The following is a 144179-nucleotide window of genomic DNA, read 5'->3' on the forward strand; positions in this document are numbered from 1 at the left end:
CGCCATTGTCAATATACCTGCTGACCCTTCAGTGAATCCTAATACCTATATATATTATGTACCTGTGACTTGACTTTCTACTGCAGAAGCGGCTCCAGTATAACCAGGACACCAAATGTTGAGCAGGTCCATAATTTGTAACAACTCCATAATTTCTAACAGCTCCATATGCACAGAAATCAGAATTTCTGGTGTACTTTACTTGCACTATCTCTCAAACCCCCTTCAAAAGAGTTTTTTTACAGCTGATACTCTCTATTCCCGCAGAAGGGTTAGTCAGCAGGTTACCACTAAGCAGAAATTCAGTAGTCTCATAGACTGACTATTGTACTACTTGCTGTTAAATGCAATGGAACCCAAGTGATTCTTTAGCATTTATTTTATCAGTCTGTTCATAAATGTTCCCTACCGGCCTTTTGGTAGTTCACCAAACTTGACCCTTATAAAGAAAGTGTCTGTGAATCTCTCTAAGCTTTTCTTAAACAAATGTGGATAAAGAGAATTCATCTAACTTTTTTGTTTTGACTTCACATTTTTTTTAGGCCTATTAGGTCTACGGATTGTACAAATCTTCTGCCAGGGAGGAAAGAAGTACTTATTAACTCAAATTAATCTTCAAAATCTGTTTTCAATTGCTTTTTATGGTTTTATTTGTTTTTTTAATCTGAATTTATCCTCCTTTTTGTTTCCCTCCTTCAGATAAGGCTTCTGCTTTTTGGAGGAAATATTTCTAACTTTAAATGCCTTTGATTATTGTTGTTCAGTGGTTCTGACTTCTATGTCTTCCTTTTAATTTGTTTTTAAACAAGCCTCTTTTTTTTTTTAATTAAATCTACTTCATTCTTCTAAATGCTAAATTTGAATATATAGTAGTCATAATTACAGAGCAACTTTTCAAAAGTAACATTGCAAACCACATCTTGTCTGCTTAAGACTAAGCCAAACTGCTTCTTCACTTGTGGGTTTTCTGAGTAGTAAGTTTAACAAGCGGTCATTTTAAGATATTTAAAACTTGTACCTCTATATCATTTCTCACAATGACATTCCTTCAAGTTTACATGGGTGTAATTGAATTCCGCCATGTATTTTATTTGTTCTGCTCTGGCAGCTTCTCTGATTTCTGTCTAAGTGGGTTGGTCACATCACTGCCCTCCTGGCTGGCAATATCCAAAACTCCTATCGGGGCAAGACCATAATAGCTGTACAAATGGCTGTGTTCCTTCTGGATGCAGTCAATTTGTTTGCCCTATTTTCCTCATTTAACTGTGTCTGCTCCCTGTCAGAGAGAGCCAGTGAGCTTGGGTCAATGACCCAGAGCTGGGACAGGTTCCAAAGATTGCCTCTCCTTGTCAGGCAAGGCCTGTCTGACCAGCCTAGCAGAAAGAGGGCAACCAGGAGAGGCAGGGTGGCTACCCCAGCTTCGGGCACCTCAGTGGGGAGGGGGCCAGGTGGGCTGTGCACCTGTCGTGGTGGGGAGCCAGGGACTGGCCCTGCTGCCAACGGGACCCACAGCCCTGGGGGCCTGGGCAGGGAGAGGGGCCCCAGGATGGGCAGGGACAGGCAGGGCTGGCGGCACCGAGGGCTTTGTGGTACAGCTCATTTTGCTTTGTTCTTCCTTCACTGACCTCTGCAGGGAAGGGGCACCACTTCCTCTGTTGCTGGCAGTACACTAGCCCAGAAAAGTTTCATATATACCTACAGTGAAATTGAAATATTTCTTCTCCTCTTGTGTGGGCTGACTACCTTTTATTTGCTTTGCTGATAACCATGAAACCTTCAACTTTGGCCTTCTTCACTCCCTATCGATTCTGTTCTGAAATCAACAGCGGCCTTGGACAATGTAGGATACACAATAAAATCCTGAACAACTTTCTGCTCTTACATATATATGGAGCATTTCAAAATAGGAAGCTGGTGAAAGCCAGAGGCACAAGTGCACATAGTACTGAATTTAATTTGTTTTGATATCTTTTTCTAGACAAAAAAAACCACCCATTTTTTCCTTGCTCTATCCCAAAGAAGAAAGATCTATTCCAATCCTTTTTTTTTTTTAATTAATGATAAATTGATAAAATGATAATGATAAAAGACATACTGTTTATTACAAAAATGCAGTTTTCACATGAAGCAGGAAGATCAGTTTTTATATGTAAATTGTCAATAAATCCAACAAGCATATGCTTGTTTAGGCATTGGAGAAATCTGTTCTGTTTTCTAATAACATCATGTATCAGGAAAAAAATGCCCAGCATAGCCAAAGGGGTTCGGATAGTATAAATGACAATAATGCTTTCCTCTGTATTTCAGAAAACACTATGTGTCATTTCCTCCAGTGATATATTTGGAAAATTAGTAATCTTAATTATCCACATGTTTCTTTTCTCAAATGGTGTATCTGAGTGGGTAAACATCAGACAGATTTTTGATTATGATCACATTGTCTTCAGTTGTGCCTCAGGTCTTTGCTTTTAGCTTCTTCCTGAATGTTCATTCTTGAATCAGACCCTCTTTAATACTCTCAAGGTCACTGCCTTAGGGATTGAGCTGTACAAGTGAGTGTACCACAGAAATGGCTCTTCCTTACATACAGAAGCTATAGCTCATTTTTCATACCCAATTTCCCATGACCTTGAGAATGTTACTTATTTTAAAACACACAATTTAAAATATACTGTGATGAAGTTCTCATAGCATTTCTATGGTAGCAGCTGTTGGTGAATTTTGCTGTTTCCTCCTTTTTACAAGCAGCTTTGACTTTCCTTAGTTCTCTAGTGAAATTATTCTTCTGCTAAAGTTGCAGAATTAGTGTAGTTCCCACAACATTTCACTAGGGTCTATTAAATACTTCCCTCTAATTCTATAAAGAATTGTGAGTTTCACACAAAGAGTGCATAGGTTTCCAAGGGAGAAGTTAGAAGCTGTCAGTCCAGGGTTTTTTGCTTATATGGCAAAGAGTTAAAGGCATCCCTATAACTGAAGAACAAGACAATGACTTTTTGGCATGTTCTGTTCTATTAACTGCTCTGACAGTCTTATTTCTGAAAACATCAATTAGCCTGATCTGTAACATGGTTAATACTTAAACATATTTAACTGGAGAGAGTGGCTGAGGCAAGAGATGGCTTGAGTGCCCCTCAGGACTGATGTCAGTAACACTCGTAGACTGTGTTTACTATTGACCTTTGAGAATTACTCATATTTAGCACATGAAAAACCCAGCATTCATCAGCAACAATCTTGCCATAGTGATATTCTATGTAGCACTCCATGAGCTTAGAACTTCCTTTGACATGCGGAGAACTCCATGGTTATGGGTAACAGGGGGCTTAAAAGCTAATTTGGTATCTTTCGGAGAATTATTTTAGAATTAGCTATTTACTTGTGCACTACCTGAGAATGGGATAGTCACATCAGCATCCCTCAAAAGCCTCAAAGACAAGACTGTCTGTAAGCTGGCATTCTTACCTATTATATACAAAACTTCTTGTTGACCTTTTAAAAGAATTCACAATTTTCTAATACCCTGATTCAGCTCTGAAAGGGCAAAGTGTTTGGCACAAAAAACCTACATGACTTTAACTTCAGATAATATATTATCAGCAACTGTTAACTGAAGGGAGAAATTATAAGTAGAATTTAATAGGACTAAGTTCTCTTTATAATTGTACAAATTCAACAGATAAATTTTATTGTTGCTACTGCTAATGAAAATAAATACTTCCAAAAGTGAAACTCTTATAAGAAGGACTAGAAAGAAGAGGAAAATCCGACCTCATATCTCATACTGCTTCCTCTTTAACTCTTAGAAATGCCAAATGCAACCTTGAACTTTTTCTTGACGTGGGGAGAATATAGGAAGGTGAGGTGAAGGAAGGAAGTGGGGCTTCTTTCTTGCTGTTGCCATAGCTTCAGCATGCTTTGATAGTAACAGTGCTGCAATTTTTTCTCTGTCCCAAGATATTTGTTTATTTTAAAAAAGACAAAACCAAAACAAAAACAAACAAACAAACCAAAACAAAAAAACAAACCAAGAAACAAAACCAAAAAAGCCCTGGAAGATCACTGTGTGTTTAGTCAAAGTGGAGATGATCTCCAGATGTCCTTTCTACAATGTCAACCACTCTGTGTTACATTCCTTACAAGCCCATTTAGAAACCTGCTAATTCCAATAATCACAGCCTCACTTCAGCCTCTATTTTTTGTTGCAAGCTGATAATTCAGGGATTTCCTTGCAAAACACATTTCTCCAAGTGTATTTTCAATGATGTGCTTACCTTCTGTCTAGATAGATAAAATCTCACTGTGTCTGGCATCAGTTTAGTCATTTGAATGGGAAAGTTCTAAATTCTGTACTCTGGAACACAACCCTCAGTTTCCCTTCAAACCTGAAACTAAATGTCTATAGCAGAAACTTGACTGAGTGTGGGATTCCTGAACATACAGCACATTGTAACCTTTTCTGCGAATTCTGTTTCATGATTCAGCATGCTGAGGTCAGTATTTTACAGTAAGAAGTGGTAAGATGACACCAGTTCGTGTGGGCTGCATTAAATTTGGGCTAAAAACAGTGAACCATATAATTGCATAGAAATGGGATTCACTGTATGGTGAGAAGAAGGTTTCATCAGAGCCCCTGAAATGCAGTCATTATGCATTCTTCCTCTTTCCTACAAGACCATTTATCTCTGCAAAGTTCTTCGTTGACATATTTGCAAGGCTGAAGCTGGGTGTATTCCTTGGTAAAGATGCACTAAACTCCATTACAGACAGCAGTAACCAGGTCATCATTTATTTGGTTTTGACTGTGGCATAGAGGATCATATAGGAGAGCTGAATGCTAAAGTCTTGGCTGCAGCTGAAAGTTCTTAGTGGTACAACAACTTGCAGCAGTTTCCCCATAGAGCTTGATGCTCGGCATGTGGCTGAGTATTGTGGCTTAACAAGTTATCACCATCAGAAGTGAGCAGTGGCTAGCAAATTGGCAGGGCTGATGTCACGTTTTGAAAACATGAATTCTCTTGCAGCTATAGTTACTTCTGCAGTTCTTGTTTGCCTGGCTCTGGGTAATTGCTAGTTGGGTGGTTCCACCTATGCTCATTGTGAATTTGGTTTCAAGATGAGCAATAAAGCTAAATCATTGACCTTGGCTCCAGATTAGAGGATGATTTTGTAAAATGTTCTCCTGCTCCCTCACCCATTTAGCAGCCTCCTTGACCTCTGTGGGCTTGATTTCCTTGAAATGCAGAGATAAACCTAGCTTTGTTTCCTGATGGTGGAGTAATGGTGCATTGGTTTAGTATAATTTGAAATTATTTTTTCTTTCTATCACTGTTCATGGAAATCTTCAAAGTTTTTTTCTTTATTTATTCCTCCACTCAGTTTTTGCCTTGTGCTCTTTTAATAGGAGAAAATGAAAATACTTCTTAAAAATATGAGAAAATATAAGCATCTACTTGTTTTTCTCTGACACAAGTCTCTACCAGCAGGACTGTGAATTACCTCCTCCATCTCACCCTGGTTGTCAATCAAAAGCTGGTCCCATTCTCCCCCACCCTATCTCTCTGTTGCTTCTGAAACCATTTGTTTCTCTGAACCTTGAACACACATTTCTGTGTTGTAAAATGAATCAGATTAAAGTGATTCAAGGGTTTTCTGAGGGGTAAAAAGAACCTCTTCAATAGCATCTCCTGAACCTTTCCTGATTTTGGCAGAAGATTTCTTTTGAGAAGAAATCAAAGGCAGCAATTCTGCTGGAACTAAAATGAACTACATGGAACTTGAAAGTTCTTGAAGTATCTCTATCTAGGACTACAAAGTGCAGATTAAGGCTGCTTTGTTCCACCACTCTCCTCCCCCAGAATTGTTTGCTGTTTGTATCATTTGCCGTTTATACACCTGCTCATACTAATAGTTACCTTTTCCTTTCAACTGTAATTTCCTTGTTTTTGTAACTGAGGGATTACAACCCGATCAAATGTTTTTGATGAACTACTATTATTTTATCTACTGTCTCTTTTCTGGACAATCCTTTGCCTAGAGTAAATGGAGACAGCTTTGCTGTTCCTGGTGAACCTGTGTTGAGTTGCACCTGATCACATTTTCAAGCTTGTTCCTCACTCCCCACACCCTACTTGGCCTTACACTGGTGTAAGAAGGAAAGGAAGTTCTGGCCATGGAAAACTATTTTTGTAGTTCTTTTTTCAAGAGACAGTTCTTAATATATATATTTTTTTAACAACTCTTGATACTAAAAAGAATATTTTTTAGGCTTTCAGGGTTGGCAAACATTACTAACAAGAAGTGATCTAAGTTCTTCATATCCTGGACTACACTTCCCTCTTTATCTGTCCTGTGTAAGGCTGACTTGCATTCACAGCAACATTATTGTTATTTAACTTTGGAAACTATTGTTAGCTAACCAAATTCTACTTGTAGCAGTTGTACCTGTTGGATATGTCGAGAGCTTTTCCTTGCTGTCAGCTATTTCTCAGAAATTATAGACATCTGTAACAATCAAAAATCGGTAGAGCGCTGGAAGAATCTGTTAAAGTATAGTCCTCAACCCACCACAAAACGTGAGGTGTATTGTGCTAAGCAAATAAGGAAATTTGATTCAAAGATGCAGAATGGCAATAAAAAAATGGGCAAAATTAATTTGGTGCTGAGTAACCCATTCTGTTGCAAAAAAAAGCTCTGACAACTTTTGCTTTAGTGTCTGACTGATGAGAATTTTACTTTCTTCCACTTAGAAGTGACAAAGTCTAATCTGGAAGGCTTTTGCCCACTGGACTCTTAGATATGGAGACACAACTTAGATAACAGCAAAAATTTAAAACCAATTTAAAGAATGCTATATGAAAATACACATTGATACAACTGGATATAATTGCAGCAGGAGGGTAATATACTGCTTCAGCAATCAGACAAGCAAAGTGTAACCAACACAGTAAGTATAGGCAGTACTGATGATTTAGAAGAATCTGTTCAAGTCTAATCCTCAGTTTTTGTATTAAACATCTATAATGAACAAACTAATTTCATATTTATTCTAAGTCCAGCAAGCCACAAAAATTTTCAGGGCTAAGTCTGACCCATTGCAACAGCCATCATCTATGGGTTATTTTCATGTGCACATAATATTTTTCCTTTCACTTTGAAGTTATTCAATTCCTGCTAAACTAACAAAGGAACTGAAAAAAAAAAAAAGGCACAAAATAATAACTTATCAGAAATAAATACAAAGATAACTAAGTTGTTTTCTGTGTCTTAGTCTTGCTGAGTATGGGTTTAGCACAAGGACATGGAACATCACATCTCATTCTCAGCTGAGGTCCTTGCAGAACAAGGACACTGCAGTGAGTCATGGCAGCAACAGAGCAGCAGCAGCAACACAGAACTTCATCTCCTCTGCTTTGTATGTTTAATGGTACTGATTTTCCTCTCACCTGCTTTTTTGTCTTCATTTTGATAAGGTGGGGAACATTTAGTAATTTTTTGAATGTTCTTGCTTTATATAAGTGCGTCTTCGCAGTTTACAAATTCTGTGCATCTCTATCTATTAATTTCCATTTAATAAGTATGTTTTGTTTGAAATGTTTTGTTTGTTACGTATGAAAATATAAAGTGAACGATAGTCATAAAAAGATACTTGAAGAGGTTGAAAGAACTGCCAGCAGGTTCTGAGTGCAATGCTCACTTCATGAGGATTGAGCACCGTTCAAGCACAAGTTGCTGACTCCTTCTATCATGATGCTGTAGTCAATAGTAGCGAGTATTTAGGATTATGTATTTGGGTAAATATAGCTGAATACTTACCACTGGAATGTGATGATGCCCTTCTTGAAGTGGACAGTGCTAAGTGTGCTACATACTTCCTTTATGTCAATTAACCCTGAAATATGTCAATATGTTTCTCAAGGATAAACTTTCCATTAGTTATACTTAGTTTTATATTTCTCCCCCCCCATGTACCACAGCTGGTCTCGAGGGTATAATGCTTGAGCAAATAGCCTGGTGTTATTCAGTGTATTCAGAAATACATGCAGCTAAAAGTAAGGAATGCACTGTGTAATCTTGTAGTTATTTCAAAATGATTTTTCTCTTCAGTTTTATAGCTGAATAGGTCTGAATGTGTCACCCACCTGGGTCTATTATCCATTCACTTTCATTGTTTATGCTCTAATGTACGGAGAGGTTTAAGACATGAGAATGAATCTGTTCAAGAAGGGGAAGCAAGGTCTGTAGGAAGGCATAAGTTGGTTCTAAAAGGTCTCCATTTCCAATGTCATATTTCTGTGAGCTCCCAGTTTAAATCAGAGGTGTTTCAAAAGCACTCCTCATAGAGAAACCCCTCTACTTTGCCTCCAAGGTGTTCTGGCACTGGTCTTGTATAGATGTTAGGACTGCCTCTAGATTCTTCTGACCCTGCAAAGTAAGAGTGTGCTCCCCAAAACTCCTGATCCAGTATTCCCAGTGCCTGTGACCTGTCAGTGTTTTTTATGTGATTTATGAGAAATTTTCTCCAATTAAAATCATTACCTCAGCTTGTCACAAGTACTTTTAGCATCTGAATGCATTTTGTTTTCCTATGGCCATGCTTTTCCTAAGCACAGCGTAGTGCCTGTAGAAAATGCCTCCTGCTGCTGCTGAGGACTCCAGGACGGTGTGGATGAATGCAGATGAGAGATCTCTGAAGTTGGGTTTTAGAAGATGAGGTTTATTGTATGGGACGTGAGGCCTTGCTCGGAGCCGCCAGGCGCAGCTGTAGCATGGCCTTGGAAGGTGGGGGCAGTGAGAGATAAGGAAATTCCAAGAGGCAAGAGAGAGGAGCAAAGGAGAAGAGAACAAAGAGACAAGAGGAGAGAAGAAACAGAAGGAACAGCAGGGAGGCTCACTCTCGCAGCCCCCTGATAAGGGGTCTCGAGGTGGGCTGTAACAGGGTTGTGCCAATGGGGTTACAGATACTTGATACTTCGGGGGGGGTTACAAGTGTGGGATAAATCATACATTGGGGGTTGTTTTCGCAGGCATCCAGCAGCTAGGACATCTCAAACATCAAAACTTACTTTCAATTCTATCTCAGTTACAGGTTTCATATTCTCAGAATCTAAGCAATCATATTTATAGGGTTTTCTGGCTTCATCCTTCCCAACAAGTGCCTGTGTACAATTTCTGGGTCACAGTAGTGTTAGCCATTATATTTTGTAGAAATGCTCTCTCTAGTCTCATACTGCCCTGTGAATCCATTAACCCTTAGCCAAGTCATAAAAAGGTCCCAAAAGCCATGTTAAAAATGGATGGAGAAGGCCTTAGTAGAAAATTTTAATTTCTGGTTAAGTTTGGAGAAAAAGAAAAAAAAGAAAGGAAAAAAAAGAAAGAAAGAAAATTATTTATTTACTTATTTAATTTTGAAAAGTATTGACAGCACGGGAGAGTGTCTGAACCACATACAGAAATACCTTGATGAGCAATTTGTCACTGCATTAAAGCAAGGATTAGTGGGAGTTTGCAGACCTGTGGTGATTACTAGTGTTCTTCAGTAAGTTTGTAGTATTTTATCCACTCAAAACACTTAAATTGATGCAAGAGAAAAGGAAGGAAATCCCACTTCTAAAATGAACGTACTACATACACAAATCATTGTGTGGTACTGAGAGAGCAGAAGTGATTTGACTAACCAAGTAGTTAGGTTAATCTGCTATATAGCAGCAGGTTTCAAGCTGAAGGAAGATCTGCTGTTGATGCAGGCTAATGGTGATGTTAATGCAACCCCAATTTAGGGCAAAAAAAAGTATGTAGTGTCCTGAATAGTATTTCTATGATTTTAATCTCTGTTGCAGGCATGTTATTCACCCGTCTGTGTTCCGGTATAAGAGTACACATTGCGTACATTTTTAAGAAGCTCTGGGTATAAACTTAGCAGGTTTAAGTCCAATAGTTCGAAAGAAGGGGAAACAAGCATGCCTACTAAATTGTCTGTGCTGTTTCTCATATTCTGACTGGGCTTGTTTGGAGTTTGGTATCACCATCCTGTGCTGCATTTATAACTATTTAAATCTGAACCTTAACAGGATGGAAAAAGACAGATACAATACTAGGAATAATCTTAGGACAGATGCGGTGAGTGATGCTCACTGGGTAGGAATTCCCAAAGAATGTTGTGAATTATGTGCATCTGCTTAAATCTGCCTGAGCAACCTCAGCCTGCCAGGAATATTTTAAACTCTGGGTTTGCTACATTTCTCTGGAAAGACTGCATTTCTTTAAGCAGACAAAGATGACTTTTCCCTACTTAAAGAAATGGGGCAACAGAAGTACTTATGAAATTTAATAGGATGCATTTTAGGGACCTAACAATATATGAATAAAGGCATCTTGCCTTGCCCATGTAAATGGGTATTTCTTTTACCTAGGAAAGTGTGAAATTATAAAATTCATTCTGTCATTTCAGAAAAAAAGGATATTGTCAGGATTAAAATTAGAAATCAAAATGAAAAACTGCTGAGTGGTTCTGAAGCTTCCGTTACTACAGAAAAATATTTAATTCCTGAAACTCCCTTGGACAAAGTACGCTGTAGTTTTAAAGTTAAGTACATTTTCTGCAGTGGGAACAGAGAAAGTGTGCCTATGTGTGTTTTTCTTTGAACTTCCTTAGCTGTACTGAAAACACAATATATGTCTCTGGTAGAGTGACTCTTCCATTTCATATTTACGGGTAAATCAGTACCCAAAACCAATGGCAAAAGCTAGTGATCTTGTAGATGAAGAAAACGCCCTGTAATTTGCTATGGGCATCACAGCTCTTGGGATTTTATTCTTTATTCAAAAAATGCATGTATTTAAACTAAGGATCTCCATAAAAAATGTTCAGACCACATGTAGACAAACACTGACTAGACAATTTACCACATCCTATGCAATTCACAACTCTAAAAAGACATTTAATCTTTTGCTTTTTACTTCTTTTTAAATGTATTTTTCCACAAATTCTTTGCTTCTATTTTTAGCAGTAAAGCATTTTTTTGGATGTGAGTCTAGACATACTGTGATTTGAAGGGAACAGGTACATTCCACACGTCCTGCCAGAAAATCTATCAATTCCCTAGTTAGCGTCACTGCTGGAAAAAGCAGGCTAAACAGAACAACTCAGTGAGAATTGATTTGCTGTGCAGGGGAATCTGACTGTCTGGATGGGAGCAGACCATTCAAGCTAGATTAAGAAACAGAAAAATCTGCTGAAGGAAGCTTTTGGATGTCTCTGGAGATATTCTGCCTGAAGGCTGATGTTCTCAGTTTGACTGCCACACAGGTACCAGCAGAGAGACACAAGCATTGTACTTTGCCTTGGAGTCTTTCTATGTTTTATCAAACGGCAGCTTGACATAAAAAAGTAGTCTCTAGCAGCAGAGTTTGGAACTCAGGTTTTCCTGTTTCCCAGAGAGTGTCCTCAATGGTTTGTCTAGAAAGTAACATTCCTGGCCTAGTAAATATTGAATTCCTTTACAAAGGTGGAACAGCTCCAGTAGAAAGAACTAAACCCACTACATCTTCTTCAACCCCACCAGGTCTGCAGATCTGCTATGAGACCAGTCTTCCAGGCTATGAAGAGGAGGACTTAAGCTCCTTTTTCCAAACACAGCCTAGTTATGGACTTGCTGGCTAAAGAAAAAAAAAAAAAACCCAACCAAAACTAAAATGGCTGCTCTGTCATGTTTTAAAAGAAGCAGATAAGGTTAAGCTTTCAAGTCTCAGGGAAGGATTTAAGGAATCATTTCTCACACTTTCTGTGTGAGAAGTGATTTTGTGGCCTTGTGCTGGTGTTATGCCTCTGTTTGGGTCCCAGTCCTCCTTCAGATTTACATACAAACACTTCCCTATTGAGTATGAAGACAATCTAGTGAAAAAGAGCTTAAAAAATTCTGATGTGCTCAGTGTTTCTCTTGCTCTTTCCTGGCAAGGTCTCTTTCCTGGCAAGGCCTCCAAGATCTCTGTGCAAAGTTTATGGGAAATACATACTGACTACAGTAGAGAATGATCGCATTCAGGATCAAATAAGGAAAATGGACGTATACAAATCCATGGAGACTGCTGAGGGAGCTAACTATCCTCTTTGAAAGGTCAGAGCAATTGAGGGAGGTTAAAAAAGTCAAGTATCACACTTATCTTCAGAAGAAGCCAAATAAAAGGGCAAAAAAGACTACTGAGGGAACTACCAGCCTCACCTCAGTCTCTGGGAGGTTGTGGAGCAAATGATCTCAAAAGTAATGTCCAGGCACATGAAAAACAAGATGGTGAGAAGGAACAGCCAGCGCAGATACATCAAGGGAAAAAAATGTGTCTGGTTGACTTAACTGCATCTTTTATGAGAGGAGGGAAAAGCAGTGGATGGCATCTCCATTGCCTTTAACAACACAGTCTCTCTCCATATCATCACTGCATTTCAGACAGTGAGATAAGGACTACATGTGGATTACAGGTGGGTGAAACCCGGCTGGACTGCTGGAATCAAAGGCTGTGATTAGTGGTTTGAAATCCAGCTGGCTGTTGAGTACTGGTGATTTTCCTAAGGGGTTATACCTGAGGCTGACACTGCTTAGCATTCCTGTCTGTGAGATGGGCAATGGGATTTCCATCTCAGAAAGGCCATAGACTACACAGGTGATTTGGAGGCTGCAGGTCAAAGCCAATCTAGCAGGACCTTGATAATCTGGAGTTGTGGCAAGATGATCTCCACAAGTCCCTCCCATCGTAAAGTAGTCTGTGACTCTTTTACACACCAGGATTTCCAAAAGTATGGTGCTGTGAAATGAGAGCAAGAACCACCTCACATGACTGAGGTGAGATTTGTTGCTTCTGAAGGGCTAAGTGTTACCCTAATGCTTTACTGGGGGGACCATGAGAAAAAGTTACATTGTAAAATGTAGTATTTATGCATGTATTCTCTTAATTTATTTAATAAAGAAAATAATCTCAAAACTCATGTATATAGTCAGGATACAAAAAGAAACCTAGGTCCCCATTTCCACATTTTTGGAAGGAACTGCTTAAGAGAAAAATCAATCTTGAAATGTTTATGGACAGAATTGACATAAAAAGTATCTTAAATCAACCAGTGAGGGTTTTATCCCTAGTATTTCAACCCTTTATTGAACTAGTCATATTAAATTATTTCCAGAAAATGTAATTCAAGAATGATCTGACCAATTTTGAAATATGTTTTATTTTAAATGCTGTGACTTGATCATACTAAGAAGCTCATAAATTATGTTACTTTGAAATTGGGACATAAAGCAGCAAAAGGTGCTTAATAAAAAGATTATGGTGTCTTGCAAATGAATAGCTGGGTACTTTATGTCAGGATGTACAATGTAGAAAGTATTGTATCATGTAGAAAGTATTGACTATTCATTGAAATTAACGCTCATGGAAAAGTGGGTATTATTAAACTTCAGAAAACAATCTATAGTTTTTGAAGCAGTCTCATCCTGAAAGATCATAACATCTTGGTGATTAAATGAAAATGTGATAGTAGCTATATAATGGCAAGCACTATTGAATTAACTTCTAAAAGAAATTCACTAAATGCTTAGTATTAACACTGGGCTGAGAGAAACACAGCTGCAAAGAATTTCATTGAAATGGCAATGCTCAAACTTTAATTTGATTTTAATGGAAAATTTATGAAAGGCAGCTATTAAGACTAGATGGGGAGATGATCACTATCATTCTTTTAATAGTATAACCAAGGGGCTTAATTTTCCTTAGCTCTTTAATTGTTCTTTCATCTTCTCCAGTTCCATGCTCTGCTTCCTAAGAACATGTGCTTATCTAAATATGTTTAAATGTAAGCTGGATATAGGATTTTCAAACCAATAATTTTGTTTTCAAATTAAAACACTCCTCACTTTTATATGGAAGGAACAAATCTGTTTCTTGGTGGTCATGGCCAAATGCTATTACCCCACTAGGCGTATGTATGCCAATTCTACCAAGAGGGTTATTTGTATTTTGAAGTTATGTCTGTTGTCTAGGATGTGGGGAATCAGCCACTGGCAACCAGTCAGAACCATTTAAGGGAAGTATTTGCTCATCAGTTTTGAACTTGGAAATTGTGGGTTTTGAACATCTCATGCATTAATTTTGTTACTTATGACTCAAGACTCACCAAAATTTTTATTCCCACATTTACTGAATTGTGCATTGTACCCTTTTTTAATGACTGTGTCAGATTTCAGGGAGAAGCCTGCATGAGGCGTTCTAGACGCTATTTTTCCATGCTTAAAAATGGTAAAAATTAAAAAAGGCATTTTTATTATTCACTGATGGGAAAAAAAAAAAAAAAAAAAAAGGTACTAGAAAAACCAGATATTTAGCATGAGCAATTAGTGGAAATATGAAGAACAATATAAGACACAGAGCTGTGTTGATTTTAGTTAAAGAGTAAAGCTTAGCCAGCTTGAAAGTCAGTTGCAGTAGCTCACATTCAGCCTGGGACTGCAGAATGTCAGGCATAGCGTGGAATTGCTGTGAACTGGATGTGTTTGCCTGAACTGGGGAATGTGGAAAGGACTTTCTGCTAATGTAATTAAGCAGCTTTAAAGAACACAGCTGGAACATTTTATATCACATAAGTAACTGAAGCATAGGTGTTCCTCTCTCCATTAATACTAGCTGACATAACAAGTGTTCCCCAGCTCACATGCTTTGAATATGCAGAAGTCCTCCTTACTGAGTTTGAATACTCTCATGCTCCTCCGGAGCATAGTCCTTGGCCACAGCCCTTGCTTTCTTAAAATAAACCCAGCTAGGTAGGATTGATATATGCTTTTTGACTAGAATGCATCATTATGAGAGGGAGAACTGTACTCTTTTGTAGCGACTTGAATTCATACACTGCATAAATTATTGTATTGCTTTGCTTTCTTTGTGTAATGTTGTACCTCTTCTGACACTTCAGCCTTCAACAGTCTGCCTTTTATAGAAGACTAATGACACTCATGCCACAAAATGCTAGTTCATAGCATAGAGTAGATTTCTACTAAAGAAAAATGCTCAAAGAACAAATAATGCCCCAAATGAGGGAACAGTTTATGAGATTCAGTAGTGTGGACAGGGGAACCTTAAAAAAAAAAAGTTTTAGAAAAATATTTTTCTTTTAGGAAAAAATATCTGTTGAAAAGTCCTCTGAAATTACTGTTTAATGCAGTTCTACACTTAGATACATTTTGTCTGTAAAGCGGCAGACATAACTATGCCAATGAATAAGGAGAATGTCTGCTATAATACGTGTTTCCCTGGTAACTACATTGCAATTATTCATAGAAATAAATTTAAAGGCCTTAGATCAGCAATATTCAGAATATTTGCTACAGTTCTACCAGAGCCTAAATATAGATAATGCAGTAAAATTGGATTTGGCTGGATATTGTTCACACCTCTTAGGTATGAACAAAAATGGGTGCAGCTGTATTTATTTGTAAAAATCCTTGCTCTGAATGTAGCTATCGTGAAAAACGTTCAGCTCATATCCTAAGAGAAAGCAGGAGAGCTGAGTGTGTGATGTGGGGCAGACAACAGAACATTGACTTCTGGAAATTACTCACAACTCACAAAACTGAGACCCTTTGGCTGTAGTTATAAAATATGCCATTTGAACTTTTGTGTGAAATTTACATTCCAGCTACCAATAAATCAGTCTGCATTTCCATCTTCTTCCAAATAACCTTCAATTAGGTCATCCAAAAAGAGATAAACAGCAATGTTTCATGGAAGTATGTGCCTCTGTTGTTGCAATGGGAATTACAAAATGAGGCATCTTTGAAAGATAACTTGAACATGGTATTTCTTTTTTATTTTCCAATAAATGATGACTTGGAAGAAGATTTCTCAGCAGAAGCCAAAAGTGAAGAGTAAATGATATTTTTTCTTTATGTAATGTACATGCTGGTTATGTGTTTGGGAAGGACTAGGAGTTTTTAAAAGAACATTTGCAATATCATACTGCAAAGTTTGAGAGACCATTAAGCAAATTGGAAATCCTATACATGGAGGAAATATTATGTTCAAGGCTTCAGTGCTTGCTATGATTAGAGTGCTCTTTGTGGGAGATTTGTTAATATTTCTTCATCCTGGACACCTGCCAAGCTTAAGGCTTTAATGCTCTGAGACTGAGTCACGAAAGTGGGGACTGACTGCTCAGAGCTTGTTGACTTGCCAGGAGGTGGGTGTGGGAGGTAGTATGCAAGTAAGAAAGAAGAGGGGCATGAAAAATAACATTGACATTATGTGATAATCTTTTGTTTAGAAGAAATAAGCCTATGGCTTCAGGTTTTTTATCTATTTTCTGAACTTTCCAACAAAACTGAGAATTTAGAGATGTGATCTCTTTCCTTGTTTCAGAAGGAGAATCTATGTGTTTGGTAAAAAAACACAAAAGGTTAGAAAAACAGGGATTAGCACATCACTGAATATAGATAACTAAATACAGCATCTGTCCATGATAATTATCAAGTGAAATGAATAATTTTTACTTGGACAATAATTTGTTTTTAACTTCTTTCATTTGCTAACCACTAGAAATCTCTAGCACATCTCTGCAAAACCTGATTTAAGCTTGCTGAAAATAGACTAGATTTTCTGGATCATGTTTTATGGATCTGGACAGTACAGCCCCTGAGCATCTTTGAAGCATATGCTCAAAATCATTAGACAAAGAGAAATTGCACTGATAAAAACAAATAAGAGCATTTGTGAGCTTCTGTAGCCAAATTAGATCAGTGTAATCTAGTATTCAAACTTCCTTAGAATATAGGAGGGGGCTAATATGCAACACTCAAACACTTTAGAAGGGACAAATAGTAATTTGTTTGGAAAATGCTGCTGAAAATGGATATGGCCGCAGGGTTACACACAGAGCACTGGGTCCTGAAGTCATTCAAGACAAGAAAAATGTCTGGAATACGCCCATCTTTTGTATGTTAACATTCGCAAAGCCTGACTAGTGCAGGCTTCACAAATACTGGTTTTCAGCTGGGAAATGAGGACTGAAGCCTGGGGAGCTACTTCATCAGCCTCGCAGAATAGAACTTTACACAACTGTGCTTCAAGTGGACTGAGGACAAAGAAGCAGAGGCTATTCTAAACTGCTCTCAGTGCTAGGCTTGCCTTTGCCCTGGTGTACACTGCCTGTGTTTATTCTTCAGCCATTTTGTCTTGCGCCAAAATTACTGCGGATAGCACAGTCCCTTAACGGAAACTCGCTGACTTTTGCATCCTATGGGTGCCTGTGTCTGATGTACCACAGCTACAGGAGGTGGAAATGTAGGTCTGGGAAGCTTGAACACACTCAACTTTCTATCAGGATTGCATGAAAATTGACTTGCATATGCCTTTTCTGTGTGTTTAGTTCCATGATCGGATTCAGAGATGGATGTATGTAACTGCGTAGGATGAGTTTGATTTGTGGCTGTTGATTCTCCTGTGAAAAATCAGAAGGCAGTGACACAGAAAAAAGAGATTATGTGCGTAAATGGACATAAAAGGCTCCCTGTGATCTTTCATGGTACAATAATAAACTTTTGCAAAAAATGTGACTATTAACATTATAATTTTTTTCATCATCCAGAGAGCATACTGTAGATCCAGTTCATTACCACATCTACTCCATAAATGAATTTTGGTCTGTAAATAAATACCTGGTATATAAAGGCATGAAAACTGATAGCAATAAGGAAAATAGCTTTTCCCTTCAATGGAGAGAGGGAAAATATCTTTTTATGTCCAGGAAGAGCCAAGGAATGAGCTCAATATCTAGATCCTAGATCATCAGCTGTTAATTTGCTTTCTGACAGCCCCAACCACCTCTCTACTAGACAGCACCTAAACATGGTTTATGTCCTAGTCTAACCAGACAGGCAGATTCAAATTTCCTATGAATGAAATTGCAATAAAGTTATCTTCCTTTATTCTCTTCAGGCTTCCACTTTTACCCCCAAACCTTGTCACCATCAAACACCTCCTCTTGATGAACCCAGGACATGCAGAACACTGACCACATCCCTCTCTGAATCAGAAACTTCAGATGGAGAAAAGACAAAAAAAATATAATTGTCTCTTAAGAAGTCACAATTCCAGCAGAGCCATGAGTGTGGTGTCTCTCTCTCTCGAAGCCCCCTGGCTCTGTCTTTGCCTCCGCTAGCTGGAGACAAACCACAGTTGGAAGGATTTTTCCTCAGGGCCCCAAAGATCCCAGAGCGGCTGTGAACCTTTTCCTTTAGAGAGAGCAGGCACCTGGCAAAAGGAAGGGTCTCTGCACTTGATCTGGAGGGAAATCAGGGCTTTATTCACTTTCTCCTGTGGTCCTGCCCCACAGGGTCAGGAGCTCCAGTCCCTCTCCCTGCCCCCAAGCCAAGAGGAATTTTCCGGGGTTTTATCCAGGGGGAAGGGGCTAAAGGCTGGGACAAGCCACTACCCAGTCAGGAATAAGGTGGGAGTGGAACAGAGTTGGGTTACATTCCAGTGTGGGTGAATGGGCAGGGAAAAGGAGCAGGGACAAATTTAGGGATGATGCCTTTTCCAGGGGAACAGGGGGGTACAGAAGAAACCATTACAAAACCCAATATAAAAATTAAATACAATATAAACCCAAATAATGCACAACAGCACATGAGTACAATGGTGTAACACAACCTGTGTTGTATTGTGCCTGTCAAGCCACACTGCAAGACCCCGCCAGCCACAGCAGTCTCTCCCTATCAGCCTTTGCCTATGCCAGCCACCTTCTGGAAATGTTTTTGTGCTTCTTTAGCTCCAGATGACACATGGCACAGCACAGATGGAATACTGGACTAGCTCTTGGACTGCTGTGGTGATTATCTTTCCACTCACTGAGGGTACAGAAGTGGTTTTGCCATTGATGAAACTCTCGGGTCCTGACACCAGTCACAGATAATCTTCTTGCCTTCGCATTATCCACAGACCACCTGCATGGAAAGTAAACCCCTGGAGAGTTTTTAACAGAGGATGTGGCAGGATAGATTGGTGCTCTTCTCTGATGATTTGAAGTTTCCAGAGCCTGTCTCTGCTGGTTGGCTCCCTTCCCAGGTGTTTTGCACCTGAAGGAGAAAAAAGACTCCAAAGAAACCCCTCGAAGTCCAACAGTAATAATAATCCTTTTAATAGTCCTGAATTTGAGTGTTATGTCCTCTCCCTGCTTGCCTGCAACTGTAAAAAACCCCCAAGTGTTTGTAACCCAGACGTTATTTCCTGTTGGACTAGGAGTTTCAAGATAGCCTGACATGAGGCTCAATAGCAATAAAGAAAGTTACGGAAGGTTATGGGATATTTCAGAGGAGCGGAAGGGCAGTGATTTTCACAGATGTTATTGATTTAATTTTATTAATTAATTGTGGAGAATCAAATAATAATAGAGCAGAAACAACTTGCTAGTAAAGAGAAAACTGTATTTACCTAGCCATCTGTTTCTGTACTGCTTTAAGTGACTTACAGTGAATCTGGAGGAATCTGTTCTTCTGTAAAGCAATGCAAGAATTTGGTCTTTTCCATCAGAGACAGAAGAACTGAGGACATACTGTTTCTGTCTCTTCCGGTGTTAGTCTGCCAGCCTTTACCCCAAGGTAAAGTCTCATTTTTCTCATTTAATTTTTGGAGACTTTGCAATTGAAATGCTGCATTGCCCCTCTCTGAGTCACATGTAATTGCAGCTGCTCAGCATATATATGCATGAATTCACTCAATTTCAGTAGGGAATTTTTCGGCTGAACCCTGTATATTATATATTAAAAGACCAAATCAAGCCAAAATTAAAAAAAGAAAAAAAAAAAAAAAAGGAAAGAGATAAAGGAGGGAAAAGGGATGGAGAGAGCCTAAAATGTCCCTAGAATGCCATTATAAGATGAAGGTCTATCTGAAGGTTCTATGGACAATAATGGGGATGTTTATCTCCATTGCACCTTTTGCATTTTATAATCTAAATAAACATTGTCCTAAAGCAGGAAAGGAAATGATTCTTCCTTTTGATGGTCTCTGAGGTAAATCTTTCACCATGTTGTCCAACACTCTTTCTTTCTTTTGTTGTTGTGAGTTTTTGTATATATATTTCCAAGGCAAATATTTCTCCATCTCAGGTTAAGGCTTTTGATTTGTCTGTTGTGTGACAGTTTCCTGGGCTGGAGGGCATCCATCAGCACTGGGACAAGGGCATTTAAAAGGAATTTTTTTCCACTGTAAAAAAATGTGGACTCAAATGCTGCATTTTGCAGTTAACTTTATGAGTGAGATGAAACTTTTAGGAATATGAAGAGCAGAAAAGATGCTAAAACACATATGTAAGTGTGTTATGCATATGTATATAAACAGGCACATTATATGTATGTATCTATACTAATGCAAAGGCCTATTCCTCCTTTCATAGGAACAAAGGATTTCTCACCTGGATTTTATTTTATATAACAGGGGCACAGTTACTGCAGCCTAAAATAAACATTGAGGCCTTGACTGAAGTGTTTAAGCATCTGAGAAGCATATTGAATTAATGGGGCTTCTTCACATACTTAGGGTCTGGCATGTGCGTAAATACTTCACTGTAGCAGGGTCACAAGACCTCAATTCAGCTCTTATAAAAATCAGTGGAAAACTTCCTTTTGATGTTAAAAGAAGTTGGATGTGTTTCCAGTGTGTATTTTTTATGCTAATGTGGCGTGATCCAGCATATTGCAGGAACATTTGGTACACTTTAAGAGTCTTAGGGTGTGTATGCAGTAGCAACCTTACACCAACAACGTTTATCCAGATTGATTAGAAGATGTGAATCAAAAGACATTCCAGACTGGCAGAAGGCAGCAAGTGCCTTCCAGGAAAGGCAGCATGGAATGAGCTGCGGCTGAGGAGCCGTCGGCGGTGACAGAAGGGTGCGGTGGGGGCCCACAAGGATGACTGAAGATGGTAAGCTCACTCCTTGTACATATCGGGGAGACTGATGTGCTGTCACACCCCATGTACACCTGGGAGTGTGGGGGTAAGTCCTGCTACAAGGAGCTGAGCCCAGCTGGGGAGGAAGAGCAACATCCATCTGTCTCAGAGACTGGAACCTGGCACTCAGGCAGGTCCAAATTTCTGGAGAGGAAACCACATGATGTGAGTTGTGCAGCATAACAGCAAATGTAAAACTATCGCTGCTTTGACACCAAGCCTGCTGAAAAGACTTTGCCTACAACTGTGTTAAATTATCCCAAGCAGACCAATTTATCCCAGTTTAGACCAATTTATGGTCTAATTTTCTCTTGCATCAGAGCTGAAGGGCACTGGCTGAGAAGATGCAATGGAGGAAAGTGTAGAGAGGCACCCCTGGGAGATACACTGTGTGTGCCTTTTTGATAAGAGCTCAAGGAACTGAGTGGGACCTGGAAAAGTGAGGTGTTACTATGCCAGCTCACACTCAATTGTTCCTGGAATGCTGCTTCTAGGCATTTCTTTAGCAAGAAAATTTGCAGAAAGCCTGGAGAAGGCAATGTAGTTGTAATGGATATGGTTTGGCAAAAAATGACAAAAATCACAGGTAAATAACTCCACAGGGACACCTAATTACTTGTGGTATTTGAAGGAAATGGATAGCAAAGAGTACCAGATGAGCAATCTTAGGAGATAAAAGGAGGTAATTAGGAATTGGAACTGCCTGAATATTTTCAGAATTTCAATATGGGGAAAGGAAGAGATGAAAAATCATTCTATTTTGACCTGTTCTGTTGGCAAGGACAAATGCAACAGAGAGGACTATTTAAGCTGACTGATGTAGAGAAAGTCTGTTCTGATCACAAGACATTTAACAGAAATAAATGGCAAACCCTTCACTCCATTGCATTCAAAGACTCAGCAAAATTGAAAAAGAAAATGCAGAGGTAGGCAAAGAATGAGAAACAAACCAAACAATTTTAGAGGTGCTTGATATATGTACTTGATTGGGAATAAATTGGGTTTCTGTGCATTCACTTATGTAAATTCTAGATATATTTCTCTTTATATATACTGGTTAGTACAGTCAGGCTCTTTTTGTTTGTCTCCCCAGGTTGAAATTCAGCCTTAGTTAATACTTGACTCTCAGGTGTGTATAGCACTCCTTTGGGCTGAGTATTTCCATCTTATCCTATATGACCTCTGTTCCTGTTAAGAGGACATCTGCCTAGCTCTTTGTCTGATAAATAAAGCACCCTTTTCTACCATCTTTTCATATATGAAACTGTCCTTTGTCTTCTGCCTTTTTTGTAATCTCTCCCTTCCTGTATTTGTTTTTTTTCTCAGTGTTTTATGACAGGCTAGCTGTGCCTGACATAAAACCATGAGTTAGTTTCCTCGACAATCTTCCTAAACATTTTGCTTCAAAAGATACAATAACATATAATTTGATTCTTTTTTTGCTCAAGGCTCAAAATTTTTTGCCTTCATAATGGTGGAACATAGAAAAGTCAAAAGACAAATGAATATTTCTTGCTGGGCAATTTTTTAAACCAGGAAGCCTAACCCAAAGGTAGCCCTTGCCAAAATCACAGGAAGACATGGCAACGATATGTGCTTCCTGCCTGGGTGACATCCTCTCCCAGCCTCTTCCATCTGTCATTGACATGGACCTGCAACATCCACAGTCACCACTTTGTGCCTATCTAGTGCTGCTTCTTACTTGTCCCTGTCTACAGCTCAGGAGTCACTTTCATTCTATTTCCTATCTATTTCAAGTTTCAGTTAGGTTAGCTGGGACAGTATGAGGTATCTGGTAGACGGACAACCTCAGGTGCTGATATTGTGCAATGTTTTTTTAATTGCCTTCATATATTTATGCTGTTTATTCTCTTACTCAACTAGGAAGGATATGTTGTTTGAAGTTTAGATATAAGTGGAAAGATAAATGTAATAATATTGGCAACGAGAGAGGGTAATCTAAAACTGCACTGACTGAAGGACAGCTATGTTACATAATTGTGCTGACTGGGAGCAGGAGTCAACTCTTTTATTACCCAGATGTGTTGAGGTAAGGAGGGCTGGTTTCACTTTGAGAGAGGCTGAGCTAATTTTGCCATCCTTTCTCTCCTGAGTGCATAAGTTACAGGTTCACATAAAGGTCTTACCTGGTTCTGGCCAGGATAAGGTTAGTTTTTGCAGTAGCTAGGAGGGGACGTGGCCAGCACTATTCCACCTCATGTCATTTTTCTGGGGCTGGGGTCCCTTCTGTTGAGTAAGCGAGGCATGAAGAGAGCAGTCAGGTAGTGCCAGTCCCCTCTGTTACTGATATTATTGCTGTTACTGTTTGTTTGTCTTATTCCATTGCTCTTTCCAGTAAATTGTTCTTATCTCAATCTGTGATCTTTACCCTTTGTGCCTCCAATTCTCTTCTCCATTCTGCCGAAGGGGGACTGAAAGGGGGGAGCGAGAGAGGGGTGTGTGGTTTGGAGTGCTTCAGTGGGAACACTAAAATGGGAAATACTATTAGTAAATCACAGCAGCCTTATTTAAATATCTTTCTTGACTCTTATGCCAGCACACACTGCTACAAAACACTGCTACAGAGATGAATAAATGATTCCCCTTAAAACTCTGTGAATCTTGGGATAGAATTTACCTACTTCAAGCAAAAGGAACAAGTGAGTGGATGTGGAACTTCCTCAGGATGAGGCACAGAGGCCACTGTAAACGTGGGGCTGGAAACCTTGAGTCTTTAATCCCAGGCATCTGCCTGTGTTTGGCAAGGGAAGATTTCTTGCAGGATGTTAGAAGATTTCTTGTTGGAGGTTGTATGCATGCTTAACAATTCCCAAGTTCTAAATGTTTTTTCAGGTATTAGTATTTAAGTGATTGGTGGACACTAGCTGTTTTGGCAAGGAAGATGCTATACAGCTTCATGGTATCCAAGTGAGAGTTATTCTTCTAGCACGAGGTACTAGTAAATTGGCTGTTGGCCTATCTAGCTTTTTGATAATGACATCTTGATTGGTAAGGCTGACTACCTTGATAAGAGCAACAAACCTGAGCTCAGAGTTTCTCCTGATGTTTCTGAAATCCCCAGGTGGATTAATTTATACTTAAGATGTTCCCTTCTTTCAAGGGTGTGCCATTAAGTATGCTGTTGCTAACTTAATGTCAGAAGCCTTAGAGCTAAGCTGCAACTTTTCAGCAAGCTTAGAACTCCTGCAGCTTTGCTCTGTAAGGCAGGTGGAAAATCAGTGCTCAAAGCAGAGAGCCCCAGCCTGCTGCTTTGGTCCTCTCACACCTAGGCAAAATTTCACAGGGGAAATTAAGTAAAAAAAAAATATATTCTGGCCTTTTCTATTAGAAATGACAGAAGTTAGAGAGGTAGGTCCTTTATGTTGCTTTGTACAGAGCCATCATCCTCTTGGCTAATGCTCTCCCAGCCTGCCCTCAGGACAGCAGTGTAGCTATATGCTGGCTGGTGAATTAGTGAAGGCATACAAACTTACCCTTGCCTGAGAACAGAGACAGCAGAGACACACAGGAGTCACACGGTGCTTTGTATGCTCCCTATGCACTTGGGTTAACTACACTTTTTTTGTTTCCTTGCTATTCAGCTGACTTCTTTTGGGATGGGAGATCAGCTTTGGAGGCAGTGAACAAGAAAAAGCAGTGCCCAGGAGTCAGCAAGACTCTTCTAGCTCCTGGGTGGGGAGGAAGGGGAAACTAGCAAACAGGGAGGGGAGAAAGTCCATTTCCAGATAAGCATGTTGAAAGGTTGAAAACAGGGAGAAGTGCGCTTTTCTGCTCAAAGTTTACTTATTGATAGGGACTTGGTTCTTGGCTGCTCCTGCTTCTTGGTGCATATGTTTAGAATTTGTAGAGCTTTATGTTCTGCTTTAGCAAATTATCACGTCAAGTGAGGAAAATGGTAAACTATCAGGACACTCACAGGGAATGACATCTGTTACCAGTATTTTATATGGGCTTTTATTCAATTTTGTCGTCAGAAGTCCTCATGATTGTTTCAGTGTTGCCACCATGTGAGCGCACACACACATGCGCGCGCGTGCACGCACACTGTATTTAATTATAGATTTAGCTATCTGTCTTTATACACTAATTGTCTGCACATTAGTAGGATCATGGAACTGATGTGACTTCTTATAAGCAACTAATGTGAAATCTCTCTTTACAAGAAGTTTCATGCTGAAGACCCTCCTGATCTGCGCTATTGGAATTTCTTATCTCGTACGTGTGAGATATTTTTCTTTTCAAAATATTCTTCAATTCTGTCAAAAAAGTTTTCCTTCCTGTTAGAATTAACCATGCACACTTACAAAACAGCCATGAATACATATTTCCACTCTTTTTTCTCTCTCTTGTTTTTGCTTCACGATGTTGTAGTGCCTTGCACAGTTGGTTTATTCTTTTCCCTGGGTGTTCAATTCCTTGTTTGTACTGTTTTATATCATAGCAGCAATATGAAAGTATCTTTTTAATAGGGAGATGTGAATATGATTACTAAGCCACAAAAAATATATCATACAGAGAGAGAGGGGTTGTACATGAAATTGTTTGACCCTAAACTAGAGTTTAGTAACACTTTGTTTTCTATAGATTCTTATTTCAGTTCTTGTTATTCGAGAAAATAATATGAAAAATCATGTCAATGGAAGATTATACCATTTCCTTCCCAGATTTATATTTTCCTGGATGAAAGGTACTGAATTTTAAGATGTATATATTGTACTCCTTGATGCTTGCACCTTCCTGGATCAGCAATTTTGGTCATAAATTCAGTAAATATTAAGATGACTATCAAAAAACACATAAATTAAAAAAATCTTCTTTGGACATAACAGGTTTGACAATCATCACTGTCAGAGTATCGTTTAGCTTTAATCAGGATTTTTAGAATTATGTAATATTTGTCAGGAAATTCATACAAGTTTCTTTTATAGATGTTTCCTAAGGTTAATAACATGATTATAATTCTTATTTTGCCTCTGCTCCTCTGTAAGACTTCAAAGAACTGGAAGTACACGTATGATGATAAACAGCATAAGATATCCATGCAGAACCAAGGCTAAAAAGTCTCACCCCAGAAGGGCATTAGCAAAACATATAAGACTGGTGTTCATACTTCTCTACCTGTTTTTTATTAAAAAATGTTTGTAACAGATGAGTTTTAATTATGCTGTATCATAGTCTTGGATCATACTTTCAGCTACACTTTCAGACATTATAAATTAATGTTTTTCTATTGAACCAGTGAAGCTGTATGTCCTGGGCACCAAAATAAGTCACCCACATACATCTGATGCCATATGAGATACCCTCAAGGAGCCTGACTGCCCTTGCAGATGGGTGTCTGCTTTCCTCCCATGGGTCCTGTGTTATATCCACCAGCTCAGATGGCACCTCAGAGGACACTCCACACCTGTGGCCAGTCAACATGCCAGTCCTGCCCTCCACAAACTTACTTCATAGCTATTTCTTGAGATTGGAGAGAAGGAATGAATAGATTAAAACACATGTCTTCTGGAAAATCTTTGAGGACTGTTCTTGCAGTGATTTTTTATTTCAAGCCATCTGTCCCTACAATTTATATCCATTTTAACTTGACAGCCATTTCTCTTACTTTTCTTATTTTAAAAAATGCATTTAATGAGTAAGTGCTGGCAAAAAGCCTGACCTACTATCACCAAGTGCTACCATCAAGTCTGACGTATTAACTGTCTGGGTAAACCTGCAAGGCTAATAGGGAGATGCTCATAGCTGTGTGTGTCATATCCTCATTAATGCATAACGTTGGAACACAGCAAAGGCTTGGGAATATTTCTCAATAGCGAGCATAGTAAAGATTTTCTTACCTTCAGTGGAGCAAGAAGAATTAATCAGCTGTAAAAATACTACCCATCTTCTCTTCCACTAAAATGTTTCTGTGTCACCTCCTTCTACTCTGAGTGGAAGTTTTAATGTTGAAATTGCCAGTATAAGAGAATAGCTTTCTGTGCCTTTTCTGAAGATGGGTAGAACCAGATAATGAAAAGAAAGTATTAATTATTAAAGGTGCATTAACCTCATATGACTGATGGGGGTTCCTTTCTTCCTTAGGAAATGTAGATGATGGGAATAAACTATGAAAAATTATTTCATACCCTTTTGTATACTTTTGTAATACTAACATTGATTGCTACAACACCGGATATTTTCTCCCTTTCCGAAAATATATTTACTATTTCAGTTTACCTAGTTATTTGGCATGACTGACGTCCTGGAGCAATAAATTCCAAGACCAAACTGCATAACAAGATTTATAACTACTACTTCCTGATACAGGTAAATGTCTTGTTGCTCTTATTCTTCTGACAATGAATAGAAACATAACTTCTCTGAAGCTTTGCAAAGACATATGGTTCCACACTTTGTAGGTCTTCCAGGTTTAACAGTTTTGCTATTTTGGTGACTATTTTCTGTCATCTTTCTCCAAGTCTCCTCTAACTGCAGAATCTGCACTAGAGGACCCATTAATGCTAAATATTTCACTGTTATATATCTTACTGTTATTTTTTTTCTGGATTTCACTCCACTATGGTTTTTCATTCACTAGTTGTGTGGTTTACAGATTGCTTTGTAACCTGGGCTTTGTATTTGAATTAATAAGGATCTTGGCAGTAGTGTAAAAACAGCATATTGAATAATCGTTGGAAAGTTGTCACCAGCAGTTTCCGTGTGTTTTCTGAGTTCTCCAGCTAATTTAGTAAGATCCTTGAATGTGTTTTAATATCTATTTATCTGGTTATGCTTCAGAATTGTAACTCTGAAATGTGTGTTAATAGTTAATTTAATATTATCCAAAGAAAATTGATTATGAAAGAGTTAATAGATTGTGTGTGGGTAATTTTTTTTCTTACAATATTTGAAATTTAGTGGTCTTAATTTGTTTTAAGCACTTAAAATCATATAGCCTAGAGGAGCTCTGGCCTAACAAAATCTTTGCTAACAAAATGAACATGGGTATCTTTGCCAACTTAATTATGAACACTTTGCCCTCAACCATAAATCAATATTAACAAATCCCTGCATTAATCCGTAGTTTAAAAGTAAGGCAACTTGTGTTTGCTGGAGATGGCTGCTCCTGCTGGGAAGCAGCCTAAAGTCATGGTGGTAGAAGAGGCTGAGGGTGGAAGAATGGTGTCTGCATGTCTAACTCAGAGACACATCTCTGAGTTACCCTGCTTGGCAGAACCAGCAGGCATCCATGAACAACAAAGAGCTATTTCAGGATCACACAAGTCTGAGAGCAACCCTGGCTTCCAGTATGGGTCCAACTGGCTGTATTTAAACACTTGTCTAGGTCACATGAACTCCATTAGAGTGATTCCTTTATTTTCTCCGTATCCTGCTGATGTTCTTTTCAGGTTTGCAAATATAGTTCAACAAATACTAGATAAGACAACTAGAGGAGAACTTCTGATTTTTCAAGGTCTGTTTTCTGCTGTCACAATAAACACATTTCCACCTCACTGATTAATGGCTCAAGATTGAAACCAAATTGGTTTTCTATTGAAAACTCTATACCAAATTAGCATTCTACTCTATTTCTATAGAGCCTTTAGGTAAAAAAACACTTTTATCTGATTCCTTACAATTCTTCCTTCACAGCTAGTTTTGATGAGCTGAGATTACTTCTGTGACTCCCCTGTTTACCTTCTGGCACTGCCAGACAGCAGTCCTTATCTTGCTATTCAATCTCCTGCAAACAGATACAATAACTTCTATGGCCTTCTCCCTTTGCACTGACTCCTCACTTTTCAAACATCTCAGCAGCCTTCCCTGCATCTACCCCAGCTTCTTTTCATCATCAAGGTATTTCAGGTGAGAGCCTAATGACTATTATTAGTCATTCAATAATGGAAATTACTCTTTTGTTGCATTCTGGGGTTGTATTTTGTAGTTTGGTTTTTTTTTTTGTTTGGCTGGTATTTTTTGTTTGTTTTGGTTTGTTTGTTTTGTTGGTATGGGGTTTTTTTAAATGTTGTTTTTCACATTTGCCTTAAATCAACAACACAAATCCTCCTGGAGAACAAGCAAAGTATTCTTTCTCACCATTCATTTCAGGGTGTAATTTGTTCCTTGTTTCTTTCGGCTTAAATTATTTTCCCTTTCAAAACAAGAAATCTAATTGCTTATATAGGGAATCTGCTCAGAACATTTCCTGACAATGCATCCCCAGTTTGTGTAATTTATCTTAGAATTGTTTAGCTTAGAAAAGGCATTTAAGATGCAACACTTAGCCCAGCACTGCCAAAACCCAAATGCCATATCTGCACATCTTTTAAATATATCCAGGGATGGTCTCCACCACTTTCATGGGCAGACTGTTCCACAGTGAAGAAATCCACATATTCAGTGAAGAAATTTTTCCTAATATCTTCATATCTATCAGCAAAAAGTGCCTGTGCAGATGGGCCTATGCAGTCTATGAACAGGAAGGCATAAATATTCAAGGAGTTATCCAGAGATCCTCTGAAGAACATATTCTGCTCCTCCATCAAACCACCCATGCATCTAATAGTCAAGGATAAACTATTATAGTGAATATTTGTTAGTCTTAGCCATTCCCCCCTTCTTTGCAAATTATCCAGAAAAGGATGATGATTCTTACAACATAAGGTGCATATTTTTTACTTAGAATGAAGCTTAGGATATGGCTGAGTGCATGGCTTATTTCTAACTATTTTTTACTAGTCCTGATTTAAAAAAAAAAAAGAGTGAATTAAACAATTGAGAAGTTGGTTGCTGGCTGTGGCAGCAATTCTTTGGAAGGTGAAAGCCCAAAGAACAGGGGAAAAGATTACTTGCAGAAAAAACTGAGCTCCTAGAAGATACAGGAATGGACCCATGGGTCTTGAGCCAGAAGGGAGTGGCTGAAATTGCTTTTTCTATAGGATAAGAGCGAAGTGGTTAAAAAAACCCACCAGCTTTGGAAGTCCCAGGGAGCAGGGCTTGGATCTTGTGACGGAGAGTTTAAGAGACAATACTGGAAATAAGGGGGAAAAAAACTGACTCTGACACTGAACTCTCATTTATTTTACTAGACTTGGTCTCAAAAAAGATACGTAATGGTGAGAGAGAATAGCTGGCTGATGGATATTCTAGGATGTCCAATAAGTTTGTAGGCAAAAAATTCCTCTTTATGGCAGTAGCCAGCTGTATTGATTTTTGCTTCCTTTGCTGCAGTCACAGTTGTCCTTGCAAGCCATTGGAATCCTGCATGTGTTCCCACCTGTGACGGGGACCCCTGCACAGCCTCATTTTCACTTGCCCAAGGGCTCAGCAAGGTCTTGATGCCTTTTCTCTTGAAGTAAACTGCTTTGTCTCCTCACCCTGTGTGTGTCAGGATGTGTAAGTGTACATTCTGACAACACCCACACAGTTTCATGCTTGGAAAATAAATGTGAGACTCTTATTTAAATGCTGCAAACTCTTTAGGAGTGTGGCTTTTGCTTTGTTTGCTGAGCCATATTTAAAAGCACTTTCCAAGACCCTGAGGAACAAGTAAAATTGGGAACCCTTTCTGCAGTTCTCCTTGCCTGTGGCACGCCTTGGTTGCTAAAGCTTTGCAGGTTTGCAGGGTGCCCAGGGAGCCCAGCTGCAGTGAGGTAGAGGGCCGGACAAAGAGCAGCGCAGCTTTTGATTTTCTGTGCTCAGAACTATAGTCACAGGTTTAACATCATGGCATTACAAATGGAAAAGAGAATGTTGCTTTTCTGTCTCTAAATGTAATTTTTTATATGTTTGAAATAACTTTCTACCTGGCTACATCTTTGCAAAAGGCAGGTGATAAGTCAGAGTACCAGAAGCTATTGTCCTATAGTGAACTCACTCTATCACTTACTTGAGCCTAGCAGTACATATTGCATGACATCAGCAACCCTGTGACTCATACACCAAGATACCATAGGTGTGTTCCTATATCCTGGAGATCAGAAAAATCCCACGCAGAAAACTTGGCTTGTTTTTCCTATCTTGTTATGGAAACTGCGTGCATAGGCTCTAATAGCATTGAACAACTGTAAATGAAGTCCTTCTTATCAGAAGATAAACTGCCTGTTTAAAAAAGGTGTTGCCAAGCCCAGGAGAGCCTCTTAGAAGGCTACAGGCTTCTGATTGTAGCTGTGTAGGGGGAAATGTTGTATGTAAAATATTTAATATCTCCACAGTGAACACTTATAATCCTGTTCTGGGGGAGAGTCCAACTAGTCTGAAGCATTGGACATGTCTGAAAAGGATCAGTTGTTTGATATATAGCAAAAATGTATAAAAAGGAATGTAAATTGCCTAGTTGCAGGGTGACAGTAAAGCTCCTCTTCCTCCTACAAAAATAAAAATATAGATAAAGAGTACTTATAGGCAGTTTTGAACTTTTGTCTCTAAAAATACAGCAGCAGGTAGTTTCACTGAAAGCATTTAACAAAGCATTGTTTTCCTCAATTCCCGTTTACTTTAACAGCTTTTTGCACATCCCATTCCAGTTAATTTGTAGAATAATGACTTTTACCTGCTCGTCTCTTTGATCTCACTGATAACTTTTCCATGTAATACTTGGTTAAGTATGGAGGAGGTATTAGGGTGAAACAGGCCGGAATGGTTCCACAAAACTTCAGAAGAAAAAAACAGGAGGAAGAAGACTTGAAGGCTGAGTGTTGTGGATCATTGGCTGACCCTCAAAAGACTTGGTGGTTTAATGAAGGAAAGACTTTGTTATCCAAAAAACAGGCGAAGAACCTTATAAAAACAGGCTTACTCAAGAAGTTTCTGGAATCTTTTATTTCTCATCAAAAAAGGGGAAACAACACATAGCCTTTTGTGTGGCATTTCAGTATTCCTGCTTCTATTCCTAGTTGAAACAGAGAAGGGTAGAGTCAGAAACAAATTCAAAATAATGACAACATTGCCGTAAGAGCATGCTGAATCTCACATAAATAATCTAACCTTCAGGAAAAGTTTCAGAAAGGGGGCAGCAACAGAATTCTGATGTTACCTGGGTCTGACACATCTTGTGCTCTATGGTGCTTTTGAGCTGTGAATGACTGGAGACTGTGGAGGCAGGAGGTGCTCTGTTTGTATTTGTATTTCCATAGCAATGCAACAAAGGAGTTGTTTGGGCTCCTTTCCTCAAGAGACCTGCCAAACCACTCCTCTTTACAGAGCAGGCTGGAAGAAGGATTGCCACTGGCATTCTTGTGAGAAATATAACCTTGTTGCAGCTTCATGCAAGTTGTAGATATCATTCAAGGGTGCAATGAATATTTTTAATTGCCGAGAATTTAGTGTAATTTTGTACTGGTGCTTTAAATGCTTGGTTGTCTGAACAGATTCTTGCTTCCTTATGCACTTTCTCATTTTTGTGATATAGAATAGATTGGATTGGAAGGGATGTTATTTCTAACACCTTGTCATGAGTAGGGATATTTTTCATTAGACCAGATTGCTCAGAGCTCAATCCAACATTGCCTTGAACAATTCCAGGGATGTACTTGAGTATAATTTTGAAGGTTCATTAATTTGATATTTTTAACACTGAGATTTCCAGATGTGAAAGCCCTTTATAAGCCCTGCTGTAAACTTGTGAGATATGACTTAGACTGGGAAACTGAAGCACCTGAGAGGTAAAGATGTTTGCAAGTCTCTAATATTCTGAAGCCTGCTAATGATAACTGTGTTGGGAGAAGTTTTATTGAGCCCCACAGACCTGTACACTTCCTATCCCCTAAAAGCAGATCGGGATGAAGAGGGGTAGTGGTATCCATAGATTTGACCCCATCTCTCAGCAGTTCAATAACAGAGTTCTGAAGAGCCAAAGAAAGCTAGGAAAAAAAAAAATAAAAATCTACCATCTTCCTTTCATCCTTCAGTTGCAGAATACGTTATATAAGTATGGTGATCATATAAGGCAGTGCTGCAGACTTGCAGGAAGGGAGGTCACACCAGGGCGTTTGTGCTTTATCCAGGCACGTAACCGGCACAGCCAACTGAGCAGGGCTGCTTCCTTGGCCGGCTCAGTGCAGCTACCCTCTCCCTGTGACCTACACCATTTTCCTTCCTGGGCTGCTGCTGAGGTTTTCTAGGATCCTGAATCAGGTGTGTTTCTGCTCTGGCACTTCAACTCTCATACAGTAATTGCTGTCTGCATCTGCTCAGGGCAGAATTGCAGCGTGATGAATAGCTGTGATTACTCTGGGTTGTTAATGTAAGAGCACACTGGCTTTGGAGCTGGTTTATTCAACTGAGAAGCTCCTGGTGTACTTCTGGTTTGATATTGAAAGGGATTTGGGTTTGACTGAAAGCCTAGTGAAACCAGCTGAAGTCTTTCTCTGGGTTTCTGTGTATGTGAAGGTCTATATGAGAATGAAAGAAATGAATTTAAAATACTGTATGGTATTTATCTGAGAGAGCTTAAGTGCCTGAAACCCAGAACCTGAGGCTGTGAGTCAGTTAAGGGCTAATAAGCAACTCCTCCTTCTGCCTGATGATGTTATACTTTATGATGGCAGGAACAACTTGAGAAATGAGAAAAGCAAAATTTTATCTGATATGTGAAATGTCATGAGGGCAAGTATCACATACAATAAGTATGAGCAATAAAATGGATTGACTGACAGAAACTCTCCATCTATAGAATAAAAAGGATCATATTTTTGTACAAAACAAATATGAAGCAACTCTTGTTTTAGAAATATCCTTGACTGGTCTAATCCGTGGTAAAGTGTTGTATCCTTTGTTTTCCTGTGATCCTAGTTTTAAATAACAATGTATGAAAATTTATTCCTCTATGTCTGACATTAAATAGTTCAACAAAATTCTGTGGCTGCCATGAGAGGATGCTGTGAACCATTCACTTATAAAACCAGACCAATTAGATAGCAACTAACTGCTTACAGGAAAACATTGTTTTTTCAGCATTTTACTACATGTTTTGGGTGCTGACTGAGAACACACATAAATATCAATATTTTTCTTCATGACAAGGGTTTTTAATAGAATTTTTTAAAATTGTAACCCAAAGTTCAGCCTGAGAGCTGTGAGAGCATAGTTACAGAGAAAATGTAAATTAGTCAGGGTCACAACCGTTACATTTAGATGACCATGTCTAATTTTAATATTGTTGTATTTATACCACCATTGTCTTACCTTTCTGTTCACCTCAATCACATTTCCACACTTTAATTCTTAATAAATAAGGTGAGAGGGAATCCTAAGTAATTTGAGAGTGTTTTTCGTTAGACCATCCTTCAGTTTTCTGCCTTGTGCCACTATGCATAAGCAAAATATTACTCCTATGGAGTGGCATTTCTGAGTGGATATGGAATATGGAAGAAGCCTTATAGCCTCAGCAGGTGATCAGGGACTGTGTAGTAAAACAGCAGTCCCATCCCTGAGTGGATTTCGGCTAAAGGTTACAAACACTTGCATAAGCTGTAACTTTCCTCCAGCACATAGCCCTGATGACATCATCCTGTCACTTGCTGACATGCTTACATGTAAAGTTATGTAAATGTCCATAACTTATTAAGAACAGAATAGGATTTGCTTTGAATGTCTAAATCACTACCAGTACTAAGTGGAGCATGCTGAGTTCAGCTGAGTTTGTCCAAAGGTGATGTTGATTATCCATTTGCTTTTCTTCTCTGGACACCCAAAGAGATGAACTAATTTTTTTCCTCTTGGGATCCCATCCCTGAATTTTCAAAACTCTGGTACTCACTCATACCAGGCTTCAGCCTGGCCAGTCATGAGATTCTCTTAGTGAATTACCAGCTTTTTATCAGCCCGGATTAGCATCAGAACAAATTGCATTAGTCTTCCAAGGATCCTAGAGAGAAGTCAAGTTGTGCTGTATGCATCAATATTGGTGGGAAAATAGGGTAGCCAGGAAGGTAAAAATACAAAATTAGATGCCTATAACGGCAAAGTAAATACTACATCTTGCAAGCAGAAGCTTCTTCTTACTGCAGAAGTGACATAGTTCTGCCTAAAGACTTTTTCTCAAAGCACAGTTTTTCTATTTCATTTAATAATAAGTATTACATGCATACACAATATTTGCTGTGGATATGTTCATGCATAGTATATATTTCAAAATCTAAAATAATATCTAATATTTTGCCCTAGAGGAGATTCAGAAACAGCAGATTTATTTGATCAAATTATGCTAAATTATTATGTTCATTTTGGTGAAAATATTTCTTGCTTATTTTGGGGACATATTATCATATGATTTCCTAGATGTATTTACTTCATACATAGCAGATATTTTTAAAAATAAATTTTGAAGTTGTTTGTTTTGCTTGTAAGCAGTTCTCACTAAATCAGATCCAAACCAAATCTACGCTTTCCCAAAAAATGGTTTTCTGGGTAACAATATATTTTGAATCTGGAGATTAGACTTAAGATTTGATTGCAGGAGTTGAAATATTGCTGTTAATACAATTTGGCATTTTAGACAATTTTTTTAAGCTGTGGAAAATTGAAATATTGGAATCAACTCTGATAAAACAAATAGCATCACATGGACTTACAGAAAATTTATGGATGAATTTCATTAAATATAATAGGAGAAAAATCAGTATTTTTAAAATGGTTCTTGAATGGAGATTTGAGCTAGCTTTTAGTGCAGTCAAGTTAAGAAAGATAACTAGGAAAAAAAAAAAAAAAAAAAAAAGGTTATTTTTCCTCTCTCTTAATAAACCTTGCTTCTACTGATGCCCATGCGTGACATCCTATTTTTAGCTGTCAGGGAAGCAGTGAAGCATATGCAGCAAAGTGGAATGCCCTGTTCCCATGCCTGACTCTCCATATATAGCTACTGCACTGCACTATTCTTCCCTGGCACCCACTTTAATGGCTTAACTTGAATTTTCTTGTCAGAATTGCCTCATTTGAGAGCTGTCCTCATAATAAACACTCAGGCAGCTGCTTCTTCATGGCATCCAGCTTCCCACGAGGACCCACAAAGGCTGAACATTGGCTAAACTCAGCACTAGTGAAAAGATGTGCAAAAATCATGTGCAATGAATCTTCAGCCATCTTTCCACTTTCCCCCGGCCCCTGTTTCATCTTGGTGTTGATACTAAGTATGTCTAATTTTTTTTTTTTTTTTTTTTTTTTTTTTTTTTTCTTTTCTTGTTATTTTTGGAACCAAGTTTCAGACTTGAGAGACTGCCATGCACAGGAGATGTGTTTTGGCTCTTCTGCCAGTTGTATTCTGTGGATGATTAAACCAAATCCAGGGGCTGCCAGATAACTAGTCAACTTATTACAGAATAACAAGGCTCACTGGAGAATTAACAATGTCTTTATAGTCTCCCCTCAATGAACTGTCCGTTTTCTGAGCTTACAGGACAGATCAGTTTAAAATTTTCAATTGTTACTTGAACATGATTTTTAAGAGAGTATTAAAACCGACCCACAATAAAAACAGCCTCCCCCAACCTCTAGCATTTAAGTCTTTTAATTTTACTTCAGAGATAAATGGCATCATTTAAAGAACATTTTGCCCCTCATTGTGTGGTATTTTATGCTTCTCTGTATTAGTGGAACAGGGAGTGCTAGTAAAGAAGGACTTTGAAGCATAAGCAGTGGTGGAAGTATGATTCAGATGGTTAGAACTGTGTTACTTAGTGCACTGTGGCAGTACAGTCTGAGACCTGTAGAAGTTTGTATTTTTCTCTCCTGAGCAGGGCCAAACTTATGTAACACTATGTGTGTTGATGCAAAAGAAGGACTGTGATGCAGAAGTCACATGCTGAAACCAGTGGTTTGGTTGGCTGCTCCCTGTGAGTGTTATTGCAGCTACACCCTTACCTTAATCCAACCCAAAAGTGGATGATGAAGTTTGCAGGATTTTTTTTTTTTTTTCCCTGTGCTGACTTCAGACTGGCTTCATCACATCTAACTTCACAAGTTAAAAATTAACTGCCTAAACCCAACCTAACCATGCAGGTCTGCTTGCGTAGATAACAAAGAGAAAAAAGACGTTTGTTACTGGTCTCGATTCCTGATGCAGTCACAGGCACAAGTTTCACTGCCCTGAATGGTCTCATTTTCAGAAGCACCTGGCTTTCCAGGATTTTTGTGCTGCAGTGGGGAAGATGAGTGCAGCTGGTTAGACATGATTAACCTTGCTTATCGTGCCATTCCAAGTGTCCTGTGCGTGAGCCAATCTTTCCCCTGTATCAGGGCTGGACCTACTGTTTCTATTGACAATTTATGCTCCCTGCATGCTTTGTCTGCAAAAAGGGAGGGTAGGCAAGAAAAGGAAGTATGGAAAGACCCTTGAATGTTAGGAGCATATAAAAGGCACAGGGTGACATGTTCACTCACAAATCCAGAAAACAGCTGCATGGTTTTAGCTGCACTTGTTTTTGTATTTGGATCAATTCCAGTCATCATCTTGGCCAGGAACTGTGTCTGATTTAGATATATTTGTTACACCTCGGGAGTGTAAAATAAATATTTTAAATAGTATTTATCTCCATGTTACAGCTCTATGACCAGAATGATACCCACAAAAGACTACTTTCTGAAAACATAGCTTAGTGGCAATTAGATTTAAACACTGAACTGCTGCACTAATGACCTACTTTAAATAAAGTCCACATTTCACAGAGCAGATCTCAATCTCTAGCTATGCCAAATTCAAGTCACTTTGCAAGCACAATTTCTCTCTCTCTCTCTTTTTTTTTTTTTTTTTTTTTTTTTTTTTTTTTTTTTTTTTTTAATCTCAGAAGGCTGTGGGAAAAAAGAAATGTATTTTGAAGTTTTCTTGTCAATGATTTTTTGTCATCTGCAGGGCACTGGCTGTTAGCAATTTCTTTCTGATCACCTAGTGTATTTATATAATATCAATATTAACATGAGATTAGGTAGAAAACAATTGCTGCTGAGTGACTGTTAGCGCAAATTGAATTGTTTGTATTAGAAGAGTATGAATAGTGTATCTGCTGTGTTAAATTGGACTACTGAGACAGGGGAGACATTACCAAGTACCAGCATGTGATGCCAGTCTCCATTTGCAAAGGTCTTTAACTCATGCTGAGCACAAATCTGACTGTACTTTCCATGTGAATATTAGAAAAGTTCCAGACATTATTGCATGATGATAATATTACTAATTTAGACCCTAAAAAAAGTATTTAAGCATGCTCATCAAACTAAAACAAACCATAAAATGTAGCAGACCTCATACTCTGGACTTCAGTCATGAAGATGTGTTTCACATCAGAACCCACGCTCTGACAGTAGAACCCACAGAGATGCTGATTGCCACTTGGAGTTTGCCTATCCTTTTTCAACCAAAAGCTGCACTGTTGTAGCAGTACTTTGTCATGTTTTTCATTTAATCGGTGTTAGTGAATGTTAAATTGAATCAGTGGTTTGTTCCTTTAACCCAATTACTAGATCCAAATAGTCTTTTTATCACAAAAGAAAATGTTAATACCAATAGGCTACACAGCAGGGGTTCAAGGCATTCTAGGAAGAGCAGCTAATTATTGCTTTCTGGGTATTATCTGAAACAATGCCTTATGTATTGAATGCTGTCTGGATTCTGTTTGGTTGGTTGGTTTTGGCTTCAGTTTCAATAACCAAGAGCCCACTTCTCATTTCATGCTACTCCTGGCTTTCAGGTGGGCTGCTTTGCAGAGTAATGAAGCTGTAATTTATAGTTAATGAGGGTCAGACTCACCATAATATACTCCTTGTATTCGTCCTACTTTAAAACACCGGATTACAAAAGACACTTTCCCTTTCAGCTGGTGTCATGGGTAGATAACTTCTGAGCTCCTAAGCTTATGGTTCTGCTGATATTCAGAGTAGTCCTATAATTTTGCATGTCTCCCAAAAGAAAAAGGAAAGAAAACAAAAAAGGGAGATTGCAATTTTCAAGTATTCCACTTGTTTTGATGCTACAGATGTTGATTTGAACTACAAAACATGGCAACAGCTTGTTCTGTAGTATTTTAAATGAGTGTGATTTTTTTTCCCAGTATATTGATGGTCAAGTGATAAAACATAATATTTTAATGTTGATTTTGAATGTTTGGAAATTGTTTGTTGGAAGCAAGAGAACAAGGACTTTGAAGAATTCTTGTACAAAATACAAGGGTAAATAAAAGTTGTGGTTGAGTCAATATTTCCTTTTATTTTTTTCTTATTTATTCAGTCTATAAACATAATCCATGAAAAGCAGACAAAAAAAAAATCTGTATTCTTCTCAAACAAGAGTTCCAGTTCATACTTGCGATTATTCTGTATCTTCAGGAAGTTAGGATGAGAGAGCTGAAACTAATCATACAGATAAAATTTGGACCTCTTCTGGTTAGTGTGTCATTAAATAGGAGGCATGTGGAGATGATGAGATCTTAAATTCCTTTGAAGATAATTCATTTCTAGTGACAAAGAAGCAGAGTTGTGCTATGTGTGCTCACACTTAATTTCCTAATTTGCAATAATAACGTGGAAGAACTCTATGGCATGACTGAACTCTTCCTTTTGCATATCTTAGTTACTAATATTTAGATTTTTTTGGTTGCTTCTCTCACTTTTAAACTCTAATATTTGTGAAGGAACATTTGCCCCAATGTTTCTAGAGCCATAAACCAAAGCCTACCCACAGCATGGCCCTTGGACAGTAATCTTCACCTGTTGATGACAGTGCTTATTGAGGAATATGTATTTATAGCCTCAGACAAAACAAGGAAAATTGCCTGTCATACATATCCTCTGCATAGACAAGAAAGGGAGTGAAAAATGAACTGCCTAAAAACCTTAAGGTGCAAGTACAAGGACTAGAATGAAGCAGGGAATGTGTACATCTGACCAAAAAATGCCGAGAATACCTTGCTCCAAGCTGACTATATGGTTCAAGGAGCTTGGATTAAAGGTGCAGCTGCCTTTTGAAAGAGCTTTCTGAAAAAAAACATGGGCTGTAAAAGGACCAAGGGAAAGGTTTTCTCCATGCTCTCCACCTGGGTTAGATGACAATCCCTTGTCAAAAATCTACAGAAGCTGGTCCATACCACTGTCTCCCAGGCAGCCAGGATTTCCCATCCTGAGCTTCTATTTCCCTATTTTTTTTTTTTTCTTGCCTGTGTTTTTCAACCTGACCAGGGCACCTGCATGAGGTGGTGCTGCACCGTGGGGACAGCACTTGCTGGCTTTTTCTCTCCTTGTGCTCTGGGGTATTCTGGCTGCCTGCTGAGTGCTTGCAGTGAAATGATATAACAAGGACCTCTGAACAGAGCTCTGAGGTTCTCCTGTAAAATTAATCCTAAAACAATTTCATATGTGGATAAACTTTAAAAATGCACAAACAAACAGAAAAGCCATTTCCTTAGCTCTGCATGAATCCTACTCCCCAAAGGTGAGAGAACACGTAAAAGAGCCAGCAACACATGAGAAAAATGTCCTGAGGAAGAAGAGAAATCTTCGGTAAAAGCTTCACATTCAGCAAGTTGCTGTTTAGTTCCTGTGTGAACAATTAATCTTAAAGCAAATATTTGGGCAAGAGGGGATTGAGCTCTGGGAGGTTTCATAGCTAACTAAGGTTGAATGAAAACACACGCTGCCTGACTTCTTCAGGCCAGTATTTCTTTTTCACCCTTTCCATAAAAATAACTAAAAAAAAGTATCTGTTACAATGACCCAGGTTTTGCCATTCAAACCTCCCCAAATTACAGGCTTTCCCTCTGAGATAATTTAAAATGGGGTATATAATGCATGGCTGTGTTACACCCTACCGCTCTTTGAGTCCAGTGTAACTGGTTATTACTACGTTAAAATGTAGTGGTCTGGTTCAAAGGCTTTTCTATAAATAAATACCTTCCTTGCTGGGCAGATGACAGTCCCTACCAGTAGCTCCTGTGTTAACAGCTCTCCAGTTTTTAGCTCTTCAGCTGAGCATGGCTTGGAGCTGCTTTGAGAAGTCTGTGAATGGCTGGCAGCTGCAAGGTCTTGCAAAACCTGACCAGGATCGGACTGGAAATCAATAACCTTATTACACTGCTGGTTCTTATTCTGGTTAGCATTTCACCAGGGGTATATTTTAATTTCCTGTTATCTAAACTTCCTGAGTTATATTTAGTTTTAGATAGAGGAAGAGAGAGCCGCAACTGTTCTGCTTGGGACACAAAGGCTGTATGCTATGTTTGTTCTGTCATGAATGCCCCTATCCAAACCACCAGAGAAGCCCCACTGGCTGTAGGAAGGCCAAAGTACTGTCTCAATAGCAGGTAGATGCCATCATATCTTGGCTCTGTTCTGGGGTACGTGTGTGTATCTAGTCCCTGGAGGATAGTATGAAGCAGAGCCAGGGAGTACATAAAGCACCTGTACATGCTGCTGTGCTTTTGCTGTGCCCCAGCAGTCAGCAGAACCCTCTGCTTTTCCCTGTTTGTTGGTGGCTCCACCCGGAATAGGAACTCAGTCACTCTTGAGAACCTCTTCCAGTGAGGGTAGAGTGGAAGAGGTTCTCCTCTTTACCTGCTTGAAGTCATGCTCCCTCTGAGCCTCCTGGGCCATTTTTGAAAAAAAAAAAAAAAAAAAAAAAAATTGGTATCCCTACACTATCAAAAATAGGTGAAATAAAAATCCTTCTATTTGAACAAGTTGACCATGACATTATATTTTAACTGGGGTCTTTAGGGAAGAGGCTTGCTTGTGCTGTGTGTAGTAACTAATGGACTTCTGATTACTGTAGAGGCTTTCTGACTCTACAGTAACACAAAAAACCAAAGGGATATAAAAGCATAAACAATTATGTGGCAGTGTTGGAAAACAGTGCTTTCCATTTTCAAGCACTGCAAAAGAAAAAGTACAATGTAATTCCTCTTTTGGGTGCCATCTTGCAGTAGTACTCACCTTATGTCGAAAAACCATAAGCTGGCTGAAAACAAGACTAAGTTACAAGCATCGAGAAATTATTTAAAAAGAAAAAGGCAGCAAATTATTTGGTGTAGGTTTGGGATGCTTTTGTGTTCACAGCCTAAATTTTAGGCTTTATATTTTCAAGATTTTGTCTGCAGTGTTGGGGAGAGGGAAGAGGGATCCAACATTTTTTCGTATTATTGCATAACTCAAAAGGCTGGCTCTTTATTGAAGCATGAAATATTTCATTTAAATAAGGAGAAAAGAAGCCACAGCATAGTTAGGGAAAGAGTACAGTATTGCGAGCTGTGTGAGAACAAAACTCATTAAGCATATACTAAGAAGTCGTGGTATTGCTTTAGGATTTAATGAGAATCAAAATATTTGTTCCTTTTTTAATTGCTTAAAGGCTTCTGAAGTAACTTCAGACTCTCAGCTGTTCTTTCAAAACTGTCAAAGCTGGCAATTTACCTCATTTTAATGAAAGACACTTTCAGTAGAAGGTGATTCTTGAAAACATTGAAAATCAGAAAAATTAATGATAAAGAGATCACTATGGTCTGGTTGCTTCAAGCTGCTCACTCTGCACCTTTTTTGTCATAAATCATAACATCTTTCAAATTGTTATGAAAGAATATCATGGCAAAGACCCTCTAAAAACCAAGTTATTGCTTCAAAGGATGTTAAGAAAATCCATGTATCACAAGTCTTCTGTGGGCTAGACACAAAGTGTCGAATAAGACACTAGGGTTCAATGACAGAAAAACAGAGCTTTGTTTGTTCATGTTTGTTTGCTTGTTTGTTTTTCTTCTAATTGAACTTTGAGTACAGTTCTGTGTATTACTTTTTTGAATTTTAACAGTTTTTTTTTTTTTTTTTTTTTTTTTTTTTTTTTTTTTTTTTTTTAAATAATGCCAACTAGGGGCTTCTAACTAGTGACATGAACTTCCAAGATAGTAACTACTGTACTTCTCTCCAGTTTGTACTGCTCCACTTATGCTGTGTGAACTACTACAGGGAAAGCAGCTTCCAAGGAACAGGAGATTTTAGCTGCCTCTAAATTACTGGAAATGTTCTGCTTATATGCCATAATGAAAGGGTACACATACAGGAGATGCTTCAGCAACTGCAATCTGCTGCAATTATAGCAGATACAGCTACACCAGGAGACCAATTTAAGTGAACAACATTCAAAACACAAAGCCAGACAGTCCTTGGGGAATTTCAGCTCTTTTCTTCTTTAAGGGCTAGTTTTCCCAGACATCCATGGCCCTCTCCCTCCTCTTTCTTTTTGATCCTGGCAAACCTGTCCCAGCCTATAGAAGAAATTTAAAACTAAGATGTTCATCCCTTGCGGTCACTGAAAATCACAGGGCATTTACAGTAAGAGCAGGGTTCCAGCTCCAGTGTCACGGACACATTTCACTGGGAATAAAAGCATTTTGGGGCTCTTTTGGGAGACCCCTTGTGTCAGGGCTCTGCAGGCTGCCTCTGCCCCACACTTCAGCCTTACAGACACAGCAAGCAGGGAATGGAGCCTCAGCCACCCCCCCCACCAGCCTGGGGATGCTCCACTGAGCATGGGCCTTGTGAATTTGATGCAGTTAGTGAAAAATGATTATTTCTGTGCAGATGTACGTTGTCTACTCATAGCCACTAAAATTTCTAATTCTGCAGGAAGGAAAGGATCTCGAGTGTTCACAAACTCCTTAAAGAAGCTTCCATTTCAATAACAAAAGTATTTCAGTGTGGCCCCTCTGAACTGGTGAACATCTAGAAAAGTGGATTTTTTGACACAGAAAACCTCCAGTTTCTAACTTCATAGGGCAGTCATAGCCATCTTTAGTTTTTGATATTTTTAATATACTATTCGGCTACATATAAATAAAAATAATCTTTCAAATCATTCACAAAGAGATGATTTATTTGTCCATGAAAGCATATTGGCATAGAAGAGCAATTTTGTGCTAACAAAATTGCCGTGTTGTAAATTGTGAATGAGGAAAGAAGAGAGAAAACCTTAAGGAGATACATGTTTTGACAGACACCTACACATAATTCAGAAACAATCGACTGGCCAGATTTAAAGAATTTTTAGTCCCCAAAGTGAATTTGTTTTTCCAGAATGTTAGGAGGCTGTGATCAAAGGGATTATTATAACAGTCACTGTCAATAAGAAAAAGTTAAAGTGTATTAGTCCCTTCAGGGAAAGAAAGCCATATGCTAAAAGATTTTGCTACTGCATTTAACAGGTGCAAGAAAGGTGTTTCAATTCTACATAATTCTCCTTCCTTCTTCAGAACCTAAAATATGCTTTTCTTATTTTATCTGCTTGTCCTTTTATTGCAGGATTATATTTTCATTACTGGAATTTCCTGCTTATATGGTGACGTGCAAGCCAGGATTTTCTTGGCCGTTACCAAACTATTTCATTTCTTGTTGATGAAGTGCAGAACAAATAGTGGTTAGAGGCTGGTGCTGGGCTGCTCATTCCTTCTTATTACTTCTCTTGTGAATTTGTCTCCCTTCAATACCACAATGTCTTAAAAATGTCAGATTTTTCCTACTTTGAATTGTATGGTTGTCTTCTTGCAAGATACAGAGCTTCTAGGTAAACTTGGCCATATTGCTCTGCATTTGAGTCTCCCTTTTGTCTTCTGAATAAAAATTAGCTCCAGCAAGATCAAAGGCAACTTTGGCAGCTCAGGGGAAAAAAAAGCAGCACTGCCTTTTTATTCTTTTCCATGTTTATTTTACTGCCAGTTCTCTTTGAAAATGGCCCTTTTTGCCAAAGTTACAATTTTGCTAAATGAATTACTATTAATACTTGTTTGTTTGCACGAGTGGAAAATGAAACATGGTTTCCCATACAGAAGTGAAAAGACAGTGAGAGATAAAAAATAAGAGAGTATCAAGAGAAATGTGAAGTGCAGCCAAAGTATGTACCACACACAATCATTCAGCACTTTGGCAGCAGGTTGAAAATCCTCCCAATGGGCCCACTGAAGTGCCAGATCTTTGGGGTCCCTTGACAGAGAACTGACCCTTGCAGTCCTTCAGCTTGACTTGGGGTATCTTGAGGAATGACTTTCACTGACTGCAGTGTTGAAAAGGTGTTATGTCAGGCTGGGCAGTGGGAAGTAAAGCCTTGCAAGTGCCATCCAGAGCTCTGTGAGACCACAACAGGGACCAAGTGGGACTTGTGCTCCTATCTCTGCTCCTGAACAGGATACTTAAGTAGCTGAATTCGCTTCTGAGGGGCTTGTTACCAACTCCCATTTCATGTGCCTCAGTGAGCTTCTGAAAGCTACAAAAGTCTGGACCATTTCAGTCAGATTCTCATCCTTCAGCATGCTGCTAGCCTGGAAATAATAAATTAGACATGGCTTAATAGGGGATTCTATGACAAGTGAGGATAGGAATCTGTCAGGATCCTTTGCAAGCTTAACAATATGCTAGTCACTACTGAGGGCTGCAGAAACAGCATTTTTTGAAGCCCAAAAGCCTTGCCATATGGCCAGCATAAGCTGCATGCTTCCTTCGTGTGGTTACTAGCTGAAAATCACTTGTAAAAAGGTGGGGTAGTCCAGCCTGCTGCTCCAGGCAGGAAATTGTTCAGGGCCATGCTGAGTCCAGTTTTGAAAACCCTCGGGGATGGAGACAACACAGCCTATCTGGGCAGCCTGCCACATTCTTTGACCACCCTCGTGGTGAGGACTGTGTTGTCAGGATTGTTTAATAACTGAAAAATGTATCTCTTAACTAGAGAATTTTCTGTAAAATGCCTTCTTCAGAGTGATGTATTTTCTGAGAAAATGACAGTATCAGAAAGCAAGGTTATTTATCGAGTTTTAACTATGGGAAGTTTTCTAAACATGAGTGTTAAATGGCTTTAAACTTCCATTTTCTTCTAGGCACCAAGTTTTCTAGTCATGTTACAGCACCTACAATGCAATTCTTATTGTACATACATTTCCTTTGTTTTAGGGGGAGAAAAGAGTTTATGACACCAGTGGAGTGGTCTGTAGGTGGAAAAAGGACTGTAAAAAACACTTTGTAACAAATCTCATAAGAATTTCTGGCACCACTGTGAATTCAAGTGCTTTGGTAGTTGACATCTATGTGAATGCATACGTTTGTGTAAATGCGCACACACGCATCCATATATATATATACACACATATCTATGGATGTACACATTTACATCCACATACACATCCACGTATCTGCAGATTCACATGCTCATATTCATTACATGCATATAAACATATAAACATACATACATACATATATATATTCATATATATGTGTATATATATATGAACATTAACAACAGCTCTGCCAGCACACATTACAGCTTATTCTGAGCAGTAAAGGCACCATGGACAGACCCAAAGGCTACCAAGATTTTAGCCAGTTTCGCCTGCCTGCACAAGACAGGGCAGGAAGGGCTGCCAGGCAAGTGATGAAGCAGCGCCTGGAAAGCTCAGTGCTCCATAGATGGAGGTAGGATGTTTCTTTCTCACATTGCATGAGAGCTGTGGGAGATGCTTTCGGGATTAATCACCTTGGCAGGAAAATTTTCAGCCAAAAGGAATGTAGGTACTGTAGATGACCAAGAAGGCCAATGGCATCCCGGCCTGTATCAGAAATAGTGTCACCAGCAGGGCCAGGACAGTGATTTTCCCTTGGCACTTGGCACCGGTGAGGCCACACCCCAAATCCTGTACTCAGTTTTAGGCCCCTCATTACATTGAGGTGCTTGGAGCGTGTCCAGAGAAGAAAAACGGAGCTGGTGAAAGGTCTAGAGTGTCCTGTGAGGAGCAGCTGAGGGAGATGAGGATGTTTAACCTGGAGAAAAGGAGACTCAGGGTAGACTTTATTGCTGTCTACAACTGCCTAAAAGGAAGCTGTAACCAGCTGTGGGTCAGCCTTTTTACCCAGGAAACTAAGGACAGGACAAGAGGAAATGGCCTCAAGCTGTGTCATGGGAGGTTTGGGTTGGACATCAGGAAAAATTTCCTCACTGAAAGGATGGTTAAACACTGGCACAGTCTGCCTAGGGCAGTGGTGTCACCATCCTTGGAAATGTTCAAGAAATGACTGGATGAGGCATTTAATGCTATGGTTTAGTTGATGTGGTGGTGTTCAACCAAAGGTTGGACTCAATGATCTCAGAAGGTTTTTCCAGTGCTAATGATTCTATGATTCCATGATAGAAGAGCCACATGATAACTACAGGTGTGAGTGTGATGACTTTCTGCAAATGCATATGGTCAATAAAGACATCTCTGGTGTCATGCCAAGTTTGGAAATGTGTGGTGGCATTAGAGTTTATAAATAGAAGCACAGAGATGCAAACAGAATGACAATGGGCTGAAAAGGCTCCTGACGCTGGGCATGCCTTGTATGCAGCTACCACCACCTTCTGCCACCTCTCCTCTCTTCCACTGGCCCACAGTGCCAGCAGCATGTGTTTGGATTTTTCTACCGCAGATTAAGGAACAGGCTGGCCTGACAAATAATACACTCTCTGTTTTTTGGCTGATTTATTCTTATTGATTTGCCCACCTGGCTCATGTGAGTGCTGCACAAGCAGTTGTGGTGGCAGTGGTGGCAGAGAAGCATGAAGTGGTGGGGGCAAAGTCTGTGTGGGCCAATTCTGCAGGCACACATATCCATCTGCATTTGAATCTCCATCTGGTACATCAGGAAAGGAGAAAGGTATCCTGCACAGTGGTCTCGGAGAGCAGTTCTGTGCTGGAAGGATGGAGATGAGCATGTAGGTGCTGCTTCCATGCCTTCTCTTCTCTTAGTTGTGCATGAAGTGCTTTGAACTCTCTGATCACCATACTGAAACTACAATTTATTCTGGATAGAAAAACAATCAAAATAACATTACCATTTCTCAAGAAGACTCATGGCAATTGTATGTGCATCAGATAAACAAATCTGTATACATGGTTTCCCTCCTTGTCTTTTCATGGTTTCAGAAAGCATGCATCTAAGAAGTGCACCTAAAGCACTGTCTGCCTATAACTTGATCTCAAACACTGTCTTTCTCTTTAAGCTTTGCAAAAGGGAAACAAGTTCATATCTATCATCAGTTGAAAGCTCAGTTGGAAGTGAAACAAATTAAATTTAATGAGGACTGCTTTAACTCTCATCATTACTGTCTGCTCACTGTTGTAAAAAAGTTTTACTAGCCCACTTAAAATGCTTAGATTAACTGTCTTTATTCTTTTCATCCAGGCAAATCCTTTTATAAGGCTAATGAAACTGCATCCCTTGGTATAAATGTACTCATGACTTTATCCCATATAACATCCAGCCCTACAATATCACAGTAGTCCACAGCAGGTAAGTTGATATTAATTTATTTTGTGCTGTTATTCCATAATTCTGATATTCTGGAATGTTAAAAAAAATCCTAACTCTGGCTAAAAGGATAGACAGTAACTTTCTTTAGAATTTGTCACTGATGACATGAAATAGCATTGCTGCTTGTGAGAAAAGCGGCTGTAGTTTAATTTCTGTGGTTGAACATTGTAATCCATAAACAAATTCTGTGTTTCTATTGGGAATTAAAGCTGTGTGACTAAGAGGACCAGGTGGTCCCTCACAGCAGAATCTGGACTATTGTTTTTTAGATTTATGTAGGGTTTCATGCCTATCCCAAATGTGGCCCACTAGTAATTTCTTCTGCTATTGTTGCTTAAGGTCATCTATAAATGCAAAATGTTTCTCAGCGGGTACTTAACAGCAGTAACCTAGATAAATATTTTCATTTACATAAACATTGTCTGAACTATTCAGAAAGTGTAGTAAACAGTCTCAAATCCCAGAAGCAATCTAGACATTGCAAGAATTACATTGTTTTTTGAAAAAGATTGATGATCTACGTTATTTCATTGGTCATAGTCCAACACAAGAGGGTGGACTGATGAAAGAGATGCTTAACACGTCCAGGGATTGTGTTGCTTTCTTTTTTCTAACTGTGCTAATAGCTGAATTTCCATTTGTTTTTCAAATTATTATGTACCCTTACGCAATAAAAGATAATCTAACTAGACAGGCACAAACAGTGGGGACCAAATGGCATTTAAAAGCAGATCCTGAACCAAAAAGCCTCTCTATAATTGTAACAAAGTACTAAAAAGGAATGGAATAACTTTCTGCCTACTGACAGCACAAACACTGTTATTTCATTGGGAATAGATGCCCCTTCAGAGCTAGGTAAGTTTGAATGTGAGTAGCTGCAAGCCTATTTTATTGTATATGCTTTTCATGGAGGAAATTTACTGAGACCTATTAGACTCAGGCCCTTCACCTGTGCAGTGCTGCACCACAGATCTCTGCCAAACACAACCGGGCTCCAGGCATTTCAGAGAGGCTAAAGATAACAAGAAATACACTAAATATGGGGTGTGGGTGGTTTGCATTTGTTAGCAGTAACATCTTGTAAGATCAAACAAGAAAGAGACACTTTCTGTACACAGACACTTTGTCTCCAAGGATTTAGCTTTGCTTCAAAAAAGCATGTGTGTGAATAGATCCAGAGAGGTCAGAGGGGTTCACCTCCGAGGCAACCCCCACTTGCTGTTTACCTGATGTGAGCCGAGCGTTGCTCTTTGCAGCTGGACATGTCTGTCTCCTCCTCACTGTCCAGCCCAAAGCCTTGCAGATGATGAGGATTAAATAGAGTAGGTATGGCGAGTATATCTCTGGCACAGGTTCACTGACCTGCTGTCTTCTAGGGCTGCCATACCAGCCTGAAAAAGAATGAAATAAACGTGAAGAGGTGAATATCCATTACTCGGAACACTGGTGTTCTGCTAGGAGAGAAATCCAGCATCCAGCCATTGATTGCCATTGCCTCTGCATGTATATTCCATGCTCTGTGTATGTTTTACAGCCTCAGCATGTGAGTTGAAGCAAAGCCCTCTGAGCAATTGCACTGTTGCTGTGATCTGTTTATACTGAATCTCCACAACTAATCCTTCTAATCTTCAAACAATTATTTTAGCCAATACTGTAGCTGTTCAGAATTAGTTGACAGCATTTGTACAGTTCATACTTGATTTAAATAATCATTTTATTTTAACTCTCCCATATGAACACATTACAATCTCACTCCAAGGATGGGACCATAAGTATATGCCCACATATATGTAGCCATTTGTGTGCATGTCTGTTTTACATGTTCGCGTAATAATTTAGAACCGACTTATGGTGTTTGGTGTTCACCTTGGGGCACTTGAAAGATTGATTTCAGATCACTCTACAAGAACAAAGTCCCTCAGTAAGGGGCTCAGATTTTGCATCTGCATCCACTAGTACATTCTAAAAGATTATGGTAGATGATCTTCCTTACAGCTGGGGGTTCTTCTGTGCTCTGTCACAGGACATAAGCCGATATTAATCAGAGACCTTCAGAAGTTAGGGTTATCTTGTCTTTACGTACTGGGTGGTTTGCAGCTGTGTTCCTTCTCCGCACCGGGCGGACGCCGACCTCTGGCTGGCTCAGATCTGCACAGCGACCAGGATGTTCCCAGTTCGGATGGGCACGCAGGTTATCTTTACCTGCTGGCTCGGCTTCTCAGCAGCAGCTGGACTAAATAGTGTCGTGACAGCAGCGGCAGCAGAAAAGGCTGGCTCTCAGCTTAGCAGGTTAAAAGATGTTTATTCAGGCCTAACTGCGGTAGCACCACAGCTAGCCCAAAACCGCAGGCCAGAGAGAGGCCAGAGAGCAGCTAGAGAGAGTTTGAATCTCCCTCCCTTCATCTTATAAGCAGGGGAGGGAGCAGGGGAGGTTACAACAACACAACAAATCAGGGGATTCAGGGGGCAACGAGGAGGTGTCCCCCTCCAAGCCTCTGACCAACCATCTCCAGAGAAAAGGATTTCCCCCCGGGCAACCTATCACCTGAAGCCCTCTCCGTATGATTGCTCAATCTTGGGAGGGGTCCCAAAGTGATAGGCAGGCTGCCCCAGAGCAGGGGGGGGCAGAGGGGATGGTCCAGGTCAGGTGAGGGGTGGGAGGACTGACAAAAACACCTTGTTATACAGAAAACACAAAGCGATTACAGAACTGGGGATACAGTGAAATGAACTATAACATAAAACTTCTTATAAAAACCTAATAAAACAGTTCTCACACCACCACAGTGGTTGTTCATTAGCTGGTGTCTATCAGTTGTGGTGCCCACACAACTGTAGGTACATATTTTGTCAGCTCAAAGAAGAAACACATTTCCTCCTTTTTTGCTTACATATTCTACAAGATTAAGTGGATGATTACTGACCGGAATATCCTACGGTCCTTTTCGGAGGAGATGCTATTTTTTCCTCTCCCTGTGAGTGTGGCGATTCCTGCTTCTGACTGCAGTAACTCCTACCTCCCAATCATTATTTCACTGGATTGAAACTGCAGCTCGTGAGTTAGCGCCCAAACTTGTACACAGGCACGAGGATTTACTTTTCCTCAAAGCTACCTCAAATACTTTCAGATTCCTCAGCTTTAATTGGGTTTTGCCCACTGACTAAAGAATTCAGACACTATAATTGTGACTTATTTTGAGTATTCAGTGATTGCCACAGGATTTTCAGAGATTGACAGTCCAGATACTATAAACTTATATCTACACAAAATGCTAGGAAATAGATTAAATGCCATGATGATCTTTAAGCCTGTTTTTGACACTCTCTCCAGCTAGTGAAGGAGCTTAGGCTCAGCTGCAAAATTATGCTAGCAAAACTTTCTGATGACAACATTTCCAAGTTAACTTCAAGGGGTATAATCCATCTTTCCCAGAGTAATTTCCACTAAATTCAATTTCCCATATCATCATATTGTAAAGAGACAGGAATCTACTTATTCAAAAATTGCTTTGAAGACTCTGAATGCTAAGGCAGTGAATTACACTAATTTTATTGATAAAGTTCAGCAGAAAGAGAAGGTCTTTAATCACTCTCAAAAAATATTTTACTGGGTTTAATTTTGTGTAGTACTCCTTCCAGGTCTCTGACATATTGTTCAGTGTAAATCAATAAAATAAATACTTGATGAAATAAATATTTAAACAGAATTAATGTAGGTGGGGCAAGAAGAACTCTAATTAAGTATAGAAAAGGAACAAAGAGAGGATGAATTGTTTCAAAACCAGGGGCAGGGATTAAGACCTAGGAAAGCCCTGAACTGAGTTTTTCAAGGAAAATAATATTCTGCTGCTGTCTCTAGTCTTGAGTGTCCATGCTTAGTGAGCAGCACGGACAACATGGTCAGTTCTGTGTGGCTGAAAGGGAACCTAAGCAAAGAACAAAATTTTTTTGCCTGTCATCTTTTTGCACATTGGCAGCTCTTCTGAAGGCATCCTCTGTCCATGTCTCTGTGCAGGATGAGACAACAATCTCCAGTCCTTCTGGCTTTTCCACAAGCTAAGTGGGTAGTGGAAACATAAACTGCCTAGGGCTGCCCCACACCAGAGCAGAGGAGACTCTGCTTTCATTTCTTCATTTCATTGCTCTGTGCTTTCATTTCTTGAGGACTCCCCTGAGTACCACTGGACATGTACACAAGAAAAGGCAGCTGGAAATTTTCAGATTATTTTCTCTGACCTGTTTCTGTGGCACACTTTACATCAGTGTCTAACCTGACAAAGGGCAACAAGGCAGGTTTAGAGGACAGCATGCTGAACTGAAGAAATTAATTTGAGAATGGTAAAATACTTTTAAGCTTGAGGCTGTTGTCTTGTATTATTTCAGAGATGAGTTGGTGCCTTATATTCCCAGGACTGGTTATCTATCAATGTTGAACAATTATACAGAAAGGCCTTTTGGGTCTGCTGTCTTGCTAACACATTCCCCACACAGCTCTAGCAATTAATAGCCTGCTGGAACTGCTTCTTTTGGATATGTATTGCACATCTCCTCACCAAAACCTTTAAATACTAATTCAGAAATATCCCAGCTAAACTGTCACGTCACTCAATAAAGCTACATTGCCACAGTTCTGTCAGGACTTCTTAGAGTTTTTTTGTCAAGTAGGATTAACTTTTGGGATTGTAGAATCACCCAGATAATATTGTAGTGGGAAAAGGAGAAGGGGAGTTAATTTATGGCAGCAAAGTGTTCTGCACACTGCACACTGGTACTGTTTCTATTTGTTCCAAAATAAATTATGCCAACTACAGCCAAAATATTTATGCTCTTACCAAAATGTGTGACTTTGTATTAAGACTGAATTATCTCACAGTTCTCATTTTTACACTGCCAGTATACTTCTGCAATTAAAACAACTTCAGACACCCAAGCCCTCTGATACGGAGAGGGGTTGGGTGTCTGAAATTGCACTGTTATGCCTAGAGGAAAACTCTGGATAAATGCTGCCCTGAAGACACCAAAAAGGCAATTGCAAAACAAGCTGCCGATCCACCTCAAAATTTTCTTTGTTGCTTTCCTTACACTAGAGGTAACCATGGACTGAAGACATGGTGCCTCTAGTGCATAGCAATACCGTAGGGCCTTTCTATATTAGGATGAAAGTTGAATAATTAATTTGTCAAGAAAAAAAACTTGTCAATGGCCGGAGTTTTTGGCTCGCACAAAGTCACACTGGAGTGTCTTCTCTGCCTGGTGAGCAGCAGGAACCCATGGTCTCCATTACTGAAATCCAGGGCTCCTGTGTCAGTCTAATATCCTGGTCCAGGTGGTTTTTGCTCACTTTTCTGATCATAAGATCCACCTTGGATCTTCCTTTCATTTTGAAACTTGGGCATGTGGATGATGACGAGACACCCCTTAGCGAGTTCATTCTCAGCAAGCTCTGTTGGTGACCACCACTTACCCATGAAGACTTCTCAGCCCTGTGTCTTGAGAAGATTCTCACACTCTGCCCTGAATTCTTGTTTGGCAAAATCTCCCAGGGAACAGTAGGAGTTTTAACTGAATGAGGTTTCTGGGATCAAACCACAAATAAATTATGTTTGTTGCCTTGAAGTCATATGGTGCTTGTCTAATTTTAAAATTAGGTGTTAAGACTGAATCTGAGAAAGAACAGGACACTAAATTATCAGTGTAGTATATAGAAAATTGTCCAAGTGTTCAGATTTCCAATGCAAAACTGCACTTTTTATGCTAGTGTTTTCAAATGAATCAGCCTGAAACTTGGCTCCAAGCAGTAAAATATGCCACTTTGAGCTAATGAGCTTCTAGTCTCTACACTTGTTTGCTAAACCTGGCAAGCAGGGAAACCCTAAAGCCTTAATTAATGTTCTTGTGATATTAAGAGGCAAATTATAAAGCAGCAAATCAATTTGCAGAAGTGAAGACAAAAAGGCGGTGGGGAGCATTGGAACAGTTTTGTACGTTCCTATGGATTTCTGTAAAACTCACAAGAAATGCTTTGAAAAAATAGGGAAAGGAGAAAGCAATTTTGACTTTCTTTTAGATTTGTTTGCAGTCTCAGACTAATTGTCCCATGTAAGCAGTTTATTTAATAGAGGAGGAAGTTAGGTCTATTAAGTTGCCCAACTACTTCAGTTGAATTTATTGCAATGTTTGTTTTAAAACAGAGCTGCATGTTTCATATAAAATACTTCCAGATTTGAGGTTGTTACTTTCCAAACAACCCAAAACTCAGCTGGTTTGTTACATATTTAAAATTTAGTTGGGTTTTGTTGAAAAGTTTATGAGAACTTCTTCTGTATTCTAAATAAAGATGAGTGTACAAGTGAGAACTGGAGTTTCTGACTTGGCCAAAAGTTACATCTATCTGAGACAATAGAGAACTATGAACTCTGCAATAAAAAACTGATGAGGTTCCCAGGGCACAAGGTGTTTCCTCATCTCTGACCTTTCTCTCATTGAGTCAGATACAGAACTTGCCAAACAGGGCTTAATTCAGGTCAAACACAGCCACCATTAACTTTGAGAGAACTGTCACAGTCCAGATTTCCAACACAGAGGTTGTTCCCTACCTGATGACCCTTATTCTTTAAAAACCCATTAAGATTTTTCTCCATTCCCAACTTGAAAAATGAACATAGGTATAAACATTGTGGGCTCTTTGACTATCTGGGAATTTAGATCTTTGAGAAAGTTAATGGAATTACCCAAGGGATGAGGGACTTACCCATGTGAGAAGAGGTTTAGGGGAGCTGTCCCTTAACTCAGCAGTGATGATTTGCATGTGCGTCAAGAACAATTCGGTTTGTGTTACTCCTTCTCAGCCACTCTACAATTAGACTTTAACAGGCTATTCTGGGAGAAGCGGAGTGCCTAAAATGGCAGTGGTTTTTACTCTGGTTGTACATAATTTTGTTGGAGTGCTAGTGTAGCAAAAGGGGTTGTCCTCCTTTTTATCCCTAGATATCTGGTCATCCTGTGGCTACAGCCTTAGTTCTGGCACCCACACCAATATCTCAGGCTAAAATTTATACTGTTTATTTTAATGTTTTAAAAAGTAAATCTTTCCCTGAAAGAACTCTAAAAAGAAAAGAATGTGGAGTTTTCTTTGAGAGGCGATATGAAATATCTTAGAAAAGAAAGGCTGAAAAACTCTATTTCTGTTAATTACATTTTGTGAAAACAGAGTACGAATTAATCAGAATTTTAGCCAGGTCTGAGTATTCCCATATCAAGCTAACTCCTTATGCTCTGACGTTAAAAAGCAAAACAGAGTATTGTCTATGATTTCATGTCTGAAAATAGAGGCATTATTTTCTGTAGCACTATCATGGCCATACCATTTGCTGACAACATGCTTTTTTCCCCCAAATCTCTAAAGTGCTAAAGTACAACGATGTAAAAGCAAATATTAGTGTTTTAGATAGACGGATATATCTATTTAATAAGCTTTTGCTGTGCAAATATTTGTGTTACATAGGATTTTAATTATCATAATATATTTTTATAAGTTTTATTTTCTTTTCAAAATCATTTTAGAGAACCGACCGCTTTGGTAGTCCTAGATAAATGTAAACCAGTACAAAGCCCAGGTGACAAGGTAGAAATCCCATATACTTGGGTTTTGCCTGGGGAGCCCATCTTTCTGTGCATCTCGGGGTGATGATAGCCAGATGTTGAAGGCAGAGTGCAACCCATTCCACAAAAAAAGTGTATATACCTTGACCATAGTTCAGAGGCAAGCTGGAAACTCCACTCTGCTCTGAATACCACGGCAGCTCATCTTCCTAGATACAGAGGGGACAATTCACTGCTTGAGGCCTAAACAAAGCCAGGCTCCACAGGGAGGCTGAGACTTCATTCTCTGAGAGTTTACTCAAATTACTAGTGGATATCCATTATGACACAGAAAACATAATAAATGCTGAAGACTATGAGGATGCAAGCAAGTATTTGACTCTATAGTGGGGGTAGAGGAGTATAAATTTCTAACATCCTCCAAAATTGTATCTTGGTTACAATTTAGCCTCTGAGTAGACAAAGAGATGAATTATCCATGTGTCAATCCTGTCCCCCTTTGTCACACCACTAGATACCACTGCTGTTGGCTGTGCAGGCAACCTCAGCACAGACACCAAGACAGTAAACAAGGGAAAAAGGTGGAGAATTACTAAATACAGCAGTTGTTGCATTGAATGATCCAGCTGCCATGTTTTCCCAGGAAGAAGGAGGCTGCACTGCACCAGGAGGAGACAAGGGAAAAGAAATAAAGGAAGTTTGGCAAGAACATCCTCTTAAAGCAGTGCTTTTTTGCAGAGTCGTGGTACAGTTTGTTTCTTTAAAGAGTGATGTCCCTTTGATAGCACTCTGGGAGAGGATGAGGGTACTGGATGAGGCTACCTGAGCTGTAAGTGAAGCTCTGCAGGTGGCTACCCATCCTCAGCTGGGGACTTCCATCAGTACCTGCAGCCAGGTCTCAAACAGGTTCCAGCCCGACACTGTGATTCTCACCTCATCTGAAGCCATTTCTGAAATACTTTGTTTAATCACCTTCTAGCAGCTGCTTTAAAATTGCTTCAGAAAATCAAAATAAACACCCCTTTGGAGTGAGTGGCTTCATTCTCCTGAATCCCAGGGAACAGGCAGGAAGAAAAGGAACTAGCTGTAGTGCTGCTGGGTAGGCACTTGGACTCGTGTCAGCCCAACCCTGTTGTGGAGGATGAAGCCAAAAAGCCCTATAAATATGATTGCTTAGATTCTGAGAATGAGAAACCTGTAAGTGAGATAGAATTGAAAGTAAGTTTTGATGTTTGAGATGTATTAGATACTGGATGTCTGGGAAAACAGTTATGTGACCAGCTGAAAGTTACGTGCAGCCAGACCCAGGTCAAATGGAATGTCCTGTCTCACCCCCCAATGTATGGTTCATCCCACACCTGTACCCCTCCCCTGGAGTATCAGGTATCTGTAACCCCATTGGCACAAGTCCTGTTCTGGCCCACCTTGAGACCCCTTGATAAGGGGGCTGCGAAGGTGGCTCGCTCTCTTTGCTTTTTGCTCTCCTCCACTCCCAAACTCTTCCTTCCCCCACCTCCACGAGCTGCAGCCTGGCAGCTCAGAGCAAGGCCTCACATCCCTTACAATAAACCTAATCTTCTAAAACCCATCTTCAGAGATCTCTCGTCTACATTTATCTACACCGTCCTGGAGTCCACAGCAACAGCAGTAAAGCAATTTCTACACAACCCTACTGCACAGCACTTCTGCACTGCTTTGCAACAGCTTGCCATTCTAAAAGCCAGTCCAAAACATCCAGTTTTACTGACAAAATTTTGCAGAATTTTAGCTTTTTTTGGTCAAGGACTGAGCACATTGATTTCCACTTCACAATTCTATTTACATGGAAAATATAATGCAGACATGCGATTCCACAGCTTTTATTATGACTGTCCCTGTTTTCACATACAATTTGATTTATATTTTATGTTTTCCCATCTGTAAAGTATGTATTTTCCTGTATACACACACATTCATGTTAGAGAAAACAAGAGGATGAAGTATGGTTTAATGAGGCAGGATGTCAAGACACAGTAAAGAAAGAAAAAAAGAAAAAAAACAACAAAAAGGAAAAGACTTAGCAAAATAAAGGCGAGTTTTTTTTCCTTTGCTGACAATAAAGGGTTCTGACATATGGCTTCTATCCATGGGAACAAATATACTTAGTCTGAAAAATCCCAGAGAAGACTGTGTGGCCAATTTCAATTCAGATGAAAAACAACTTCCATAAAATAAGCAAGTGTGCTGTTTGCAGTGCAACAAATGCCTACAGTACTAACATGAATTGTGAAATCACTGGCTGTGACTGATCAGAGTTCATTAAAAATAAATCTTGGCCCAGCAGTTTTAATAAACAGAATGAGCAATAAAAGCAGCAATGATTCACTTATTTCCCCTGCAGAAAATGGTCTGATTTTGCATATTTCACTCAAAGAATTTCTGAGGAAAAAACCTGATTCTGGCATCCAGTGTAAAAATTCCAGTATCACCTACCTGGAGGCAAGAAAAAGATAGGAGGCAGCAGTTTTCTCAATCCTTCAGAGCCTTTAAAACTTAACTTTTTCTAGAATTTTATGTTGTCATATAAGACTTTGTGGGGAAAATTAAAAAAAAAATTAAAAAATCACACTTGCATTTTCTGTTCTGCCTGACAAGGAAAGTTTGATAACATGAGTGTAAAAAGAAGGCTTTGCTCACTTTCATTGATGATACTCCCATTGAGGACAGCTCTGCCTAGTGGCTGAAGGGCTGTTCACGGGGAACCAAGGGCTACCTTGGCTGGAGAGCTCACCACAGAAAGGAAAGGCAAAGCAGTTTGGGAAATACAGACAGTGTAACAGCATTGTATATCCAACTCATTGAGCCAGGAAAGGAATGGATTAATGACCTGTACTGGAAACAGAGCCTCCATTTGAAAGTTCCATTACACATGTAGCTGAAGAAAAATCAATGGAAGAGACATAAAGGTTAACAGAACCATGCTGCATAGAGGCAGGAGCACCAAGGTACAAATGCTGCGCCAGAAGCTGGCTGCTGAAGTGCTCAGACCTCCACCCAGGGTGGAGTGGCACTTACCAACACTGAGCACAGCCTGGACACCTGCAGTAGTGCTACAGATCCAATCTGGCACAAACCCCAGAAATCTAGCTTGCTGCTTCCTGGCTCAGGAAAAGGGGAGCAGGTACAGCATAGGCACAGCACCCGGGTGAAAAGGTCACAGGCTTCCTCTGCATTTTTCACTGTTATTTTAATTTTTTTTTACCTCATACAACAGGAACAACAACTGGACAAAATCAGTCCCAGAAAATGGTAGTCTCTGTGTTATTTATGGTACACACCATACAAAACAAGTATCTCATCTACTAATGCTAGCTCTTCTCTGGCACCGGGACACAGAGAGCAGTGCAAGTGGGTGGACCTTGCTGGTATTATGGAAGTCCAGTTACAGTAAAACTGTCCAGAAAGCAATGAGAAGAGAAATTAATATGGTCAGGGATATTCTGTTCCTCCCTGCCATCTCTCTTTCCTTCCCTGCCACTTTCCTTCCCCGTTGCTGTCTCCACACAGTCCCAAATCTGGTTGCACTCTTGAGGAGCAATAATGCCCACCAGAGCTCCTCCGTGCTGACATTTCATAGCTCAGGAGCCTAGTTCGTGAAAATTATGATGGCAAACGTCTATCAGTAAACAGACTATCAACAGCAAGCTCCTCCATCAAACTAAGCATACAGAAAAATCTGAATATTGGCATGGCAAAGACAGCTGCTCTGAGCCAGGATCATGCAATTTCCAGTCAGCCTTTATCAGGCAATTTCCACGTTTGGGTAGGGCCAGTGCCAAATTCACTGGGAACTCAAAGAGACAAAGGTGTAGTAATCCTGGTCTGAAGGCCAGCGAAGTGGGTGGAAAATCACACACTGGTCTCAAGGTCCTTTGTAACATACCTGTAAGTGGGGAGGAGCAGAGTACTCTGTGAAGTACTCTAGTGACCTACCATAGCAGCTCTGGATTTGGGGGGAATGTCTTTTCTAAATCAAAACACTTGCTGTGTAAGTGCAAACTCAGAGTGTGCGTGCAAGAAGTGATGCCTGGAGGCTATTGGTCATTTATAGCCTAAGATAAATGGTTTTAATGAAGTAACAATGTTTACTTTTCCTTTGCTGCAGCAGAACACAGAGCACCTTCATGAAAGGTCACTGAGGTTAAATAAACTACACTTAGTCACATACCTTACAGTTAAAACCCAGGGCTGCTCCTGTGCATGAGATGGGGTCTTCGTTATTCTCCTGCGTATAATAACTTGTGCAGCTTATTGCTTTGCACCTTGCATCTCTAATTAAAAAAGGCAAGTAAACAAAATGCTCATGTGAGACTAATATGGGTAACAGATGTGTTGAAGGGTTTGTATATTCTGATGACCTTTCACCACTGGGGTTTCTCACACACAAGGCTTTGTGCCAGACCTGATCCTACAAGCCAGCATCTGCCCAGAGGGATGCATCACTCACCTGTTTTCAGAACTTCTCTTTTGATACCTGATTTTGCTTGCTATTTTCATTCATTTTCTCATGACTGGCAACATCATGAGTAATAAATGAGGTTATGTCTTGTCGATTTGATAGTAGCAGCACGGTGCAATGATTTTTGTCCTTTAAGCTAACCAGAGCAGGGTGTTTTTTTTAGCCTGTAGTCTCTTTAGCTGTATGGCCTACTGCCTAAATATCTCATTTTGATTTGATAAAGATCTGTTTTACCCGCTTTGTAGGCCTTATTCCCTATACCCCCGTTCATCAAATCTCAGGATGAATGTGGGGAGATGAGAGAGACATGGCTGCGGCTTTCCACACAACTTGTTACAAGCTTGTAACAAGCACTACCCTCCCAGCAAACTCCCCTCCCAGCAAACTCCCCTGTTTGCAGACAGATGTTCATGGCTTGGGAAAAAAATCTGCTTTCAGCTGATGGCTTCGCCACCACTTTTGAAATAAGTGTTAGTTCCAGGCTCCTGAGTTCATGAGGGCAGAGAAACGGCAGGAGGAAAACAGATGAACGGGTAACAAGGGGGAAGAACAAAATGGGAAAATAAAACCTTGGTGCTGACAGAGCTGACAAATGTAATATCTCCTGGACAGCAAGGAAGAAAAAAAAAATAAAAAAATGAGTTGGATGTGAAAAAGCTGCAGCAGTGACTCTCAAGCAGCTGTGTGTATCTCTGAAGCTAAACCATCGTGGAGGTCCAAACTCTCCACCAGGCCCTGGACCGAGTATTTAGTTGTTATATATATGCCCCAAGAGTGCCCAGGAGGAGCTTGGGGTGGATATCCCTCCTCAGAGCATTGAGAGGGCATCTCTGAGGCATGGGGCATCCTGGGAGAATTTGGGGATCTGTGCTTTTGTGGAGCCTGCACAACAGTGTGAGCACAAAGGGAAGTGCCTGGGGAGTTGCTGACACCAGCAAAAGGTCTCCCATTAGCTGATCCAATTTACCAGTCCTAGCTGTGGCTTGGGGCATGATGTTGCCCTGGACAAGAAGTTCAGTGTGCAAGGCCTGGATAATCATGCTGGGATGAACAAATTCACCAAGCTGTCTGAGTCCTGCTCATAACAGGGGGAATGAGGCAAATGACCATTTTGAATGAGAGGTGCTGCATGAACCAGGCACGTCAGCAAACTTCAGTCACTTCTGAATTCCTGGCCCTCCCCTAGGATTGGTCTTGTATCTGGCATAGCCACAATTTTCTCAAAAACTACTAAACTTTTCCCAGCTATGGCATGAGCAACTGGAACAAGGAGGGGAGGATTAATATCAAGCAATCAGACTTCAAGTCATTAACAGTTTGCTTGGGTTTGTTTTTTGTTTTTTTTTTAGTTAAGATGACAGAGATATGTGTGTAGGAACTGGAAATCCCATGAGTGTATCCGTTTCAAGACACTGTTGGAAAGGTTTTTTCTGCTCGTGGACAGACTGTAGTAACATGATCCCTTTCTGTCTTCACTTTCTTCTTCTCCTATCCCAAGCTGTCAGAAGTGACTGGAAAGACTACTTGCAGTTTTTCTCAAAATTTCCATCACCTGGCTTCATTTTTCTTTCTTCCTTCTCATTTTGCCATCTCAGATATCTACAAAAAGGTAAAAAAGATTATTTAATCGGAAGTTCAAAGTAAACTAGCTGTGCTATCACCTTGCACGTATCCCTATCTTCCCTGGCAGCAAGGGAGTATTTGTTTGCTCACTGTGATTGCTGCAGTGATTTGTATGTCTTCTTAAAAAAACCCCTCAAATGAAAGGATTAATAATATACCACGAAGTAGCATTCCTTTTTGTAAAGTTGCATCCATATCCCTAAATGTTACATGAGTAGCAGATTCTGAAGATATGAACTTCAATATGAGACTAAAAAACCATGTCAGTTTTCAGCTATAACTGATGCCTAGAGAGGCTGAGCTAGATGAAAGGCTAGACAGAGTTAAAGGAATAAAGCAGGTATTTATTAGAAGGCCTTCCGAGGATACACCTTGGGCAGTACAAGAGCCTGGCTGGGGCTCTGCTCAAGATGGACCCAAGATGGATGACCTGTCACAAATTTTCACACTTTTATTAGTTTTGGTCCATTTACATATTGAGGTTAATTGTCTACTTAGAGCTTCAGGTTATGAAGTCCCATCCTCCTGGTTTGCTCTCTTCAATTTGCCGTTGTTTATGCATTTTGGGTCTGAGTCTGTAAAGGATGTCCTTGATTCTCAAACTGGAGAATGATTGTTTTGTCTAACTACCCTGTGAAGAGGACTTGCTAACACTTAATATGAAGATCAGAGTCACACACTAAGGCGGTACAGAAAAACATGAAAACTAAAACTTAAGGCATCATAACAACCCTTGACATTACCTGTTTAAAGGTGCATGTATGTTGTTTCTCCACTGTTACTCTGAAAGACAGATTAATTCAATAAAAGATAGCAGCATATGGGTTTGTTTTTTTTTTTTCCCTATGTGCAACACTTTTTACAAATAATGTTTTCTAAAAGACAGGCAAAGTTTAAGTTTTCCTTTTCTGTGGCTGAATCATTTCGCCATTTGAATAGACTCAACTAATAGGAATTCCAGTTGCTGGAGCCTTGTATACCAGAGAGGATGACTGCAGTACATAACAAGAAGAAGTGTATCGTCTGTGTGCACCCCTCCTTTCGCAAATCCAGTACTTGTATATTAATACTAGATCAGAGAGAGAAAATTCTAGATGAGGAACTATTCATCCCATTGTCTCTGTGGCTGTGGAGGTAATTGTGATGAATTGCTCCAGAATATTTTTGAGTTTTCTGTAAGCACTTTGGCCCTACATTTTTTAATTGAATCTTAACATTTTATTAAAGGGTACAATGTTTTCCCAGGGTGTACTGGAAGAAGAATGTCTCAAAATGGAAAAATTAAGTACATTTTCCATGATTTATGCCATTGACTCTGCAAACATAATATGTAGAGCAGAACTTTGGCAGGTGTTAATCAGTATATTTTCCTTCACACCAGTAGAGCAGCTTCAGTTTATACCAGCTGAGAATCTGGCTCTGTATATTAAATAAAAAAGTGGTTCTGGCTTCCTGATCTTTTGTAGTAGACTCACAAAAGTGTTCATTATTGAGCTGTGGGCCTGAAAAGCAATCTCACTTTTCAGTATTGGCAGCAGGCTGAAGAAACGGGAACATGGTGTGCTGAGCTCCTGGGTAGAAGAAATGTTTTCTTCCAAACCATAACAACCTTTTTGGCTATCTGAAGAAATATGTTCAAACTTCCTTGCCAAGGAAAGGTGGGACAATAGCCAGTTACTACATGAAGGATTTGAAGACGGAGGGAATAAAAAAAGGGAGAAGAAAATTAAAGAGGAAAATCTTCTTCTTCCCAAATGGGTAGCTAAGGTGTAACCATTCTTCTTTCTGTTTTGGGATCAGAAGCACAAATTGGCCTGATACATGAAAATCAATAATTTTTTTTTTTTAGTTCCTTGTCTCAGATGTAGTGTCTGCTTTTCACACAACTGCAAGGTTTTAAAACAGGTCCAGTTAGTTTCCAAGAGTGCCTTCAGGTGGTATTTCTGATCTGTACATGGTTCTGGACCAAGCTCTTTGAAAGTTCATGCACACTATGGTTTGCTATATTTGCAAACAATAGTCTGCAAACTATTTACTAGAGGTAAAACAATTGAAACCCTGCCTGATATTCCTGACTTAATGAGGAGAAGAGGCAAGACATAATTTTGGGGAAGAAATCAAGGATTCTGTGAGAAAACAGGAACATTATTTTTGCAGAAATGATACAAATGCACATGTGTATTAGTATTACAAATTGTAATTTGCAAACAATTGCTTTGAGAAAAAAACAGTGAAAACTTAGGTGGAAGTTGGAGGAAAATTGGGAAGCTGTATAAATATATGCACACTATTTATTTTTTCTAATCCACAGACAAGCTTCTTTCAATCAAGACAATTACTCAGGATAAGCTCAGAGGAGCACTGGTTCTTACACATTGAAACATAAAACAAGGTTCTCATAATGTGAAGCTCATGTGAGATCTTAAGGTCACAAAAAATGAGCTTTACATAACGAATTTTGGGGGAAAGGATATAAAAGCTTGATGGGTTTGAATGTCAAAGTCTGGGGTCCACTGACTGTGCTTAGATGTTGCAATTGCTTGTTTTGGAAGGAATGTACTTTTGAGTATACTGAGCACACTATTTTAAAGATTAGACCTCTCTTTAATAAGCCACATTTTGTTACCCCGGAATTTTATTATATCATACTGATCTTTAAATTATGTTTTCTGTTATTAGAGTTTGACCTAAACTCCTAAATAGCTCTATTATGTCCAGTGACCTGATTCTTATCAGGTTTACAGGTCAGTGGTGAATTAAGCAGCTGGCTTCCTCCTAATTAATCCTACTTAGTTAAAGAACTGGTAGACTGAATTATCTCTGTTAAAAGGAAGTTTTTACATGATTGGCACCAGATTACTGCTATGAATGACAACCACCCTTTGCAACTCTGACATATAATACATAAGCAGAAAGGTAGAAGAGCAAAAAAGAGGACAGCATACAAATGCTGTCTTGTTCTTCCAGATTTCCCTATGACATGAATGATCAGAATTATCAAAGCACCCAGATGGCACTCTGAAATTACACAGTCCCTGCCAGGTGAGTCCAGGTGTCTTGTCAGAAGCCCAAGTCTCCAGCTGGTGTGACTGTAGATGTGAGAGGCAGACAAAGCCAATGGTAGATTTCTGTACACAGTCCTTGTACCACTCCAGAATAGCAGTGGCCTGGCAGAACTGAAATACCCTCTGTGTCAGGAAGCCTCTATCAAAATGTGTGATACTGAGATTGCACAGTTTGCTATAACTTTGAGGCCCCAGAAGAGCCTTCTTTATGTCAGGTTTTGAAATCAAAATGGACTACATTAACTAAAACAACCTTGTGGAAAATACATGTGAGTACAGAAAGGGTAGGGCATCCAATAACGATATATCGGGCAGCAGAAACGTATTTGGTGATTCTATTCCATGTTGGGTGAGCTGTAAATGCACCAACAGGTTTACAGCTGCATCTCTTTTATTGCTTTTCCCTTTTCTTTTTGCCTTTAACTTTTCACCACCATTACGCCTTTCATGCCTTATTGTTTGGTCTAGAGTGAAGTGGATGAAGTGTGTGACAGGCAGGGTTCAACCTGTCCACAGGCATATCTTAGGAGGGGGGCAGAGGGAGAGGAAGAAGGAGATGGCAGTGTTTATAAATGACCTTATTTTTACTGATCTTGACTTATCACATGGAGTTTGCGGAACTACGCCTACGAAAAGTACACATTTAATAGGACAGCAACTGGCACAGGGGAGCAAGATTAGCTGTTCTGAGGACTGCTGAACAATGGATGTATTTTTGCCTGAGCTGCTCAGGATAACCCACCTGTGCAGATCCTGTGTCACTCATCTTTAGGCTTTACTGCCCAGAGCTGCCAGAGCCCTGGCATCCGCAGCATCTGGACATCGCAGCTGCAGTACCCTGCTTTCAACAAAGCTCAGGCAGATGCCGCTCCCAGAATGCTGGCAGGAACAAGCAGGGGCTATAAAGATGTTCACTCTGGTCAGGATGAGGAGGATCAGGGCTGGGGAAAGCCCATAAAACTAAACAATTAGAAGCCAAACAATCCACGCAGAAAGATTATTAAATCCTGGGTCCTCTCCTAGGGCACTGAGGTGTTTTCTTCTCTTGGATACTAACAACAAACCCAAACAGTTGTGGTTTCTGCCACTCCTCTAGGATTAGAATCAGAATACTAAATCCTTGGTGGATATTTCAGATGGAACAGGGCAGAAACTGACAGATGTTTAAAGGTGACTGCTGCATTTGTATTATTCAGGGAGAGTAGGAAGTCTAATTTTAATATTCTGAACATCTCAGACACCAAAAGAAGATGTATGTTAGCTAGCAAGTGAAAAAGAAGGTACAATTATTAAATAAACAGGACTAATTTAGGACTTCAGCACCACTAAAAACTGTTTTGAGGAGCTAAACATCCTTCATTTCTCCTCTAAAGGAACACTTCCAGCTAAAGCGTGACCATGGTGTGCAAGCATACGAGGCCCAGGCCTTAGGTAGGCATAATTAAAAACAAAAGGGGATGAGGAGCTCTTTACCTGGGTTGCCAGCAAGCTTACCATAATGTAGCAAGTCTTTTAATGGTAAAAAAAAGGTACTGATATCTGAATGCAAAATAATACATTAAATTACATGTTTTGAGATGAATTGTTAATGTACTCTGCTGTCCAAAACTAAAGAACCTCTATTCAACAGCACAAGAGATATGTGAAATAAATCTCTTCTGCACTAAATTTGCATTGAAAAACCAGAGCAAGTTCCATTTCTTTATACAGGAATACAAACACATACATCAGAAAAAGAGATGATGAATAAGAGGGACTTAGAATACATGAAAAGCTTTGGCTGCTGGGTGATTGTCTGGGCTGTGTCTAAGGGCTACAAACACTTTCATTAGTGAGTACAGAAGGTTTACAAACTGAACTTAAATGTAGGGCACTTGTGCAGCGGTAAAGAGCAGGAATTCAAAAATGTCCTTATTTAAAAAAATAATTTTTGCAAAAATAAGTAAATAAGCAATCAGGAAATAAGATTCTTGAAATTTCATCAACATCTTTTCTATGTGGCTGGAGTCAGTCACTTCTGCCTTTGAGGACCACATGTTCCCTGTACTACATTGTATAATACAGCCTAACATGTGCATAATACAATTAATTTGAGCTAAGCTGAGCTAAGTATACCCAAGTACACTTCGGGCTTTCATCACGTGCAATTAAAGCACCGACCTATTCAGTTCTAAAATGAGTCCCCGGGTGTTCTTCATGCTTCTACATCCTAAGACGATCTACGAAAATCAAAAGAGTCAGTTCTGTACTGCGTGGCTCCCTACCACACAGAGTTACTGAACAATCTATTCTGGAACTCATGTACTTCCAAATGACACATAAACCTTTAAGCTTTAAACCAACTGACTGCACATTTTACTGGCACAGTTATTTTTAATTCTCCACCTCATTTCGCACACCAGTAATAATCTCATGTCTGGCAAACTGGGATGATCTGGCTTAAAAGTTCAGCTGCAGCCATGTTAAAAAGACCAGAGGAAATGGATAGCTCATCTCCAGAAAATGCAGCCCCTTGGAGTAACGCCAGAACTCCTTAAAAACAAATCAGCTCAGGATTACAGTTTAGTAGAGGCAAAATGGCGAAATCATTTCCAGGCTGTTTTTTTGTCCCACTACTCCCATGCTGCCATTAGCAGAGAGCAGTTTTGCACATCTCTAATTTTGTGCATTCTCCAGGTGTGGTGTTTTGAAGGGCACATGATAATTCTGTGCCTTTAGTACATGAGCACATAAACAATCAGAGGAAACTACCACTAAGTAGAGGAGCTGCTGGAAGTGCTGCGAGAAGCCTCCTGGCACTTCTATCCCAGTCCCCGGCACGCCGCCCATGGGAGACAAAACGTAGGAGGAGGCAGCCAGAGATGAAAGCTGGTGGAGCAGTTGCAGCTGCTATCAAAGCAGAAATGGCACTGTTTTTTTCCTCAGCTAGGTCTGGGTTTCCTCCACTCCTGGCGACCACCTCTTTGATCAGCCCACTCTCCTGAGCCTCAGGGCTTCTTCCTCCATCTGCCTGCTCACCTGCCCTGCTGCCTGCTTTGAGCTTCTCTTCGGCTTGTCATGAGGACAGTGGAGATGCAACGGGGGATGCCAGTGCCCCTGCATCTTCACAGGACTGGCACAGAATGACATGGGGCTTCTTTGGCCTCTGGGCACAACCAGGGAAGTGTGGTTAATAATTTAACACTGAGCTACTGTAAGACTGAAATTTAGGTGTGGAAAGTGGTGAGTGATGAAAAGCTGCACACTTTGATTAACAGGAGCACCAAGTCATTTTGCCTGCAGGGGATTGGATCCTTTTAAGAGGTTGCTCGTATACTCATAAAGATGATGTGATTTGAGACAGATGCTGAAAGGATGTGTGCAACACTTGAGTTTGTTGTGCATCCACTACTTAACAGCAATCAAGGTGCAATTGTTCAGAGCAAGAAAGAGCTGTAAATTATGTGGTGGATATTAACATCATAGACAGATAAAAAGGTATTATCTGCATCGAGTGGGCACACAGTGTGATGTAAGCAGCAGAAAGGGAATAATGTACCTCTGCTGCCTTGCTGTGGATTATGATGCTGGATGGCCAGCAGAGCAACATCTATCACAGGAAGCTTTTTCATACGAAGCTGCCCCATCAGTGGGCTCACCAGAGACATAAGGCTCCTACCAAAAAAATGTCCTGGGATTGTTGGGTAGAGACTGATGGGGAATCAACCCTCTCACATAGAGAAATTCTGTGCAACACCTCAAGAAATAATCCAGGTTTGTTTGTCAGGCCTTCTGTGTAAAAGCACAGATTGTTTATTCATAAAATTCCCTGTATGTAGAGCCAAAATCCTTCCCGTATTATTCTAGTAGGAATCATAGCAACATTTGGCATGTGGAATAGAAATCTTTCTCTGAAGCTCTGCATTAGTACAACAGGTCTCCTGGGTAAAGCAACATTTGGAATTCAGTGGCAAATGAAACAAATGTTATGCTGGTAAATAAGAATCTCTGGGGGTTAATTTTGAAAACAAAGATTATTCTTCAGCAGAGGAACAAGAAATAAACTTAAAATATTCCCACGCCACTCACTCTGACTTCATTTACCTGGCCACCTTGCAGGACTGTAACACTCGACAACACTTTCAGATGCACAGTGGTATAATCACAAGAAATTCCTTAATGTTGGGGAAGAAGACTTGAGGAGAAGTCTGGACTGAAAGGGAGCTGAGGCTGTTGCTCAGGATAAGATTAGGTTTGGATATGGGTAGGAGGCAAGCTCAGGGCTCTTTTTCAAAAAGATGAAATTTCACAAACTGTTCTGCGCATTTTGACTCAGATAAGCTTAGAGGATTTTCACTGTGATGGGAAACATTTAAACATCAGTGCTGGAAAGGAAGGTCCCATTCCCAGTTCAGTGCCTTTCTACAAACCCAGTGGTGGGTTGCGGTTATGTGGTTACACTCTGTGATGGCTCCTCCTAACTCCTTAGCAGAGGCCCCCCTCACAGTTTGCAGGTCCAAAGAACCTCTCCAGAAAAAAATGAGAGCTAAAAGGACCATGTAGTGCTGCGACTAAGAGAATTTTTGCATTTGGGCTTCTAGTTTCTGCCCTTTTATCCTTGCAAGGGCTTCACAATTAAAAAAAAAAAAAAAAAAAAAAAAAAAAAAAAAAGAGCATAAATGTGATAGCTGCCCTTATTTCAGTGTTAATGTTATTTGTGTTGTACTATTTTTATCTATGCACAAAGCCAGCTTACAGTTCAGAGCTCAGCTGGGATATTGCTGAGCTCAGCAGGACGGAGGAACCAGAGCTGCTGCTCTGAAGAAGAGACTGCTCCTGCCTCTTGGGAAGAGGGCAGCAGCTGATCTCCAAACTCAGCGGGAGCTGGACACTGGGAGCTGGTCTGGTCATTTCCCAGTCAGGGAAAGGCTACTGGCTCCTAGGTCTTGCTGATTTCTGAGATCTTCAAAGGCAGTGAGAACCACGTCTCAGTGGCACACCTCAGTCAAGACTTATGTGCTCTGGCAACTGCTCCTCAGGGAAGCAACAACTCTCCCATCTACACAGCAAGAGTTTGTAGCGCTCTCTGAGCTAAAACCGGGTTGCAGCTGCTGCTGTGCTGCTGCCCATCCCTCCCAGCAGTAAACAGTGCCAACATAACCCTGGTGGTGCTCAGGAAGGGCTGGAGCCCCAGGGTCCTTGGCTTGCATTGCACAAAAACTGGCGGTAACTTGCAGCTGTGGTAGGCGACGGCCCTTGATGCAGCTCATTCCATTTGGGATCCTGCAGGGTCTCAGCAAGAGAACTGGCAGCACAGATTGGAGCCTTCTCCTGGTCAGAGGTGGTTCTCTTCCCTTCTGCTGAGGCGGTGGCAGGGCATAGTGCTACAAAATAAGCTTCCTAAGGCACCAATATGTATAATTTTCACATTCCTGGAGGAAAAATCCTTCATGGGAAAAAAAAATCCTTTTTTTTTTTGGCACCCATGACATGCTTTCCTTCCTAATGAGGAAAAAAGAACGGTTGTTTTGTTTTGGTTTTTTTTTTTTTTTTTTTTTTAAATACCCTGCTTTTGCTTTGAAATATACTTGATAAATTGCCTAGTTTATTTTTTCTCTGTACTCTGACTAAACACTCTTCTCTGTCATCATTTTGCTCTTTGAACCTAGCATAGCAAAACAGTGCATGGTATGGAGAAGCAGGCTTTCCTGTGAAAGAAAAGAAGACCCATGGAAGAAAAAAGGAGTGTTGTAGTTGGTGCTGTGGCATCACAGTGTTCATGTTTGTGAGAAGAATGCAATTCCAAACCAGGTCCTTGCTCCAGCTGCCATATTAGCATGTACAGAGCTGAGAATCATCACTGGTGGGGAAAGAAGAAAGGATTAAGAAAAAAAAAAGAAAAAAATGGGACAAATTTGCACGTTTATTAAGATTAAGAATGGAGGCCTACTGACATCTTGCAACTCTGGAAAAGCCAAGGCAGCACCAGGATTCAGGTACAATGGCCGTGCTCACTGGCCCAGCATGGTGGCGTTCCATGGGCACCAGCAAAGTTATTGCTTGCTAAGACATCTGACACAAAATTTCCCAGTGGTAGCAGAGGAGCCCATCAGCTCCCCTAGTCATCTCTTGTAAGATGCAAGAGACTGTAGTACTCTCCAGCTCTTTGCTTCTTTGGATAAGTGCTCTCACACCCTTTTGATCCATTGCTACACAGAGTTTTGGTTGTCTTTCCACTTGCACAGTCCTAACATGTTGGGTTTCATTCTTTCATCTTCACGGTATTTTGATTCTTTGCCTTTAGGCCAAAGATCCATCCATAGAACTCTAGATAAGCAAAATCTGCTCTAGTATGTGTAATGGTTATATATTGGCTCTAAACAAGCACAGTTTGTCTCCCTGGGAACAGCTAGATATAGGCAACCTTATTCAAGAGCAGCCTGTTACCTTCAGCAGACTCAGGTGAGATGTAAAGCCACGTGGGATGAAAGCTAAAGATTTCTTATTGTGCCTCTATGCAGGTATTTGTCAGTATTACTTCAACAGGCAGTTTTAACAGGAGGAGCATCAAATCTGGAGATTGTATTTCATTTTTTTATAGATGCTAATAATAGCATTCTGGGAATATGCATGTCATTTCAATGCAAACAGCCCTGTTCTGTGCAAACTTGCCTTCTGACCAGGAAGATAATGCACATTTTTAACAGCAAGGTTAATTGGGTAATAAAACAAATTTTTAATGGTAATCTAGTTAATTTCCAGCATTTGTGGACTGTAATCTAGACTGAAAGTAATCTGACTCTCCATCAGGAGTTATAGTTCTGGCAGTGAAAGCACTTGGTAAAACAGGATTTGTTTTGTAGTAGGTGAAACTCAATTATGGCTTTGACTCTGTGAAACCAATTCTGTCTGAATGAACAGTAAACCAATTTCTGTTAGTTCATGTTGAGTACTTTCACTCTACAATTCCAAAAGCAGAACAGCTTGTTTAAATCTGAAATGATGAGTTTCCCCAATTCCCCTGAATAAAAGGCGGAATGCTGAATCCACTGAAGTATTCCCATGTGAGCTTAATGCACTGTATGGCAAACAAAACATGAAAAAGTAAAGTCAGCATAAAATCCTACAAGTCAGAGGCAAATGGGGTTGCATGAATGCATGAGTCATGAAACATTGCAGGGGTGTCTTTCCTACGGGAGTAGAAATACTGAAGATTTAAACTCTCCCTCATACCAATGAAAAATATGGTCTCTTTAAAAAAAAAAAAAAAAAAAAGGAAAAAGAAAGTCTTATTCTTGACTTCCATATGACTAGAGATACCTAAGATCTTGTATAGTTCATTTTTAGCACATTTCAATCCCAAGGATCAACATGGGCAAAATCACAACAATATCTGGGTGTCAAACATAACTGAACCTGAGAGCACGGCTATTTTTAATGCAGGTGACCTAGAGAAAAAGGGTTTGACAGGACCACACCATCCTGTGCTTTGCAGGCTGGGATGGCTGCCAGCCTGGCATGGAGAAAAAGAGAGGCTTCCTGTTCTGTTTCAGCTCTGAAAAATCCTGCTCAAGAGCAAATGCTGATGGGTTTGTCTAACGTAAGTTACTGCAATGTACTGGTGTATTTAGGCTGTGATTTTCCTAGATGAGGCAGGAACGGGTATTTTGATAGATGAACCTTTTGGTGCCTTGATCTCTTGACTTGGCCAGTGGCTGTTGCAGCAATGCATGTGTTGAATGGCTACTATTTCATTTAACATGCTCTCAGCAGCATTGCAAAAAGCCACTGGCAGGCCCATCAGAAAATTCTGATAATTTGGCTTTCTTCAAACTGCACCTTTTCAAAACATCACAGTATTTAGTCCAAACATTGACTTTTTTCCCAGGATGAGTAAAACATCTTTCCAGTAAAATCTGGCAGAAGGAAAATAAAACTAATAAAAGAGTAGTGCTTTGAAAGCACAAAGATTTCTTTTATTTATCTTTGAAAGATCATTTTCTAGTATCTCTGGCTTTCATTTTATTCAAAGAACATTGGTATTGACTACTCCAGCAGTCGATGATAATTCTAGTACTGACTCCTAGTATTGATTATTCCATCACAAAATGTCAAACACAGAAATAAATTTTGAAAATAAATCTTTGTGAATTATAGAATATCAAGGTATCAGAAACAAAATTTGGAATGGATTACAAGTGTGTCTAGTATATGCAAGATCTTAAAAAGCTTATTTTGAAGGTATTTTATTCCGTGTTATTGTCAATAACAGTACTAGTCTTTTTGGTACTCAAACGTATTTCTAGCAAGTCTTCATTTACTGTTTTCATGAAACTAATTTTTGGATTGTGTATGTGCGGTGCAAGGGTGAGGCTGGGCTCTGTTCAAATCTGATGACTTTGTGTTAGTTCCCAGGATTTCCCACCCAAATCAAGTTCTCTGAACTTTTGTCTTGTTGGCTGATGGTTCCTTGAGCTCTGCCCACTCTCTGGTCCAGGGCAGCAAGCAGCAGAGAAGAGCCGTAGCACACTCAGCACTCCAGTGGGTTGCCCAGCTGAGCAGCGGGGGAGTGGGATGGAGCTGGCAGCTGCCCAGAACACCTGCCAGCAGCTGCACATGGGGTGATGAGGAGGGAGGGAAATGGGTACGGCAGACTGCATTCTCTAGAAATTTGGTATCTGGAGCTGAGTTCATACATTCACGTGCTATCTGGGTGGAGAACAACTATGAATATTCTTCAGTCCTATAGCTGCTGTTTCTGGCAAGATAATTGTGTAGCAACACAGTGAATAACATAAAGAACTTTTCCGGTGATTGCTGCCCAGCAATGTCTTTCCATCTCAACAGAGAGCAGAATTTAGGCCAAGATCTCTTTTTAGTGTTTTAGTTGCCATTGGCTTCTGTATGAGATAGGGCAAGCCAGATGTGCTAAGGCACTTTTGAGCAGAGACAGAAAGAGCTCCTGTGCCAGGCCTGGGTGGGAAGCTTCAGCACTGCTGCATCCCTGTGTAACCGCCAGCATTCCCACTGCAGCCAGGGCTGCCGAGGGGCCCCAGGGCTCCCCTTGCACAGCCTGCTCATCCACACTTGACACTCTGAACATTCAGCCACCTGGAAATTGTGGCTCTCGGTATCCATCTTGCTACAGACTACTGCTTTTTTCTTATTATTCTGAACATCTATTTGCATTTTTAATGTAGTCAAAAGGACGTAGAGAAAATCATAATGATGGTACCTGCTGTTTGTCTCTCCAATAGGAATAACTGCTCTTAATAGAAAGATTAGAAAAATATAAAAGAAAGAGCAGTAACATTACCAAACTTTTCATGACACAATTGTGATAAAATTGTGCTGTATCTTTTTTTCTGAATTCCTTCTGAGGCCGTTTTTCAGACTTCCTAGACTTCTTTGTTCCTGTCAAACCAATCCAGGCTGTTGCTTTTAATGTGTAGTAGTGATAGTAGTATTGATGTTTGTTAGGTTTTTGACAAAAACAAACACCTCTGTCTGAGTCAACACTAGTTTTTGGACTAAAGTAGTGCTCCTGCTCAGAAGTGAATCCCGACTGTCTGTTAGGTAACACATGTTGGCAGTGTTGGCAAAGCAGATCTATCACATAAACTCAATTCCTCTTGGAAAAAACTAAACTGGAAGATTTGCCCCTGCTGGGCACCAAATGGGAGCCAATTCCTAGACTAGGCACAGATGAAGGGTCACAGTATCTGGCTCTTTTCTTCTGCCAGAAAGAGCATGTTCCTGTTCTAGGCACCACATCTTGGGCAGAAGGGAGGCAGAACAACATTACAGTCACAGTTGATGCAGTTCAGTCAATAAAATATTTAAATTCCTAAATTCAGCAGAGCTCACCTGGAGAGTACACTCTGCTACATGGCCAAGCTGAATGAAGAGCTCACACTGAGAACTTTATTAGGCAAATATACACAAATGCTTACACAAGAAACACATTTACTGCTATTAATTTTCATTTGTTCTAGAGCAGGACTGAGAGTACGGGTGAGATGAAGGGACTAATTGAAAAATATTATGCAAACATACAGAAAGACATGATTCACATCACACATCTTGCATTCCTACTAATTACTTGGGCAGCACAAACAATCTGAGTGAGTAATACAATCAAAATTCTGTTAAAGAATTACTGCTCACATTGACAATTTAAAAAAACCCCACCTTTGCCTTCCAAAAGTAAGTTTGTCATTAAAGGGACACAGTGTATTCATAAGCTGAATTAATGTTTTTATTAGCAGCAGCGTTACCAGCATCAGTCATAATTAGAATAATCTCTGTAACTCATACAAATAAATTTCTCATAACGTAATTCACCCTAATTCAATTTTTTTGCTACAATTCTTAATGATTTCTACTGATTTAAAGTGATGCGGGCTTTCACATTTGAGTTGGACAGAGGGGCAAAAAATCCTGTGTACATATACCCCAGGTAAAGTAGTGCACTGACACAGTTCTATTTCTCTTCTATTTACACAGTTTATTTAATATATATATTAAATGTCCTTTATCTGGTGTCCATTAATTAAGGGAAGTGAAAAGAACTGCACATCAGTGCAAATAACTTCTAATCTATACTCAGAGTGTAATGATTAATATCCCTTGCACATTTCTGAACTGAAAAAAACATAAATGCAGTGATTCTGACTGGAAACCATCTTCTCTCTTCTTTCAGGTGAGTGGGAGGTGATTTGCAGGTGCTTACACCGAGAAAGGGAGGATGAGGTGAGGACAGGGCCTGGTTAGCCCTTTTCCTTTAGCAATGCCCAGCAGTGTAAAGGTCTTCCTTCTGAGACGCATTCACCTTGCCTTTAGCAAATCAGTGCTCTCTACGACGAACTTCTGCCCATTTTTCTTTTTAAGCGGGCAAGCGATAGCAACTTAAGAGAGGTCAAAAGTCACATTTCATGGGGAAATGAAACAAGATCCACATAAATTGCATTAAATCCTACTGACCAGGGTAAATGCACCAGTACATCCTGCAGTATTTAAAATACTGCTTGTATTTCATTGCAACATGCTGAGAAACACAAGTTAAATGAAATGTCGGTTAGTCCCGACAGGAAGTTGTCTCAGTTTCTTGGAGCTGGCCTTGCTTAATACGGGATGAGCCTCCAAGTCTGATCTTTGTCCTTGCTCTAGAAATCAGTAATCCAGCTGATTGCTGATGCTGATAATTTGCTTATATGTAAGGTGGTAGTTACTCCTTTTGAAAGACTAAATCGTGTGCCCTAGTGAACTGTGGTTCACCTGAGTGATGCCAGCCTGGGAATGGGGTTATGTTTTAACCTCTACGAGCTCCCTAACTACCCAGGGAGGGCAATGATGCCTCAGTGCTGCAGGCAGGCAGCCTCCATGCTGAGACTCCTGTGAATCTCACCTGGCTGGGCCTGAGGGGTCCCGGCGTCTCTCTGCCCTGCAGGGAGACGGGCAGTACTTGTCACTCTCTTCTCGGGATGCACGGTCAGTGTGAGGAGATGCTGTTCCTGCACTCAGGGGGAGAGTGAGGGCTCCGTGTGCTCAGCAGCAGCAGCCAGCGGCCCAGCAGCTTCTCAGCAGCCAGTTGCAGGCCCCTCAGCTCAGCACGCTCCCCTGCCATCAGGCCGCTTAGTCTGAATACTTTATATAAATGAATAAGCTGGCAAACTCTATTCAGTTTGCTGGCAGACGTACAACGTTCTGCTTCTGCTGTTAAGCTGCAGTCACTTGTACACATTCCTATTTTAAAAGCTTTCTACTTTTTTTTTTTTTTTTTTTTTTTTTTTTTTTTTTTTTTTTTTTCCCCCTCCTATAACACATTGACACAGAGCAAACACTTTTATCGCGCCGTGAGTGCACGGGGAGGGGGCGGCGGTGCCTCATGACGGGGCACAGGGTGGAGTCAGCCCCGCTCCATGTCTGCTCCGGAGCGGGGAGCGGACACGTGCTGCCGAAGCCGTGGGGAATGTGGGCAATGGATCAAAGCCCGAGCCGCACCCCCCCGCCCCCCCCCCGGCCGCCCCGCGGCAGCCGGCAGGGGGCGCCCTTGCCCCGCGCTGCGCCGGCCGGGAGCGCCCCGTCGGGGCGGGCTCAGGGCGGCGGGACTCCCGCCCGGCGTGCGGGGCAGGATGGAGCGTCTCGGGCCGAGGGCTTCCCGAGGAGCCCCACATCCCTGACCCCATCCCGGGGCGGGATAAAATGGGGGCCGCGCTAAAAACGGGGGGAGAGGACAGTAATCCCCGTCGGGCTGTGTCGCTCACCCCCACCCCCCTCCTTTCGGCCAAGTGCTCGGTTGAGGGAGCCGCGCGTCACGTCGCCGCGCACCCCCCTTAGCCCCTCCTGCTGCGCGTCACAGAGCTGCGAGCGGTGACGCAACACCGTCCATGACCCCCCCCCCCCCCCCGTGTCTCCCCGCACTGCATCCTTCCGCGCAAACCGCTGTCTACAGCGCGCTGGCGTGCGCGGGGTGCGCACTGGGGCGGTGGCGGTCCCGGGCGCTGCTGCGCGCGTCGGGTGTGTGCGCTTAGTCTGTTTTAAAGCCTAAGTGTATGTTCTAAATAGTATCTGTGCTGAAATATTATTTAAAATGCATATAGATACTATATGCATATCGATACTAACTATATGTGTGTATGTAAGTAACAGGTGAAAAACAAGCAGATGCATTAATCGTAATTGAAAAGAAAATGCAAAAAACCCCCCATATGGGTATATTTATATAACATGCTTGTCTTCCATGTCATTTTTACGGCTCCGCGGTTACCCAAGTTGTACTCTGTAGGCAGGATGCTCTTCTGGAAGGCACCGGCTCCTCGGTGGCCTTCCAGATGCCTCTTTTCTCCCCTCGCCGGCGAGGAGGGCAGGCAGGCACGGGGGAAGGGGCCGGGCCGGGGCCGGGCAGGCACGGCGTGATGCCGCCGCGCTGCCGCAGGCGGCTCTGGAAATCTCGGTCAGGAGCCGAGCAGCGCGAACCACACGGCCCGGGATCCTCGGCATCTGTTTGGAGAGGGGCCCTTGCCAAATTCCGTCGCTCTGGTATGAAGTTTGGCTGAGCCTGGGATGACCGGGAATGTCAGGGCGGGGGGGGGGGGGGGGGCGGGGGGGGGCCGGGTGATAAAAAGGCAGAGGAAAAAAAAATCGGGAATGAATGGCAGCGCGGAGCTGGTTGCCCCTGGGCGCGCATGTAGGTACGGCAGGGAGGGGCCGCGCCCCGCTCGGGGCAGGGAGCGCTGCTGCACTTGTTGCCTCCGCGAAGCCGTGCGGGGGACGCTGCGCTACGCGGGTCTCGCAGCGCGGGAGGCGCGGCGCGGCCGCGCTGGGCGCTCCGCCGGCGCGGAGGGGCGGGAGGGAAGGGAGGGCGGCCCCCGGGTGCGCCGGGTGTGGGCGGGCCGGGGGCACCGCCGAGGCCGGCCATGCAGATACAGGGGGCGGGACGCGGGCGCCGTGACTCGGAGCCCCGGAAGCGCGGAGAAACCCCGTATAAAAACTACTGGGGACCTTTCCCGGCCAGAACTACGAAAGCTCCGGAGACGGCGGCAGCCTGCGGCGGCAGCGAGCGGGGCGGCCTCTTGGGCGGTGCGGGGCGGCCTCTCCGTCGGCGCGGGGCGGCCTCTGCCCCGGCGGGAGCGCGGAGAGCGGCGCAGGCAGCGGCGCTGCAGGTCGGGCACCTTCCCTTGTCCTGCAGCACCACCTGGCTCCGGGTGGGCTTTTTCTCTCCCCCACCCCCCATTTAATTTCATTTATTTATTTAATTATTTTAATCTAATCACTAGGTCCGTCCCCCCGCTTCCCCACTGAAAGGGACGGCCGCAGGGGAACGGAGCTCGGGCGCCGGGTGCACGCAGCTGCTGACCGCTGGCTTTTCCTCCTCTTTTGCCAGGCGCGGAGAGAGTGAGGCCCCGGGGGGCCGGCGGGGAGCCGGAGCCGTGCCTGTATCCAGCCCGGGGAGGCGGCGGCCGCTCACCATGGCAGACGATGAGAAGACCGGCGGGAGCTCCGCGGACGGCGGCGAGAGCGCGCAGTGCAATGTGCTGAGCTGGGAGCAAGTGCAGCGTCTGGACCGCATCCTCAGCGAAACCATCCCTATCCACGGCCGCGGTAACTTCCCCACGCTGGCCATGCAGCCTCGCCAGATCGTCAAGGTGGTGCGGAGCCGGCTGGAAGAGAAGGGCATTGGCCTGCGGGATGTGCGGCTGAACGGCTCGGCCGCCAGCCACGTCCTCCACCAGGACAGCGGCCTGGGCTATAAGGACTTGGACCTCATCTTCTGTGCCGACCTCAAAGGAGAAGCCGAATTTCAGACTGTGAAGGACGTGGTCTTGGACTGCCTCTTGGATTTCTTACCCGAGGGGGTGAATAAGGAGAAGATCACGCCTCTCACACTCAAGGTAAACCTGCCCTCTGCCCAGACGCCCGGAGCGGGCAGGTGTGAGCGCCTGCCTGCGGGGAGGGGGCACCTTCCCCCTGGGATGGAGCGGTGCGCTCAGGGACGCAGCTCTCCCTCACGTCCCCGCGACCCACGGGAACCCCGAGCGATTTATTCACCCCACGCTTAAAACCAAGGAGTTTATAGTGAAGCGCCCTGACCGGGGCTCTTCAGGATTAATTAGGTTTTTCGCCCTCCCGGTTGATTTGCTGGGAGCGTTGTTTTACCTGGGGCGTGTGCCAGGCGCTGCACATCTCTCTCCCGGCTCGGCGGCAGCTCGCTGTGCTGGCCCCTGTTCCCGGGTGTACGGGGAGCGTAGATGGATTTAACATCTGCAAGAAGGAAACCCCGTCTGCAAGGCATGCTTCCAGGTGTGCTGAGTGCCCCAGTGGGGAGGCATATTCCCTCTTCTAAAAGACACTTTGCTTGAGTTGATTAGGCTGACTGCAAATCCTTTCAGATTTTTAGAGGGATGATTTTTTTTTTTTAATATGGGACTGATTTATGGAACCTGCACTGGTAGGATTGAGGGGAATGAACATTTGCTAACTTGCGTTTTGGGAAGTAGAGGAGTGAAAACCAATAAATAAGATTTCTTACCAGATTGTAATAGTGACCTTCTGCATATGGGTGTAGGCATAGTTGGCAGGTGTGGCATGGACTTAGTTTGTAGTTGTATTTAGAAGTGACTGAACAAAGTAGTGTTGCTATATGCTTCCCTTACATGACACAGTCCCAGCAGAACACCCTTCCCTGTCATAGCCTTGCAGTGACAGCATTTTGAGCTCTCACATTAAGGACTTACTCTCTGGTTTGTATCTGCAGGCTGCATGAAATCTTTTATGAAATGCAGGTGTCGGGGCGGGGGGGGGGGGCTTGGGAGGGGTGAGCCGATGCAGTGAAGGAGAAATTTCTTGTATCTGTCTTGATTTGCTCATTTTGTCTTTCTGATTATAGGAGGCTTATGTGCAGAAAATGGTAAAAGTATGCAATGATTCAGACCGATGGAGTCTTATCTCCCTGTCCAACAACAGTGGCAAAAATGTGGAGCTGAAATTTGTGGACTCTCTGAGGCGGCAGTTTGAATTCAGTGTCGATTCCTTTCAAATCAAGCTGGACTCCCTGCTGCTTTTTTATGAGTGCTCAGAGAATCCGATGACTGAAACTTTTCACCCAACTATCATTGGTGAGAGCGTTTATGGGGATTTCCAGGAAGCCTTTGATCACCTCTGCAACAAGATAATTGCCACCAGAAACCCAGAAGAAATCAGAGGAGGTGGTCTTCTGAAGTACTGCAACCTTTTGGTAAGGGGCTTTAGGGCAGCCTCTGAATCTGAGATTAAATCCCTGCAGAGATACATGTGTTCGAGGTTTTTCATTGACTTCTCAGACATTGGCGAACAGCAGAGAAAGCTGGAGTCCTACTTGCAGAACCACTTTGTGGGATTAGAAGACCGCAAGTATGACTATCTCATGACCCTTCACGGCGTGGTGAATGAGAGCACGGTGTGCCTGATGGGACATGAGAGGAGACAGACTCTGAATCTGATCACCATGCTGGCCATCAGGGTCCTAGCCGAGCAAAATATCATCCCCAACGTGGCCAATGTCACCTGCTATTACCAGCCAGCCCCCTACGTAGCAGATGCCAACTTCAGCAATTACTATATTGCCCAGGTTCAGACGGTGTTCCCTTGCCAGCAGCACACATACTCTACTTGGCTGCCCTGTAATTAAGAACCGAAATTAGTAGTCCCCGTGGGGAGAACTTTTTCTAAGATGTAGGAAGGGGCGATGGGTCCCTCTGAAATGGGGTGTTTTGTGCAATGATGATCTGCTCTAGTTTTCAAGCTTGAGACAAGCTTGTGGTTCTTCTAATAATTGATGGGAGCATGATCAAGAAAGAACCCCAAAATAATTGGATCCTACCCCAGAGCACAAGAGGCCTGTCATTAAAAGCAACCAGCTTCTCCTGGAATAAGTGAGGGAGGAATGCTTGATGACAATATGGGTTGGCAGTATCTGCTCCCATAGCTTTGGCATAGAGAAGGTGGGAAAGCCTTATTTTCTTTATTTTTTATTCTTACTCTAGAATGGGATCTGTAAAAGGGAGAATATGAAAGAAACAAAACAACAAAAAAAAAAAAACAACAAAAGAAAAAACTTCACAAAAAACAGTTCTATATATATTAAGGAGTTAAAAGTTAGAGGCATAAAGCAGAGATAAGCTGAATAAAGTTGTATATTGGGATTACTGCATTTGGGGCTTGCAGCAAGTGCCGTCTATGGAATGACCGTTTAGAATGTATAGCTTGCTTGACTAGAATGCTTTTCCAGAAACAGCTTGCTCCAAATGAACAGTAGTGGATTGGTACAGTTGTAAAAACAGAAACACGTACGATGACAAAGTCCATTATTTCCAGCTGTGTGCATGCCTCACATTTTAAAAATGTGAGAATGTTGGAAAACCAGCTGTGGCAAGAAGTATATACTTAAGGACCAAAGATTTCACAAAAAAGTTATCCAAGCAAAGAAGATACAGTAGAGTATATATATATATAAATATATATATATGTAAAAGGAGATGTTCCTATATTTGTACACACCAGTAGTAATCAAAAGTGCCTGATGCCTTCATAAAATTTGAAGTGAGAAAAAAAAATATAGTTTTGTGGTTTAACCATTCATTTTGTTTTATCAGGGACACAAGTATTAAAAAAAAAAAGGCAAACCAACCCATAAGCTTGTGAATAAGTGGTGGAGGAAATGCCCTATTTTTTTTCTTGGCAAATACCTGTATAGAGTTAATGTTTTGTCGGTGTGCTATTATCCTAGGTACGTGTGTGTGTGTGTGTATATATGTTTGTGTGTGTATATATGTACATGTTATTGGTGTATATCTATATATATACACACACAATATATATTAATGTGGTCTAGGAAAATGTAGCAATTAAGGAATGTTTAAATAAAGTACTACTTGTTTTCCAGTTTGCAACAGGATTTCATAGGACAGTGGGCACCTTGCAGTGAAATTTTAACCCACACCTGAGAAATTTGGAGTAAATTAACCAGTCAGGATTAAGGTGGGATTCAGATAATGTCTTTGGTTGCAAGAACAAGGATTACAGTAATTCAGTGGGTTGCTTGTGAGCCATAATAATTCCACAGATGGAGAAACATATGACTAGCTGATTTTTTTTAACTGTTTTGTACTGTAATGCCATTTTGACATTTAACCCACTAATGTTGTGACTGCATACCTCCATGATGTGTGATTTCAGTGGAACGTGGATCAAAGATAGGTTTATTTAAACCCCCTGACAGCTAAAGAATATTGTATTAGTCAGTAATTTGAACACTAATTGTTAATATTTAAAGGAGTATTTTTAATAGAATGCATTATGCATTCCAGGACCACTAGAATTTAGCAAATGTGAAATGAACCCTTTTTAAGAGTGTTGCACGATTGCTTAAAATTATATTTTATATATATATATTATATATATATATTTTTATGCAAATATTAAACATCTTTGATCTGGTTGTCACACTGCATTTACAGTTTCAGTACTGTACTTTATTTAAATGGAATCACTTTACATTGGAACAATAGCTATTCACTTTCATTTCCTCTCCCCGAAGACCAGCAGGGGGGAAAAAAACCAACCTCCGCTGCTGTTTTCACTTCAGTGCCATCTCTGAAGGTGTTAAATTCTTTGTTGTGCTTTGAAAACCTAATGACTAAGTGACACTTGACTCCGATATTTTGCTTTTTCTTTCTGAGGGGGGGAGAAAAAAAAAAAAAAGGGAATTCAGGCTTTTGAAGGAAATCCGTCTGAGCCCTGCCTGGTCACAGGTACGGTCTGGCGTTGGAGTCGGGGGCAGAGAGGGGGAGAGGACTCGTGTCCTGGCAATGTATTTTCCCTATGGAGCGAGTAAGGTACATCTATTTTTGTCGCGCTTTGTACTTTTCACTCTGCAGGCACTTTAGTAGGAACCCGATTTGTTTACTGAAGCACCTTCCCTGCGAGTCCTTCAGGAAACTTAAAAGCTGGTCCATTGCCATTCCTGGCACTGACGTGCAGACCTTGTCCCCACCTTCCCTTCCTTTGGTGCTGGCTGCAGCCTCCCGCGGGCTTCTTGTCCCGGCGAGGTTCCCTCCAGCCCCCTGCAGGGTCCGGGCTGGGTGCTCCTGTCCTGGCTCCCCTTACCTCCTGCTCCTGGTTTGCTAGCGGAAGCTAGGGAAGGGCTGGGGAAATAGGATCAGCTGGTAATGTGGTATGTCTTCTCTCCCACAGCTATTTACAGCAAATAAATGACTCATCCTCTCTTTAAAAAAGGGTTTGAGAATCTATAGCTGTGCCACAACCACAGAATGCTGGTAATACATGATACAGTGCTGTTTTCCTTTGAAGGACCCTTTATTTTTGCCGTTGCTTGAAAGAAAGTTTTGAATTACTTCCTCTCAGCTGAAATCTTATTGTGGGTTGGTTTTTTTTTTTTTTTTTTTTTTTTTGATTGACAGCAGCTAGTTACCTTGTAGTGCATACAGCAGGGCTCTGAGCTAAAGTGCACCTTTTGGCATTTGCATTTTGATACATATATAATATGTTTTTATATATATTATATAGGTATTCCAGATCTGTTTTACATATGTTAATGATCAAGTGGAGGAACTGGTGGAGCTTTGTTTTATTTGTGACTGGTGGCTTAAAATGTGCCTGGTGTTAGAGGTGGGAAGAAGGCATGAGTTCAGGCCAAGAGTAAAATAAGAACCCCTTTTCAAAGCAGGCTTATTTCTGTGGTTTGCACACCTTTCCCTCCATGAAGTCTGACTTCTTTTTAACTGTTTTTTCCCCCTCCTCTTTAGCACACTGGTACTTTTAAAGTTAAGAACCATGTTCTTGCTTTGTAGACTTGATCTATCCCATCCAATCAGCTGTAAGGTTAGAGCTTGTGCTACAGAAGACAGTGCCCCTTTTAAAGAGCTGAACTGATTAAAGACATTGACCTGATTACAGTCAAACTGCTTGTGTCACAGCTGAATTTTCTGCTAACCAGCAGGGCGCTAAACTTGGTTAAATGTAACGATCGATAAACAGCTAAGAGCTTTTAAATGGGGGTTTTTCTTCCTTTTTTTTTTCCCTTAGATGTAGCTGTTCTCTCAAATGCAAGAATATTTCTTCTAAAAATAGAAGGGCAATTAGAAGACCAAAAAGATGATATTTTTCTAGTTTCTCGTATTGCACTTAAAATATTTTTTATCTTGCACAAAGGCCTTCACACAAATCCTCTAAACAGCTCTTACTAAATGCTTGGTTTGCATCACATCAGAAGCTCCTACCGGTTCAAAGAAGGCGCTTTTTTTTTAATTATGAAAATGAAGTTTGTTAGATAAAACTGCACAGAAAAGGAAAAATTGTATTTGCTTATTCAGCTCCTATTTGAATATATTCTTTTGTATGGTTTTCTTTATGCAGAGAATTTCCCTTGCAAGAAAGAAAATCGGTGTACTGTTTTGCTGTTGTAATAGTGGTTTGCTAACAAAATAAATAGTAAAAAAAAATAGCCTGCAAATTTCAAGACAGCTTGGCTAAAGGCACTGCAGGCTCCTGCAGTCAGTAGGAGTCTGTGCAGATTTGCTTTCCCTCAAATTTCCTTACAACTGTTGCCTTCTGCAAGGCATCCTGTTGCAGCAAACTGCTCCTTGGATTGCTCTTTTGGAACATTTTGACTATAGGCTTTGTCACAGACAGAAAAAGAGCTGATGGAAAACAGACTCTAGAGGGAACAGATTGTGAATTTTGTTTACAGCATCCAATATTTGGATTTTTTTGTAAATAAAAAGAAGTTATTTTTTTCTATTGATTTGTGTCTGCTGTCTTCCGTGTCTGAAATAGCTCTGGTCTGCTCCTACTGAATACCAAGTTCGCTTTCATTAAGAGAGGACAAGGGCAGCACTTTTCTGAGAAGAGCAGCATTCGGCTGCTTTCCGATTGGAGCACAGAACATTTTGAAAGGCCCTGCCTCATGCCAGCCGAGTTTGGCTGGCTGTACTCAGCTGCAGAGGAACCTCCCCAGCCACTGCCAAAAATACACACTCCAGCACCAGTTGGGCTGTGCAAATGATCCGAAACACAAAAATGAAACAGCACCACGGCAACCCCACACCCTCACTGCCCTCCCAGTTCAGGTCGCGGGACCGGCGCTTTGTTAGCGCTGCGATCAGTGTGCCACAAACCACCGTGTTGGCAGGAATGTGGGGTCCTGCTGTCCTTGAGATATATTTGGTAGGGGCTGATGTCTCCTCCTTGCCATTTTGGTAGGTCCAGGGCGCAATGGTGTGCTGGTGCCTGGGTGTAAAGGTGGTGCCGGCTGTAGCGTGTGGGGTGCTGCAGGTCCTGAAGCTTGGGGCGCTGCTGGTGCGAAGGGGTGCACATGCCTGATAGATTCAGCTGTTGAATCAGTCCACATCTTCCTGCAGTTTAATGTTTACTCTTCTTCCCTGCCCTACAATGCTGCCCTTGTCAGCAGAGGTATTTTCTGTTTTCTATGTTTACAGGAGAGATGCCTCAGTAATGAAGGCTAATTTCCTCAAAAAGCACTTCAAGGGAATATAAAATATTAATTTACAATGCTCGTGGCAATGCTTTTTCAGCCATGGTGCCTCAGACTGACCCAAATTTGAAAAATATGGCTAAGAGTCTGCAGTATGTAGCTCTTACTAGGCTCATTCATATACCATGCTGGTCTTGGAAATCTGAAACTGGCTCAGTGGGAGTGTGAATATGCTTAATGTAATGATGAGTGAACCTGTATTCCTCTGTAAAAAAAAAAAACAAAAAAACAAACAACCAAACAAGATAGTGGGACTGCTCATTTTTCCAGGCACAGGAGCAGACCCCTTGCTGAATGCTGGGTGCCTTCTGCACAGTACCTCTTTTGAAATCAGCCTGGCCAGGAGGGGGGGATGCACTCAGCATCTCTGCCCATACAGCATCATCTTTCCTTCTATGTTACTGCCAGAAAAGGGAGGGGCACGTGGCTTAACCTTTCCTGCTGTTAACTTGCTCAGTTAGGAAATATTTCAGGCAGTTTGACAAAGGCAACTACCCAAAGACACAGATGGAAACTGGGGGATTGGAAACCATCTAAATCTAAATGCCTTCGCTTGTATCTCAAAATCAGAGCCCAGATGGATGCTCTTATGCTTTGGAGCGAGTTAATTCTCATTTCTCTGCTTAAATTTGGGGGGAGTTTTTTGAGACCCATTTGAGTGTCTGGAGCACTGCAAGTCCTCTTTCTCAAACTGAGGAGGAGTGTGATGTGGACAGAGCCAACTGATTGCTTGCTTTAGAATGTTGTGATTTTCAGGAGGGAGGAAGTGGTTAGTACTGAAGGGGAGGGAGGGCAAAAGCAAAGTGGTCCAGTGGAAATCACTGAACAGCACCACTGTGGAAAGCTGGAGAACACACTGATAGATTACAGTAGGAGAGTCTTCTGCTCACCCCGCTAAAATAAGACCAGGGAAGCTGTCACCTATCAAGATAAGTTACGGTCCGTGGTTTTCCTTGGCTGCAGCAGAACATATCTGTTTTATTGCCATTAAAAAAAAAAAAAAAAAAAATCAGGAACCCCTTTACTCAGGAATGAAGCTGAGTTTTTATAGAACTATTTAGGTTGGAAAGACCTTTAAGATCATCAAGTCCAACCACTTAGCCATCACCACCAAGTTTGCCAGAAAATCATGTCCCTCAGTACTACATCCACTTATCTTTAAATACCTCCAGAGACATTGACTACACCATGCTTCCTTGGGCGGCGTGTTCCAATGCTTGACAACTTTTTTGGTGAAGGAATTTCTTCCTAAAGTCCAACCTAAACATCCCCCGGTGCAACTTGAGGCCATTTGCTCTTGTCTGTGAAACCTCTGCAGAGAGTTTTGTAAAGTTGCACACACCTTTTTCTCCAGTGCTTGTGTGGATCTAGTCATACCTTCCTGAAGCTGCCACCAAGCAACCTCCTCCCTTTTATTTATGTGGTTTTAGTAAAATTCAGTGCATGTGGCTATATGTACTTAGGTAAAGCACAGCTATATGCTATTGCATTGGAGCTGGCGTAATTTTGCGGCAATGCCCTGAATATCTATAGATGTGTGTCAGAAGCAGCTCTGCAGTGGGGCTCTAGTCTGCATGCAAGGTTCAAGAGCACAAAATCAAAATCTGTACATTGGAGAAGAAAAATACACCCTTCAAAAGCCTGATAGGCTATCATGAACGGACTCATCTCTTACATACTTACATAGCCTTAGGCTGTCCAGAGAGTGTGTTTTGTGGATGCAAAATTTCACTATTTCATGTGGCTGTTGCACAAGAATGTGCGATGACAGTACTTGCCAGAAAAAATTCTTTTTTGCATAGTTTGGGAAAAAAAACCCCTATGTCTTAAATACACACCTAAATATTGGGTGCACAACATGGATCTTACCCATGATGAAAACTTTCCTTAGATTACCATAATGACTTTGAGGGCATAAATTGCTGTTTTTCAAGAGGACATTGTTCTTAAACATACTTTTCCTTCGGTTGGACTTAAGGGTGAAAAAGTTTTATGAGTGAACAACTCTTCTGAGTTAAATTTTTCTTCTTGAAAATGGAAAAACCCAGAACAGCCAGCAGTTTTAAAAAATGAAACTCTCTTGTATCTAACCTACATAGGGTCTCTTCTCTGGAGTTCCTCCCTTGGGGGCTGTAGAATAGTGTCCCTTCTAAAGTCACAGCTAAAGACAGTAGACAATGAATGTGCTTTGGAGACATCCAGCTCATCCTCATCTGTGTGGTTGCCTCTCTGCAGTTTGAACAAAGGTGATGAGGGGTGCCTGGAGCAGGAAGACAGGCATTCCTGAGGGAGATGTGCATGGCTCTGTGATAGTTTTCTCTCAGGGGACATGTTCCTTAGTGAATGTGTGCTTGAAGAGGATTCACGTGTCTGCAGTGACTGCATAGCCATAATTTTAACCATGACTCCCTTTCTTGGCTTATACCTTCAATCCAAGACATCTGTGGAGTTCCTGCAGTACATTCTGAAGTGGAAAAGTAATTGCAAGGAAACCTTTCTGTAATCACAGCCAATCTTAATTTAACTAACGCTTTGAGGAAAATATGAAGCCATAGTCCTTTCAGTTTTTAATCTTTTGTCCTTGAGTGATTTCTCAGAGTTTCACTTCTTCATTGCTGTTCTCTGTTTGCTTCTCTGCTGCCTTCTCATCCTGATTCTTGCAGAAGAAGAAGGAGGGACTGGCACCACATGCTTCTCTTCAGACTGTCAGTAATTCTGCTGGTCTCTAGTGTTTGAGAGCCACCAATGTAAGGTTGGTGCTAGACGAGTCATTAGGTGAGGTTCAACAAGAAGAGTGGAACATCTCTGTGCAACCAGGTGTCCTGGGCGTCCTGTGAAATGCTCTTCAGAAATATTTCAAACCAAGCTGTCCACTAGCAGTTATTTGTGAGGGGAGAATTATTCATACAGCCTTATACAGTTACCCACTTGAGCATCTCAAGAAGTGCAGAATAACAGTTGAATTAATACAAAATTTAGCAAAACAACAATTGTGATTAAATCAGGGAGAAAATGCACTACAAGGCTCTTATTAAAATGTCAGCATGCAAACTAGTAAGAGAAGCTCTTCCTCAGCTTGAAGTATTTTATTTGGGTTTCAGCAGGCTGTTTATACAATTTGTAAACCAGGCACTTGGATTTGGGTTAAATTACCCCCTGAAGAAGGGTTTGCATCTCTTGTTCCTCACCTCAGTCTTTGTTGTTTAGGAAGCAATGAATACATGATTGTGGTTGGCTTTGCAATAGCGGTGTAAACTATGACTTGACTGATTTATGTAAGTGCTGTTTGTAAGTAAAACTCTATAAATGTCAGCCAGTGTGGCAGAAGTGAAACCAAGAGTTTGGGCTTCCTTTTCGCCAGCTGTGAACGGTTCTTTTGCATTTTTTATGGAACTATAAAATTGAATAGTGCATCTTCTGCAGATTGAGCTTTCTGACATACTTTTCATTTCTTCCCAAACCTCTGTCAACAATAATGTCAAATATTCAAAGCTGCATTTTCTAGTCTGGCAAAACCACTCTTGCCTGTTTTTGCTGAAGTCATGGACCCCTGTGGGGTCATACAGAGGCATTTATGCTGTGTGCTAGATGCTTTGGAAGCAGCATCTCCTTTGCTGCAGCCATCGTAGCTCTTTACATATGCAACACTTCATAAACCTATTAAAGTCACAGAAGTTCCAAGCACTTGAAACTGATCAGTTTTCCTCCAAACCTAAACCCAGACAGCTCTAGGTTTGTCACTAGGGTTTTACAGACACAGCTTGCTGCGTGCCACTCTTTGTCTACAGGAAGAATATCTGTATCTGATGATTATAGCATCTGCCTTGGATCAGGCTGTTGCTGTTGCTCCTAGGAAGACAATGCGTTTGGCAGCAGAGACTCTGCAAGGCTGCACTGATAACCATCCCAAAGGTCATCTACTAAGAAGAGAGAAAAAACAGCTTCCGTTTCTGGTAGGAACTACTGCCAGTCTTTCTGAGAAATGTGCACACACACAGTGCTGGCTCAATGCTGAACACCATACATTTGTTTTGTGGAGTTTTGTGGGCAGATATATTTGCCATAGATCACGTGTTGCATCACTTGCATTTTAGCTGTCATGGGTGCACATGACTGACCAATGCCCATGGAAGTGCTCTTTAAACTCTGTTCTTTGACTGCTCAGAAGGTATTCTCTATGGCAGAAAGGTGCCCGGCAGATATTGTTCACTACTAAAAGCTCCATCTTTGGTGTCAAAATATTTTCATGATAATCTTCCCTGTGGGATAAAGATTTTTCATCATCACAGAAATTCCCTCCCACAACAGTGGGAACATCCATGAGTGACTGGAAGCATCGGATGAAATTCCAGCCAACGCATCAGACACCTAAGCAGAAGCTGTGGGGTCAACAGACTTTTCCTTTGGCTTTAGCCAGTCGTTGTATGCAGCAGTAGCAGCTGCCTCAGTGCTTGAGGAGGCATGCAGGGAACATACAATGCAGATTTGGTGGCTGAGCTTGACCTGAGCATTACTTGCTACTTCTTTGTTGTTGAATGTTTGTTCTGCAGTAACAATCAAAGGGCATGACCAGGTTAGGACCCATTGTACCAGGCACTGTGCAAACACCCCTGTGCAAGTCCTGTCCCTTAGAGCTTCTCTGTGTGGAGATTTCAATGAGCTTGTTTTTTCCTTTAGCTCTCTCATAGTAAGTCAACTCATTTGCTAAGTCAGGCTCTTGCTTTTTTAAGAAATGAAATATAACCTGCAAAAATTGTTCCCAAAGAGGCAATATTCAGGAAATATTATGGAATTCTGTAAATTTGTTCACCTGGTAATGCTGTCATATCATAATCTCAGCTTGCCTGCATGAATAACTGAACTCAGTTGCTCTCTTAAAAAGCTTGTATGTGTTCTTGATGTGATACCTTTTTGTCAGAGACCTGATATCAGTTCTATAGTCAATGCAGACACAGGTGTATTTCTCTTCCCTCCATCTTGAATTTCAATCGCTTCAGAAGGTGGAATGAAACAGCCATGGACTAGTGTGCAGAGACATTAAATGACTGCAGAGCCACAACAGCAAACCTGCTGAAGGAACTGACCCCATAATTGGAATCTCTTGAAACTGAGCTTCCCCCAGATCCCCAGATGAGTGGGTGTCCTGACTGGGCTTATTGCTTTTTATTTCTATAAAGGTGATATTATTTCTATAAAGGTGATATTTTTTTTTTCTTTTTTATTTTTTCTTTTAGGCTGGCCACTAGACAAATGCATGAGTTACAGAAATTTCCTTAACAAGCAAAGATTGATCACTTTGCAGGACTGCCTGCATCAGTCAGCTGGTGAATTGCACCCCCCCATAATACTGTCTGTCGTAAATCTGCAGTGTCCCAGCCTTAAACTGCTAGAAGAGAATCCTTATCCTGGGATACACAGTCTCACTGAATGTGTATTGCTTCCTGAATATATCAAATTGCAGTGTTTGGAAAATTTTGAAGTGCTAAGCTGTTTATGGACAAAAGTTGTTAGAAAGAAGGTTTAATTATGGAAAACCATTGTAAATAATGAGCTGAAGGGAAGGGGAGCCTAATAGCAGTCCTTTCTGTAATTCAATAAAATATTTGAAACTCAGCTGTAAGTCTGTGACTGTGGTAGTTCCAGCCGGAGCTGTGGACTGGGGTCATGGTGTAGACTGTGTTTTCATCATCATTCCTTGTTTTCAGGGTTTGTATTTCAGCTGTAAAACACCCATCACAAATTAGGTGAGTCCACATATGGCTTGAACAAAGGCAAGAAATTCAGACTAAGGGCTAGAATTCCCTGTCCCGCTCCCCTGCCAGGCTACTGCGCTGTGTCATGCTGCCAGTTGGGAAAAGCAGTTGCCTGTGGGCAATCTCCTCCATGCAGCTCTTCACAGTAACACTGCTGCCTAATAGGAGCTATTTCTAAATATATAATTCCACCCCTTCCATCCCAAAGGATAATGACATGCATTACCAAAAGTTTGGCTCATGCCTTTGATGTTGTGATAAATGTTAGCGGGCATTTTCCATGAAAGCTTGGCATCCAATATTGGAACTTGTTAAAATATGATCTATATTTACTTCTGAAAGGCATATGGATTTTTAAATGAATCAATTTTTTAAATAACATGCCAAGAAAGACCAGAAGGATAACCATTAAAAAAAAAATAAAAATTCAATTATTGCTCATTTTGGTTGTGCAATAGACAGAAACATTCTTGTTTGGAAAGGTTAGGCTCAATAATTTTGGATCCAGCTTTTCCTAAACATAGTAAAAGCAAAAATCGGCAAATCTAAAAAAAGATTCCCACTGATTTTTTGGGAAGCAGCTGCTTTACTAATCAGAGGTATGGCCAGTCTACTACAGAGAATGTCCTTCTCATACTGGTCCAAGCTGACTTTCCCAAAGACCAGTGACAGCTCATGGCTCGGAATCCCTACATAGTAAGAGGGTAATGTAAATTCTACTCTCTTTTTTGGAGAGATGAGGGCAAAAATCACATGGGCTGGAGAAGGCCTTCTGCCCTGTTCCCTTGACTTTGAAGGAGGTTTGCAATAGAAAGTACAGCTTGCTACTTTGTTCTTTGCTTCTCATCACCCCAAAGCTTTGTGGGCAGAATCCGTCCTCAGTTTCTGCAGCCCTTGCAGGATGCTGGCATGAATGTGGTCAGGTAAAGGGTCACCATGCACTTGACCTTGACCTGTGCAGTAGCCATGGTGTACACTTAATTTGTTGGATATGAACCAGGGGAAAAGTGACTTATGAAAATCCTTTTTCAATAGACCTGGAGTATGCATGTTTTCCTCTTACAAAGAAGAGCTGGATTTTGATGGAGCTGTAGGAAGAAACCATGTGTTACTTGAGGGGAATCCAGGATACGGGATTTCCTACACTGCTTTTAATGAGACCCAAGGTGGCCAGGTTTTTCAGGCAGGCCTACCTGGGCTCTTTTCTTACACTAAACATACAAGAGACTCCAGTCTCATATGTGGCCCACACAGCACTCCAGCAGCTACCTCCAGGGCACGTCATGTTTCTTTCAGGCTGTTCTGATTTTGGATATAGTGACCAGAGCCATTCAGACACAGCTCTTCCCATCTTTGCACCCAGTTAGGGACTTGAAATAAAAAAGGACAGCCCCTGGTGTGCAGGAAAAGAGGCCAAGGGAAATGGTGGTGAGCTGCCATGATGCAGAGCAGAGGGTCTCAGATAGAATGGGGGGCACCCCTGGTTATGGCTGATCCGTGTCAGGAGTGGAGACGGCGAGTAAGTTGAGAGCTCAATCAGGAAAAGACTTTTTGGCTCTGGGACAAAACCTCAGAAGGCAGATGGGGACAGAAAATGGCTTAGGTTAGCATTGAAATGAAAATGAATAGAAGGGATAGGAGATGCAGAAAATTGGTACTGAAACAGGGGATTTTAATGATAATTAAACAATTCATTTTGTCTGTCTCAGCTTCATTCGAGACATTTTATTCCATCTGAAACAGTACAGATAATTTTATTGCAATTTATTTTATTACTTTAAAATACACTTTTTAAATGCTATTTTAAAAAAACAGAGTCAATATAGAAATAAAAGAGTGATTTCCAAACTATAACTATATTAATTATTATGACATTTTGTAGTCTAAATATGCATCTCAAGTTGTGGGCAGAATTTATTTTGAAATAGCAAATTTTTCTGATAGCAAGTGTATATAGCTTTTGTATATTCGTGCACATGTGGCAGTGAGAATACAAAGATTGGATAATTCCTTTTAAGGTTTTTGCTTCTGCTTTTAATTATGCAATTTAGAAAGCAACATAACTAAGGCCTATTCAGCTGCAGTTCAGTGACTTCTGTGCAAAACCAAGGCCTTTTCACTGGTTTTCTCATGCTCAGAAGAAGGAAGCATGTGCTAACAAGACTTTCTGTAGAGACACTTCCTCTGCTCATCACCAAGAACTGCAGAGCTAGCATATATAGCCTTTACCACCACCAAGGGGAAGAGTTCCAGAAGGACTATGAATGAAAACTCTCTGTAAAGTTTCCTTGCTCTTCAGTCACTTTCAATTTACCTTGAAAGCCATAAAATACAATTAATTTCATACATCTGGTGGCAAAGCTAGAGCAAGTATATGTTCCTCATTCATCTCTTATGGCCTAAACTTCCTCCTTATTTAGTCCTCATATATTATTCCTATTTATTTCCTCGTTAATCTCCAGTGGCCTTCCTTTTTGCAGCAGGATGCCTGCATGAAATATTTTTCTTCCTTGTCTGCTGCATCCAAGGGTTTGACACAGAAGTTTAATTTTATGTGTCAAGTTGATTTTTTCCCCAATGAGTCTTTCATTCATAAACCTTTGGTTATCTGTTTTTAAGGGAAAAACCCTCAAACAAACCTCAAAGAGGAAAAACATACTTCCAATAATAATCTGGCACTGCTGCTGTAAGAGAAAGTTAATCCTCACAGCCATTATTATGTCTTCAGATTTTTTTTCTGTGACATTTATTAACTTCTCTTGAAAGGCAGGGGGGATTTCTTTTCCCAGTGGACACTTCCCAACTTGCTTTACAGCCCTCTGAGTTTTGGCAATAATCCACAAAAGGATGTCTGCTGTCATAAAGACCACATCAGGATTTTTAGCTTCCTAGCGAGAAATCACTGTCCCTGGAAGTGTTACCAAAGAAGTGGCAAAGATTTTGGCCCCCTCTGTCACGATACTGCAGACCTTCTGTGGACCAGGTTTGTTTTTTTTCTCCTACTGATGAGCCATGTGGTTTGGGGAGCGTGCAAAAACCACGTCAAACCCTGAAAATACCTGGCATAACTGTTGGATAGCTCAGCTCCTCCCAGGGGTCACAATCTGCTGTTGGGAATCTGCTGGAGTGCAGCAGGGTGGTGAGTTGGTGAAGCAGCAAAGGGCCTTTATATAATCTGTTTCTACATCTAGGGGTGCTCGGTGTGCAACTCTAAAACTGCCAGTCCATGTGATCCCCTTAGCAGGGAAAATCAGAGCCAAAGAATCAGGGAATGGTCTGTGTTGGAAGGAACCTGAAAGATTATCTCATTAAACCCCCCTGCCAGAGACAGGGACACTTTTCACTTGACCAGGTGGCTCAATGCTCCATCCAACCTGGTCTAGAGCACTTCCAGGGTTGGGGCATTCACATTCTCTGGGCAACCTGCTCCACTGCCTCACCACCCTCACAATAAAGGATTTCTTCCCAATAACTACTCTAAACCTACCCTTAGTTTGAAGCTGTTCCCACTTGTCTTATCACTACATGCCTCTGTAAAATATTTATCTCCATCTTTCTTGTAGGTTTCCTTCAGGAACTGGAAAGCTGCAACTAGGTCACCCAAAAGCCTTCTCTTGTCCAGGTTGAGTAACCCAAATTTTCTCAGCCTTTCTTCATAGGAGACGTGTCCTCTAATCACCTTGGTGGCCTTCCTCTGAACCTGCTCCAGCAGGTCGATGTTCTTCCTGGGCTGGGGACCCCTGAGGCTCCAGGTGGGATCTGAGCAGAGCAGAGCAGAGGGGCAGAATCCCCTCTCTTACCCTGCTGCCCATGCTGCTTTTGACACAGCCCAGAATAAAATTTGCTTTCTGGGCTGCAAGTGCACATTGCTGGCTCATGTCCACCTTCTCATCCACCAGCACTCCCAAGCCTTTCTTGGCAGGGCTGCTCTTGATCTGTCCATCCTCCAGCTTGTATTGATTCTGGGGGTTGCCCTGACCCAGGTGCTTTGCCTTGCACTTGTTGAAGAAAGTGGGATTCTCATGGGGTGGGAAGAGCCAGCAAGGATGTTCTGCAATGTCCCCTTGCCCAAAGGCAGGATCAGCTGTCCTTAAACTCTTCCTTACTGTGCACTCACAGCCAGAGCAAACAAATATCTAACATATTTTCTTGTAGCAAACCCTTCAAGCTGGATGGCAGAAAATTAGTTCATGCTAGCTTCTTTGCCCTTAGAATCCTCTGCCTTCCCTGGCTGGCAGCTGTAAGCAAATATCCCACACTGTCTTGCTAGGGCTAGGCAGAAGAAGATTGTACTGAGTTAATTTTCTTCATAGTAGCCAATATGGACTATGTTTTGGACTTGTGCTGAAAACAGTATTGATAACTCAGGGATGTTTTTGTTATTGCTGGGCAGTGCTTGTGCAGCAAGGCCTTTTCTGCTTCTTGCCCCACACCACCAGAGAGGCTGCTGGGGGTGCACAAGAAGTTTGGGAGGCAGCACAGCCAGGACAGCTGACCTCAACTGACCAAGGAACAGTCTATCCCATATGGTGTCATGATCAGCATATAAAGCTGGGGGAAGAAAGAAGGTGGAAAACATTCAGAGTGACAGCTTCAGTCTGCCCAAGTCCCTGTTATGTGTGATGGAGCCCTGCTTTCCTTGGGGTGTCTGAACACCTGCCTTCCAATGGGAATGAATTCCTAGGCTTTCTTTTCTTGTGTGCATGGCTTTTATTTTCCTTATTAAACTGTCTTTATCTCAGGTCCTGAGTTTTCTCATTTTTATCCTTTGGATTTTTCCCTTATCCAGATAAGGAAAATGAGTGAGAATCTACATGGGGCTGAGTTGCTGCCCAGGGTTAAACCATGACAGAGATCCACCATGTTCCAAAGCTGTCAGATAATTAGCATTTCATATCTCAGACTAGCAGGAGGCAAGATGTGCTGAGGATGGGTACGAGCAAAGGATCAGTACATCTCATCAGGACCTGCCCAGGAGGTGAGGAGTGGAAAGACTTCTGTTTAAAAGGTTTGCACAGCAGATGCAGAAAGAAAGGATCAGCAAAGTGAAAACTTCAAGCCAGCAGGTCTGTTTGCCCCGTGGAATTGCAGCCCTTCTGAGCCCTTGCACTGTCTCAGCACTGAATCTGGAGGAGGCTGGTTTAAGGAACAGGCCTTTTGCTTAAGGCAGTGAGAAAAAGTAATGGAAGAAGTGACATCAAGCATTATTGCTGAATTTTTGTTTCCTGCCGCCCCTGCCATGCGGCTCTTGGTCTGCAGCTCTCTGCTCGGGAGGCTGTGCACCTGTGCAGGGCTGCAGCACCTACCACCCTGAGATCACTCTTCTCCAGGAGGAGAAAAAGTGATGATGCAAAACCTAAAAGCAGAAGACTGAGCAAGAGAGATGAGTTCTGGGGAAGACTCCAGCAGTGAAACTAGGACCAATAACATAAAGACCCTTGTCTGGGTTTTCGTTCTCTGAGCTATGCCAGTGTGAGAACTGGCATATCAGAGCTGAATCCTGCAGAATTTATTCATGCATACAGTTATTGAAGATGGATACAGAGCATTTGCTGCCTGCATTGTATCCTGCTACTGAAATTGCTTTGAAATGTGCTCTACATTGCTTCCCATGTATTGTACTGTACACCTTTTCTTAAGAGTAGCTCATTAGATACATTCCGACCGTTAGTTCCTCCAAAATGGTGTAATAAATGCCCATTTCTCCTCTCTTTTCCAACTGTTTGCACTTTTTGTTGTTTTTCTGCCTTGAAATATTTTTCTATTGATTCCCCATGATGCCCATCACAGCTGAACAACAAGCCCCTTTCCTCCAGCTCTTTGCCACGTCCTGCATAATGTGTCCTGATGGTTTTGGTGTGCCTGGCAGCTAAATGTTCCTCTCCTATTTATGTTGGGTGGCTAATGTTGCCTCAAACAGAATTTTTTTGTTTTGTTTTCTGCAGTGTTGTTCTGTGTTGGGGCGTCTATTGCTGAAAAAATACTGTAATAAAAGAAAAATTATTAGTAAGTAGCCCCTGAACAACGAAGTCCACTCTGGAGTGGTGCAGTTTATGAGGTGTTGCAGGGGCTCATCTGTGACATATTTTTCACATTGCATTTTAACTTCCAGCTATATTGGCAGCCCCAGACACGCCATGGATTTCATTTGCCTTCTCCTTAGATGCTCGAGTGGAGTTTGAAAGCATTTCTTGGAGCAGAATTAGCTCATTTCTGGTATGCAAAAGGCACATTTGACCTCTCGTTCCACACACAGACTTTGACCCCAAGAACCAAGTAACCAACTACCTATTGAAAGACAGCAGGTTTGTGGAGTCCCATGACCTCACAGACCAGGACTAAAGGATGGAAACTGTTGGAAGAACATCTCACTCTCAGAAAATCTCTTTTCTGTATCTGGGCATTCTCTGCAGATGATGCTGCCTTTAGCACGGGGAGTAGAAAACAGGATGAAAGAATAGACAGGTTTTTATTGATACAAGTCTAATTTTGAGAGCATGTTCTGACTACATGGCATCTGTAGTCTTGCCCCTTTTTAAAAAAAGCTTGAGGGAAGCTGTTTCCACTGTCCCCATTTCTTTGGCATGGTTAATGCGTGACAGGGCAGATTTTACCTGAACTGGCCCTGTTCCCAGTCACTCTTCTCCTGTTTGCCTCTGGGATCAGATTACCTTCTTGCTACTTTTAACTCCTCAGAGATTTGTTCTCATCTTTAGGCCTTGGCTGCAAACAGTGCAGGTTATACATAAATTGTAATGAGAACCACAGAAGTTTTCTCAGGGTAATACAAATGCAAAATTCAATAGGTCATGAGACACCAAAAACCCTCACAAAAAACCTTTGAGAGCAGCCCACTTGTCTGGAATTTCTACCAATAAAGGATGTCTTAAATCCCCTATTCCTTTTCAAGCTGACTATTCAGTAAAAACTATTAACACTTTGCTGTACTTCACATCAGGGAGCTGGAGAGCCAGACTTTGTCACATCTGGAACTTCAAGTGCTGCCCAGCAAATTCTTTTCTTTACAGTGAAAACTGAGCTGAAAATTTCCTTTAGATGGCTGAGTGTACTGGAGAGTATGATATAATTCTGAGGTCTTCATGGAAAACTGATAATGGCAGCTGGTGGCATTACATAGGAAAATGTGAAAAACTGAGCATCACTGAAATCTGTAAATAAAAATAGTGAGAAATCTGAAAGATAGTAAAGACAAAACTGAAAGTTGCACAGAGGCCTGTATTTGATTCTGTAAATTGAATCATACATGGTTGTAGAATTGCCTAGAAATAACAAGTAAGAGTAGCATGTTGATAAGAAAATAGAATATCACTAAAAGAAATCTCTAATTTTCATAAAAGCAAAAGAACTTAATAATGAGAAAAGAAAATCTGACCGATGATTTCCCGTTGGTTTGAATGGGACCTAGAGCTGTTTCTTGTTCTGTAACTGAAGCAATTAAAAACAATTGTGGTTACCGCTCACTGCTCTCAGCTTCTTCTGCTTCCTCATCATCAATGATGGGTGTCCAGCATTCCAGGGCAGGGTTACTTGCAGTAATCCTGGTAATCTTGGCTCATCCAAGATGCCCACAGTTTCTTTTGAGATTAAAAAAAAAAGTCATCTTGTGAGAAGCCCTGCATTCCAGGTCTCAGTGTGTTTGGTGTGCAATTGTTTCTCTTTAGTTGTCACAATAGCTTTGTGTTCCTCTAGCCCCCTGAGATAAATACATTTAATTTCTATGCTCTTGCTAACCAGGAGTTGGAAAAATCCTCACGATTCAAATATTTCACCCAAAAACCTACTGAACTCCGTTGGTCTTGACCGTTGGTTACTCTAAGTAGGATTTCTGGTTGAACTCCTGCTCGTACTCACAGTGTTCATGCAATATAAAGCACATGCTCCCTTCTGTAAGATCAGAACACCAGGCATTTCTTCTGCAAGCAGGGGAATAAAATCAAAGCACCATGTGATTCTCTGGACTTTGTCCTTGTGATTTATTCAGTGAGATACTGACCATCACCTGCCTCATGGATGGATATGAGAACATTTGGACTAACTTGCCATCTCAAAATTTGGGTCTTTACCTAGGGTTTATCTAAATATCTAAATCTTAACTGTGTCAAAAAATGTTCCATGTTATTTCTCTTTCCTTGTGATCTCAGTGAACTTAAAATCCTGCTACAAAGAAAGGAAAAAAAAAATACGCAATCAGATTTTATATGTTTCTCTAGGATAGTGTCTTTAAACAGTAGCATTTCTAGGCTGAATTTTCCAGACATGTGTTCCACTGTAGTACCTTAAGTTCCACATTCTGAGAAAGTGAAATAAAAAGCTGAAGACTGCTCATATAGACATTATTTTTACCCGTTAAGTCACTGATTTTTCCACATTAATGGCAGGATAAAAGATATCGGGCTTCAGTTCAGATTATGACAGTATTAAATGTCTTTTCCACATACAACTTCCAACTAGGAGAAGACTTTCTCTCTTGTTTTCATGGGAATTTTGTGAATTCCAGTATGTATATTTTTCCAGCTGTAGTATTTTATTTGAAATTGGAAATTGCCAATTGAAATATCACCTTTCCCATGGAAAAGTTGCTCATATTAAATCTTAGCAACATAAATTTATTTGAAATACTCAGGTTAGATGGTCTCTATGCATAAAGCAGTGTCCTGAAATCTGAAATCATTCTCCATAGGAGTCAACACCTGGATCTTGGCTTGTTTCCCCACTGAGAAATCCACCACTACAAAACTGAGGAACAGAGAGGAGTGTGTTACATCTCTAGTCTAAGGTCACTTGAGGTAAACCTTTCCTTTGTAAATCTATCTTCTGAAAAAAAAAAAAAAAAAAAAAAAAAGCTCTGTTGAAGCATCCACCTGGTTTTCTTGGGAAGGACTGAATAAAAGCAACTACTGCTGTATTCACGGGCTTGAATTTTTATCCTCAGTCTGGAAATTGCATCTGGGGAAGCAGTTGACCGAGGAAAATCATGGCCTATATGATACACTATATACTATATAGACTATATGCACTAACTTTCCTGTTAAAGCAAAAGTTTGTTATTACCTACAAAAAGTAACCTAGCATTTTCCTACTCCAGTCAATCTGTAAGTGTGAGCCTCTTGATATGTGGCCTCTCCTGTGCTTCTCTCATGGGGTTGTCTCCTTCTCCAGCTCCTCTTGTCCCACAACAGTAGCTCAACCTTGCCTTCTCTTCTTACCTGGAGTTTCTGGCTAGGCTGGCACAGAAGTGATGCTTCTTCCCTCTTGCTAGACTGCCCTTCTGGTCCAGCCTTGGCTCCCTGCAGCTTTGAAGTCTGGCAGGTTTCAGGGGTTTGCAGGTGCAGCCCACTATGACATGGGGTATTGTCCCTAGCAGCAGGAGTCTCAGGTCAAGGGCAGTTCAGTTTCTAAGCGGCTTGCTGCAGAGTTCCAGTCTCTGATAAGTGTGAAACTGGAGTGTGTGCACTGCACTGCCACCATGGGAACTGTACTTCCACAGGAACAGTGGCAGCCACACTGAGTGGAATCATTTGTTGCCTCCTAAGCTAAGCAGCGAAGAATGCAGTGCAGAGGTGCTGCTGTATGAGACTTACTGCAAGCTTTTAAGTGTTGTTGTGATCCTGGTAAGCGTTAAAAGACAATGCGTACAGTGAAGTTGAAGAACAATCTTGGTTTAACTAGAAGTGGTCTGAGGGTTTGGTGACTGCTCAGGAGCAGTGCTGTTTTTCTTCATGTTTAGGCTGAGACATTTGGTTGCATTCAGCACAGCAGATACTCTCAGATGGACTCTGCCTTCATCTGAGAGTCAATAACTTCAAGAAGTTAAGGGCTTTGAAGGTTGGGTGTGTTGGCACTTAAAATGCATTGCCAAAGAAAAACACATTGAGAAACTCTAGTGACAAAGGTAGGAAAAACAATGTCAGATTTACAGTTTTATGGCTGTTCCAGAACACAGTTTTCATCTATGACTTCTCCAGATGGCAGATATTTCTTGCTTATTCAGTGCAGCATGTCTATACATATGTTGCATATACATGTATGCATACTTGCATATATATATATATGCAACAACTTTTATTCTCACTGACCGCATCTCTCATTGTTCAAGCTTTACATTTTGTAAGCAAGCACAGCACAGACTCTCCAAATGTTCTTTTGCTTTTTCCTGAAGTTCTGCTGATTGTGCATACAGAGCAGAGCAATCTGACTGAATTTTGTCACCACCATCTGTAGCTGCTGTATGCAACACTAAATTGAGTTAGTAATCTGTACCTGTCAGTTTTCATTCAGATTGCTACGTGCACACACCAAATTCCCAAACAGAAAGGTATAGATAAGTCTTTGAAGAATGTACATCACCTGTTTTTTTCCCCACTCAGTTTCATTGCTAAAGAGCTATTTACCATGTGAGTTAAAATTTCACCAGTTTCCTTCTGCAAGTATGATCAACTTTTCTTTCCACTTCTCCTTGTGCCCATATAAGAAAAAAAGAAATACCCAAATGAACACTTCATTTTGCCCATAAAGATGACTAGCCATATTTTGTTTCATAATCTTTGTGCTCTTACTGGTCTCTGTTTAAATATTTTGGAATTTTACATGATCAGCAACTTGGACAAGTTCTAATTGACTCTGAAAGGGTTATATTAAATGCTAAGAATAAGATAATGTACCATTTAAATTAAAAAAATACCATTTTAGGGGCCTTCTGCTATAACATAAAGCATCTTATACTTAGAGATTGCTTCTCTTTCCAAAATACTTAAAGACTTTAAAAAAAAATGATATAAAACTCCAAAATAAACACACTCCTCCTTTTGGAAACAGTTATCTCTCTTTACTCAAGCTAGACAATTTCATAAGTCATCTTCATTTTTTGAAAAAGACATCCTAGAATGGCTGGCAAATCCAGTGATCCAGTGGAAAGAATTTCTGGATGTTCAGCCAGTATGATCCATGTTTTGACATTTTATGCAAGAGAATAAAAACTGGTTTTCCCCCCATTACTACAGGCTGCTATTACAGTCATTTCATGCAGATCTGATTACGCATTCACGGAAAAGTCATCAATGTATTGGAAGAAATGAATAAGAAAAACTATTTCTGTTTACGCAAAAGTTCTGGAGGCGCATTGCAGGTTGTTTGCTGTTTCATGGTGCAGCTTGCCATAGATCCAAGTTAGCAATGCAGCACTGTGCAGCAAACCCCTCAGTGACGGCTGTTACTGTTAGCCAGGAAGGCCAAATGAGACGGGTTGTATCTACCTTGTCCCTAGAAGATCAGAGAAGTACATCCCCACACTAGACAGCTCAGGGAATGGTGAATGTGTTGAATGGTCTAACTAAAAAATAGAAAGATACCACATTCCATCCTAGAGACATTTCAGAAACTCCTTTTTTTAGGTGAGATTTTAAGAGGTGTGTTGGGTGCGAGACGTAGTGTGGGAAGAGGGTTTCATTTCAGCAGTGTTTCATTGCGTTCTCACCTCTGGAAATAGATACATTTTGGGATTCTTTTCAGAAGCCTTCATACCAGCAAGACCTATGATTCAACATGTTAACCTGCAATTTCTGGCACCATCATGGTTGGTGGCATCTCCTTCTGATGCCTTCTCTGCTAGTTTCTGCCTTACCTTTCTGAAATATCTGTGAGCTAGCTGCAGCATAGTGTGAAAAAATCCAATCATTCACTTTGTAAACTGCACAGTGTCTTGGGGAAAATAACCATATTCTCCTGACTTTTCTCCTCCAACCTTTTGAGGTCTAGTTGTATGAGTTGGAGGTAGCTGATCCTGTCAGACTCAATACAGACTCGGTCACAACTTGGGTGTCACACCCAACCCACAAAAAACAGCTCGACCATTTTGGCAGACACCTAAAGGTGATGAGGAGAAACAAGGTGATGAGGAGAAACAGTTGAAGAAACTGAAGATATTCCTTGATCCCAAACCCTCTCTCCTTCTGGTAGCTGACGGAAAATCCATGATGCTGGGAACATTGGCAAGTTGGATACCTTGGCTGTACCACCACTCAGTCACATTGTAACTGCCCAGTGAACAGTGGATGGATACAAACCTTTGCATGTTCAACCTCCATTATATTGTGAGGCGTTCCTGCTCTGTGCCTGGAGCTTTCTCTTCCTCAAGATTAAAATGCTGACTCTCCACTTCTGATTTATTTTCTACTTGGCCTCCTAAAAACTCTAGTTAAAGATCTTTCCTCCAAGTCATGCCCATTGGATTATATTTTAGAAAACAATAATGACAGGGTAATGAAAAATCCCAAATCTCAAAACCAATCCCCGTACGTCTTAGAACTGAGCCCAGTTCTTGCTCCAGCACTCCAACCAAGGTCTCAGCTTTAAATCAGTCTACCAGACTGCAGCCACCCCATGAGTACATTGTCCTTCCTCCTCCTACACTTCTTGAATCAGCCCTTTCCAGGCTCCTCTGGCAGGCTGCAGGTATATCTATGCTGGGGGAGAGAAGCTGTATCAGCCTGCTCAAGCTCTGGGAGATGAGGCCCAGGGGAGATGGGCATCATGAGAGTGGACATGTGGTCATGCTGTGGGGTACAGCTGAACAGCTCCAGGAGCTGTGCTCTGCACTCCTATCTGCAACATGTGTGTGCAGACATCACGCTGCGTTATGTTGATTTGTAACTACAACAAGCATTTTAAAGTGGTTGTTTGTTTTCTTGGGTTTTTGTGGGGTGGTTTTTTTTTTTTTTTTTTTTGGTTTTGGTTTTGTTTTTTTGTTTTGGTTTGGTTTGGTTTTGTTTTTTGTTTTTGTTTTAGTGCATCTGGTGCAATTTCCAGCTGAGTAATTGGTCCACTGAGCATGGTAAAAAAATACCACCCCTCTGAGGGTGCCAGAACAGCCAGCGCCTGTCAGCTACTGCTGTTCACTAGGTTGGCATGCACAAAAATAGAAATGACAGTCATGTCATACTTGCATGCAGTGGCTTTCGATTTCTTCCACCAGCCCACAGATTCAGGAAGTTCTTAGGTTATGGTAATATAATTATTCTAATATTGATTTTATTTGGCATAGATATATTAGAAACACAAGTAGCTCCAATTTTGTTCCCTAGTTAGAAGTCCATTTAGTGCTTGATCAACAATCCTAAGGGAAAATTACTGTTTGATACAGATTTCAGTTAAAACTAAGGATCTAGGCAACCTAGGAAATGCAAATTGTGTGAGCACCCTGGAAGCAGGACTGTTTATATAGCCAAACTGAAATGGAAACAGAGCAGAAGTGAGGCTTAACAAGTAAGTGAGTAAAGGGAGATGAGTAAAGGAAGATGTTTTAAAAGACTTGTGGAATACAAACAATACAGTAGGGAAATATCAGAAGAGGGAAGACCACAATAAATGAGACAAATCTGTATGTCGGTGGATGTGTCAAGCAGGGAAAACATAATTTGTCTTTTACTTATAGGAAATAGCATTTTGCTACAGTAGAAGGGTTGAATGAAATTGAAAAGGCAGGACATAATAAAAACAGATTTGCATTGTTCCAGCCCAGTGACATTGACTCAAATTCAGGTATGGTCCACTGGCTTTTGTTAAAGGTTCCAGTTTTTCACAAAGAAACCCAGCAAGATGTACTTCTCCAGCAGCAGTTCCTTCCTTGAAGAGTGAGATGCTTAGTCAGAGCACAACTGTTTTTGTTTCTCTTGGCCTCCATACACATTATGGGATGGTTCCATCAGTGAGTCAGAAAGCTCAAAGATATAGTTTAGAGTTAATGTCTGTGTTGTTAGGTGTATATAATACTATAATTGGTTCAATTAAAAAAAAAAAAAAGTTTCTTACACTTTCTGTAGTCTCTGTGGTGTGACTAAGAACTAAATGTATTGAATTGGAGTTTGTTCATCTATCCTGGGATGTGTTGCAATATCCTGAAAAAGCCCCCTTCTTCTGCAGGGCACAGCCTGCCCCATGATCCCACAGAAGAACACTGCTCAGAAGAAATGATTGCCTAAGGGTAGCACAGGGCCTGTGCCAAAGAGGAAGAAGCTGGTCCAGAGAGTTCTTGCATGGTGCACTGGGGCTGGCCCCACAGCAGCAGACAGCAGTGGGAAAGAGAGCTGGAGTGCAGGATCCTGAGAACATGGCCAGCGAGTCCTGCCCATGGGACCAACAGCAGACCCTCTGCAGCCAAACCCAACAGACCCTGTGACTGCAGATTGTCTTGACAACAGATGGATATACATGTTTGCTCTCAGTCTGAAGTCTGGTCACAGTCCTTGTCAAATCCCCAAAAATGCTGCCTTCTGCCAGCAAGCATTACTACTGTTTTATCTGGATGGAACCATGGGTTTCAGACTTTCATCCAGACACTGGGGGCCACTCTGGATTTACACTGGAATAACACCAATGTTACTGAGGTCAGAATCTGGCAGTGGGTGAACAGAAACAGAAATAGCTCCATATCATGCAAAGGAGACAAAGAAATTTGTCATGAACAGTGATGTGACAGAAAATCTAAGAAGGCTCATGAGAATAGACAGACTCAAAATATATTTTGTCTTTTTTAAAAGACTTTTATGACCTATATAATTTAATACAGAAAATATATAATTATTTGTGTTCATTATTTGAGATTTACATATATATTGAAAAGATGGAGCTCTAGCTTTCCAGATTAAAATCCTGCATAAATTAAACATGCGCATTAGAAGTTTTTGAAAAAATGTTTCAACACCGATGTCTGTCTTCTACTTCCCTGAAGGTCTGTCTACATGGTAAAAGGATGATAGGGTCCAGCTAATAAAAAATATGTATATCTGCATAAAACCCACATATTGAATATCTCAGGGCCTGTGTAATTCAAGTCAAGACAAGAAATACCTTATTTATATTTCTGCAAGGGAAATGCAAATAAAACTGCATGTTGAAAAGGATTTCTAATTTAACTCTAGAACTTTCAGAGTAAGACATCTTCCCTCCACCCCAAGCAGAAATTAGAAATTAAGGTAAAAATAGGGCTAAAGTTTATTTTAAGAAAGAAAAATAGCACACAGAAGGATAAGTGAAAGCTCTCAAACGCAGAGAGACAGTTTTTGAAATTAATCCAAAAATAGGAACAGATTAGATTGTATTACTCTGCCAAAGAGACAAGTTCATCTGTTGCTGGAAAAAAGACTCAATTCATTAAAAATTACTTAGGTGGATACTGATATTTTTGATATGTCACCCTCTAGGCTGGAGTCAAGACGGTGATTTTTTACCTGATATCAAATTGAAAAAGGCACTTTTGTGGCATAGAAGCTACATGAGAAAGCTGAAATAAAACCCAAAGCCAATAGCACTTCATATTGAATTAGAATGCTTCAGTCAGATATCTGGAGGATGTCAGTAACAGTGTTTGAATGGGAATGTATCTGGGCCAAAAGTGGGTTTTTCTTCTGTCCTCTCGTGAATGCAAATCACTGTTCTTTGATTCATAAGCAAAAGTAAAGAATCATGGGAATGAGAGGCCCATGTCTGCTTTGAAAAAAAACTGTCTTCCAGAAAAGCCCTCATGCTACAGTTGATCAGCATGGGTAGGATGGGGAGTTACTGCATAGGAACAGGGGTAGTATGAGGTACATCCTGGCTGTACCACCTCGGCAGGCTTCGTCTCCACTCACTCTTGGAGTGCTCTGCTGGCTCTGCCAGTAAAGCTGTCTGCAGGGTGAGTTCATCTGTGGCATGCAGGTGGGAGCAGATCAGAGGTCAGTGAGCAACAAGGGGTGCAAGCCGTTGTTCTGGGGACAGTGCTGTAGGTCGTGGTCACTCATGGGGAATATAAAGCTCTTTGTAAATGCACACTTCTGATCCATCTTTTCTGATAGCCAGAAATTGTGTCAGGTGTGCCAAACCATGTCTTCCTTCATCTTTTGCACTCGTGTCAACAATTGGAAGGAATATCGGCAGCTTTTCCACCTAACACCTTTATGAGTTACCTGGAGGAGAATGGCACTTGGCAAAACCCATGATTCATACACGTAGATTCGATTAAGATGCAGACTGCAAACTCCCTGTATACCAGCCACTCCTCTGCCTTCGTCTTGGAGTGTTTCAGGACCCAGAGTGTTTTTTTAAGCAAGATCCTCAATAGGAATCAGTCCATCATGAGTCCAGATTGAAGTTAATAAAAAATAGAACTTGGTTGTGACCTCAGCGTAGATTCACAAACTTTTCAAAGGTCTGTGTTTTCACCATGTTCTTTACATGTTGGATTTTGTTGATATGAAGTCTAAAGAGTTATACTAATTAGTCTTGAAAGTCCCTGCCCAACTACACATGTCCAGTTCCCTGCTTTAAGCAGAGATTTTCAAAACACACCTAGAGAAAAATCTTCTCATAAAAAGCAGGAGGCAGAAGTAGCACCATTGAGAAGTGCCATACATGCTTCCCTGAAGTGTAAGTCAAATTCAATTGTCTAAACATAACTATAATATAGATAATTGAAAAGAAATAAGGTCATAGTGAAGGTAAGCTTAACCAAATCAACATACAGAATAGACTGCTGTGTCTCTTGTTCATTTTTGTAAGCCCTGAGAATCAGTACTACCAGTTTTTTAGGATGTGTAATGACATTCAGAAATAGTTTTGCACTTTTCTTTCCTCTGACTGCCATTTTTTCCTTTTTCAGTCCATACTAATTTATTAATATAAAATGAGTCTCTTTCAGGAGCATTCCTACAACATGGTGTGTCTTCCACTAGCCCTTTCAATTTAGTGATAACACACTCAAAACAGCTAATTGCACTCTACTCCCATCACCCTTTACAGCTGGGTGCCCTCCCTACCCTTACGTCCTCCCCACCTGCTTCCTGATCTCTGGGGTTGAAGTTTGTTCTTATAAGCCTTTCTGCAATAGAAGTCTGTAATGTGTGTTTTGGTTGCTAACGCTGTGTCCATTTAGTGAGCATTATATATCCATATCTATCTATATTTATATACCTATATCATCTATATCTATCTATCTATACCTATCCATATCTATCTATCTATATCTATATCATCTATACACACAGACACATATATATATCTATATATCTATATATCTATATATCTATATATCTATATATCTATATATCTATATATCTATATATCTATATATCTAATCTATCTATCTATCTATCTATCTATATATCTATATATATAGTCTCCATAACTACAGGTGCAAAGGTATGAACATTAAAAGCCCTTGTCAGCTTGTCATGATGTACGGTGAATTAACTACAGAGCTCTGTATACTGACCGTGTCATTCACATGTAGGCCCAGAAGTATAAATAGTCTAAGAAAAGGGAAAGATGTCAGTAAGTTGAAGTGGAGGTGCCAGAAAAGGTTTGTGCAGGCATGAAGTGAAGGTAGAGCTTTTTCTTCGGATGCCTGGGGGGCAGCAGCTCAAGGTTAGTGCAGACGACCTACAGAGTCTGTAAGGTTTTGAGGTGTGTGCTCTTGCAGGCTATGGAAAAATATAACCTGTCTTTGCAGCTGAGCAACTTGGGGAAGGCAGTGAAACATAATAAATAATTACATGAAGAAAATAATTTTCTAAGCAACTTAAATTCTGCTGAAGTGACGGTTTCAAGAAAAAGAAAAAAAAGAAAAAAAAAGAAGAAAAAACCTTTTCTAAATGTATTGAACAGATTGGTTATTGGAAAACTACCAGTGTGGTGAAAAGAACACCTCTGGTGGGCAAGAAGCTAAGGAATGAGGAAAAAATCTGTCTTCTTTTCCAGTCAGTGTTCTTAAATTTCTCCAATGAGGAGTATATATATTTGCTGAACCAGATTGTCTATGAAATAATAAGGATAGCTTTTTGTGGTTAGAATAAATTCTTGATGAGACTTTGGCTGCAGGATCTGGGGCTCAATGAGAATCCCTGCTCAGTGATGCAAAGAGGTTTATGCAGTACAACCATCAAAATGGGTGATCTGGCTGGTAAAAGACATGAAGGATCACAGGTAAAACTTCAAGCCCTAATATGCCAAGTAGAGATCTTGGTTTCCTCCGGTTTAGTCTCTCACCTTGCAGAAATCCATCACTACTTCACAGGATCAGACGCTAAGTGTTCTGGTGGTAGGTAAAACTATAACTGAAAATGCAGTTCCTGTTTGATGAAAAATAAATGCCATCCTGCTGAGAGCAGCTACAGCCTTGGAGTCGGCAGCACTTGGAAAGGATGAATTACCCTTATAGCTCTCTTGAAATATTGAGTAATTTAGGAGCTCCTGGGGAGAACGGAAGGTGCTCTGAGGCGCTGGCACTTTCTGTCTCGGCTCTACCTGTTACACCAAAACTCAACCAGGGCCATTAGTTTTATGTCTGGAAAATATTCTTCTGGCTGTTTATGTGATCTGCAAGGTTGTTTTGTACCTAAGTAGATGAAAGAGCTGGACTGAGGTATTCAGAAGAAAAAATGGATTGCATTAAGTAAACTGTGCCCAAAATTTTTGTGTTCTATCCATTAATTGCTAAGTAATAATAACATCTGTGGTAAGGGTGTATTATTTTACCCAGTTTCCAGTTGCAGAGCTCAAACTTTTTCCTAATTCTTAGTGCTAACTTCTGCCATTTGGATTATAAGACAGTGCACTGAAAAATGAATTCTCAAGTATTATGGATCTGCATTTCATAGCATGACAATAAAAGTCAAGACTGGTTTTATTGTAGGTGCCAACAGAAAGATGTCTACGCAAAAGATTTTGCCTCTCAACTACATAGTCTGTGGGGGTGAGGAGCATTCATCAAATTCATCCCAAGTCTCTGGTGTATTCAGTGTGTTAGATCAATGACTTCGGTTGGTGCTTTTTTTTTTTTTTTTTTTTTTTTCTTTTTTTCCCCTCCTCTCTCTCCTTCTTTTATGTAATTCCCCTTCTGTTAAACCAGACTGCTGTGCTGGGACACAGGATTTCTATTTGTTGTATCATAGGTGGTGCTGCTTCCAGAGGTTTTGATAATTCAGGGGTGCTAGAAAGATAAAGATCAGCAGGTTTGTAAACTTTCTCTCTGGTCTCTCAAGAGACATCAGTAACAGCATCAGATGAAATGGAGTGCAGGTTGCAAAACAACCGTGTACAATCCGGAGATGCTTTTGTAAATGAGGGAATACTAGGCTTGTGGAAGATTTGTCCCAGTAAAGAATTTGAGGCATGCAGTTCAGTTGCCATGTGAGCTGGTATATGGGCACGTCTAATCCAGGAGATTGGAACACACAATTAGAATATTCTGTCTTGGCTGAGGGATATGTCAAGATATAACTTAATGGGATGGCTGAAAAGCTGAGAGGAAATGAGCCTGCTGGGACATCTGAGTCTAAAATGATGATCAGCTGTTAAATTTCAGCTTCATGAATATTTTGAGACAGGGATAAGTTTTAGAAACGTGGAAGTTGTGCAGTGATCCAGCTGGCTATCACTTCAAACTTTTCATGCAGCTGGTATCATGTGGAGATTGGTTTATTCTAGATAAAGTGAGATTATTAATACTCAATAGTGAATGATCTGTACTATTTTCTTTGACACCTCTTCTCCCCCAGGTATGTTTTAAACATGTAAATTTCACTCACATGTGTGTTTTCCTGCTGACTGGATTTCTCTTAATTAATCTTGTTGCTGGTTGCACTAAAGTCAAAGATTTTAACTACTCTTCCCTCTGTGTGTGACCTAGTGTTGCTTAGATATTTAAATTTTGTGCTTTGGTTTAGTTATCAAGATGTAGAGTTCCTTTCCCAGGCTTTCTTCAGTCTTTCAAAAATAACATTATTTATTTATATTTGCCAAGCAAGTGAGGTATGGTAAGGGCTTCATGAGACAGGGAAGACTGAGTCAGTCTTACTCTCTTAAAAGCAACATTTAAAATTGTTTTGTAAAGTGGATTCTTTCAAACCAGGCCTCTGTCAAGGCAGGCGCTGTGTGCTGACCGTGGTGGAAGCCACCACTGGATGGCTGGAGACCTACCCTGTGCCTCATGCTACTGCCCAGAACACCATCCTGGGACTTGAAAAGCAAATCCTGTGGAGACATAGTACCCCTGAGAGGATTGAGTCTGACAACGGGACTCATTTCAAGAACAGCCTTATAAACACCTGGGCTAGAGAACATGGCATTGAACGGATAAATCACATCCCTTATCATGCACCAGCTGCTGGGAAAGTTGAACTCTGCAATGAACAGCTTAAGACTACCTTTAAGGCACTTGGTGGGGGGACTTTCAAAAATTGGGAAGGGAATTTAGCCAAGCCCACCTGGGTGGTGAACACAAGAGGCTCCATCAATCGAGCTGGCCCTGCCCAGTCTGAACCCTTGCACACAGTGGATGGAAATGAAGTCCCTGTGGTAGGCATGAAAGGTATTCTAGGAAAGACTATTTGGACTAACCCCACCTCAGGCAAAGGCAAATCCACCTGTGGGATTGCTTTTGCTCAAAGACCTGGTTCAACTTGGTGGGTATTGCAGAAAGATGGAGAAACCAGTTGAGTACCACAGGGAAACCTAATCCTAAGTGAGAATTGGGTGTAAGGGTTCATTGTGTATGATAGAGTTTGTTGACTTAGGAATAATGCAGATGGTAATAGAATAAGGGGTGGATAATGTAGTGGATTATGTAATCTAGAAATGTGTATTCTATTTCGAAAGAAACTTTTAATTCCTATTTTACATCAAAATAATTTCAATGAAGCAACTACAGAGTGCTGTTTATTATTTTGTTACTTTTTTATCTCATGTTAAATCTATAGTGATTAGATAGTTTTGTGCATGAAGTACATTCCCATCTCTCACTGGATTGGTATGTATGAACTCCTGAGAAAGCTGGAAAATCCTCATTTTCTTTCTGTATGCATACTATTTTACGTATAATATATTTTTTCCTCTGGGTAAAGCTTTTCTCATCTCTGTGCATTCTAATTCCTTGATATTTCTTAAGCTGATGATATTGGCAGTTAAATGCAGAGAAGAAAATATGAATATCTAGAAGTGGGAGTAAGAACTTAGCTCAATGCAATTGGCTTTCCTTTTTCTGGCTTCCATACTGAATCCTAAAGGAAGCTATTATGAGAAAAGTAGGGAAGGGGAGGGGTGTCTTAAAAACATTTATTATTAGTTATAGAAGCTGAACCCGCATAATAAAACTCTCAGATCATTTAGTGCCCCTGCCCCTGATTTCTGTAACATTAAATGAAAATTCTGACAGTATTTGTAAATGAGTTATTACTAACACAGCACTGGCTAATAGGCAGCAGACCAAGTATGGATAGAGGCTATATTAGTTTTTGCTGCCAGTGAACTTCTGTCCTAAGTTTGACATGCCTATTGTTCCAGATCTGAGACACTCCTACCAGCAAAAGCTAGGATTCTATAAGCGGTACTATTTAAATCAAGATTATTTTTGCTTTTTTGTATTTGCTCCAAGATTGGAGAACGGGGTGTGGGGAAGGGGGGGAATAGCTTCCAGAAACTCAAATGCCAAGATGGTGATTATTCTATTTCTCCTTGAAAAGGATGCCAAATTCTTCCATCACACAACCTTTCTGTACTGCTTTTTCTACACCATTGCTTGTAGTTCATATATGTTATGGCAGAGATCCAAGTGACTTCAGTAAAAGCAGGACCAAGAGGGAGAGGGTGGAGTGAAAGGTTACAAGTTCACCAATAAGCAATTCAAATCAAATTGAATCATAGCATCTTAAAGTAGTTATTTAGCATAACCATGTAGTCTTAAATTAATCACCCTAATAATCCACTGATTGCCAGTCTGTATTTTTATTCCCTGCCTTGGTGGGCACTGTGATGTCTTAAAATTTGTTATGTAAATCTCCTGAGAGGTTAAATCTGAATAGTGTCACTGTGAGAGCTTGGTGGAAAATGAGGGGAAGGACTATGTTCAAGCCATAGAGATCTTGCAGTAGGTCCTGGAAGAGAGGACAAAATACACAGTTTATCTCCCTTGAGTATTTTCTGCGTCATCTCCCTGTCTAATATATAGGCACATGATGTGATTTTTGGGTCTGTCCTGTGCAGGGCCAGGACGTGGACTTTGTTGTCCTTGAGAGTCCCTTCCACATCAAGTTATTATATGATATAGCTTTCACAGAGGTCCGTTCATTGTCTCTCCATGTCTTTCACAAGAGGCAAGGTTCACACAGAGCTCCTGCATCTACCATCTGCTGCCTTCCTCCATCCTCCATGGATAGATTGCCTTTGCAAAAATAACTCAAACAGAATTTTAAACATAAGACAAATAAAAAGTTGCACCACAGAAAAAAAGTAAGAGGAAAATTTGGACTTGTAAATCTCATACATGGGTTGGATAGCGTTAAACATTATATCTGTTTCTGAAAGCATATGAACTAGCCTCTTTTTTTTAGTAGTATTTTAAATAATAAGTGTTATGACTTTCTTATTTTATCCCATGTTAAAATGCAAGGAACTCTGACTTGGAAGAAAGAATTTCAATGACCAAGCTGGCCCTGCCAAGCTCTTGCTGTTCACAGCTTTCGTTGTGGGTCAGTGGGTTGTACTGTAGCAGCACCTCTTGCCATGGGCTGTGTCTACTGCTCACTGGAGTGGAGTGTTTTCCCTCAGGGGCAAATTGCTTCACTTGTCTTTTGTTCATTTGCACAACAACTTTCTCCCCCCAGCCCACTCCCTCTTCCCTCAGGGAAGATGCAGGGAAAACTTGAAAGAATATCTCTGTGTGTTTCGTAATGCTTTCTTGTTTTGCTGGCTGGGATCATATCCAGATACCATGTAATAGGTACAAATTAGACCTTCTGATACAGCAGTGTGCCCAGGTGGCCAAGAAGGCCAAAGAAGTCCTGGCTTGCAACGAAAACAGTGTGGCCAGCATGACCAGGAAAGGGATTATCCCACTATATTCACCAGTGCTGAGGACATGCCTTAAGTGCTGTGTCCTGTTCTGGGTGCCACACCACAAGAAAGACAAGAAAGAGACGTTGGAGCCTGTCCAGAGAAGGGCAGCATCATTGTTGAGGGGTCTGGAGCACAAGCGTTAGGAGGAGTGTCTGATGGAACTGGGGTTGTTTAACCTGGAGAAAAGGAGGCCTGAATGGAGCTTATCACTCTGTACAACTCCCTGAAAGGGAGTGTGTAGCCAGGTAGAGGTTTGTCTCTTCTCCCAGGCAGCAAGAAATAGAACAAGAGGAAATGGCCTCAAGTTGCACCAGAGGAGGTTTAGATTGGATATTAGGAAAAATCCCGTCACTGAAAGGGTTGTGAAGCATTGAACAGACTGCCCAGGGAAGTGGAGGAGTCACCATCCCTGAGATATTTAAAAGACACATAGGTGTGGCACCTGGGGATATGTTTTAATGGTGGACTTGGCAGTGCTGGGTTAAAGGCTGGACTTTATCTTAGAGGTCTTGCCCAACTAATGATTCTATGGTTCTGTGAAGTGAGACCCCAGCATCTTTACAACTGTTGAGGAAGTCAGGCATTGACATGTTCAACAGGAGCTCTGAGCTGCTCATTGTTGTTTTTAACTTTGAAGCTATGGCAGGCAAATTGAATGTGCCTTATGAACCTGCAGCCACACTCCTACTGGTGTTGCTGGCTGTCACGCTTGGCCATTGTTGTAATGCATTAATTGGGTTTATATTGTGTTTCATTGGATTTGTAATGTTTTCTTCCCTGTTCCCCTTGGAAACTATCACCTGGTTTGTCCCTGCTTGGCCGCGCCCATTCCCCACCCTGGAATGTAACCCAACTCTGTTCCACTCCCGCCTTATCCCTGATTGGGCAGTGGCTGTCCCTGCCTCTGGGCCCGGGAGGCGGGGGGGGGGCTGGCTCTCTCTGGCATCGGTGGGGATGGGGAAGGAGGTAAGATAGCTCTGGACCAAATAAAGCTATAATTTCCGCAACCCCCCCCCCAGACAAAGAACAGGCTCTTTCCTTCTGCCATTGGCGGTCGTCTGGGTCCTCTAAAGAACCGCCACAGACCATCATGCACTGACTGTCTAAAGACAGCTGTTTTTCTTTTTCCTGACAACTTTTACAGCTAAAGCTGTAATGTTGATTTTGTGCTTATTCCTGGAAGCAATACAGCAAGCACAAGGTGCAAACCTTTGGGGACAGACTGACTTGGAAGTGGATAAATCTATACATCTGTACAGCTCTTAGTTCTGGGACGCTGTGGCCTGTTCGAACATTGTCAACGTGACTATAATGCTCATGGACAATGACATTGCAGACAGCAAAAGCTGTGACCATATCCCATGGACATGATCTAGGGCAAGTTTTAGTGAGGGGTAGAAAGCTCAAAAAATTTGTCCCAGTCAATTACTGTCAGGATCAATTACAGGACTGATTACAGCTGGGATGATGGGAGGAGGAGGGAGAAGAATAGGAGGGCTGATGAGTTTTGTGTGGTTTATTCTGATCAACAGATTTAAAACGTGCTATTAAGAGGTGAAAGGTCTGATATTAACACTAGGTCAGAGACAGGAAGTGAAAAATTAATTTTGATTTTGAAAGAAACTGGGATCTTGCCCAATTTGACTTGCTGTAGGCTGAAACCAGGAGTTCTTCTCTAAGCCCTATCCTTCCCAACCTCCCCTTATGCAAGATCCAAACTTCAGTACCAGAAGTAAGGAGTCTACCTCTGGCAGTGCCAGGTGTGAGCAGATATCAGTGTCTGCTGCCCGTGTGACTTCATGCTGGAGCTTTTAATGGAAATGTTTATTTCGAAAGATATCAGAGTAAAACGACAACGTTTGTTCAAGTCAGAATGTGCGAGCACTTCTCCCAAGAAGGACTCAAACTTAGAAATCTGTGAAGATACTCAATCATCTTTTTCTTTTTTTACCCCCAATATTCTTGCCTAGAGTTTGTTTTAGTCTCTGCACGTTTGCACAAACGTGTAGGTCGGTATCTTAAAATGCACTGGTAATTTGAGTTCTGCTTTCAGCTCTTGTTATAAAGAGGGTCTTTGAGTTGAGACAGACAGGTAATATATACCATTTCTTATGCTCTTATAACTGACCTTTAATCAAAATATAATTATGAGCCTACTAAGAGTAATTTAGTAAAACTGTTTCTGCTTTGAAGCAAAACCAAGTCACAATGGGACTGTCAGTCTTTATTATTACAGAGCTTCAAACCTCATTAAAATTTTAGCCAAATTCTACTGAGGTTAACCTAGAGGGCCTGATCGACGGGGATCTCTGTTATCAGTTTGCTTCTTATTAATGAATTTAAAATTCTAAACATTATATGTATTTAAAATTCTAAACATTATATGTTTAAAACATATGTCAACAGAAGTTTGTACAAAAGACAACAGATTTTAGAGTTATTCTTCCAATAGAAATATCTGGATGTATTCCTTTAATTGTAAATTGGAAACAAAAAATTAGAGCCTTTTTTTTTCAATTTTCAAAAAAATAATATTCCTGATGATAATAAACATGTACGTGAAATGGATTCTGCTACTACATTTGAAGACTATTTTTTTCATTACTTGGATTCATTTGCTATTTCATTTTTATTACTAGTCTTAAAGATTTCTCGTAATCTGAACACGCAGTTACTTGTTAGTTACTATTTCCGCACCTATCTACAGAATATGTATTTTGTCAAGAAGGTTGCTCTGAGATGATTGCCCTTATGTAACTTAAATATCAAATTGATTAGTGTGCTAGGATTGTCATTGATAAAGCTAACCCCAAACAGATATTTTTTTATTTATTTTTCAACTTTTTTTTAAAATATATATATTTTCCAGTGCAATTATTTCTGTTGTTTTTGCTCTTAGTGAGGAAAAACTAAATTAATCACTTTTTCTCAAATAAGCATTTAGGGAATCCCATAGTATATTTGGCAAGATTTTAGGGGATTTGTTTTTATCCATGGATTTCTTGATCTCTTCACTTATAAACTCAGTAGATTTGAAGTCTTAAATCCTTGGAAAGGAGTTTTGCCAGAAAATGTCAATATTAATAAAGAGTGAAACAGGCCATGGAGCAAATTTATGAATTCTGCTGGTACCAGCAACTATTATCTGTGCTGTTGGAAATGAGAAAATTAGAAGCATATCCTTCCTAGAGAATTACTCTGGAAACAATGATATGCTTGACCTTTGCCAGATTCTAGTAATGCCAAATATCTGATTGAGTGAAGCCAGTTTCAGAATTTGATAACTACAGTGGGGCTTGTTTAGTCAGAGGTTAAACCCTTTGTGGCTTTTGGTGGCTTTGCCCTGCAAACCAGGAGTGCAAGTATCCTTATGTTTGCATAATACCCCATCAAAGCTGGGAAGTAATAGTGAGTGCTACCATGTGATGATACTTTTCTTGAATTGCCATTCATGCTGGTTGTTACGTGTTGAGACCCTCTCTTTGTAGATGGCAGCAGAGGCTGGAGTTCAGTGCATTTTCACTTGTCAAAGTGGGAGACATCTTTTCTTTTACAAGAAGGAAAATTTTGCAGTTTGAATCTAGTTTGATGTGGCAAAAGAGAAAAGATGTTTCTTCTCAGCAGTTTTAACTTTAGCAGTATAGATAAACAGAAAAACCTCAGAGTAAACCCCACAGTGGCTGCGCTCAGTGGAGGTCTTTGGAGAAGGTTCAGGCTTCCAATTTAAGGTGTTTGAGGCAGATAGATGGGGAATGTGGCAGTTGGGTCTGGAGATTCACTCAGTACTTGATCCTCACTAATTCTGTTGACTGGAGTTCACAGGCAGGTGTCTTGTGCATTTTGCTCCTCAAGAAGTTCCCCAAACTCCCTTGGTTAGGCAGCTTAGCCAGGACGTACAGCTTTTGAAAGGTTTGGTTTCTAGGATTACATACGCATTTTCCATAAGACAAGTAAAACTGAAGACAAAACCCTTGAAAGTTTGAGGAAGCAGAGTTTGGGTTTACCCTTTTCCAGTGGGCATTGTAACCTCTGTGAAGCAGAGCCTACCTCTTGTATTGCAGCCTTCTAGTGGAGTGACTCTCAAGACCAGGGCTGAGCTCTGGCTGATTGCTTTAAAAAAGGATCAGAAAATGCATCAGTCATCAAAATCCTAGGCCCTAGGAAGGTCTGTTGAGATACAGGTGTCATGGGGCTGAATCTCTTCAGGCTAGCAGAACTTGGAGCCAGTATTTCCATGTCATGCCGGGATGAAGGCTCTTACCACTTGTTTGTCATCTCTACCTCCCCTGATCGTGGCTTTGTATCAGTTGGGCTAACCAAAGTTGAAGGTGGATGAAAATTTATATGGACCTGATTTTGGCTCCAGGGAGTTCAGATGCTGTTGAAATATCTGCAGTTTTCCCTCCTGGATGTATAGGTAGTGCTCTCCATGTCAAAGCATTTGTGAATATCCTTTAGACAGCACAGAGATCCTGTGTGCTTTTGCAAAGACAAGGGAACATGTTTTAAGTACTGCAAGAAGCACTTTTTTTAGCTTATTGCCCCTTGGGACATGTTTAGTTTTCCAAAAATGGTCAGAGAAGATCCCTTCTGTGTAAGATGACAACTTTAGAGTGATGACTCTAGTATTCATTGCTTCCAGTAACATGCAGGTGCTGTTTCAGGCCTAATTCTGTCAGTATTTGTCAGTAGTGAAAGTTTGCTTTACTAAGGCTGGGAAAAAAAAAAGGTAAAATATACATGTATATTTAACACCAGGAGTTTTGGTTATATTGGGGGAGGGGTTTGTGTTTTCATTTGTTCAAGTACTTTTTTTACCAAGCAGGATGAATTTCCGTGCTCCCCGAGACTGTTTTGTTCGACGACTTTACAGGCTTTTCTGGAACTCCTAGCTGAAAGGTGCTGGTAGCAAAGCTGTTGTTTATTCCTTGGGAACACCACAGTTTTATCTTTGTTTTTGTTTGCTGAGACAATAAAAATTCTAGGGCGTAAGTGCCCTAGGCCATGCAGGCATAATCCATGAGCCAGGACATACAAGCTGACTTGCGTATTCCCTAGAATCCACACTGGCTTGTCAGCAATGTGCACAGATCACTCAGCTTCTGGCTAAGCTGTAGCAGCATTTAGGTATGGAGAATGAAAGCAGAGCCCCAGGGGTGTGATGCAAGCAGTGAATCTACCGGTAAGAAAAATGAAATTAATTACTTTCCTGCTTGAGTGTTCTTCTATCCAGGATGCAATAAGCCTTTGTGATATTTATGCTACCTACATAAATCCTGGCACAGTCAGGGAAAACACACAAGCAGTTTAAAAATAGTTTATGGCAATTTATGGTGAGAGCATCTTTTTGTTGCTTAAAAGGGTCTTGTGATTAGAGAAATATACACTCTTCAAACCTTTACGTTACTTCTGTTGTTCTGACTTACTGCTTTCTCCTTGCAATATTTCCAGGAGTTACAATCAATGTACTTTCACTTCTAAAGACAAAATGCAACATTGTCATGCCAATGCAGTTTTCTGAGGAAAAGAAATAAAATTTTGGAAGCAAGAATTGGAATAAAAAAGTGTAACTCAATAATGCTCCTTTATTATAAATAACACCCTTGAAAACCAGAAATGATTGTTGCTGTGGCAGGGACATATCTCTGTAGCCTGTTGGAAATACAGCAAAGCTATGACATCTTTGTGAACTTCCTTGAGAAAAGCTTTCAGGTGCAGGTTAATTTTGTGCCTTTTCTAATTCACGCCAGAATTACTTGATGCAAAGGGATTGTTTTGTGCACAGCTTGACAAATATGACTAGTTTTTAGTGCTTTGTACGAGAGCCTGACAACACAACTTGACATCTGCCAATGTCAGAATGATATGCCAATTCAGAAAAAATTAAATTACCAACAAGTTACAGGTGTTGTGCTAGCAAAGAATTAGCTCTCAGAGAAGCAGTGACCAAGCATAGTACTCTTTATTGCCCAATTTTATAGTTGGGTTGTTGCTTGTTTTTTTTTTTTTTAAACATGCTATGTAAATCCCAACTTTCTCTTTTGTTATAATTTTCCTCATTGCTTTCTCTGTCTGACAATGAATGGAGTAGTCTTGCTTCATAGAATGAAATTGGAAGATGAGAACAGTGGATTAATTTACCAGGATAATTAAATAGAGACAACTTCCTCCCAAAACAATTTTCACAAATACAGACCGTCAGATTAGTCTGTCTGCCCTCAAAGTGGGGGCATGCTGATGGTACCATGCACTGATGGTAAGATAACCTCAGGGTATAGACTGTAACAGAGCCAGAACCTCTACACAGCATCTTTATCCCTAAGACAGCACAGTCAGAAGCAGAAATGTTCCCTTGCTTTAAGTGGATATAGGTGTTGGAAGAGAGCTCTAGCATTCACAATTATTTTTTATTGTCCTTTTGCATAATTTCTTCTTTATTTTCTTCTGTAAATGGTGTTACAGGCTTTAGCAGTGCATGTGGTTCCATGCAGTAATTTATGAGGGCAATGGTGAAATTAAGAGCTGAGACATATCCTTTATTCATTACGGAGTTCAGCACAGGTAGGACAGAGCTCAAAACAGCAGGGAGAACAACTCAGAAGGAAGACTTGTGAGCTATGGACCACAAAACTGCAGACTATGAGTACCTGTGCAGCTGAATTCATGCTGTTAATAAGGACACCGCTCAGGCTTTCAATTGTGTGGTAGATTGCTGTTATAGTTTCTTTTTGATTTTTGAGACTTAAGCATCCATTTTCTTTAGTAACAGAGTTTATGCATGTGGGTGAACCTAGGCTGTGCTGCAGTTCCATATGGTTCTGAGGTCATTTAATAAAGCAGGTGTGGAGAAAAAAAATTAGGTTTAGGTGGGGCAGATATGTAAATCATATTTTTAGCAGCTTTTGAATACTTAAGAATGAACAGGAGAAAGCAGAGGCATGGAATTTTTTCTGCATATGTCCCCCTTTCCACTGACATCAGGAAAGATTTGTCCTTGAGACGCCATCCTGTTGTGGAACAAATATCACTACTTCAGGATCATATTGGTGCCAACTCACTGTTCAACTGAGCTGAACAGGATACTTTTTTTTTTTTTTTTTTTTTTTTTTAAATATGTGTCTGTGTAGGGCATTTATCATAAAGCCTTTGTGGCTTCCTTCCTTGAAACTTATTTTAGCCCATGACTCAGGTGCTATAAACACTGGTACTTGTTGCACAGCTCCTGCATTGTCTACTGCAGCAGCCTATATTAAAATTGTCTTAATGAGTAGCTCACTGATGTTGTGGGAAACCGATTGCCCCATCTAGTTCACAAGTGCAAAAAGTAGGGGAAGCAAGCAATAAAGAAGAAATTTTTGCTATGCTCCTCTGACTGTGATGTCACATATGCACTGTGATTTGGGAATGGTACTGCAGCTGCCTTCCTTGAAAGAAGAATGGTGCTTGGTTGGCCTAACAGATGCTGTGTTTCACCTCTGTGGTAGGAAGCAGGCCTCCTGAGAGGATCCTTTCCCATCAATGGGCAAGAAAATGTGTGCAAATACAAAGATCTAGGAGACTTGATGATATGTGTTTCTTTCCATTTATTTATTTGCAGTAGGTGATTTTTGCTCTTTATGGAACAAAAATCTCAGAGGCCCAGGAGGACAATTGTGCTGACACCATAGCTTTATCACAGACTGAAAGAGATTTGGGCCTTTAGAGTATCCTGCTGCTCTCTCTGGCACTTTCCAAGACAGTGACCTGAAGGCTAAACCTCATCAGGCTGATGAGAGAAGGTGTAGTGCTTTGGTAGCTTATGTAGTGTGCCCCTGGGGGAGAAACCATCAGAGCCACAACTCTGAGCCCTGTGTGCTGACTTGGGGAGTTCCCGCATGTTTAGGCACTAATGTGTTTTCCCAGGAAAAGATAGGGGGTGAAGAAAGGAATTGTATTATGCTTGAAGAGTTAATGGAGCTAAACCTTTTGTCCCAGGCTTTCCCCTCTTGAGACATGACCAGCAGCACGTTTTATCTGTGGTTCACCTTGCAGAGATGATCAGGGAACTGAGGGCTCATGGCAGCTACAGGAGGAAGTGGGGACTTGTGGTCATGTGTGACCTCTGAGTAAGCTAGGTTTAGTAGCCACAGCCCAAGCATAGGAGTCATACTCTTTATAACATAGTTTAGAGATGTACTGAAGGTGTCATTTTGCCTCTGAATATCTTACATAATGACTTCATTGGACTGACTTAGTGCTGCCTGATGATGTACTGCTGCTATATTACCTAAGCATTTTATCTCACAGGGCTGTTGCTTGCTACAGGTAACTATTTTTCCTAATTCCTAGACTTCTGAATTATTTCTCTATTTCAAAGTTGGATGAGAGCATGGAGAAGATTTTTTTTTTCTGTATATGTTTCTTTGCCTTTTATCTTGGTAGTCATCTTGTTGCCAAGGGGATGTCTTAACATTATGCTCCTTTGCTAGTGCATGATTCTCTGATTGATTCTTTGGGAAACTGCAAGCTCAACTTGCCATATCATTTGCACAGCTAACAATCATAGTCTAAAAATAAGCTGTTTTCCTGATAGATTGAGGTCACCCTTTAGAGTGGTTGCCTCTTTCCACCTGGATCAAAAGTGCTGGCAGAGATGTTCCAAGTAAAAATTAACAGAAATCGAGACACATAATTTTCATTTCAGCACAGCAGCTAAAGTTACTAAAACAGACACACAGAACTGATTAGCAAAATAAAAGGCCTTGACATAATTTGTCACAAGACAGTGAAATTGCTCTGCATTGATCTGTGCCAATGTGGGCTCAGTGGAGAGGAAGTGCTGCCAGTGCATCTGAAGGAGTTTGCTTCTTACTGTTGTGCACCTGGAAGGATTCTTGCTGGCAGATGTTCTTGCAGAGATGTGCTGAATTTGTGCACCCTGCAGTCCCCAGCTCTTTTACCTCTCAGGCTGTTTAACCTCTTGTTTTTTTCTGGTTTTGCTAAATCTGCCGGGCAAGATCTTTTCTGCCACTGCTGTCTAGCAGAGGCCCCTGAAGATATTGGCAAAATCTAGCAGAACAATGAATGGGTTTATTCCAATTTATGAATTTACACAAATAAGAGGTTTTCTTCCTTCTACTCCCCCCCACCCCCCCACCCCGGTCTTTTAAAATCTGCATAGTGCCCTGCTAATGGCTTGGTTAACTGGCTCAGGCTTGAATAACTTAGGATAACCCCTAAGTTTTGGCTGGCACTAACAAATCATGAAACATGGTGCAAGTTTATCTTAACCACAAAGAGAAAGCATTTCTCTCTTACACAGTATATTTTTCATTTACTTGGACTCCGTAGTAGTAGGTACAAGCTCTTTTGCTACTCTTCTACTGTTTATTTTTCCTTTCCTTGATAAGAGAAATACTGTATAATGCAATGGACTCCTGATGGTAAGCTGAGGGTGAAGGTTGTCCTCTCTTTTTGAATAGTGCCTCCTGTTTCACATCTAAAACTTAGAAGCTATGGGAATCAGTATTATTAAATAGTCTGAAAGTCAGCATGAAGGAATGAAATGCAGAGGAATGGCAGTAAAAGTAAGACAGGCAGAAATGCAACAGTAACAGTAGCAAGGGACCTTGTATTTTGTATTGCCTGATGCAAATCTGTCTTCTGTGCAAGCAAAGATAATATCTGAGTCTTGTCAGTGTTCGCCACTCATAGTCACATATTTCCATGAATGAGATTTCCTCTATTTAGTGTATAGTGCTGGAAAAATTTTGGTTTTCTGCCTTCTTCAAAAGTTTCTGTTGCTGAGACACTCCGTTGCTGCAAGTTAGGAAGCTTGACTGATTGAATGGGTTTTGGTCATAATTTCAAATATTGAAGTTATGATTTTATTGATATTGAAATTTTTACTTTATATGTAGGGCTGGTTTATGTAGTTGTGCAAGTATAAGAAATCTTATGGTTTGGGAACACAAAACTACAGTAACTCAATAAACAAATGCAATAGAAAATGTTCAGAGCATATTTAGAGGATGAACTGCTTTGCATTTATGACATTCTAATAAGAAAGTGCTTCCTCTGAGGTATGTAAGGCATCAATTATACAAAATTGATCATCATCACTTTTGAAAATAATTGCGCAGTAACTTCGGGCACATATGACTTAACTTTTGTATCCCAGCAACATTAATTGTAAAGTGAACATTTCTACCCATTGTGGGAACTTTAAAGTGTATATAACATTTGTAACCTATAAACAATTTTTTAAAAATGCAAATAATAATTTCCCAGAACCACTGTAGAATTTCTCTTGAATGAATTACAGAATTTCCACACTGAAAAGAAACTGCTTATTTGACCTTGGTCAACTTTTGCTGCACTGGATGTGGCCTGTGGGACTATATGAATTTGACAGGCAAAAAAAGAGCTAACAGAATGCAAATTTTAATAATTTTTGGGGGGTGGATTCCCCCTTTAATTTCAAAGTAATTTCATATCTTATAGTTGCTTATAATTTCAGCTGATTTCCAATATAATAATTTCATTAATTTAACTACTGATGTATGTATGATATCTTCTGACTCTTGTGTCTTCAGTGGAAAGTTTACAAGTTCTGTATTATTAAGTTTTACTAAAACCTAACACTGGTAAAACTCTATTCTACACAGACTCACTCAGGTGTATTTTTCATTTCCCCCATACCCCTGGAAAGCCACTATTCATAGTTGCTTTCAGTCCCTGTACCAGTAACGTAATTTGAAGAAACTTATCTTTTTCAGACATCTACACAAGCATGTATGTACCCTCCTTGACAAATACTTACTCTTCTGTCTTTGGAAATCAGTGGACAGATTGGTTGTGTAGAATTCCTCGGTTTAAAAATACTGCATTAAATCTACTGCCAGATGTTTCATTTCTGTTTCATATAGCAAGCAGTTAATGTATAACTAACAACATCTGAGGTGGAACAATAGAAAAGGAAGAAGATAGAGAGATTGGACAACCCATTATCACTCCTTTCAATGATATTATATCCAGTTCTGACCTTGTTAGCGTTTTCATAACCTGTAATGTATGCACAGGGGAACAGAAGAAAACAGGACTGGGACAGAATCTGTGTAGGCTTGAACTACCAAAATCCAAACTTTGTAATCACTGGGAGTAAAGCCAGCTAAAAACTCCTTAGCTGAGCAAAGGTGGTGGAGAAGAACTGTGAGACCTTGAGGGGATGAATAATAGGATTTAGGGTGTAGGGAGAACTCAGGATGGTGGGATTGTGGTGGGATGAAAGAGAGCCTCCCTCTTAATATCATGATCTCACTGTATCTCACAGCAGACCATGGCAGTCAGGCTGATCTGGTCTCTGTGAACCATCCTTCCCTTTAGCTAACAACAGACCTCCCTGCTGACCATTAACAACAGAGGTGCTGCAGTTAGGATAGATAGCTGGGAATTAATATGGCTGAGAAAATGGAGTAACACCCTTGTTGCTGTCATCTCCAAAAGCTGAAAGTATCCTGAGCTTAAATTTGCCCTGGGGAATATTTTCCATTTGGGGTTGAAGTGAAATACTGGGAATCATAAAGTTATATGAATTTCCAGCTTAAAAACTTTGGATTTTCTTTCTACTAAAAAATAATGCTGAAGGGAATTGAAGGAGCTGTTCCAGGAATCCTTTCAGGATTTCTTCTCTCTGGGAGGTTCAGCCAAAAATATAAGTTATACTGCTTGCACACCTGAAGGAAATAAAGGCAAGTAGTGATGTGGGGTGAGCAGAAGAGTGCCAATTTCTCTACTGCAGAATGCAAGAACAGAAGTGTTCTGCGGAAACAGACTAATTATCATGCCAGTGATTTGTATTTAATATATTTCACTGGCTTTTACTAGGAATTAAGAAGGCAAATAAAGGACACATTCCAGGATGAGTAACTTAAAAGTAGGTCAGCCAAGTTTACATTTTGTGCTTTGACTGGTGCAGAAAACAACTGTTGTGATGCTCTCTTAGTATAGAAACAAACTCCTCATTCTGGGACATAAAGCCACATCAGCCTTCTTTTTGGGGACTTACATAGAACTGTGACCACTTTTTTGAATGTACATTCTGTGCATTCTTTTTATTTATATGTAAATAATCTCTTTCACGAAAGAAATTCCAGTTAAGACCTTTTGAAAAAAAATCAAAATATTATGGATTGTATATGGGATTAATTGCTCATTCAGGGCTATTCAGGCTTCCAGTCACACTGTGAGGGTGATTCTTTACATCTTACATGATCATTTTTCAGTCTCTGATTCCCACTTTGTTTTTATTCACCTTTTATTGTGATTGAGTTTTTGTTTCCAAACTATAATTTTGTTAGCATCCTGATGACTGTGTTTAAATGTCATTGTCATCAAGGAAGCCAAGAAAAACCGATTTCCCTTTATTGTTCTTTCTTGAAGAATTCTCTCAGTGGTGCCTTGTCATTATGTCAATCACATACTCATTTTACATCTTGGAGACTTTATTTATAAGAAGTCATCAGCAGCAATCAGAGGTGTGAAAGAGGTTTTGTATCATTGTATTGACATGGGACTGGAAATACAAAATGAAGACCAAATGAAAATGAGAGCTGCTCATTCAGTCAAATACCCTACATGGCCCAGCTGCCAACATCTTGTCACTTTTATTATATTCACACCAATTAAACTGCTTTTTTCTTACAACTCTGACTAAACTGATGAAGTCAAAAGACATTTAACTTTTGGCAAAGAAAAGTCTGGGTTCAATTTGTATTGCTGAATGTTCTCTCTTTCTACTAGTAAAAGGCAAAAATGGTATTTGTAAACAGAACATTTAAATGCTTGGACCTTTTAAAAGAACTTATAGCAGAAGTCATGAACAAAGGAGACTTGGCTAATACATCTTATGTGGTTTTCTTAACACTGTTGACACACTGCTGAAAACCAAAGGATCTAAATTCCTGCAATACAAGAGATAATACCCTTACAAGGATAAAAATGTTTTAAAAGCTGGAAAATTACGAAAAATTCTGAGTTTTATTGGAATATTTCAGGGCTATGTGCTGGGATCTAAAGTGCTCAACATTTTAGTTACTGGTTTGAGTAGTAGTGGAGTATCAAAATTTGCTGATGACATTCGAGGATTTAGAATCTTAAAGGCTGGGTAAAGAGTCACAGAAGTACTTGCTGATACTAAAGAATAAAATAGAAGCTGAAGTTTGATCCAGTCAAATTTAAAACAAAGAGGATGAAGAAACTATCTAAATCCTGAGTGCTCTGTGCTCGCCTCCAGGCTGATCTGTTTTGGTGCCTGGGAATAGGATTTGGGCCAAAAATAGGCTACAAAAGCATTACTTCACTGCTTCTCAGGGAGGCCTGGGGAAAACCAAACAAAAGCTAGTAGACTTAAAGTGAAAGTACAAAATGTTCTATAAATCAGTGGTTCTTCTAATTAGTGTGGTTTTTTTGGTGTGGTTTTTTTTTTTTTTTTTTTTTTTTTTTTTTAATATACATTTCAAATTGTTTAGTTCAAAACTATTTGTTATGGCTGGAAAAGGAAGAGGGAAACAGGGGAGGCCCAGGACTGGATCCCAGGACTTCATCCTGGAGAGAAATGACAGAAGGCCATAGAGGTGTAAGCACTATGAGGAGGATGGTCTAGGAACAACAGTTCAGGGACTTGCTCACTGGAGGAGTTAGGGAGCATTGAATGAACTTTACAGGAAGGTAATAATTCACCAAGTGAGCAATAACTCTGCCAAACTCCTTACCATGGGACATTGTAGACATCATTTTATGTCACAAAATTGATCACGGTAATTTATGGCAGGAAATCCATCTTAGCACTTAAATTCAAAGAAAACAGTGCAATTTCAGAAGGTTTTTGTGCCTGAAAGCACAAAAGACTGGAAGGAAGTTCTGGGAGTGTACCGTGCTTCTTGCCCCATCAGGGTCTTCCTCAGCTATGTGCAGTTTGTCCCAGTTAATTGTAGGGCCCTTGGGCCTGACCTGGTGTATTTGTAAGTAAAGGTGATAAGCAACAGGTGGTGTGGAGTTTTGGGGGTGGTTTTTTGGTGTTGTTTTTTTTTTTTTTTTTTTTTTTTTTTGGGGGGGGGGGGGTGTTTGTTTGTTTGTTTGTTTTTGTTTTTGTTTTTTTTTAACTTAAAGATTTGCATTTTTGTAGGACAACATATTTGCCAATATGCCTTACTCTTACAACAAAAAGCATATGTATTTCTCTTGTTTGTCAACCAGAATGTACTTCACCAGATCCAGATGTTTCAGAAAAAGTAAAGCAGCTGAAGGGTTTTTTAGTGGTGTTTATATCTCCATAAAATTAGGTTTTCCTTTATAAGGAAAAAATGAAAATGGAGTAAGGCAATTGTGTTCCTATTACTTTACAGATGTTTCCCAGAAGATTATTTTAAAAGTACTCTGATCATTCATTCCTTTTGGGTCTGAGAAATATAATTTTGTTTTATTCTTAAGGATCTTGGGAAATGGAGAGAGAAGAGCGGTAAGTTAATGTTATTAACCTGGTGTTCTGGCTCCTAAATTTCTTTTCCTGCTTCACTAGTCTGAAAAGCTGTTGATAGCAAAGGGAGCTAAAGGAGATTGTGAAACAGAAGGAAACGCTCTGTGAAGCAACATGAAACCTCTGTATAAAGAACAACCTCTTCGTTCTTCTGGAGATAGCTCACACAAATAATCTGCATTAGAACTGTGACCTGTTGACTGAAAAAAGTAGTGAGCTTGTTTGAAAGTGTGAACATCCAAGTAATTCTCATCAAATCAGCTGGGTTTAGGCTAATTTCACTTCCCCCACTCCTGCTCGTGTGCTGTCATATGGAAGGGGAATAACGGATGACTGTGAATGAAGTGGTGGCTTGGACCTTTCTGTGAACTGGAAAAAATGGGAATACATGTAATTTTGGGTATATAACACTGATTATCCATGCACAAAGGAGCAGTAAATGGATAGCCTGCCCTAATAATATCTCATAGAAGTGAGCAGCTTTTCAGAGGGCATGTGGTTTTATTCTGCCGAAGAAAGCAAGAAAGCCTTTAGGGCAGTTAAAAAAAAAAAAAAAAAAAAACACACACCAACCAAACAACAACAACAACAACAACACACCCAAAAAACACCAAACAAACAAACAAAACCCACCCCCCAACAACAACAAAAAAACACAGGGAAAAAGAGTCGGTCTGTTGGGGTTTTTTTCTACAATTATTGGGCTCTTTTTTTGCCATCAGATATGTCTAAAAGTGAAATATTTACTGTTTTAATTTGTACAAAATAAGTATTTTTGTAGAAAATCTGTTTTAAGGCTGCTTATTGACCAGATTATGTAAAAATGAAAACTACTGGAGTGGTGGAAACACCAGCTTATGTTCAAATAAGGGTCTGTCAAATCGGTTGCTCTTCACAACATCCGCAGTTTGATGTGATTTTCTGGAATGTCCTTACTATGAGAGAGAAACAAAAGGCAAAGGGCCAGAATTTCTGATCAACATCAGCAAGCAGGGAGGTCAATGTAATAACTATTCCATGTGATCCCACAGTAAATACATAGAGAATCAAGTTCTGACTTGGAGTGAGTTGATGTTAATTCCCATGAAAGTGTAACCTAGATACTAAATCATTTATGTGAAGACTCTGCTTCTGCTGGGGAGCAGTGATTTTGTCTTCCAGAAGCTTACATAAAATGGCCAGGATTGTGGTGAGCATTGACAATAAAACCTCCTCAATTTAATGTATACCTCCTATTGGAATGTATTGTACTTCTTTTACTGTTTTTGAACAACCATAAAGCAGGATGTTTAAATCACTTAAGTCAATTCAAATGAATTACTAACAATCACATTTCCATGTTACACAAACAGAAAAATGTAATCTTCAGAAAACACATTCTTAAACATAAAGTGCACTATACTAACGTGCTTGGGATACATTTGTAAAATACCTTACATGAATACAAGGGATATATATTTTAGAGCTTGTTTGGAATAAGAATCCAGAAATGTGTTTCTATGTTAAAACTAGATGGTGACAATTAAAAGGTGCATGTTGCCTGCTCATCAGTTCACAAGCCCAAAAGTATATCTCTCATGTCCCTGACTTTAAATTGGTCCTTTCTGCATTTCTTTGGTCTTCTACCTGGTAGTTCCCCCTGATGCTGAAATAGCCAGCTTTTGCATTTCTGGGGATTATTGATCAGATTCATTCTGATGATTTCCAGTCACCAGAAAAAAGCATGTAGGTGCAGCTCAGTGAAGGATTTGTTAAAATAGATTTTCAGTTGATTAGGAGATGTGTATCAAGATGTTCAGATAATGAGTGACTTGGGAGCACTTATCTGCAGCTTAAAATTTCACCACATTAGTCTTTGTGTGTTACCTCATGAACATTACAAATGCACAGTCCATTAATGCTGACATGTTTTGCTCTAGAGCTCAACAATTTCAAATCCACTTCAGTTCTGAAAAATCAAGGCAAACTCCATGTTTTGTCTTCAATTCATTAACCTGGTAGATGTTTGGAAGGGTGTTTTTTGTGGTTTTTTTTTTTTTTATTTTTTTTGTTGTTGTTGTTGTTGTTGTCGTTGTTGTTGTTTTTGTTTTTGTTTTTGTTTTTCCTGTCAAAGTTTCAGTATCCAACTGCTGTCAGATACAAATTATTTAACAGAGGAAAACATCCCCCACCAAACCAGCAAAGTTCCTATTATATACCCAAATCCCTGTATCCAGGATGAATATTTTTTTTTTTCTCTTTTTTGATTTGATGGATTTGAATGTTATTGGTAACATCCAGTGATGAACATCCATTGATGAACATCCAGTGCAATTGCCTAAGGTGTTTTTGTAAAAATCCTGTCTCTCTATCCTACCCCTCAAAATGTGTGACCTGAATAAAAAGACATTTACAACATAAAAACCTGTTTCTCTATTTTAATGTAACTTTTTAAATTCTAAAATTAGAAGATGGTGGTTTTAGTTTGAGAACCCAATTTTAATATTCTGGAAGTTTCTTAAAAATTGTTTACTAAGTATTTCAAAAAGTATAAAATATGCTAATAACTTTTTCACCCTGATTTTCTGCACAGTAGATTTATTATCCTAATCTTTAGAATTTATGTCCTGGCAAAAGTAGATGTTAAAAGACTCGGAAACATAAAAGTATTTGTAAAATATTAATTTTATAACTCAGTCTTTTGGAGGAAAATAAGAGTATTTCTTTACTCATTCATTGGAGTTATAGAAATTCACCACCAACTAATGTAATGTGTGTCAAGTGTCTTTCTGATTAACAAATCAGTATCATCACTGATCATTGTTTTGTAAGAAATATTTTTTTGAAAATGTGAAGAAGCAAAAGATATCATAAGTCCAGTTTTAAGGGAGAGAAATTAATGACTTTCCGAGATACCTTAAAATCATTCAAAGGAATATTGACTTTCTAGTACAATGTCATTTTCCAGGATTGTCGCTGAAGTTGCCTTTGGCAGTACACTTCAATGTGATGAAACATTTATGCTTATGTTCTCATCCAAAAGGTTGAGTAGAGGGAATGCAGGCATTAGGAGTGTGCTCAGCTATCAGTTGCAGAGGTGAGAGGGGGCAAGAGCCTTTACTCAACACAACAAATATTTAAAATGCTTTCTATGTTATTCCGTAGCCAAAATAACGCATGGTAGCAGCATACCTGTTGTGCTGCACTAATGCAGCTGCAAAGGGAGCTACATTCAAAATCAGGAGAAGGATGCTTCAAGGGAAGAGTGCTTTCATGTTCTCTCCTGTACCACAGGAACTTTTTACAGTGAGAACAGCCTCTGGAACAACCTCCCCAGAGATGTGGTAGAGCCTCCTTTGCCAGAGATTTTCAATATACTGTTGAGCAGGTGCTAGATAATTTCACCTAGGCACACTTTTCCACAGAAGGTTGGTGAGGTAAATTTTCAAGGTCCTTTTCAACCTGGGCTATTCTAAGGTTCTATAAATCTCCAGCACAACCTTTTCTCTGCTAAATGCAGAGGTAAGGACAGATGTTAATTTGCTGGTACTGGTGACTGTGTCAAAAATGTGGGAAGAATTTTTTTGAAAAGTCATGGATTTTTATTTGCTATTGCTGATTGGATGTACTGCTTCTGTATCTTTAACAAAGCCTGGTTAGATCCCTCAGACTTAGTCATAAATAGGGAGGAAAAGGAAAGTGTAACACTCTAACAAGAATAATGTTCTTCTCAAAAAACAAAATTTAAGTTAACTTGTAAATAACATTTGAACATACAGGAAATATAGATTTATCCTGACTTAACTGGCTGCCAGTTGAGGAGGAGTAATTATTCACATGCATGGTTTTAGCCCCTTGCAAATGGAAGTAAAAAGCTTAACTTCACATTTTATTTCACTTCAGATTTATGATAGGTGGTGTGTGTACTTGAGTCATTACCATCTGTCATCTCTGTCAATGGTCAGGCCACACCTTGAGTGCTGTGTCCAGTTCTGGGCCCCTCAGTTTAGGAAGGATGTTGAGATGCTTGAGCGTGTTCAGAGGAGGGCAACGAGGCTGGTGAGGGGCTTGGAACACAAACCCTGTGAGGAACAACTGAGGGAGCTGGGGTTGTTTAGCCTGGAGGAAAGGAGACTCAGAGGTGACCTTATCACTCTCTACAGCTTCCTGAAGGGTGGCTGTAGACACTGGGGGTTGGTCTCTTTCTCCAGGCAGCAACTGACAGAATGAGAGGACACAGTCTCAGGCTGTGTCAAGGGAAATATAGATTGGACATTAGGAAAAAGTTTTTCACAGAAAGAGACAAGGTACTGGAACAGTCTGCCTGGGGAGGTGGTGGAGTCACCGTCCTGGGATGTGTTTAAAGAAAGGCTGGATGTGGCACCCAGTGCCATGATTTAGTTGAGGTGTTAGGGCATGGATTGGACTCGATGATCTTGAAGGTCTCTTCCAACCTACACATTCTGTGATTCTGTGATTCTGTGATTCTGATGCACAATAATTTGTTAAGAGATGATATATGTTCACATGATTAAAAGTAATCATCATGGCTTAATATATTGCTTTCTATCACTTTGGTGTCTGATTGTGAATGCCCCTAGTTTGCTATGGCTGTGTGATATTGGGCTGTGTAGATTAGCAAAAATCTAATAGTAAAGGGATTGTCTAAAGATGTTATAAACTCTCCATTCTTGGTGGTCTTATCAGGATAGATAAACATCTGCCAGGGATGATGTGAGATGAGTTGATCGTGCCTGTGGAAAGGGAATGGACTAGACCTCTTGAGACCTCTTCCAGTCCAAGGAGTCTATGATTTTAGTTTAACTCAATGAAATGCCACAGAGGGATTTGTACTAATTTAATTAAGTTGGCGTTTAAACAAGTTAACAGATGTTTGCACTTATAGATGTAACCTTTTGAAATCAAGAGTGTACATTCTATTCCATTACTTCACTGTGCTTTTAATTAGAAAACTTTTCCCTAACTGTAACTGCAACATGTATACGTCCATGATATGATTGTGTATCATTCATGCAACTTTTATTCTGTCCATCATAAGCATATTTATAGTAGGGTTTTTAAATTTATTTGGAGTCATGTGCTGTTTTTCCCATTTTGTTTACACTTTTTGCTCTTTTTCTGTAGATTTAGCAGCCTGAATTTTGGAATCAGAGGTGTTTTACCCTTCTGAATATTTTTCTCTTTTTCCCCTCCAGAAACCTTCGGTTAACTTTGGCTTTGTTTTGTGGTGATCTGTGTTTTTTGGTGGTTGGGTTTGTTTGTTGTTGTTGTTGTTGTGTTTGTTTGTTTGTTTGTTTGTTTGTTTTAAACAGTGACTTCCCAAACTGCATCACTTATTAGGCTAAATCATTATCAGTACTGATAAAGAAGAAATATCTTTTCATGGGCAGTATTCTTGGTGGTATATACCAGATATTCTAAACTGTTTTCAGATGCATTTGAAGGATCTGGATGCAGACTACTTGCAAATAATTAAAAGTTTGAAGTCACACCCTTCATCTCCTATGAGTTTGTTGTAGATAAAAGGATATGTATCCTGATTTTTTTGTTTTTGTTTTTGTTTTTGTTTTTGTTTTTGTTAGACCAAAGACATTGAGAGGCCTAGACTCTTGAATATGTTGATATGCTCTTCAAGGTTGCTGATCAGTTTTTTTGTTTGGTTGGTTTTTTTTTTTCTTTGCATTAAAATGAAGCTTCTTCAAATTGGAAATGGAATTTCTTGAATGTTTTTGTTTTGGCCTAAATTACAGAATAAAGCAGTGTTACTCACTTCTCAGGAGTTATTTAGACTGAATCTAGACAAAGTTGATTGAATTTCTGCCCCACCAACCATATGTCCATTTATATGGCCTTTAAAATATGAATAATAGTCATATAGAACCAGTTGCTCTTGACATGGAGGGAATTCTATGAACATTTAATGCAATGTTCCATAATCAACTCCATAACACATTTAAGACTTCGGGTTTCTGGATTTATTCATGCCATCACAGGAGGCATGGAAGTCGATTTAGTATCAGCTCATGTTATTTGCCAACAAAGACAAATGTAGTATGAATATATTAGCCATCTACAAGGGCCATGCTTCCTGCTCTGTTTTGCTTAACCCTTATGTTGACTTCTGGATATTTTCTTTGTTTGCTTCATCTACAGTCTCAGATGAGTCAGTGATATAGTGTTATGTCTTTCTCATATACTCAGTAATAAACTAATGTGTGTTTTTGTTGTTGTTGGGTTTTTTGTTTTGTTTTGTTTTCTTCCCTATCAAAAGAATTGTTGCTTGGGGTTGTTTTGTTTTATTTTGTTTTGTTCTGTTTTTTAGCACTTTCTTGTGCTTGCAGTTACTTGGGTCTCTGGTTCAGCTGGAGGTCTCCCAGCCAGCCCATCATCTTTTTCTGGTAGAAGCAGTCTGAAAACATCAGCCTAAGTGCTGCAGCTGTAATGATGCAGCTCTAGGCACCCTCCTGATCTCTAGACATTTTCACCAAAGTAATTGCCTGCTATTGTAGGAATCTTTCCCCTTTCTGTGACATAATTGCTTTTCTTGAGGTTTCTTATTTTGTGTGTGAAAGGCTTGAAGCTTATTATAGGGTGGATGGTGTTTGTTTTTGGTGAAGTTGTGGGATGGTCTAAATTCTGCTGTATAGTTACATTCTGTGCTGGGGAACTGGATTTGATAGCTCCAATCAGAGTAGTGGGCGTCATGATCTCATTATTATAATTCGTAGTGCTGCAGCACCTTCCCTAATGGAACTGCAAAAGAAACAAATGGTCCCAGTCATGAACTAAAGAATTATAAAACATAGAAATGAAAAGTTCATGTAATCCTGATTAAGAAGAACCAACTGTTCCCTAATTCCTCTGCGTTGTATGGTGCTAGGCAATATAGTGTTTTCCAAACAATAAAAATTTAAATAAGCTATGGTATCAATTCAATTTTAGTGCTCTTCTTTTTCAGTCTGTCCCTGAAATAGTTTGGTCTTTGATTCTTTTCTGTTGTCTTCTTTTGTGAATGAATAAAGCAAAAACTTCTGTGATTAGGCCTTTTCCTGTGAAATTTCCTCTTTTGACAGCCTTTTACCCGTGACCTCATAAAACAGTCTCTGAAAAATCTCTGAGCCCAAGCAGAACTCAATTTAATGGCCAGCTGGAAACAGGGACATGCAAGGACTATATTTTGATGAAAGTTTTGATTTGACACTGCTTCTACATACCTGTTTATCTATTATTTATTTATTTATTTATTTATTTATTTATTTATTTATTTATCATAATCCTGCCCTGGCCATTCATTTCTGCCTCAGGCTTGACTGCTCTGTTGTGCTGGAATTATTAAATCTCTTTCATTCCAAAGAGAATTCAGCTCATTAAAGCAGCAAGAAAGATTTTCAGCAGAGGATTACAGGCTCAGGAGCCATCTGGGGGTGTATGTATACTGTGCATATGTGTGCGTCTGTTAGTGAGAAAGAAGGAAGAGGAAGTGACCAAAATAAGGAAGCTCCCTTATGTCTTCTGACATAGAAAGTGGTATGGGTTTGTGTTTTGTTTTATTTCTTTAGTTACCACTTCTCAGAGTGCCTGTCTGTCTCTCTCTCAGGGAATGGCAAACACAGTCTTAAAATTCTGACTTAAAAAGTCAAAATGTCTTAAAGTTTCACTCCAATTTCAGCCTCTGGTTGAACTTTTTTAAACTTCTAGTCATGAACATCCACAATAATAAACAACTGGAGCTGCTTTAAAACCCTGATGACTAACCAGGTCCTTGTTTTCTACTTCTTTGCACAGAACTGCTGAAAGATATCTGCAAATGGATAGTTTGAAACACTGCAGTTTGCTTCAGTAATTGTAAAAAATATTTTATTTATTTAAATTTAAAAGGCTTCCGTTTTAATTAAAGTTGCCTCCTCCCACCATATGCCTTTTTTATTTTCGCGAGTTAGGTTAGTTGAAGGGAAGTAGGACATGGGAATAGATTAGTGCTTTCAATTAGCTATAATTGATTAAGCTTGCTACAGGAGATCTGTACTGAAACTAAGGTTGGGATAATTTCTCTTTCAACTTTTGTCATTGCTTCTATGCAAAAATGGTATAGATATAAATCCGAGGATATCAGGCATACATCTTACTTTGCATTTGCTTGCAACTCCTACTGATGGGTCCTTTTGAAAACTCAAGTAGGCAGTGATGACTTTGTATGGAATTTGAATATCCCTGTACAGAGAAGCATGAAGAATTCTGATAGTTGAAGGAATAGACAAAGAATGCTGAGAAGATTTGATACAGGTCACTCTGCCAGTTCATTGTTGTGCCTAAGTCTCACAGACAGACTTGTCCAACATGTGGCATAGGCTCTGCAATGTCCCCAGGCAATCCTAATCCAGGTAATTGGATAGACATATATAACTCATGGCTACAGCCATTGAGTAAGTCATCTCCCAGGACATACTGTTGCAAATCCAAACCAAAGAGCTGAGCTTATATACAAAACATCTACTGCAATGACTGCAAAAATGGATATACACACACATTGCAAATAAATATTTATTTTATTATCATATGGAAAGAAAGCTGAGTGGATTTATTTATTTATTTGATTAATTTGTTTGTTTGTTTTTGGTTGTCTTTTTAATTGTTACTGCTAACTTATGAGATCATCTTAAAGGAATATTTGTCTGAGAATGGTCCCCTTCTGAAGTAGTGTCTTGGTTTTGAAAGACAGTTGTCTGCCAGAGGAAACTAGAGCCTCCCTTGGAATGGAGAATGTAAACCCCCTTCCCTCCAATTATTACAATTTTGCAATTAGGGATTTTCAGACAAAGATATGGGAATCGGGAGTAACAGTTCTTTACTAGGAATATTAAAAATAAAAAGGAAAATACAAATGTAGTAGTACAAAAAATACAAGCAAGGAAGCAAACAAGGTTCCTAGAAAATACCCTGACAGAGTCAGGGATACGACCTGGCACCCTGGTGGTCAGGGTGTTGGAAGCAGTCCAAATAAGTCCTCCTGGAGTAACAGATGTGGTTCTGTGGAGTAGAGATGGTCCTGTAGAAAGTCCAGTGGTGGTGAGATGGGTCCGGTCTTCCTCCGGGAATCCAGTGGAAAAACCAGATACCTTCTGTGCTTCAGTCCCAGTTTTTATCTAGCTGGGAACAGCTGGCTCCTCCCCCACTGTGTGGAGCATCTCCCAATGGGATGATGGAATGTGTCATGTCATTGGTGGGCCCTAATGGCCCATTATCAGAAGATGTCCCCCTGGAGGATGGAGGGGTGGTGAAAGAGATAAGAAACACTGCCCCACCTGGATTTAATGGCTGGGCCATTATCAGGAGGCATCCTTCTCCTTCCCCCCCTGGAGGAGCAAGAGAAAGACAAAACATCTCCCCAAAAAACAGCCTTCAACGGATGAAAGAGAATACAAATTTCTAAGTTACATAATCCACTACAAGTAGGGATACACAGAGCATAAATGTATTGCATGTGGGACACTCTCTTTGTTACAAGTTTACAGCATAGGAAGGAAACATGGAAACAGCTGGTCTGGTGACAACATTGAAAATTATTCTTTTCATTGATTGTGTTACATATGGTCTGTCTTGTTGAGAAGAAAATGGAAATCTAACTAATTGATAGGCTCATTAGAAGAGGGGAATAATCCCTCTGAAGGTATAACTAGATAGACCTAAGGGAGGAAGCAAGGGCAAGGAGTTAGAAAGAGGTGCTGCAAGGAGACAGGAAAAATAAAAAGGAATTACGGAAAAAGCTCTGTAAGATCCCAAGGACTCTGAAGAGAAACGTGTGAGAAGGTCATGACAGTGAGGGCACCAGAGAGGAGCCTTAAGTGCTCAGTCTGTGCTGTGAGGGTCCATTTGGGAGTTGTCCCTCCCTCCAGAGTGTACTGGTGTGTTGGAGAGCCCTGGCTGGGCTGCCCCTCCACACTGTCATGCTGCTTCTGCATCCACATCTCCTTGTGACAGCCCTTCCTCAACTCCTTCCACAGAGGTGGTCCTTGTCATTCTGTTTCCACCTTTCCATGAGTGATATGGACAGTGCAGTGTGATCTGTTCTTGGAGCACAAGTCTTAGGAGGAGCAGCTGAGGCATCTGTGTTGTTTATTCTGGAGAAAAGGAGGCTCAGGAAAGACCTTATTACTACAATTGCCTGAAGGGAGTTTGCAGAGCCTCTGCTTCCAGGTAGCAGGTGACAGAATGAGGTGAAATGGCCTCAACTTGCACTGAGGGAGGCTTAGATTGGATTTTAGGAAATCTAAATGGATGTCTGCACCAAAAGAATTCTAAAGCATTGGAACAGACTGCCCAGGGAAATGGTGGACTCACCACCCCTAGAAGTGTTCAAAACACATGTGGATATGGCACTTGAGGACATGTTCAGTGGTGGACATGGTGGTGGTGGTGCTGGGTTGACGATTGGACTTGTTGATCTTAGAGGTCTTTTGGAAAGGTCATAGTTCTATGGTCCAGACCTGAGGAATGGGCAAAAGGACCACCAGTGGGTTGTAGCCTTGGAGACTGCCAGATCACGCTTACCAGGAATGGCTGCATATAGAGGAAAACACAGTGTGTGTCTCCTGCATTTGCACTTGGGACTAGGAATTCTATCTTATGTGATGAGTGAATGCAAACTTGTTCATGCAGTGATTGAAAAAGTGGTTGCAGTCAAACTAAAAACACTTTTAAGCAAAAATTAGGATAAATCCCAACTTCTTTATGAAATGTGTCTGTGAGATCCAGTGAATTACTTGATTTCCTTGCCGTTTCTTTTGCTCTCTGGTGTAGTTTGCAGACATCCTTTTTCACTCAGCTCCAGTAAATGAGCATTACGTTTGTTATCCTTCTTTGCAGCAGTCATTCACACCATTGGAGCAGATGTGAACGCTTTGGTTTGGATGCCAGTCCAGCTGGGTCCCATCAGCCTTTTCTACTCTGATGGACACGTATTATGGCTTACAATTTAATAATTTTTTTTTCTCAGTTATCCCTTGTAATTTCTAGAGGATACATCACAGAAAGACACATACTCTGACCTGAAATAAAATATGAGTCATGGCACCATAGTTTGCTCTAAGCTGCTGGGCCAAGACAGGCTTTTGAAATGCTGCAATTAGTTACTTGCATTAAAGGTGGTGTTACTGAAATAAAATATTTAGTTAGGTATCATCAGGCTACATTGAAGAGCAATGGTTTCTGTATGTGGGTACAGCAATCATCCCTGGAACTGGATAGAAGGAAAAGACATGAGAGCATTCCTGAATTTTTTGAGATGTTGAGAGAAATATATGGCTGCAGTATACTCAAGCAAACTTAAAAAAAACCCAAACAAAGAAACACCAATATCCAACAGTTGTGATTGTTCTCATCCTTCAGTTAGAACATGGATTTATTTAGAACACAAAAAGCTGGAAATCTTGCCATGCAATCTTGCCTTTAGTTTCATGCTACCCAAAATGGGACAAAGGAATTATATATATAGTCACACAAAGTTTTATCTGCAACTGACAGAATATATTTCAGAATGACTCAAAAGGCAAATAGTATCCACTGACTAAAAGTAGAGTACTTAGTGCTTTAGGCAAGTGTCTGAAATTAGAGAAGATGAATCCAGACCTTGAGACATCAAAAGGTATTTCGGAAGAAATCTTTCAATCACTTTCCACCACAAAAAAAAAAAAAAAAAAAAAAAAAAAAAAAAAAAAAAAAAAAAAAAAAGAGTTGGTTGAAAATGATAACAACAATAATTAAAAAGTGATATATAAAGCTTTTAACCTATAACAATCCAATAAAGACTGCAATTTGGCCTTAAGTTATCTTCAGTTTGAAGAGAGAGACTTGGAAACAAAGCCAAACCCACAGTTTCTGACTTAGGCCTCTGGCTTCCAGACTCTGCTTCTTTGCTGCCATGAAGAGAAGAAAAACAATCCTGCTCCTATGCAACTCATGTAAATGAACGATTTCTGGTTTGTAGCTGGCAAGCAGATGCTCACTATATTGAAACAAATAGCGTGCCTTTGTTTTTTGATTTCTATTTGCCACTTAAGAGGGTTCTCAGCTGAAAATAAGAAACTTTGTGCAGTTTGAGGAACCTCCACTCTTAATTCAATGGGTAACATGTCTCTGAAACAGCAATGCCTGGACTTTGATTTCTGATTAGCCATCTGACTATGCTCTGTGGTGTGTTTGTTTGTTTTTTGTTTTTTGTTTTTTGTTTTTTTTTTGGGTGTGTTTTGCCATATTTTGGGTGTTTGACTTTGTGTTTTTAATTTTTTTATTTTTTTTTTCTGCAGTTCAAAATGTGTTAATAAATTTCTTATCCACTGTCTGGCTATTGGAAGCATTATTCTGGAATTATTGAATAAAAAACTAGCAATTGCTTGCTCGCAAATTTTAACCAGAAGTCTTTCTGGTATAAAAATGTTTTAATCCACTCAGTAGGAAGTTCCTTTTTAGTGTATTGATAAAAATACATGCTTACACTACATTCTCTTTAGTAATTATTTCCAAAAACAGTGGTGGATAAATACTGCAATGTTGGAATTAGTTCAGGTATAAGAACTTGATTTTAAGTTTAATTTTTAAGTGTATTATGACACCATATAAGATATGTGATAAGAACAATGTATCCAAAATTACAGTAGTTACTTAAATTTTTTACTGTGTTTGTATATCTGTAGAAATGTGTGCATGAATGTGTAGATGTATGTGTTATAAAATATTAATGTATTAATATAGATATTTTACATTTAATTTCTCTGTATGTGTGCATTTTTGGATTTTTTTTTTTGACTTGGGCAATGTCAAACCCAAGTATCTATCCAAGTCAAGCATCTAAATGTCCATAGTTGGGTTCATTCTGCTGCTTTGCACTGATGGCTGTTTTCTCTTCCTCTTTTCCTTTTCTGACCATCCCAGGCAGATATGTTTCAAAGAGGAAGATCACAGGTTCTTCTTATTCTTCATGTTGGAAACAAATAATCTTCTGAACGCAGAGAGGCTCTCTGTAACTTGGAGTACCAGTCCCTAAATGAACATTAGAAATTGCAGGGTGTCCTGCAAAGGCAGACAGTGCTGTAAATGAGAGCAAATAATTTCATCCTGGCTTGAGAAGTCCTAAATTTGTGGTGAGTTTGTGCATAGCTGTCTGTTTGAGATAGCCTGAGGAGTTGCTGCTTCTTTGTTTTTCTGCCCCCCTTGTCTGAGCTCTACCCTGTACAGTTCCCTTCAGTGCATGGATGTGGATGAGATCACAGCTAGTTCTGCTTTTTTGTTTCCCTTTCTCTCTTGTCTGTGTTTACAATAAAGCGCCTGTATTGAAACTCCAATGAATATGCAGAGTGAAGGAGGAACTTCTGGTGCAATTCTTTTTCTTGGTGAAGTTTTTCAGATAAAGTTGAGCAAGACCCTGAAGGATTTTTTTCTTTTTTTATGTACTGCAATTGAGAAAGATAGAAGAAGATTTCTCAATGTGTGTTGACCTGGTTTCAGCTGGGGTATAATTTATTCTATTCTTCATTGGTTCAGTGCTGCATTTTGGATTCAGTAGAATAATAATGTTAACGACACACTGATGTGGAGGACTCCCACAAAAATCAGTAAGGCCTAGGAATCACAGGGAATGACTCTGCTGTCAGAGATGCAGTAAACAACTGGCTGCAAGGCAGAAGGATGGGGGAAAGGTTTTCCCTTCAATAAATATTCTATGAATGCCAGGGAATTTCCTTGTCCAGCAAAGCTCCCCACGACTTCATAGCATAGATTTCATCCTCTGAGAGGACTTGCTTGCAGACATGCTTCTCTTCCACTGGTGGAGACTTCAGCTTTCCCTTCCTCCAAAACTTTATACTAATATGTCTTTCTGTGGTTGCTGGTGTACACTGAGACAAATATTAGGAAACCTGATCTGTCTTTAGTGCAATTTAGCAGATGGAAATGAGGAGGTTCAGCATCACATAACCAAGCAGCTATTTGTGGATGACAGGTAAGCACTAGACAGACCACAGGGCTGGAACTTCCTGATTAATGCCTTTCCCAAAATCTGTGCAGTCCATCCTAACTGCTCCTGTCCCCCCAGGGTTTGAATGTCTACTCCAGCTCATGACAGTTATTGCAAGCAGCTGAAGCAGAAATTGCTCTAGGCAAAATTACCTGGCAATTTCCATTATAAAATACTGTTTTCAATGACTTATAGCTTCTCCAAAGTTTAATTTGTTTTCAACTTTCCTTAGTAAATGCATTATTCTTTTGGGGGGAGGAGCAGGAAGGGGCAAGAGAGGAAGGAGTGATAGTGGGTAAGGAGAATAAATGGATAGACATAACCCCCCTGAAGGATCTTGTCTATTTTTCTTTTCTAGAAATATGTGCATTTTTTACCTGCCCATTTGGGAACAAGGACAGTAGAGAGTGTTTGTGGTTCCTGTGGTTGTTCCTTTGTAAATGCACCCATGGTTATGCATTTGGAAACCTGTTTGCAGATAGTCAGAGGCAGGACAGCTGGCAGTTAATTTTTCCAATGACAATGACGTGTGTGCTCCCACCTCTTGCCAGCACCAATGTCCTATCAGCCGAGCCAGGCTCTGAACCTGTCCCTTCCTGGGTGGCATGGGACACACAGTGGGGAGCTGCCATGGCATTGGGGCTGGAACCTGGGACTCTGGATTCAAAGGTGCAAGCAGGAGAGAGAAGATGGAGATCAGACTGTTGGGGGAAGGAGCCTTGTGGAGATGGCAGGATGGCTGTTGGCATTGTGAAGGAAGAAGGAGGCACTGGGACAGGAGGAGAAAAAGGACGCTGGAAACAAGACGGATGAAAGCCTTGTGCTGAATGGTGCTGTTATACAGCTCCTTATACTGCAGTCACACATGCACTTGTGTGCACTGTTACACAGTTCTGAGCTCTGAACTGC

The 144179-nt window shown here is 40.5% G+C and overlaps 1 protein-coding gene and 1 long non-coding RNA gene across 3 annotated transcripts; both read left to right on the forward strand.

Moving 5' to 3' along the window:
* The first annotated feature begins 7364 nt into the window (after window positions 1-7364).
* On the forward strand, window positions 7365-72223 carry LOC120750701 (uncharacterized). The gene is made up of 4 exons (XR_005700106.2): window positions 7365-7472; window positions 27224-27318; window positions 48163-48270; window positions 70728-72223. It is a non-coding gene; the product is annotated as an uncharacterized LOC120750701 (long non-coding RNA).
* A 5754-nt stretch (window positions 72224-77977) lies between these two features.
* Window positions 77978-83047, forward strand: TENT5A (terminal nucleotidyltransferase 5A). Of its 2 annotated transcripts, none has more exons than XM_040059769.2 (3): window positions 77978-78099; window positions 78944-79451; window positions 80447-83047. In XM_040059769.2, exons 2-3 carry the CDS (start codon window positions 79029-79031, stop codon window positions 81224-81226), a joined length of 1203 nt encoding a protein of 400 aa, XP_039915703.1. In that variant the 5' UTR covers window positions 77978-78099; window positions 78944-79028; the 3' UTR covers window positions 81227-83047. The 2 variants fall into 2 exon arrangements, with proteins under 2 accessions (XP_039915703.1, XP_039915704.1); XM_040059770.2 differs by lacking the exon at window positions 77978-78099 and adding an exon at window positions 78693-78722.
* The last annotated feature ends 61132 nt before the right edge of the window (window positions 83048-144179 follow it).

This window comes from Hirundo rustica, chromosome 3 (assembly GCF_015227805.2).
Source record: "Hirundo rustica isolate bHirRus1 chromosome 3, bHirRus1.pri.v3, whole genome shotgun sequence".
Taxonomy (NCBI): Eukaryota; Metazoa; Chordata; class Aves; order Passeriformes; family Hirundinidae; genus Hirundo; species Hirundo rustica.

Excerpts from the sequence above, each read along its gene's own strand:
- TENT5A (XM_040059769.2), top strand. The coding sequence starts at position 79,029 with ATGGCAGACGATGAGAAGACCGGCGGGAGCTCCGCGGACGGCGGCGAG. Across the intron at positions 79,452-80,446 it reads TCACGCCTCTCACACTCAAG|GAGGCTTATGTGCAGAAAAT; the intron begins GTAAACCTGCCC and ends TTCTGATTATAG.